Below are 144,179 nucleotides of genomic sequence, written 5' to 3' on the forward strand. Positions count from 1 at the left end.
CACTCAAAGCCTGATAACACGAAAACAGCACCAAAATCAAACAAAGGGAGTCCAAACAGACTATAGATCCCATCAATCCTTGCTCACTTTACACATAGGTGTGAGATTCTGAAGGATCAAACTCTCAACTGCTATTGGATGAAAGGCACAACAGAACGTGTCCCTCAACCATGATGTCATCGAGAGTATAAAACTCCGGAGATTCCTCCTAAGTTTGCTTCCAGCGACAGTATTCGCTGCATCTAGTTGCAGCCCTGCTGCTCCCAGGTGTAGCCTTGCTGCCCAAGGAAGTAATGTACGTACCTGAACTTTGGCCATACAATCTCGCTGGATGAGCCAAGTTTATCCGTGTTCCACCAAGCATGCTAATGGATCCGAAGGAGACCACTGAGCAATCCGCATCTCACCCTTTTGGCTGCAGAAGTGAAGAAAAAAGATTTCTCTTCCTTCTTCAACTGAGTCGACTTCGCTGATATCTCTGCCAACCCACCGAGAATCAGACGCATTACTGCCCACCGACAGAGCGAGTAAACGTCCTCCTGTCATCACCTGAGCTTCGAGGAACCATGTCGGAGTCAAATGATGGACGAACACACATTCTACCTGCGTCCTCACGCGATTCAATTAAGAGATTTACGTCTGGGCAGAGATAGATGATTATAGTGTGTTTTTCTTGTGTATCAAGGTTATTGCTTGTACATTTTACGGACCGCCGAGTCTGCTCATTGCTGCTAATAATACTCAAGGTATTACTGTAACTCACTGTTACCACGAATGAGATTTGTGTGTTTGTGCATTTCCGCCATCATGGGTGAGACCGGCACACTGAGTCTATCCATTAAAGAACCAACGAACCCGGTGGATGGATTACAAGCCATTCACCACGTCTCTGGGTGATAAAACTAACGGTTGTCGTCCCTCGCATGATCGCTAAACTGGCTTCGGTGCCGTTATCCTGTTCTCTCTCTCTCTCGTACTAACAGCACACACATGACCCCTCACAAACATACCCACACACATTTGGCGAACAGATAACTTGGTGATAGAGCCCAGCTTTGTCCCTAAGTTATCGTACCACATTCTCTGGACGGAAATCTCACGTGACACATTCTCCACAAGAGCCACGTCCACCATTTTGTGCATTCCTTCTCTCCTTGCACACACACACACACACACACACACACAAACACATCCATTCACACACATCTTTTCCCTCCTCTCATGTATTAAAGGCTTATTTGTTACCATATCTAATCATGTTACTATTTAGTTTGTAGTTGGAGGTCGGAGGTTCATCGACTGCATTGTATTGATTATTAACTGATATTACTGCATCAATAAACTTAGTTATACTTTAAAGAGAAGTGTTTTGGTATTATTCTGCATGCACCTGTGCCAAGGGCTGGTAGGGGATGTCAGTGCTCGAATTCAAGCCTTCATTGTTTTCCTTTTGAATGTCGATGTTCTCTGGACATCGACTTTCCTAAGAGAACAATCTTATATTCAGACTGTTATACTGTTTGGTTATTAGTCCCTGATTCCAGGGTGGTGCCCCAGCAATATTAATCCTTATTAATATTCTATTGATTTTGATAACTGATAGTTATCTTTGATGATTGTTGATTTGATGGACTAATAAGCTAATGTTGATTCTAATCAATGTTCTATTGATTTAATAATTAAAAATTATCTCTCATAATTGTTGATTTGAAGAATTAATAAGCTAATGTTGATTCTAATCAATGTTCTATTGATTTTAATAATTAATAGTTATCTTTGATAATTATTAATTATTGCTAATAACCAAACCCGCTCCTGAACGAAGCCCAACACTGTGCATCTGGTAGAGCAGGACTCAGCACATGTCCTCCTATCCTTCCTCTCGCTTCTCCCACGTTCACTCTGGTTATGAACTCTTCTCTAAAGCCCACTTTAAAATGGTATCAAAGCTCTGACTGCAACATTCAGATGATTAACTGGCAAAAGACATGAAAGCTTTAGAATACCAATGCTGATACCAACGTAGTTTCAGCCCTTTTTAGCTAAATGTGCAAATATTTCATTCATAAAATAGTCTTTGGCTTCAAAACCTCAAAGACATAGAGATTCTGCTTTGAATTGGAATGAAGAGGTTTTTCTGCTCTTAACTACTATAAGTGGGTGAATCTCACAAAAAATGAAATAATATTTTGCATGAAGAAAATGAAGGCTATTTTTATAGAACTATTACATGTTTTGTGTTTTGTTACATTATTTTCATGACAGTTAAGCATATTTTACCCTATAATTTTCAGTACAGTAATGCCATTATTCTCAGTGGTGTGATTCTCTTTATTGCAATACAGTATTTTCTTCTGTATTAATAGCATTCATAAATATTTGCTTAGACCCTCAAATAATAATAATTCAATATACAAAACTGGTCAAAAGGTTTGAAACACTCATTCTTTATTATATTTTTTTTTTCTTTCACATTTTAGAATAATAGTAAAGTCATCAAAACTATGGAATAACATAAATGGAACTATGGGAATTATGTTGTGACTAAACAAAATCCAAAATAAATCAAAACTGTGTTATATTTTGTCATGTTTATTCTGTTGGTTCATGTTTTTCATGTCTTTTATTTTGTAAAATCTAGTTCCTGTTTCATGTTATGTGGTCCCCTGGTCATGTGATTTCATGTTTCCCTCCATGTTCATGTGTCTTGTTTTCATTGGTTTATTGTCTTGTTATCTTGTTTAGAGTTCTTAGTGGTCATTGGTTATCTTTGTCATGTGTTCTCCCATATCCTCGTATTTAACCCTCATGTTTGCTATTGTCCATTGTCAGGTATTGTGTATATGTAACGTTGTAGGATAGGTCATGGCATGTCAAGTCAAGTTTATGTCAAGTTTATGTCAAGTCAAGTTCATGTTTATGTTTTATTCACGTTTGTAGTTAGGGTTTATTGGATCTCACTTTTGTTAATAAAATTGCACTTGGGTTCTTCACTCCATCGTCTTTGTCATTGCCAGCGGCATCGTTACATATGTTAGCATCTTCAAAGTAGTCACCCTATGCCTAAAATTTGCAGGCATGTACTCTTGACATTTTCTCAACCATCTTCTTGAGGTATCACCCTGGGATGCTTTTTAAATAGTATTGAAGGAGTTCACACCTATGTTGGGCACTTATTGGCTGCTTTTCTTTATTATTTGGTCCAAGTCATCAATTTCAAAAACTTTTTTTTATTTATTAAATTTTAGTTTTATAATGAAATAAATTAATATGGTGGCACAATTATATTTTTGTCTACAAAATTAATTTCAAACATTGAAATTATGCGCCTTCAGATCAAAATATTTTTAAGATCATGAGAAACATTTCAGTCAAGTGTTTCAAAAGTTTTGACAGTAGTGTATATTAAATATTTATATTTAAATAATTATAAATCCAATATGTATATTTAAAAATAAGAATACAGAAAATAATAAAGTATTAATAAAGACAATACATAAAAGTGGTTTTAGCATGCAATGCATTGTTTATTTGCATATTATTGAACATAAGCCCATCACTGGCCTACAGTTCACAGCAATCCATTTTGCAAGTGAATTTGTTAGTCAGTCATAGATAAGGACTTGTCTAAGGACAACACCAATGTACAAAGGGTTGCCAATTCTCACGCATTTGGCATGAGACTACACGTATTCAGGCTCTGTCTACCCAAGTAAATCTCACGCCAAATAACAAGAAAACATAATTCAATATAAACTAAATAAAACATAACAACAAATCTTCAATTTGGATTTTTTCATCAGTACTTGAATTTTCGGCCACCGAAGCAAATTTACCACCGCAATGCACATCAGCGTGCCTAAGCGTGCCCCACAGACAGGATAACCAGAGCTCTGGTGTAGCGCAGAGTGTGCGACTCAACACGCATTTGATATCTTGGCACGCCGACACCTAAAACTAATGCACTTAATATGAATTCTACTGAGATTCATCTCATTTAAATCACTGGGGAAGAAATAAAACCTCTCAAACTGCTAGATAGTCCCGACATTATATACAGCACTGATAAGGTAAAGAGGCGATAACACCATTCATCAACATCAATTATAAGGCTTTTTAAAATATATATCATCACCCTTACTAAAATGTATCGTGCTTATTGTGTATTAACACAGTGACAGAAAAGTTATAGTTTCATATTAAATCTATTAGGAGGAATCTGTTTAACTTCATTTTTATATTATTTTATAGGGATGTCCCTATACCGATACTGGTATCGGAATTGGGTCCGATACCACACATGCAATGTCATAGTGAGATTATTAAACAGCAAAAACTGTGATTTAATGTGATAAATATATAGTTTGTATGTGCAGTGCTTCAAATGTGAGTGCTTGTGAATGTGTGGAGCCGGTGTTGTGTTGCCATAAAGACACAAAGTGCTCATACCTTTTAGAGCTCATTGGCTCATACATGAAAAACACCATCATGAGCATCACGTTCTGTTTGTAGCAGATGACAGCAGGCAGAGTGCTAATTCAGTTTGTAGTGCGAGTCATATACCTACTAATGTTTATTTAATTAAAGGTACACTCAGTAATTTTTCCCCCCATTAAAAGGTTTTACTCCTAAAGAAATGAATTGTTATTTTGAAACATATGTATAAAATAATGAACACTCACATGAGATGAGGACTCTAGTCATATCAGTGACCTTCTAAAAGCTGTTTTATTCTACGTGGGGCAGGGGCACCCTCATGGGGGCTGCCATTTTAGAATTACATGACCAGCTGATTACTACTCACTTAATCTCAGTAACCGTCTTGTTATTGGACACTTTCACTCTTGGATTAAATTAATCATAGCTGATTCTGAATAGTGAATTTCTACAATGGCATCCATAACTCAAAACTATTGATTTTAAATGATGCTTCATCCACACCACTAGGTGTCACTGTAAGTCCAAGATGACATGAGTAAAAAGTTACTGAGTGCACCTTTAAATAGCAGCCTTTTGCCATTTAATAATCACTTTGATTCACATAGTGACCGGCTTTTCCGGAATGGGAAGCTACCATCGTATGTGAGAGCTCCTTGGTCATAACAACACAGAAACACTTCAAAATAAAAGCTCCGCCAAAATAAAACCTCAATTTAATGGCAAAAAGGTACTGCAGAAATAGATCACTACTTTATAGGTATGCAATATTCACTGTAATACTACTACTTCTAATAATAATAATAATAAATCAATTGTAATTGTATTATATTCAAGCAATATTTAACATCTGTGCTATTATGCAGCACTTTATTTGACAAAAATAACTCCAATGCTGTATTAAGGATTGTGCTATGAGGTTCTGTATAAAATCACTTCATTTGATAAAAATAATAAAAAATCATGTTGAAAATGAATTGTTATACTTTAATTTGATTAACGTTTTAATTTCTTTATTTATTTAAACACCATTTTGATGATAAATTTGAAATAAACCATTGATATGGAGTAACAAAAAATAAAACAAAAAAACAGGGATCGGATTCGGTATCGGCGAGTACCAAAGAAAATATCGGTACTCGTTAAAAGAATTATGGTATCGGAACATCCCTATTATTTTATTTTAAGTACTTTATGTAGTGTTTAGGCTATTTGTTTTTTCCATAACAAATACTAGTTTTTTATTTTATGTTTTTGAAAGACTAGCTACATTGACCTTACTAAAATAATGATGAGGAGACATCCATTGTGGTTATGGCCCTATTATTAGGCTACCAGTGACAATTAAACAGTGGAAGAACTATGACAGGCTAAACATTCATAAGGGAAAGTACAAATTGTAGAATGAAGGGGATTAAAATCTGGATCTCCATGAATTTTGGACAAATAAAAGACAACGTTTTCCTCCTGTTCTAGCAAACTGGCCCTGTTTACCTCCAGATATTTAGAAAGGACACAAACATTTTTACTGGAAGCACAGTCCAAGATCAGTAAAGTGGCTCACTCATACTGTAGGTATACCGTCAGAATATTATAACTAAAAATGTAAGGTCTTTTTTAAAATTAAGTTAATTTAGTTTGATTTCCCATTGCATTTTGAAATAAAACAATTGTAAATTTCAAAAAGTTTCAGATTTCCAATGTAAACATGAAATGTAGTTTAGTAATTCATTTAATTAGTAATTAATTACAATTATGTAACCAACCAACTTTGAGCTTGTGGGTGAGCTTGGTACCTCAGCCACCACTGAAGAACATTTTTGTACCCAAGAAAACACCCATAGTGTAAGGGTGTTTTGAAACTGTGAATGGTAGGTAAATTGACATGAGCCAAAAAAGAAAAAAAAAGAAAAAAGGTATTATTATTTGCTTTGTAGGGTTGTATTAGGTCTGGTTTTTGTGTTAGAAATTAAAGATAGAAAGCCTACTAGTATCAAGTATGTGCACTGCATGTCCAGAGACACATTAGCCACTTCTCCACTATCGGGCCAGTGTGAGCCAGGGCTATCAATTGGCCAGCTGGGGCAAATAGCTTCAGACCTCAAGCCGCAAGACCAAAATCGAACTGTGTTCCCACCATCGGGCAAATAACTCCAATGTCACACATCCCGCCCATTTCACAAGCAAGAGGGAAGCTCAAGATGAGGTATTATATCTAGTTATCTAAAATATCGAGTTTATATCTAATGTAAAAAGCAAGATAAGTTAGCGTTGACAACTCACCGACTGTAACCACCATGGTGTTCCGAGCGGTCTCTCCACTAACAGCGGGACATTGTCCCAGCACACTGTCTATGAAAGTTCACCGAACCATGGAAAGTAATTTCTTTGGGCACCTCTTTGTTCATTGGGCATTTTAACAGATTTGTACTGTGCCTGCATTTTCTTATAAATGTTTTTCCCGAACCTGTACCATTGTGCGCTTGATACACAAACTGGGAAGTTCGTCGAAACTCCGCCTTTGACATTGATTCCACATGAATCTCCGGTTGGCCTTGTTTGGCCCAAGAGTAATGGGAGGGTCAAAGGCATAAAGACACCTCCGCTTAAATCTCCGCCCTCTTAAGGCACCTCTGTTTAAATAGGTGCCTTTACATTTGTGAAGGGCACCTTAAGATTTGTGAACGAAAGGGGCAGAGGCTTGCACCCCTGTAACCCCGTTCTGTGCACACCAGTGCTGAGGAGGCATGACGAAGTCCCGGAAGTGACAGTGGGAACACAACTGGCTCTTTCACACACTACCCGATAGTGGAAACACGGCTATTAAGGTGCCACAGGCACGGGGCCCCCTGGGCTTGAACGATGATTTGCCTGTTCATTAATGTGGCCCAGGCTGTAGCATCAAAGTGTCAGTCCAGCCTGGTATCCAAAGTTGGCAACCCTGTGTACACCTGCATCAGATGGACACTTTTGGAGTGTCTCGGTTGCGTTGCTTCATGAACATACAGTTTTTAGGTCGCTATGTCAAGTTAAATGAAGTTTGAAACTTAGAAAAACATGTCTTGAGATCCCTGCCTTCGGATTTGCGCTCCATCAAGCTGTGTTTGAATGCAAGAACGTGTTCTCATCTTGTGTTGTCTACCCTCGGTATGTGTGGTTTCCTCTCTGTCTCTATGTTATAAACGGAGGTCGGAGCCAGCTCCGAATGGGTGGGATTTAGCTGTAAGTGGGCTGTACAAACATCCAGCCTCGGTTGTGACGGGGATTTCCGCCTACTTGCAGCATAAACTTCTCCCACTTGGAGGTGAGTCCCTCCCACTTGGAGGTCTCCGGTCTGCAGCTATACATACTTGGAGTGTTACCTATACAGCAAGTTTTGCTTACTGCTCCCTGGAGAAAACAGGTGGTGCTCCATTCTTGAATTGCTTATATGGAAGGAATATTCCTTATTATGGTCCGGGGACATGATTAATTGCATTTTATTTATTTATTTATTTATTTATTATTAACGACAACCCTACTGTAAATACAATTATTTTTCATTTATATTAGCATAAATTAAAGGCAGTACATAACACTGCCATAATATGTAATCATTTATATATAAACTCAGCAAAAAAAGAAACGTCCTCTCATTTTCAACTGCTTTTATTTTCAGCAAACTTAACATGTGTAAATATTTGTATGAACATAAAAAGATTCAACAACTAAGACATAAACTGAACAAGTTTCACAGACATGTGACTAACAGAAATGGAATAATGTGTCCCTGAATAAAGGTCAAAATCAAAAGTAACAGTCAGTATCTGGTGTGGCCACCATGCTGCATTAAGTACTGCAGTGCATCTCCTCCTCATGGACTGCACCATATTTGCCAGTTCTTGCTGTGAGATGTTACCCCACTCTTCCACCAAGGCACTTGCAAGTTCCCGGACATTTCGGGGGGAATGGCCCTAGCCCTCACCCTCCGATCCAACAGGTCCTAGACGTGCTCAATGGGATTGAGATCCGGGCTCGTCGCTGGCCATGGCAGAACACTGACATTCCTGTCTTGCAGGAAATCATGCACAGAACGAGCAGTATGGCTGGAGGCATTGTCATGCTGGAGGGTCATGTCAGGATGAGCCTGCAGGAAGGGTACCACATGAGGAAGAATGATGTCTTCCCTGTAACGCACAGCGTTGAGATTGCCTGCAATGACAACAAGCTCAGTCCAGTGATGCTGTGACACACCGCCCCAGACCATGATGGACTCTCCACCTCCAAATCGATCCCGCTGCAGAGTACAGGCCTCAGTGTAACGCTCACTCCTTCGACAATAAATGCGGGTCCGACCATCACCCCTGGTGAGACAAAACCACGACTCGTCAGTGAAGAGCACTTTTTGCCTGTCCTGTCTGGTCCAGCGAAGGTGGGTTTGTGCCCATAGGTGACGTTGTTGCCGGTGATATCTGGTAAGGACCTGCCTTACAACAGGCCTACAAGCCCTCAGTCCAGCCTCTCTCAGCCTATTGCGGACGGTCTGAGCACTGATGGAGGCATTGTGCATTCCTGGTGTAACTCGGGCAGTTGTTGTTGTCATCCTGTACCTGTCCACAGGTGCATGTTCATTAATTGTTAATGGTTCATTGAACAAGCATGGAAAACATTGTTTAAGCCCTTTACAATAAAGATCTGTGAAGTTATTTGGATTTTTCCAAAATTATCTTTAAAATCAAGTGTCCTTAAAAAGGTTTATATATATATATATATATATATATATATATATATATATATATATATATATATATATATTTTTTTTTTTTTTTGCCCATGTTCCAGGATGGGAGATTATTGCATTACATTAATGAGAATTGGGGGAAATGTGTGAAAATTGTCACAATGCCAAAAAGCTTAGTAGTTTTTCCTTACATTTCTTCTTCTTTTTTATCGTTTAATATTTTTTAAGGTTCATCCAGGTAGGTACAAGTAACAAATAATTGATGATGGACCATTGAATGCGCGTCGTGACCGTTGCACCTTGGGTATGCATTATTTTTCAATAATTCAATGGGTCAAAGTCAATTATTCCACTTATACCATAGTTACCACACCTTAATACATCGTTCAGGGTTTTATCTCAAGACATTTTCTGGTTTTCGTCCCTAAAACGCTCATGTGAGTGGAACTACTTTCTTCTGCCATGGATTCAGTGTCTTGCTCTGATACAGCTCAAGCCTTCATTGCTAGTTCGAAAATGTCACTTCAGAACTAGCAATGGAGGATTGCGAGGCTCGCGCTGCTATGTTGGGGCACTTACTGACTGAAGTAACAAGTTAGTGCATGTGTGTGATAGAGAGAGTTTGTGTGTGAGTTTTTGAGAGATCGCCTGTGGGATTACCTTTATTTGTTGCAGCTCTCGTCAGAAGTAACATCGCTTCAAAATCGCCAAGATGTAAGTTTAAGCACTTTTCAGCAGCAGTGAGTGTAACCATAATGTAAACCGTAACAACTGTTTTTAACCCTACTGAGATGCCGGTGACTGATATGATGGTTCTGTTTCTCGCTCAAAGTAAGTGTGTGTGTAATGCGTATATGTGTGTCCACGTGAGTGTGAGAGCTTAAGACGGGGAAGGGTAGCGCAGTGCTTTCCATTATAGCTATGTAAGGCTGATTAGGGCGAAATACATTGAAACATAAAAAGTTTCATATATTAAAAGTTATTTCGGATAATAGAAACTGTTGTATTGATCAAGTCGAGGGGATGTGGCTCTATTTGTTGGTCGTGAAACGAGTCTCAAAGTGTGTGTGTGTGTGTGAAATTTTTGACGTGGGGACAATCAGTCAGTCCCCATGAGGAAAACAGCTTATAAATCATCCTATATTAAAATTTTAAAACGCAGAAAGTTTTCTGTGAGGGTTAGGTTTAGGAATAGGGTTAGAGATAGGGGATAGAATATAAAGTTTGTACAGTATAAAAACCATTATGTCTACAGAGAAAAACCCAATGTGTGTGTGTGTGTGTGTGTGTGTGTGTGTGTGTGGGCAGGTTTAAGTGGTTTACGAGGACTTTTTTTAGGTTACAAACTGGTAATTACAAGGGTATTATGCTATAAATGTGGTTTATGAGGACATTTCTAGTGTCCTCATAATTCAAATCACTTAAAAAACATACTAAATGATGTTTTATTGAAAATGTAAAAATGCAGAAAGTTTTTTGTGAGGGTTAGGTTTAGGGGTAGGGTTAGGGTTAGAGGACAGAATCTATAGTTCGTACAGTATAAAAATAATTATGTCTATGGAGAGTCCTCATAAGGATAGCCGCACCAACATGTGTGTGTGTGTGTGTGTGTGTGTGTGTGTGTGTGTGTGAGACGAGAGCGAAAGAGAGAGAGAGCAAGAAAGAGAGGGAGCCCAAGGACGCTTTTAAATTGAAATTGAAATACATTTAGGATATTATAGACATTGTTTGTCATTTTGATCTGATGTACTTAACCAATGTCTTCATTTTAATTAGTTATTTTGTTGTGGTAGCTTGTACAGCTCTTTGAAATAGCTGAAATAATTTGGTAAAGTGATATAGAACCGTTATGTGGTCAAGACCTGGAACTACTTCATAGCCGTGCGTTTACTGGAAAATAATTGCACACCTTAGAACATCTGTGAACCAATCAGAATCAAGCATTTAACAGACCCATGGTATAATACAGATTAAACAGTAGATTCTTAGAGGAAAGAGGATTTAACTGACATCATCTGAAAGATCTCTTTACTTCAGAGAACTACTTCTGTTTATTTTCTGAATTGATTCATACAACATCTGTGGCAAATTTGCTGTACTAGTCGATTCATAGCTTGTCAGATCTTATGGATCACACATGTTCTGTTGCTCTTCAAAAAACTGAAACATGCAGCTCTCACATGTCTGCTTGATGTTAGAATTGATCTTTGAATAGCTGGTTTATTCTAGCTATGAATATTGCCACTAACAAATGGAAAAATATATCATTTATTAAAGTCATGAAACAGATATTTTTTTTTTGTATCTGTGTACCATTTCTTAGCTTGTTTAAAAATATGAAGTCTTTATAAAGCTCTTTAGACTGCCTTGTAATGATGTCACAAATGGGCAGCCTTATGGGATTCCATAAAATAATTTCATTGAATTTATGGTTCCTGCTAATAAGCCCTAGATAAATGCACATCATACACACAACAGCAAAACACATCATGGTGCAATCAGGATTATGTAGAATTCCAAGTAAGGCTTTTAAATATCTGAAAGCTTTAATGTACTGCGAATACAAATAGTTTTCAGTTTGTCTATTTACCCATACATTTGAATTCTGAGGAGCACCATGTAATTGTAAGAACATGAGAATCAGATGTAGAAGAAATCTATTTCAAAATATCTGTCAATGGCAGTGATGCACTGGCATATAATGCTGCACACATGACACACTTGATTCATTAATTGAGCTGTGCATGACCCCTTGTGGAAGGCAATGGAAACCCATACTTTCACATTCATACACATGACAGCTCAAAACAATGCCAATGAAAATAACATTATAATATTGACTATTATTATTTATTTGTAGCAAAAAACATATCAGGTCCAATTCATCTCGATTGAGACTTTGTTAAACTTTGTTAAATATATATTTTGTATTTATAAATAGAATAAATATTGCCATCTGCTGTTGATTAATTACTAGAATAAATGACAGATGAATAGATGATAGATGTTTGCACTAGTCCATCCATTCATCCATCTTCTATTGCCACTTGTCCTATGCAGGGTTGCTGGTAGTGCTGGAGCCTATCCCAGCTGTCCTGGGCTGAAGGCATTGAAACACCCTGGACAGGTGGCCAGTCCATCGCAGGGCAAACACACACAGACATACACATTCACACTCTCACCTACAGGCAATTTAGGGTCTCCAAGTAACTTAACCTGCATCTCTTTTTGGACTGTGGGGGAAACCCACACGAACACGGGGAGAACATGCAAACTCCACACAGAAAGGCCCAGTTGAGCCAGAACTCGAACCCAGGACATTCTTGCTGTGAGGCGACAGTGCTAACCACTGAGCTACCATGTTTGCACTAGTGCAAATGTAAATTCTTGATATAAAAAATTTATTTGCGGAAATACCTAAACTGTAAAAAAAAAACCTTTACTTTATTTTTTTTATTTTTTATTTTATTTTTTATTATTATTATTTTGTAATTGCATTTTAACTAGTAGAACTTCACAATGATCTCAATTACAGATATCTGTAATTAATTTCTTACTAGTTAAATTTCCAATTTCACATATTAGTTATACACATTTTACTAGTAAAAAATGTGTGATGATATCTATAATTACTTTGTTACAAGTATAAATATCCATTCCTGATATTAACAATTGAATTACAACTATAGTGAAAATGCTAATTTTTTATATCTGTAAATATATTTCAACATGTTAGATTTGGAATTTCAGATATCAGTAAATTGAAGAGTACTTAAAGATATCTTAATAGGCTTTCTTAGTATTTATAAAAACAATATATATATAGATATCTGAACTTAACATTGCCACTAGTGAAAACCAAAATACCAATACCAAATATTAGCACATTTTCTAGTTGTAATTCAATTGATGATATCAGAAATTGACATTTGCACTTTAACAATGTAATTATTAATATCTAAACTTATATTATTGATATTTTGGTGAAATTGTACTAACAAAAATGTAGTTACAGAATTATTTTTTTACTAGTTGAAATTCCAATTTGATTTTAAGAATGTGTATTTCCGTGAGTAATTACGCCATTTTTTATATCAAGAATTAACGTTTTTACTAGTGTACATTTGAATTAGTTTGTAAAGACAAATGTTGGCTTGACAAAGCCTGGTCTGAAAGTTGAAAACAGTTGTAAATGTTTTAAGTTTTATGGTTATACAGAGATAGCACTAACCCTTTTCACACACACACAGCATTTTCCAGAAAATTTACTGCATTTTTTCAGGTAAAAGAGATTGCATGTGAACACAACCCTTTTGAAAATACTGGTAAATTTTGCTCTTGCAATTTCCCTTAAATAGAAGTTGTATCATAAATTTCCACATTGATGGTATGTGTGAATGGCACATGTGCCAGTAAACCCAACAATTCTCCTGTAAATTAACTGGTTGCATGTGTGAAAGGGGCTATTAAGACAAACAGCCAGCTAGCTAATAGATGTACAGACTGTCACAGACAGACAGACAGACAGATAGATAGATAGACAGACAGATAGATAGATATTCAGATAAATAGACAGACAGAGATAGATAGATAGACAGACAGACAGACCGATCGACCGATCGATCGATCGATCGATAGATAGACAGACAGATAGATAGATAGATATTCAGATAGATAGACAGACAGACAGATAAATATTCAGACAGACAGACAGACAGACAGATAGATAGATAGATAGATAGATAGATAGATAGATAGATAGATAGATAGATAGATAGACAGACAGACAGACAGATAGATAGATAGATAGATATTCAGATAGATAGACAGAGAGACAGACAGATAGATAAATATTCAGACAGACAGACAGATAGATAGATAGATAGATAGATAGATAGATAGATAGATATTCAGATAGATAGACAGACAGACAGACAGATAGATAAATATTCAGACAGACAGACAGACAGACAGACAGATAGATAGATAGATAGATAGATAGATATTCAGATAGACAGACAGACAGACAGATAGATAGACAGACAGAGACAGATAGATAAATATTCAGACAGATAGATAGATAGATAGACAGACAGACAGACAGACCGATCGATCGACAGACAGACAGACAGACAGACAGACAGACAGACAGACAGACAGACAGACAGATAGATAGATAGATAGATAGATAGACAGACAGACAGACAGACAGACAGACAGATAGATAAATATTCAGACAGACAGACAGACAGACAGACAGATAGATAGATAGATAGATAGACAGACAGAGACAGATAGATAAATATTCAGACAGACAGACAGATAGATAGACAGACAGACAGACAGACAGACAGACAGACCGATAGATAGATAGATAGATAGATAGATAGATAGATAGATAGATAGATAGATAGATAGACAGACAGACAGACAGACAGACAGATAGATAGACAGATAGATAGATAGATAGATAGATAGATAGACAGACAGATATTCAGATAGACAGACAGACGGACAGACAGATAGATAGATAGATAGATAGATAGATAGATAGACAGATAGATAGACAGACAGACAGACAGACAGACAGATAGATAGATAGATAGATAGACAGACAGATATTCAGATAGACGGACGGACGGACGGACGGACGGATAGATAGATAGATAGATAGATAGATAGACAGACAGACAGACAGACAGATATTCAGATAGATAGATAGACAGACAGACAGATAGATAGATATTCAGATAGATAGTCAGACAGACAGACAGATAGATAAATATTCAGACAGACAGACAGACAGACAGACAGAGAGAGAGATAGATAGATAGACAGACAGACAGATAGATAAATATTCAGACAGACAGACAGAGAGAGAGATGATAGATAGATATTCAGATAGACAGACAGACAGACAGACAGAGACAGATAGATAAATATTCAGACAGACAGATAGATAGATAGATAGACAGACAGATAGATAGATAGATAGATAGATAGATAGACAGACAGACAGACAGATAGATAGATAGATAGATAGACAGACAGACAGACAGACAGATAGATAGATAGATAGATAGATAGATAGATAGATAGATAGATAGATAGATAGACAGACAGACAGACAGACAGATAGATAAATATTCAGACAGACAGACAGACAGAGAGGGAGATGATAGATAGATATTCAGATAGACAGACAGACAGACAGAGACAGATAGATAAATATTCAGACAGACAGATAGATAGATAGATAGATAGACAGACAGATATTCAGATAGACGGACGGACGGACGGACGGACGGATAGATAGATAGATAGATAGATAGATAGACAGACAGACAGACAGACAGATATTCAGATAGATAGATAGACAGACAGACAGATAGATAGATATTCAGATTGATAGTCAGACAGACAGACAGATAGATAAATATTCAGACAGACAGACAGACAGACAGAGAGATAGATAGATAGATAGATAGATAGATAGATAGATAGATAGATAGACAGACAGACAGACAGATAGATAGATAGATAGATAGATAGATAGACAGACAGATAGATAGATAGATAGATAGATAGATAGATAGATAGATAGATAGATAGATATTCAGATAGACAGACAGACAGACAGACAGACAGACAGACAGATAGATAGATAGATAGATAGACAGACAGATATTCAGATAGACAGACAGACAGATAGATAGATAGATAGATAGACAGACAGACAGTTGGAGTTTGAATAAACAAGTATTCCATTGGCCTGTTTGAACATTCCATCAATGCAATTCTATTTTATTTTTCTGAGATTTGATCATTCGCTGTTTGAAAACTGTTCTTTCAATCAGTAAAAAACAAACAAATTTTATATATATATATATATATATATACAGTTGTGGCCAAAAATATTGGCACCCTGGGTAAATATGAGCAAAGAAGGCTGTGAAAATAAATCTGCATTGTTTGTCCTTTTGATCTTTCATTCAAAAAATTCACAAAAATCTAACATTTAATTGAAGTAAAACAATTGAAAGAGGGGAAATATCTTATTATTAAATAAATATTTTTCTCCAAAACACGTTGGCCACAATTATTGTCACCCCTAGAAATTAAAAGTAAAATATATCTGAAGTATATTCCCATTCATATATAAAAAAAATTTAGTGCACCTGGGTGACTAGGAACATGAAATTGTTCAGCCATGACTTCCTGTTTCACAGGGGTATAAATATGAGGTAACACACAGGCCAAATTCCCGTAATCATCAATTACAGTGTTAGACTAAAGAAGTTCTGATGTGCGGCAAAAGGTTGTTGAGCTTCACAAAATGGGAAGTGGCTATAAGAAAATAGCCAAAGCATTGAAAATGCCCATTTCCACCATCAGGGCAATAATTAACAAGTTCCAATCAACTGGAGATCTTAAGAATTGGCCTAGAAAAGGACGTGTGTCTATATTGTCTCCACGCACAGTGAGGAGGATGTTCAAGTGGCCAAAGAATCTCCAAGTATCACAGCTGGAGAATTGCAGAAATTAGTTGGGTCTTGGGGTCAGAAAGTCTCATAAAAAATATCAGACATCACCACAAGTTGTTTGGGAGGGTTTCAAGAAAAAAAGCCTCTGCTCTCATCCAACAACAAACTCAAGAATCTTCAGTTTGCCAGACACTACTGGAACTTCAAATGCAACCGGGTTCTATGGTCAGATCAAACAAAAAAAAAGAGCTTTTTGGCAGCAAACACCAGAGATGGGTTTGGCGTACACAGAGATGAAGTAGTACTCAATGCTCACACTTAAATATGTTGTTGGATCTTTTACATTGTGGGGCTGTTTTTCTGCCAGAGGTCCTGGACATCTTGTTCGGATACATGGCATCACGGACTCTATCAAATACCAACAGATAAAAAATCTAAACCTGACTGCCTCTGCCAGAAAGCTTTCAGCAGGACAATGATCCAAAACAAACATCAAAATCAACACAAAACTGGTTCACTGTCCACAAAATCAAGGTTCTGCCATGATCATCCCAGTCCTCTGACCTGAACCCCATAGAAAACCTGTGGGGTGAACTGAAGAGGAGAGTCCACCAACATGGACCTCTGAATTTGAAGGATCTATAGAGATTCTGTATGGATGAATGGTCTCAGATCCCGTGCCATGTGTTCTCAAACCTCAATAGGCATTATAAGAGGAGACTCAGAGCTGTTATCTTGGCAAAGGGAGGTTGCAAAAAGTATTGAATAAAAGGGTGCCAATAATTATGGCCAATGCGTTTTGGAGAAAAATATTTATTTAATAATAAGTTATTTACCCTGTTTCAATTGTTTTAGAAATTAGCAGTGCGATACTTAGGATATTGTTGGCTTATGTATGAAGAATTGATTCCATGTCGCTTGGGATAAAATCGTCTGCATTTATGACTAAATGTACATGTAAATGCACCCTATGTAAACCAGTTTCTGCTGAATCAATCTGTCATTTTATTATAGTAAGTAATGAACAGCAGATGGCGCGATGTATTTTCTTTCTGCGTGAGTCCAGCTGTCAGAGCGGACTGTGTGTGCCCTATCTCCCGCCCCTGACGCAGACAGACACGTTCACGCACTCAGAAGTTTGAAAATAAAGCTCCCCTCAGCTCAACTCCACCTGCCCATTGTTGAGGAACACCGCAGTCACTCTCTAACACAAATGTATAACGCAGCTCCAGTAGACGCCCGTCTTACTATGAGGACGTGTGGGAGGCGATAAAGCGTGTTGTCCTGTGCGAGTTATTTTGGACGATTGATCGGAGACTTTTGACGGATCAAATCAATCGGTATTTGAGGCGCGCGCTCGTCGCGAGAAGGCTGAAGAATGTCGCGCGACCCCGAGGAGGTGAATAAACTGACTGAGAGCACTTACAAGGTGAGAGAAGGACACTCATCTCACGATTAAAGTCATGACCTGGTTAAGCGTAAAAAGTCCCAAATGTACACCGACAACATGTTGACAGTTTTCTGGTTTAAACCCTGTCATATTCACTGGACAGGAAACTTTCTTTTGAGATTAAACTATTTACAGAATCATTTGAGGTTTAATTCGGTGAACATTGCGCTACTTTTCTTCAGGTTATTCACATTTAAGGGGTTGGATACACGTGGTATAGGTTTATTTACATATCCAAACGAGTTTCAACTTAAAATCCCAGATTAAACAATTAGATTTAGAGAGAACTAGATTATTGATATAGTTCTTTTGCCTCATCATAAACATTTGTTTTGTTACAGCTCAACCCCAGTGTAAACAATATGCTTTAATTTTTTTATGTAAACCTACCCATAGACTAAATATTAGCACAAGCAGATTTAAAGGAATATTCTGGGTTTAATAAAAGTTAAGCTCAATTGACAGCATTTGTGGAATAATATCGATTACCACAAAAAAATAATTTTGACTCGTTCCTACTTTTCTTAAAAAAAAGAAAGAAAAAAAGAATAAAGTCTGGGTTACAGTGAGACACTTACAAAGGAAGTGAATGGGGCCAATCTGTAACATTAAAACACTCACTGTTTCAAAAGTATAGCCACAAGACGTAAACAATATGTGTGTAAAAATGATTTTAGTGTGATAAAATTGCATCCAATTTTACTATAAATTATTATTATGTTCGTTACTACGACAACGTAACGCTGTAAACCCTTAAATGACCGTAAAAATGATGATTTAAACAACTTTACAGCTCAAATAATACTCAATTTTTAACAAAATAATTAATGTAAGTGCTTTTATAAAATTATAAGCTTCACATTTCTGCCTTTAAACCCTCCAAAAATTGGCCCCATTCACTTCCATTGTAAGTTTCTCACTGAAACTTCAATTTTTGCTTTTTTTTTTTTTTAAGTTAAGGAGGGATGAGTTGAAATAATTTTTAGTGGTAATCAGTATTATGCCACAAATGCTGTCGATTGAGCTTCATTTATATTAAACCTGGAATATTTCCTTAGTTTGTATATTAAATATTAACATGTTGACTAGAAGTCATGCGGGTGTATATCACGAAAAAATGTCAACATGTCATTGCATTTGAAGCCTACTTTTAGTGGAAATTCCAAGACCATTAAGATTTTACATTATTATTACAGTTAGCCTAAGCATATCTCCCCTCCCCTCATTCTCATTACTGTAATGCATCCAGATTAGTGCTGTCATTTGATTAAAATATATAATCGAGATTAATTGCATTATATTTTTAAAAGTGCTTAAACTTGAGTCTATTTATATAGGGGCGCAACTACCCATTTTCGAGGATGTATTTGATACCTACATTGACGATTTATATATTTTTAAACAGGCTAAGTCTTTGCCATAGAGCTGTCCCACGGAGTGTTTTCTTTGGGAGATGTATCAGAGAGGACTACTCCCACACCCTATCTGTCCATAAATGCATCATTGTAATAAAGGTTCATTCCAGTATACTGTAATATCAGCCGTGCCTCCTGTTTTACAGTCACAGACGGTTCGATATGTGTCAGGGAGTGGGCTGACTTCATGAATTGAGGATTAGTAAGCATTAAGTAAGCACATGTACTGTATGTGGACTCTTGAAGTTCAGTAAATATAACCAAGCCCAAGTGTTCTTTAGTGACTCATTCAAATCTCTGCCTCCTTTCTTCCTTCAAAGTTCAAAGTGCAGAGAAAAGAAACTGGAAACTAGTGGAGTGTAGGCAACTTTTAAAACACATACAGCTTTTGCACAGGAACTGGGATCTGTAAAGGATATTGTTCTAAAAATAATCGGTTCCTAGAGTTTTTTACTCCAAACTCCCTTCTTCCAAACTCATTCAGATGATGTCACCAGACAATTGGGAATACTAACAAGGTGATATCTGCATGTGAATGTGAACTCCAGATTTTGTCACTCCACACACTTTTGTTCTTGACATCGAAGAAACTGGCAACCTCAACTCATGTAGAACCTGTGTTCAAGAGATTGACATCTGTCGTGTGATCGAGAATAGGGCTGGATATCCATGCAGATTTCCCGATTTGATTTAGATTCACAAGCTCTCAATTCGATTCCGATTTAGATTTGATATCGATTCATATGTGTGTATGCCAGTTATGTAAGCAAAAGGGGGACATAATATGAAATAAATTGATCTCATCTGTGCTATGCCTAATAACAATTAAATGTTTCCTTTTTTGTTGTTTTTGATTAACAACTGACTGTAAAGAACAGAAAGAGTATTAAAAGAGACTAGGGCTGCACCTAACGATTATTTTTTTATCGATTAATCTAACGATTATTTTTCCGATTAGTCAATTAATCATAACGACTAATTTGCAGATTTATTCGAAAGATTTTATATAATTATTGCTTGATTAATATAACAATTAATTAACCCAAAATAAATATAAAAACTTGTCTCATTAATATTTCAATATTTTATCAAATCATCTTCTCTTAAACACAAACAAATGTACAAGAAACAAAGTGTGCACTGCAGGGCATTATTCTGTAACAAAAATAGCCCTGTCTTAACTTCCATTTTACAGTCCAAAATAAAAGTAAGATCTTGTTCAGTTCAAGTAAAAGGAAAGTGCAATCTACATTTAGCGATCCAACAACAAAATAAATGAAACAAATGTAAAATTCAAGTCACTTTCAGGAGGAAAGTGGATTTTGGTTTTCCAAAGAGAGGACACCTTTTTTTTTCCGGTGGGGGTGGGGGGAGTAATAGGGTTCAAAACAGTGTTACTATGAATGCAAACTTTAATACAGTGAAAAAGACACTCTATTAGCATAATATAAATATATATAAATAAATAAACATTTCCAACATTCTTTTGAATGTCCATGTACTAAAATAAAATATTTGATGCCATGAGTGTACCTTCATTTACTATTACTATAATTTTGAATGGCCATGGAAAATGAAGCAATGTGATAATTTTACCTGGTTGCAAAAAGTAGTCTGTTAATTTATCTGATGAACTTTCACCTTTTGCTGACCCTTTATGCTTCACAGAGCTAATGTGTGCTTCTAAATCACTTGCAACTTTATTAGCAACTGACACATAAGTGCCAGCTTTACATGTCATACATTCTGCTTCCCACGGATCTCGACCTGGATGAAAGCATGGGAATTTTGCGCAAATCTTCTGTAAATTTGCACTTTCGTTTGGGCATTGTTTCCACTCAGCTGGCATTTGCTGCCTACTGTCAAGCAACTGTTTGATGCCAAACACAACAGCGCTTCGCACGTTCGCGGAGATATTGACAGGCAGGGATTTGGCCAATAGTTGCTGCAAGCCTCTTATAATTGACCAATTGGTGTGCAAGAAGGCGGGACTTACAAAGAGGGGTTAAAGCAATGCAAATGAAGTATTAGACCAGATGCACATCATAATGCAACTAAAGCCGAATCCCGGACATTTTCGCAAATTTAGAAATCCCAGCCGGATGCTTTTTTTAAGGTCTGAAAAAAAGGACATGTCCGGGAAAAAGAGGACATATGGTCACCCAACGTTAGCAGCGGTACAGAAATTACTTTTAGCATGGGGGCGATGAGGAAACATTTAGAAAATCAATTTTGAGTGACTACTACTAACAGAAACACGTGTTGTAATACTAATATGTCATGCTTGGGTGGAGACAAAAGTAAACAGGACTTACGGTGCTGCTGTCTTGAGAAAGCGCTCCGGGATGCTTTCGCTTCAAGTGTTCGTTCATGGCGGTTGTACTGCTGTGATAAGCCATTTCCAATTTGCATAGCTTACACAGCACCACATTGTTGGGTCTCTAGCTAAAATACTCCCATGTTTTAGATGACCGTGGGCGAGTTTTTTTAGCTGCAGCTCGTTCTTCGGGGGAATCCATGCTTAAACCGGGCGCTGCCATTTTAATTACTCCATTGCGACGCGCCAATGCATGTTATGCAGATCGACGTATTTCTGTAATCGATTACTTCGATGAATCATCCCAGCCCTAAAAGAGACATTATTCAGTGACAAATCGGTTGTGGGGATCTCGTCTTTGGACACATATGGAACAACTTTTACTCTCAACATGCAGTGAAAGGATCTCACTGCTGAATACTCCACCTACATGTACTACACAATTCATTCACCGTGAGTGAAATCTAAACACTTACCAGCTAGTTGCCAAATATTAAAATTTTTAGTCACACAGCATGAACTTTGGTTGCAAATGCAAGTGATTTCCTCTCATTGTAGTGGAAGGTTACGCATAGAGAAAACGATTGATCTTGAGATTTAAGAATCGATATCAAGATCAAATAAAGATCGCAATGCATCGGAAAATCTATATTTTTACCCACCCCTAATGGAGAGTCCAGTGGATTGAATGGATCTCTCTCCATCTCTTTCTTCTTAAAGTTCTCTGTCATGCCCAAACAGGATGTGCATCTATAGTTATAAATGATTGGCTCTTTAGGTTTGAGTTTCCTGTGGTGTTAGTAGGGAATTTAATGAGAACTGACTCATATGGAAAGACCTGCTGCTCATCAAATGAAATGACCCAGATTATTAGTATAAAAGGAGTATAATTGTGGCTGGGTAAAAAAGACCATTGTTCTGATGCATTGTTATCTTCATTTGAATGATATTGATTCTTAAATCCAAAGATTGATACATGCAGCAACCCTCTATGATGCGAGAAAGTCGCATATGCGACCAAATCTCTGTGATTTGCCACTGACTGGTATATGTTAAACTTTCAGATCACCAGAGATTGAGTTATGTAGTGGCGAAGAAGTTCAGCATCGAGATCCTTTCTCGAGAGTTAAAATTTGGTTTGACTCGTTCCGTGTAATGTGTCCAAAGACGAGATCCACACAATCAATTTGTCATTTAATAATGTATTTTTTAAGACCCTTTCTGTTCTTTACAGTCAGTTGTTTATCAAAACCAACAAAAAAATAAACATTTAATTCTAATCATGATTAGCACCGATGCGGTAAAGAAGCCATTCAAGTCTACTCTCATTAATATGCGCTTAACCAAAACTCCCACCATTCTAAAACAGATGGCACCATTTTAGCACGTTCTACAAATCAATGTAAACACTGGAAAATGGTAAAAATGATGCATGTAAACTATAAACCTGTAATAAAATACATATACTGTATATGCCGTATAATATATGCAATTTCAAGACATCATATTTATTGATGGAATACATGCACATGTATATTTTTAAAAGCTAAAACTATTTATAAAAAACATTGTAAAATTAATATTTTCATAATGTACCTAGTAAGAAGGTCCCCTGTATAGATAACAGCATTAGCTGAGAGAGAATTTATTTTATAAAAAAGCGAAATGGACATTGTAACCGAGATGTACCAGTATGAATCAGAATCTCATCAAATGGTGAGTAAAATGGGAAATGGGAAATCTGTATCAATACCCAGCCTTAAAGGTGCTATATGTAATATTTTGACTGTACTAAATCATAAAATGACCATTATATGTCATTAGAGAATTAGGAAACATGCTAAGTTGAAATACTGGCTGGTACTGAAATACCAATAACAATGCTACAGCCAGTATATTCTACTTTGAAGTTTCCATTCCAGGCCGGAAATTCTGTTTATGCTTTGGCCTGTGTGATCCCGCCCACTGCCCACTCACCAGTAGTATTTCAACACTGCCGGGTTGCCAGATTTGAACAAGTTTGCAGGCAAACAACACTGTGTGCTGCAGCCATGGAAGCCAGCAAACAAACTGCATCAGAGATAACAGATTCCACCTGATCTAAAAAGCCTCACCATCCATCTGAAAACCACCATGACCAGAGGCGTATTAAAACAAGGATAAATATTGGAGATGTCTTTTGAAGATGGAGACAGCTTAAAGCCCAGAAATCCTTTATAACGGATGCTGAGTTGGCTGATTTGCGAGTCAACATTCTGGCAACCCACATGAGCTTTGAGTCTTGGGCGGGGCAGACAACTCTCCAATATTTTGAATTTGGACTGCAGTACCTATTTCAAACGCTTGTTGTCAATCTTACATATAGCACCTTTAAGTATAATACTGATAAAGTATGTTATGAGCACTTATAATGTTTAGAACATCTTAACAAATATGATTATTTTGGGAAAATGGAATGCAATATGCTTAGTTTAAAAAAAATTTAACTCACATCTGGAGGTTTGCACAGGCATTGCTGGTAAGCCTGAACCTGGCCCGCAAACAAGAACATGTAACCTTTATTTGCCATATCCATTAATGTATTCACTTTTTTATGACAAAAACTTGTTTTTCGATTTAGACAGAATCAGAAATCATTATTAATCTTTCACAGACTCAAAAAAAGCATGTTAACTGAAATGAAACATTTGAACAATCACAAACATACACACTCTCGAAATGTAGAAATAAATAAAAAAAAATCTATGTTGAAACTGATCAAATCAATTGCATCTACTTTGAAGTTGAAAGCATCATATTTTTTAACCCCTACAAACATGAACCATGGCAACCATAGTTGTGCCAAAAATAACAGTGACTACAATTATTGATTATAATATATATATATAAACAAACAAAAAAAGTGGCAACTCATTAGTTAGAAAAAGATAGAAAGATTCTGAATGCTTTTTACACAGGTGTTATCATATGAATTTCAAGTTTTGTAGTAGGCCTAGTTAAATAATTGCAGTAACTATGGTATTTTGGCAGAAACTATGGTAAAAGGTTCATACATTTGTGAGCAGAGGTGGGTAGTAATGCGCTACATTTACTCCATTACATTTACTTGAGTAACTTTTGTGAAAAAAATTACTTTTAAGATTTTGGTGGGTACTTTTTACTTGTACTCAAGTGAAATTCTAATGAAAAAATGTACTCTTACTTCATTCCAGTGGGGGACGTTACTGTCGTTACATTACTGGTTTTAATTAAATAAGTATAAATAAATGCATAATTTATTGAGAGATTTTTTTTAATAGGACTTTTACGACACTTGAACTTTACAGCGGCGCTTTATCACTGCAGCAACAGCAGTAAGCACTAAAAAAAAACACTTTATTTCACACAGTGAAAATGAAGAGTTACGTTTATGCATTGCCTTAATTCAACACCAAAACAAGCGGGAATTTCATCATACAGAATTCAGGATTCGCAACACCATGCGGATGAATCCATTGTAGACATTGATTATAATGGGAGCAATTTGTTTTTGTCGCATCGTGCTGCGCCGGTTGCGTCTGATGTAGACAGAATATTATTTTTGCTCTGCTGATCACGTTTGATAATGCAGCACGAGCATACAGCCATATGCGTTATAGATCACGTGTGATGAGTTTTTCTTAAGGACAACAGAGAACAAGCTCTGAATTAAAATAATCCTAAACACGCTTCTAAACAAAGAGATAATGTGCAACTTCACTTTTTATTGCACAAATCTAATGATCTAAATTCTTCTGTCAGTGTATGTACTGTAAGCCACAGAATATACTGAACTAAGAATCCATGCAGGACTTCAAAAAGTGGTGAAATAACGACATAAGACGTTAATAATGCATGATCTTGCTTTGATTCATAACTAAGAATGTACAGTATTGTGCATAATAATATAATTGAGCCAGTGAGACATTGTTTTTTTTTTTTCTATTATAATTTCTAGCATCGATCCCAAACTTTTCTTCTAATTTGCAAACCCGACCTGTCAAGCATAGTTCACACATAAATGAATATTCTGACTCACTCTTATTGTTCCAAACCTTTGTGTCTTCGTCTTATCTCTAACCAAAACAAAGTGTTAGGCAGAATGTTAGGGACTGACATCCTCAGTCACCATTCACTTTCAAAAATGACAAACAAATGGAAGTGAATGGTGAGGCTAAAATTCTGTCTAAAATCTCCTTAATTGTGTTCATTGTGCCCAAGTCATACTGGTTTAGAACATGAGGGTTAATAAATGATATCATAATTTTCATTTTTAAACTATCACTGTAACAGTGGGTATAAAGGATGACATAGGCACATGATTCATGCACGCAAGGTGTTAAAATAAATAATTTAAATCTTTGCAATGTAATTTGCAATGTAACTATTTACTCGCTACTTGAGTAATCTTTTAATTTGATACTTTCTTACTCTTACTCAAGTAATTATTAACATTAGTACTTTTACTTCTACTTGAGTAATTCATTTTTAAAAGACTTTTACTTGAGTAAAATTTTTGGCTACTCTACTCACCTCTGTTTGTGAGTAATGGTTTTAACAGAACAGATAAGATCAATAAATTAGTGTCACCATTAGCTGACCATTATTTGTCATACTGATGTCTTTCTATTTATTTAGGATTGAACTATTAAAAATTAAATGCATGATGACACAACAGTACACAGTGATTGTTTGTAAGCGACTTGCTTATCCCTCTTTGATAATCAGAATACTCGTGTATTTCTGCTTATCATTTAATAAATTCTTTACTATTTTCCTGACTTACAGTGGCAAGAAAAAGTATGTGAACCCTTTGGAATTAGCTGGTTTTCTGCATTAATTGGTTATCAAATGTGATCTCATCTTCATCAAAGTCACAAGTATAGACAAACACAATGTGCTTAAGCTAACAACTCACAAAAAATTATAATCTTTCATGTCTTTATTGAACACATACCATAATTAAGTAACTGCTTCAGCTCAGCCATATTATTAGGATGTCTGTTGTGAAGCTCTCTTGAGGTCATTCCACGGCATCTTTATTTGGATAAGGTCTGGGCTCTGACTGGGCCACTCCAAAAGGTGGATTTTTTTTTTTTTAAGCCATCCTGTAGTGGATTTACTTTGATGTTTAGGGTCATTGTCCTGCTGTATCACCCAACTTCTACTGAGCTTCAGCTGGCGTACAGCCACTCTGACATTATCTTGTTGGTTATCTTGGGAATTCATCTTGTAGAATAAACTTGGGAATTCATTTTTCCCTCGATGATGGCAAGTGGCCCAGGCCCCGAAGCAGTAAAGCAGCCCCAAATCATGATGCTTCCTCCACCGTACTTCACCGTTGGGATGAGGTTTTCATGTTGGTATGCGGTGCCCTTTTTACACCATTTGTAGTGCTGTGTGTTCTTCCCAAATAATTCAACCTTAGTTTCATCAGTCCACAAAACATTTTCCCAGTAGCGTTTTGGAGTGTCAAGGTGGTCTTTGGCAAACTTCAGGCATGCAGCAATGTTTTTGTTGGAAAGCAGTGGCTTCCTTTGTGGTGTCCTGCCATGGACAGCATGCCTGTTTAATGTTTTCTTTATAGTAGACTCATGAACAGAGAAGTTAACCAGTTCCAATGATTCCTTCAAGTCTTTAGCTGTCACTCTAGGGTTCTTTTTTACCTCAATGAGCATTCTGTGGTGTGCCCTTTGAGTCATCTTGGCTGGATGGCCACTTCTAGAGAGAGTAGCCACAGTACAAAATCGTCTCCATTTATAGACAATTTACTTAGAATAATTGTGCTTTTTAATAGCAGCCTTTTGCAGTTTAATAATCACATTGGGTCACATAGCGACCTGCTTTTCCATAGGTAAGAAGCTGCTGTCAAAAACACACAGAAATGGAAAGGGCTTCACTTAAAAATAAAAGCTTCCACCAAAATAAAAGCTCTATTTAAATGGAAAAAAGTATGACAGAAAGATATTACTTCTGTATATTTATGTAATATTCACTTTAATGTAATATTCACTGTAATACTACTACTACCGCTACTACTACTACTAATAATAATAATAAATCAGTAATAATTATCTTTTATCATCGCATAAAAATAAAACAATATTATGTTGAATTTTAAATGTTCTATTTTCATTTGATTACAGTTTTAATGAATACATTTTTTTAGACCCCATTTTGATGTTAACATTTAAATAAAACGTTGAAAATGGAATTCAGATGAAAAAAAATCTGTGAGTATCAAAAAGGAAGTGTCAGTACTTGTACTCGTTATCCACAAAATGCTATCGGGACATCCCAAATGTTAAGATATGAATTACCCAAAGTTATCCATGAAAAACTGGCCTGAACCTAGCCAGAAACCAGACTGTTTTGTCAGGTCCCATTGGACTCTCATCACCCACAGAATTAAAGTAACACTAAAAATGTTGCAATTCCACTAGGCAGAAGCACTTTTACATCTTGAAATCAGGAAAGGAACTTTTGATGTAACCCTGTACAGTACATTAAATCAGCAATACTTTAAACATGGGACTAGATAGATTATTTGTGATGGACAGAATTGCTCAGTCCACACTAAAACACTCTTTTGATTGCAGCTGATTACATAAGAATTGCTCATGCTAATGTATTAACCATTTCCTTCTAAAACCTCTCTTCTTAGAATGTTATGGAACAGTTCAACCCAGGGCTACGTAACCTCATAAACCTGGGAAAGAGCTACGAGAAAGCCGTTTCAGGTGAGCCTTACATTTCTATGTCCTGACCACAGGAGCCTTTAGAATAATGCACATTTACATGCCATTGGCAGAAAGGCAATGCCGTAGTGTTGTGTGGCTCTGATGTGGCATTTCATTTGCAGTGAATAAAAGCTGCAGAGCTGCCTGAATGAAAGTTGCATCTGGTACTTTTTATTTGATTTATATTGGCATGTCAGAGTAGACCTATTTTAGTCCTGCTTTTTTGCAGCATCTTTACACAGAATTTGGCATATAGCTGCCTTAACTTACCATAGATATGCAACCCTATGCTGTTGCTGAAAAAATTAAGGCCACATCAACACTTTTGCACTTTCTTTTGAAAACACATTGATTTTGCTACATTTATGCTTCTCATACACACTAGAATGGCATTTTTCTGTGTTTCAATAACTCTCTATAACCGCATACTTTGGAAAGTGAACGTGACGTTAGGAAACTGAAAACAGAGTTTTCAAACTAAAGCGTATTAGTGTGGATGTGGCCTAAGATTCTTCAAGAATAGTTTTGAAATCAGGTTTGACCACCTCAATCAAAGTTAAATCGAATCCTGAGGTGGAAATAAATGAATAATATTTACTTAAAAACTAGTGGACAAATAATTATGCATTGACATGGCCTAAGAATCTGTTTATTGGCCAAGTATGCATGGTTATTGGATGGTAAATCAACTAATAATTGGCATTATGAGATTATCATTATCTTGGCTAATTAACAGAGGTGTTAAAGAGCACCTATTGTGGTTTTTAAATGTGTCTAATTTTGTTTTAAAGGTCTCATACAATAGATTTACATGCATCCAAGGTCAAAAAACACTTTAATTTGCTCATAATGTAAATTACAGCATTACCTTTTTTTCCCCAGTGTTTTAAAAAAACGACTCGTTCAATGATCCGTTCTAAAGGATTCATTCTAAACTCATCCTTTCAGAGAGCCTACTCTACTCTGATTGGTCAGATGTCCCAGTCTGTTGTGATTGGTCTACCGCTTAGTGTAGTGTTTGAGGGCGGGTCAAAGCTGTTCGCGAGCAGCCAATGAAGACCAGAGTTGGGTTTTTTTGTTACCAAATTACATAGGTTAGTACAGGAAGTAAGTCTAGAATTACTGACGACTCGTTTCAGGTGTTCAGAATTGGTTCTTTCTTTGGGAGTCAATAACTCCATTTGTCGTGCACTTTGATTTTTGAAACTTTGCAGACTTTTTTACATTCACAAACAGCTATATAACACACTACATGAAAGCTAATATTTGAAAAACCATAATAGGTGCTCTTCAAGTATGTCAGTCTTTCACTAATATTTATTGTACTACATGTTATAAATGTAGAACGTGTTTACCAGGGTTTCCACGGTCTTGGGAAAACCTGGAAATATCAGGGAATTGTTCAATTGTTATTTCCAAGTCTTAAAGTCATGAAAATTTCAATAGTCAGTATACATTTCTATAGTTATGCTCAGTTCAAACATATTTCATCGTCTACACAATGCTTTTGCAATTTTAGGGCCCTATGATTTCTGTGACCAAGAACTGGAAAAGTTGTGGGAAAGTCATGGAAATTTATTTGACAAAAGGGTCGAGAACCCTGGTTTACCCAGTTTCTTGTCAAAGCGATGGACTATTATTACAAGATGACTGGTCAGCGGTCACAATCACAAACTATCACACCTCAGTAGAAACGTTTCCTTATCCCTGTCTTGCAGCCATGGCCCTGGCTGGGAAGCAGTACTTTGATGCTGTATCTAAGATCGGAGAGAACGCAGCCGTATCTCCCGTGTCCAGAGAACTGGGTGAGTCAAAGCTAATGTACCCATTGTTCTTTTATTAAGAAATGCATGAACACTTCCATTTACTCTTCCCAGGTCTGGAGATATTAAAATATGATGTAATGCTTTATGCTCTTCTGGTTACACCTGCAAAAAAACATCTAATAGATGAGTAACTAAATGTTATTCTCGACAAACACTGCAGCTTGCTCCTAATTAAACTGAATATTGAGAAACAAATTGACATTTTATCTTTCATTATCACAGTTTCCTCATGTTAAAGATAAAGTGTGTTATAATCGCTGATGAGATGATAATGTACAGGAATGTGTAATAAAAACACAGTATAAAGAATGCTATGTTGCCGAGTCACGTCTTAGTTTCATTTTGCTATTCGGCATGTTTGTTTACATTGAGTTGTATCTGCCAGACCATAATAATTGTGAATTTATTATTTCTCTTTTGATCATGTTGTTAGAGCGAGTCCATTATTGAATCATCTTGGTCACATTTAAGAAATCAGTATGCATGTCCTCATGTTGTTAGCTTGGGCTAAAGAAATACCATCTCAGAAATAACACTTATTTTGAATTTTAAAATTTTGTGTTAAAATGCTTTAAGTCTTGGATGTCCCATCGAATAATGGATCAAGAAAGAAATGTAAAAAAAATTCACAACTGATATTACTTGAAATTCACTCATTTTGTGAGCTCCGTTGTATCCTGTACATTGTGTTCAATACTTTGCACAACTAACATACTGCAGTAATAGTGGTAGTATGCTGTTCTGAACATATCCTTTGTGTGAGCATCTGGGGTCTCCCATGGCTTTCTGAAACCTTTAAGACACTTTAATATTCTTTCGCATAACGGGAGACAAAAGGACAGATAACAAGCTGTTTCGATCTGTGCCTCTTCACTATCTCAAACTACAGTGACTTATGGCAGGTGATTTATTTTTAAATATTTAGCCTCTGCTTTACCCAGGTCAGACTGCCACTGGCTGACATCCTGTCACTGCCATAACCTCCATGGTGATGACTTTGAGGGAGACAGTATTTGCATGTGTTTCCTGTGTATACATATAGGCATAATGTTAAAACGGCCATCGGTTAGTCAATATAGTAGTTTTCCATCAAATTCATCCCAAATCATTATCAAAGGACAAAGATTATTTATTCTAGTCATTACTGGATGATCTATTGTGAACATGTATCTTTTATATAGCCTACACAATGTATTTTCAGTTACAAGTATATTGTTTTGTGGTTTGACAGCTTGATTGAAAGACCTATTCAAGGCTACATACAGAGAAATTGCATAATAAACGTTGCCATTCCTAATCGTTAATTTTGTGTTTCCTACACTAACCTGGAAAAACAACGTCACTTGGTTCATTCTTGAAGTAACCTTTGTAACTTTGGACTGGCTTCTTCAGCTCATCGTGTGTCACTCTTTAAGAGAGCAGGGCAGGACCTAAACGCGAGGCAATGTCAAAAAGGGCTTTATTTACAATAACAAAAGGTACAAACCAAAACACCTGTGAGGGGGGAAAAACTGAAACAGAATGATGAACTTGAAAACTCAAAAAACCAACAAACCAAAAACCGACCAAAGCCTTAATGACATCTCAGGATCACACCGACTGGAGACACACAAACATCTAACAGCAAGCAAGAACAACAAATGATTCAACAAAGAACTAAACATGATGGGAGCTTAAGAAGGGAAAGGGTTGATAGGGAGCAGGTACCGCCGATGATAGTTAAATGGAGAACGAGCTGTTGTCTGGCTAACGGAGCTGGCGTTCTCCACGTGGCACCTGCAAGACACAAGAGGGAGTGGGAGACAAAACCAACACAAGAAAACAGTCGCATGAGACAGACAGACAGTCAGGAGAGGCACAGTCAGGCCAGACTGTAACAGTGTGTGTGTGATACATGTTATATCCCCCTCTTGTGGTCTCCCAACGCTATTACGCCAGACTGTTATACAAAGGCCAACTGAGTGAATTGGAAAGAACGCAAATTAGGCTTCTAATTTAAATATACGGATAATATAATGTGCCGATCAATAATCAATATTTTATGACATCCATAGATCTGTGTATTATGACACCATGGCGATACACAATATATATCTCAGTATTTTCTATGAAGTGGGCTAAATGTTCAGTTGTAAGTCAAAGCCACATGTGAGATGGTAAATGAAGCTTGCAACGCACTTTGTTTCAGGGCAGAAGACTTTTTGGGCTACGAACACTTCGCAACCTTGGCTGTTGAAAATGGTGGAAGAGATTTGAAGTGCTTCCACTTTTGGGTGCAACCTACAGATGACATGCAGGGGCTCGACATTAAGCATTGTGATGTGCTTGTCCTTTGGACAAGTAAATTGGTCATTCAGAGTAAAAAAGTTTCTTGTCCAGAGAAAAAAAGGACATGTATTGGTTACATGCTCAAGTAACAGAGTTTCTGTTGTATGTTTTCTAAAATTACAACATGGCCAACCTAATAGTATTAAACCAATGCAATCAACTAGATTCTCTGGGGCAGAAATGTAAACTGCACTGGGTAGGGGAGGTTATTTTATGTTACATGTACGCACGGTAGTCATATAAAGGAAAGCATTCCATCTCCATCATTTACAGCAAGGGTGCTCACACTTCTATGGAATAAGATATACTTTTCCATTATGTTACTGCAGCAAGATCTACCATACACAATATGTACATTTATCACAATACCAAAATTTCAGTAGTCTTAGTGAAATGTGATGATTTTTGATACCAGCTTCAATACCACAACAAATAATAGCCTAACTCTAATTTGGTAATTATAAAAGAATTAAGTTCTCAAGTTATTATTCAAGAGTAATAAACAGTCAGTAATAAAATAACAAAAGAAAAGCAATTAATATAATTTTTTTTTTTTTTTTTTTTTTTTACTATTGAAAAAAAAATACAAATTAAGAAAACAGTGCTTTTTAAATGATTTTTAAAAAATGTATGGTATCAAGTATTCAATTAAACATTCAGAATGAATTTGACATAAAACTACTACTGGTCTACCCTGTGTGAGTAATACTTTTATAGTAGAGTTATACTAGTAAAGTTATCCAGCTGTTTGATTCATTTTACATTTACATTTTTACATTTTATGCATTTGGCAGACGCTTTTATCCAAAGCGATTTACAGTGCCCTGATTACAGGGACAATCCCCCTGGAGCAACCTGGCGTTAAGTGCCTTGCTCAAGGACACAATGGTGGTGGCTGTGGGGATTGAACCAACAACCTTCCGCTTACCATTTCAGTGCTTTTAGTCCACTACACCACCACCACTCAGTATTTTAAGGATACACTAGACAGCGGCAGGTCTATTAGGTTACATTTAAACTTACTTAAACTTGAACTTAAACTACATTGGTTGGACGATATATTGTCCCAGAAATAATTGCGATAAACGATATTATTGTCATTTTAAGACCATTTTATGCCACTGATATAATGATAATATCATAATAATGAAAGTACACCCTTTCAAAGAGCAGTGAACTTTTAATTCTTAAGAATATTCAGACATTGGAATCGGAATGTCAACAAAAACAGGAAGTCCCCTCTTCATCTCCAACTGATTTTTTTGTTCCCAGCTCAGAAAACTGGATGGAATGGTTATGTTTTAGATGAGCTTTTAGATTATAGGGGTCGACATAAAGTGTTGTGATGTGCTTGTCCTTCGGACAAGTAAATTGGTCATTTACTTGTCCGAGTAAATAGTGACTTGTCCAGAAAGAATTTTTTTTTTTTTTTTTTTGCTGTTGTGTTTTCTAAAATTTGCAGTAAAAATGGCTGTTTAATGTTAACAAAATGCATAAAAATTCTAACGAATCCTGAGAAAGTACTCTGCGTGTTTAATACTGTATGTGGGTCGTTGACAAATAGCATAACTGTTAACTTTTATCAAGATTGAAGATTTATCAACATATGAAAATTAATCAACAACCCCACACCTTTACACTTAACATGTTCTCTCTAGAAACATGTCTTACATCCCTGAAAAAAAACATAGAGACATTTGGCATGTCCCAGCAGGATATCAAATGTCAGATGGAACAACCCACCAAAAAAATCATAATATTCATGACATAAAAATTAATAGTATTAGCTAAAAAATACTTCTTTTTTTTTTTTCAACAAATATTTTTTTTGATTCTACATTTTACTTGATTGTACGACCTGACATTTTAGTTATTAAATAAAATTGGATGTGCTCAAAATGTTTGGTATGTTCAAAACCACATGAAACAAACATAAATATAGTATAGTATTACAGTTCTAAGATTTATTTTATTTTTTAGATTATGTAGATTTTCCATTTTCATTATGGAGAACCTTATTTTTGACTGACCCATGTATTTTAAAGACAGATAATATATTTTCATTTTATGTATATTGTTAATATTATAGTTTAACAATTTTGTTTATATTACCATTTTATTTTTATGTTTGTATATTATTACATATTAAAATTGACTGATTTACTTACCTATACAGAGAATAACTGTATAGGTCAGAAAGAGATATAACAGGTGTTTAAACATTTCCCTGCATCCTGCAGCAGATAGCATTACACAAAGCATTTTTGCTATTTCTGCAGTTCTTGTCAAAGGTGTTGTATTATGACTTATGATGGAGGCTGCAAACTTGGATTGCTCTGACGTTACACGCTTGCAACGTTGACAGCTTTGTTGTTTATAAATAGGTGTGATAGTTTTATCGCATCGCTCTCTTTACACAGGCGCAGTATAATGACATGTCGAAAAATGTGTCCACTTTGTGCACTCACACCAAATTCAGCAGGCGCTGCTGCACGAGAAATGGAGAAGGATGCGCAAAAGTGGATTTCCTGTATTCGCGCAGATTCTGGAATTAATACAAAGGTATTGACTCAGAATCCCGCGCAGAATTTCAGACACTGTCGATTATTTTCAAGAGCAGGATATGTTTTTTTTTGTTTTGTTTTTACATTTACATTTATGCATTTGGCAGACGCTTTTATCCAAAGTGACTTACAGTGTACTTATTACAGGGACAATCCCCCTGGAGCAACCAGGAGTTAAGTGCCTTGCTTAAGGACACAATGGTGATAGCTGTGGGGATTGAACCAGCAACCTGATCAATCTGATTACCAGTTATGAGCTTTTGCCCACCACCACCACCACCACCACTCCTTATTTTTAAATAAGTGATACAGGCATACGCTAAATCACAAGTAAACCTGGTATTTTTTTTTATCATTATTAAGGTTTCAATTAGGCAACTTGTCCGGTCGGGCAAGTAAAATTCACTTTGACTTGCCCTTGCAAAACTCCACTCGTCCTGGACAAGCGTTAATGTCGAGCCCTGAGTTGTATTGCCACTTTTCATTGTCACTGTTTTTAAACAAATTCAACATACTGGCTCGTTCACGTTAATGGGTTCTCTCTCATTCGGCTTAAAGCCAAAATGTTCCCACACCGGAGCTCTGGAATGCGGCTTTGAAACCAAGTCCATTTGGACTAATTCTTCCAAACTTTCTGGCTTGAATTATGCAGTCATTGGGAAAAACACCTATTAAAACACCTTTTAGCCTTGAGTAACAGGTAATCTTAAACCTGTCGCTGTCCGCTTCAACTGACGAGAGAACTTGTGAGTGAGTGGGGCCGGGTTTGCATGCAGACGCAGAGGGAGAGTGGGGGCGGGGTTGCGCGGAGAGTGTGAGAGAGGAGAGATGCAAACATGGCACGGCTTTACGGAACAAATGGGTTATGTAACGCAACATCAAACTATATCAATATAAACGGTATTGTCTCATCTTATGTCTCGTTTGAAAATATATCAATATACCTTAAGTCGATATACCGCCCAGCCCTAATACAGAGTGGCACAAAATCGGTAATGCACATCCTGAATGCAGAATGACGTGCTTCAGTGTAATTGGAGTGCTACGGGGCGATCCAGAAACTGCAAGATAATTATGCATGTACACGTCTAGTCACGACTTCAAGCAGTTTTACTGCAACTTTTTTATTTAAGCAGTGTCAGACAGAATCAGCAAAAGACTTTAATTTCTCTATAGCACCACAAAAATACATGAATTTTACTCACAGCTGAGGTATTCTTGCCTGACAGTGATCGCCTTGAAATGTATTGTTGATGCGGCGCTTTGCTGTGACAACAGCGCATAAAAAGACTAAATCTAAAGCATTAAAGAGGTGAAACCTCTTGCAGAGGGTATTACTGTGCTGACAGTTATTCAGAGAATTTACGTCGATTAGGGATGCACCGATATTAAAAAACAAATTTTGTTTGTTTGCCGATACCAATTTTAACGAAAAACTATAGGGCGATACCTTTATCCAGGGTTCGTACAGAGTCTTGAAAGTTTGGAATATGCTTTTTTGTGTACTTTTTCTGTGTAAAACCTGATGGGTTAGATTTTCTGTGATTTAGTTAAATTACTGTTGCCTTCCTTATCTGAGGCTACTTGGTTTATTTTACTCTCCTAATGCAGTTTTTTCCACTGACATTGTTCCTTCATTAGGGTGTGTATGAACACTGAACGGCATTCATACTTCAGGTTGATGGATTGTCCTTTCTTCATATCTGGGTCTTTAGTGTGGCTGATCTTTCCTTGACCTTTTCCTCTGAGGGCCGTAACATTTGGACATCACCTTAGAGACTGTTAACACAATGCTCTCCCTATACGAAGGTGATAAGAGCAGAAACTTGCCTCTGTTTGGGCAGATAACGTCCAAACACAGCCCTCGCGTTACACGTCACTGGCCGTTCCTCAACGAGTGGAACCTCTTGAGTTCTGAGTGCTCTGTTTAGCTGAAACCAGAGTTGACTTCAGGCAAATGAGCTGACATCGGATAGTCTTGAGAGTCACGGACATATTGACACACCTGAAACCCCCGCTTTCCTGTGGGGTCAGGTGTCAGAGCTACAGAGATGCTTTCTTTACCTTACCCACCAAAGAAAACACTTTAACCACACAGGTGCATCTCTAGCGTTCCCCTGTAGCCCACACAGGTATGATGTCACAATCTCCAAGAATGATGACTGCATCGTCACACTTTGTTGGAGGAACCTTGTTTTGTTGTGGCATTTGACCGAGTAGGATTCCAGCGTGCCTCGTTGACAGCAGAGCATCATGTTACACGTGTAGAGTTCACTGGAATGTCATTCAGATACCTTTGTTTATTCCCATAGAGGTGTACTGGTATAGTGGAAATGCTGAGTAATGCATGAATGCACAAGTAAAATTAATTCTTGTCTTAACGGAACTGGGCATACCAGTGGATAAACCAAGAGCCCTCATTTGACAAAAGTCTTCATGAGATAAGAGTAGGTTAAGTGGGTATTTATGTTCAAGTGTGATTGTGCTTTTCCATTGGCATGGTTACAGAATAACAATATAAAAGGTGGGGAAAGGTGGACTCTGCACTCTTTAGAAATTGCTCAAGTTTGTCATGAAGTAAATTAAGCTCCCCTTGGTAATACAATTGACATTTGGTTACTTAAATCGAACAAGCAATACAATAAGCAGGTGAAATATTTGTCTTCCTGTGTCTACTGATAAGAGCTCATCAGTATTTAATAAGTCCTTGTTATTTATTGTTTGGGTGGACATGAGCAGTCAACAAACATGGGTTTAAAAAGGTTGAAGCCAGTGCCGATGGCTTAAAGAGGAGAATGGCCGATGTAATGCATATATACGCTCACTGAGCACTTTATTAGGAACACAGTGGTCCTAATAAAGTGCCCGACGTTCTGCTGTTGTAGCCCATTCACCTCAAGGTTCGACATGTTGTGCATTCTGGGATGCTATTCTGCTCACTACAATTTTACAGAGGGGTTATCTGTATCAACAGGAGAGACTCCGTATGGTACATGTGACCAGCTTGAGTTTTTCATGTGTTTCCCCCTCTGCTTTAAACTTTTCACAAAATCCAAGCATGTTTGCCAGAACCAGATTGCACCTGCTGTTTATTTAGCGAGTCTGAGTGTGAGAGACTGCGAGAAGGAAATTTGTATGCTTTCTGTGGTGTCTAATTTTCCCCTGGCTGCTTCTGTCCACAGAAACTGCCTGGAGCAATGTGATGTCACCAGGTGCTTTTATTATCTGTCTTTCCCTATACCACTTCATGTTATGATCACACTTTCAACCATTTAGACCCATTAAAGTGAACAAACGCATACATACAACACTTATTCGTGTTAATTTGCTGATATCAGTGGATTTAATGCACCCTTAATGAGTCTGCACTGTTTTTCCTGTGCTATTTAATTGTAACATCAAAACACTTTTAACAATATACAGTATTTGTTTAATTTCAAATACAGCATAACTTGTAATTAAACATTTTGAATGACTATTAATGCCATTAAAAATACAACAGAATGGTGAAGTACCTGTATGACATGGCTTTCTCTAGGGGTTTTTGTGTTTTTTTTTTTTTTCATGTAACACGGGAGTTAAACACAACATCACTTTGTTAGGAGTGCTTAAGTTTAGCCTCACCTGTTGCCAAAGGTTGCATTGTTCTACGTGAAGAGCACATAAACAAAGCAGGGGTAAACCACAGTCAGGAAAGATGCAAATCAGCTGTTGTGTTTCTCGAGTCGATCTTCTGGTTATCATCATGGTGTAGCAGGGCTCTTGGCATGATACAAGCATCTCAAAGCCAGCTTCTGGCAATTGGCTTTTTTCAGATTAACATTTTTCTTGGTTGCTCCTCAAGTATGACACATAACAAAGCAAAACATTAATGTACACAGTCATCCATTATCCCCCTTAAACCCCATTATTTCCCTTCCCCCCTCCCCGACCCCCAACAAACATCCCTGTGGCCAAAGCCCGAGTACACACGCAGATAAAAAAATAAAAATAAAATATATACAGTGTTTTTCCTGGCTCAAAATGAGACAAACACTTACAAGCAACATATTTTAGGTGTTCTAATAATTAGATGATTGAAGAAGATGAAAATTATCAACTTATAGCATATTTAATTAAAAAAGCTAACCTGTTCAACATTAAATTAATTAAATACAACATAACAGCTAATGTGTTCATTTTTAGTTAACAAACAGCAAACTTGATTAACCTCTTAAACCGATAATAAGATCATCTCTGATCTCAGGTATGTGGGTGGGTATGGTGGGAAGGGACGATGTGTAGAGACCAATTGGCCACTGTTTTACAGCTTGGATTGGACTGAACTGATCGCTTAGATTGACAGGTCTTTATTTATCATGCACACAACTGAAACAGTGCTGGATCTTGTTACTTATTCTATGTAATTATGTTTTTATGACTCCAGTTTTCACTCACAAAATTAACTTTTGTGAGACACTTTTGTGTCAGGCCGTATCGTATCACACTCTTCTTCTGAGGTAAATTCACAGCGTGTCTTCCAAAAATGATAATGAGCTCAAACGGGAAAGACTGTACCTCTCTTTGGTTTCATACGGATTACACAATCAGAGAATATTTGTTTTCGATTTAAATTGGTTCATTTAAAAGTAGACAATTCAAGCTTTCTATAGACATATTTCTCATGTCTGCGAGGCAAGTATACGCTAAGTTTCAGTTTGTTTTCGTGACGCGCCCCAGACAGAAGTTCATGGAGACCGAGACGGCAGAAAGCGCATCCTGTATGATTTCTTTATTTGACAAAACCACAACATTTTGCTGTTATTGTGAGTGTACACCAGAGCATGTGAGCGGAGCGGTGTGACAATCCGCTCCATGGGTGTGCGCTCTGCTCAGCCGCTCACGGCCCAAGCGGACGCTCCGCTCAAGTACCGCTTACGCTGACCGGTAAAAAAGCGTTCCCTCAATTCCCTCTCCAACATTACATTTCTCTGTAGTATACTTGGTTCCAAGCACACACATGGGGTAGCTACAGTGGCCCAAGCAACTGCACCTTTGCCCACATGGGCTGAGGTGCCCCTCTGGGTGAAATATAGACTATAGGCCGACGTTTATTAAATTATCAAATGATTAGTAATGTACACATCTAAAATTATGTGCTTGTATTGTTGTCAAGGCTGGATTGGTAATCTGGCATACCGGGCATTTTCCCGGTATGCCCCCACGCACTTTGGGGCCGATCAGGGGCGGACTGGCCATCGGAAGAACCGGGCTGGCCGTGAAACTGGCCGAATGGGCCGCGAAAAGCTGAAATGAGCTGCCGCGTTATGCAGAACGGCCACAAAACGGCATCGCGATATGCCGAAGGGGGCAATGATATGCATAAAAGGACTTCTGCTGGCTCTATGGAGATTTTTTTATAGTGTTTTAATTTCACAGCACCACTTGGGGTCTCTGTCTGTGCACGTAACTGCCTGCCTGAGTTTCGTCGACAGTCGGAGGCGGCACGAAATGTGACGGAGGTGGCCGCCTCATAATTCTCTATGCAGGAAAACCCCTGATATATATATATATATATATGTGTGTGTGTGTGTGTATATATATATATATATATATATATATATATATATATATTACACATACAGTTGTGCTCAAAAGTTTGCATACCCTGGCAGAAATTGTGAAATTTTAGTATCGATTTTTTATTATCGTCTTTTATTTAAGGATAGTGATCATATGAAGGCATTTATCATCACATAGTTGTTTGGCTCCTTTTTAAATCATAATGATAACAGAAATCACCCAAATGGCCCTGATCAAAAGTTTACATACCCTTGAATGTTTGGCCTTGTTACAGACACACAAGGTGACACATACAGGTTTAAATGGCAATTAAAGTTTAATTTCCCATACCTGTGGCTTTTTAAATTGCAATTAGTGTCTGTGTATAAATAGTCAATGAGTTTGTTAGCTCTCACGTGGATGCAATGAGCAGGCTAGATACTGAGCCATGGGGAGCAGAAAATAACTGTCAAAAGACCTGCGTAACAAGGTAATGGAACTTTATAAAGATGAAAAAGGATATAAAAAGATATCCAAAGCCTTGAAAATGCCAGTCAGTACTGTTCAATCACTTATTAAGAAGTGGAAAATGCAGGGATCTCTTGATACCAAGCCAAGGTCAGGTAGACCAAGAAAGATTTCAGCCACAACTGCCAGAAGAATTGTTCAGGATACAAAGAAAAACCCACAGGTAACCTCAGGAGAAATACAGGCTGCTCTGGAAAAAGACGGTGTGGTTGTTTCAAGCAGCACAATACTTGTTGACCCCTCTCCAAACATAGCGCTTATGGTTGTGACCATAAAGCTCTATTTTGGTCTCGTCACTCCAAATTACAATGTGCCAGAAGCTGTGAGGCATGTCAAGGTGTTGTCAGGCATATTATAACCGGGCGTTTTTGTGGCATTGGCGCAGTATAGGCTTCTTTCTGGCAACTCGACCATGCAGCTCATTTTTGTTCAAGTATCGTCGTATTGTCTCCTTGAAACAACCACACCGTCTTTTTCCAGAGCAGCCTGTATTTCTCCTGAGGTTACCTGTGGGTTTTTCTTTGTATCCCGTACAATTCTTCTGGCAGTTGTGGCTGAAATCTTTCTTGGTCTGCCTGATTTAAAAAGGAGCCAAACAACTATGTGATAATAAATGGCTTCATATGATCACTATGCTTAAAAAAAAAGTTTTTTTTGCATGATCAGTCATATTTTTAAAATCGATGCCAAAATTTCACAGTTTTTGCCAGGGTATGCAAACTTTTGAGCACAACTGTATATAAAAATAAAATCATAATAATAATAAACACACACATATAAAACTATAAGTCCCTCTCCACTGCCTCTCCCCGAGAACCCTCCAAAAAGGCCAGATAGCTGCCCCACCTTTTATCAAACAACTCCCAGTTGCCTAGCCTTCTATACGCCACCTCCTCAAATGCCGCCACCCTGCCCATCTCTGTGCACCACTCCTAAAATGAGGGCACTCCAGCCAACTTCCATCCCCTATGGATGACCTGTCTGCCAATCATAACACTGGCTAAGACCCAATTTTTTATGTACATATCCCCTATATTAATGACTGCCCCATCACCTAAAATACAGAGTCTGGGGCAAAATGAAATTTGAATGCCCAATATGTCACATATAAAACTCTGAACCCTCAACCAAATTTCTTGGATCTTAACACACCACCAAAAAACATGGGTTGTGTCCCCATCTTCTGATTGGCATCACCAGCAGGTGGGTGTGTCTTTAAGATCAAGCCTATACAAACTAGAGGTCCAATAGAATCGATGTAAAATCTTAAATTACATAAGGTGCACCCTTGCATCTCTAGATGTAGACTTGATGTTTTTTAGAATCCTAGCCCACACTCCCTCCTCCAGTACCAAGTTTAAATCTTTCTCCCATAATCTCTTGAGAGAAGTTGAAGCTCCGTCCCCCAGACATTGAATTAACAGGGAGTAATACACTGATGCCTCATGACCTTTTCCAAAAGCGGGGGGGTACACCGCTGTAAAAACCTAAAGAATTGAGACCTGGGAATCCCAAAATGTTGAACCATATTTTCAAAAGATCTCAACACTCCACTCTCATATAGGTCACTGAGCGTATTAACCTCCCTCACAATCCACTCTGACCAACAGAAAGGGGACTTATTAATACATAACTTTGGGTTCAGCCATATGCTCGAAGCAACATGTAAATAAATGTCTGAATTAAACACTTTTGTCCATAACGCGTGCAAATGCAAGATAACAGGTGTAACATAACTTCTCCAGTTAGTTTGATAGAAAGGCTTTGCAATGGCAAAATCGGGGCAAGAACTTCCTGTTCAATACAAAACCAGGGAGGGGCTCTCTCAGGTGGAAGTGACCAATGAGCCAAATGTCTGAGACCGAATGCATAATAATAAAACAAAATCTTGTGTAGGCCTAGCCCACCTTTGTCAATCGGCCTATGCAGCTTATTGAAATGTAATCCGGGACATTTACCATTCCAAATGAAGGACTTCGCTATGCTATCAAATTGCTTGAAATAAGAGAGGGGGACATCTGTAGGGAGAGATTGTAGCAGGTAGTTGAATTTTGGAATGCAATTAATTTTAATAACATTAACCTTCCCAATCATAGATAAATGTAATGAAGCCCACCTGCCCACATCACTCAAAAACCTTTTTATTAAAGGGTCAAAATTAACTCTAACTAAATCACACAAATTTGCTGGGAATAAAGTACCCAAATACTTAATGCCCTGTTTGGGCCACTGGAAGGTGCCCGGCTGAAAAGCCGTTACTGGGCAGTACGCTGTCAGAGCCAAAGCTTCGGATTTAGCCCAATTGACTTTGTATCCTGAGAACTTAGAAAAGGAATTAATAATTCTGTGAAGGCAAGTATGGAATCAAAATCTCGTCAAAAGTATTGCGGTCACGGATCCAAAAATAATTAGCGTGAATCAAAATAATAAGTGTGAATCAAAAAATAATAAGCACAGATAAAAAAAATAATAAGCACAAAAATAAATAATTAGTGCAGATCAAAAAATAACAAGCATGAATCAAAAATATATAAACATTTAAAATATGCTGCAAAAAAATCAACAGAAAAATTAAAGGAAAGTCATCAGAATTGCAAATAAAATCATGTTTCCCTTGGTTATTATATTTTATTACTGTTTTTTGTGCTCTGACAATTTTGCTCATATTTTCATTTTTTTTTGTACGATTACGCTGTATTTTTCTTTGCTTTTGTTTCCATGATCTGCGTTTGGTTTTCCAAAACTTGTGAGGAGAGTTTCATGTAAATCAGGGGGTGTTTTGCATCCCTGTTGGTCCACTAGTTCTTGATCGACAGCTCCTCCTCTAGCCAATCATTCGAAGAGGGGGAGGTTTCATCACTCCAATGCAACTCCGACGGCTGCTACTCAATATTATATTATTTGTTGATAGATACGCTGCTTGTGTCTGTTTTGAGTATTTTCTTCCAGCTCTAGGAAAAAATGTGTTGTCCGAGTAGGCCATTATCATAGTCCGTTAACACAAGTATCGAGTCAGCTGAATTTAGTTTGCAGAGTTTTAGTTTAGGCATTATTTAAGACTACCTTGTTTGTAGGTTATTGGCTGCATATCTAAAAAAAAATAAAAAAAATAAGGCTGAGTTGGTGTGGATGTGTGATGCATGTTATTACTAGCTGTACCAATGTAGTCACGAGTTCAGAACCCAACTTGATGTCTATAAAGTATAAAGGGTGTCTATAAAGTGACTTAATCAATCCAATAAAAGTATTCCCGAACCCGTACATTTCTTACAAATCTTAAAAAGAGAATCCCATTCTACCATATCAAACACCTTTTCGGCATCAAGTAAGATGGCAGTGACCAGTGTCTGATCATTCGCCACTGACCACATGATATTGATGAAACGCCTAATGTTATCAGAAGAACTACTGCCCCGAATAAACCTCACCTGATCTATATGTATAAGAGATGCCATAACTTTACTTAATCAGTTAGCCAAAATTTTTTACAATATTTTAACGTCTAGCTGGATCAGGGAAATTGGACAGTAACTCTTATACTCACTTGGATCTTTGTCCTTTTTAAGAATCAGACTGATCCGTGCTTGTGTCATGGTTGGCAGAAGCTTTCCATTCTTTAATGATTCCGTATAATCTTCTAGCAATCTTCTAGGGGATCTACGTCATGCTGGGGGCTCCCCAGCCTGAGAGAACGGGGGAGGAATGTGGCAGGGCGGAGGGTGGGGCCGGGTCGTGATTCCGCACACCCGGCCCCTAATTAGGCTGATGAAGCCCGAGAGGGATAAAGCCAACCGGAGACGGCAGAGCGACAGAGAGAGAGTTACGGACAGCTGTCCGATACCTGTGTGTTTGTGTCTTTTTGTTTATTATTAAAATATTATTTATATTGTTAAGCCAGTTCTCTCCGCCTCCTTCCATCAATCCCTTTACACACCCTTAGTACCCGTGTGCCATTTACCTGGGGAAGTGATGGGACCTGGATGCACTGTGGGAAGACAACAAGGAGGGAGTGTGATGCTTTGGGCAATGTTCTGCTGGGAACTCCTAGGTCTGACCATTCATGTGGACTTCAATTTGACACGTGTCACCTACCTAAACAGGTACGCCCCTTCATGGCAGTGGTATTCCCTGATGGCAGTGGCCTCTTTCAACAGGATAATGCGCCCTGCCACACTGCACACATTGTTCGGGAATGGTTTTAGAAACATGATTAAGAGTTCAAGATGTTGCCCTGGCCTCCAGATTCCTCAGATCTCAATCCGATTGGGCATCTGTTGGATGTGCTGAACCAACAAGTCTTATCCATTGAGGCTCAATCTCACAACTTTAAGGACTTGATGGATCTGCTGCTAATGGCGTGGTGCCAGATGCCACAGGACCTTCAGCGTCTTGTAGAGTCCATGCCTTGGTAGGTTGGCACTGTTTTGGCAGCACACAGAGTTCAAGGCGTTGCCCTGGCCTCCAAATTCCACAGATCTCAATCCGATTGGGCATCTGTTGGATGTGCTGGACCAACAAGTCCGATCCACTGTGGCTCAATCTCACAACTTTCAGGACTTGATGAATCTGCTCCTAATGACGAGGTGCCAGATGCCACTTGTAGAGTCCATGCCTTGGCAGGTCGGCGCTGTTTTGGCAGCACGCAGAGGACCGACAGAATATTAGGAAGGTGATCATGATGTCTTGGCTCATCAGTGTATATTTGGCAATGAACACCCCAAGTGCCAAGTTATTGTTTTGTGTTCATCCGAATAAGCACTGAGTGCCTGCTTAAAAATTTATGGTTTAACTGTGTCGGCCTATCTATCCCAGGTATATGTCTAGTGTAAATGGCTAATCCTATTCGACGTACTAACTGTGTTGTAATTGACTGCAAATATAAAATGTTCCCATATAGAAGACTTAAATGACGCAGTGGACTTCTCTATCTGTGGCTTGTCTTCTCTGCTTACCATTTTTAATTACACATCAACACATATAGAAAGTTGACCCACGTGAGACACAGGCAGAGCGCATTCACATACATACAGAGCAACAGAACCTTACAGGCCTACAATAACTGTGCCTGTCTATTTGACGCTGTGTTTTCTTCATCAAACCATTATGCTCCAGATGCATTGATAGACTTGAGATGAACTGCAGTACAAATGTGTACCAAACGGTTATTTTATTATTTTTTTAATAGAGAACCATTTAGGCCAAAGTGTACTTTGGTTTGCCGGGTGCCGTTATGCCCCGCACACAGTGTGCGGAACACAAATTCTGTCATCAGCACAGTCCGTGTGCAGCACAGTTTTTCTAGACATGCGCCTACCATTGACTGTACTAAAGAGTATCACAAAGCAGTCATAGTGCACGTGTCAAACGCATCCGTATGTGCTTGTCGTGCACGACCATGCAAAAGATGGAACGGCATGTAGAAAAACTAAGTAGAGGTCGACTGATAGTTGATTTTGCAGATAGTGAAAACTAAGGTGTTTAGGTCTAGAAGGTGTTTTATGCAATAGGTTAAAAAAAAATTTAAACTTGTTTAAGGCCATTAAATTGAATAATGCCAAACTGAACCACGTCAACACGCCAAGTTCTTTACTTTCTTTGAGATCTTTTCCTCTTATTTTTTACTTGGTACAGTCTTCAGACAAAATAAATGTTCTTTTTAGACCCATTGTTGAGTTTCTTTAACACATTGTCACCTGGTGCAGTGTCCACACCCCTCTTGCTTGATTTGTGTAACAGTGAAAGCAGTAGTGGCTGCTAGTACACACACACTCCCTCTCTCACTGTTGCCACAAAGGAAGTTTTTTACCAGGATGTCCTGTTAACCTTTAGTCTCTTATGTTGTTTGAACTGTGCAAGGCTGGCCACAGGACAGTAATCAAAACACACACACACCGCATTACCAGCCAGATCAGCCTGAAGTTGTTGATCTATCTGTCTGTCTATCTGTTTATCTGTCTGTTTTTTAGGGCTGTACAATAGTGATTTAAATAAAATCAGAATTATTTTCTCAAAGTTGAGTGCAACATATCCCACTCCCCTTTTCAGCCGCCTTGTTTCCGAAGTATTTTTCCCATTCATTTCTTTCATAGGGATTCCATAAAAGTCTTCATAAAAGAGTTCTAAGCCATGAACCAAACTCTGAGGTGAATCACATTACAAACTTTGATTTGGAGAAAAAAGTTTTTGAAAATCTGACAAAAACCAACTTCTTTCATGAGGAAATGAACTACAATCCCATGAAGCATTGCAAATTAGCACTGGTCGATAGCACAATGTAATCGGATATCGGAAAAATGTCCTGATGCCGATTGCGACACTCATTGACAATTTACAATATCGGGAAATGACAAAGCCATGGAGCTGGGAAGTCACCAAATATATGAGGGGTATAAAATTAGCACCTGTCAAATGCGGGTATTTCGTTTTCTTTAGCCAGCATTAAATTCAATATGCAATACAAACACAAATGCAATAAAAACACAGTGGAAATTATTAGGCAGCATTAATTTGGGCACTCGAGGGAATTTATTAGGCTTACACATAAGAGGAAAACTAGTGTTTTCTTTTCATTTGACTAAGTGAAGTACAAACTGTTGTAGTTGTTTTATGTAAGTAGAAATTATGTGGGTTTGTGTTGAACTTTTTAGAGGTAATGGTTTATTTATATTTAAGTTATTATTATTATTATTATTATTATTATTATCATCATTATGTTTACATTTATAATTGTCTTTAGATCCTAATTTGTATTAATAATTTTCCACCTGTTGTTGTAGAAGGATATTTGTGCGACGGCCGGTGGAGTAAGTTGGAGACGATAAATGTTTAGATTTAGTGAGGTAATTATATACGATTTTTTGACAACTTTATTTTAATAGCTTTTTTGTTTGTGCGATTTGAATTTCTAAATATCTTTGGTTTTAGTTTTTTGTGTTTCAAGAATTGATAAGTAAAAATATTCACCGATGCCTCGGCTGTGGAGGCAGGGGGTTGATAATGTAATCGGATAGTAAAAATATTGTGAATTTTGTTTTTTTTGTTTTTTTGCATATCGCCCAGCTCTATTGCAAATGATGCAATATGAATAAAAACAATTAAAAAATTTTTTTTGTAAAATTGAGGTATTGATTATAAGTATAGAAATAATATATTAAGTATATTGCAAAATATTGACATATACTGTATAAAAAAAATATAAGTAGTTTGACAGTTTAGGGAGACGGACTTGCTGCGCCATTTGCAGTGCGTCATGGGAGTCAACGGTCGCTGCAGAGCTCTTTTACTGTGTTTTGTTTGCCACTATTCTCTGATTGGTTCATCTTTCTTTGCTGGATCATGGGAATTCAGCTATTAAATATAACTTTTAAAAATGAGGCTGAAATAGCGCAGACTTCAACAGAAGCATAGGCTATACCATTAAATAACAAGTGCTCATGGTAGGTCTTTCTTGGTAGGTTCATAATTTGTCATTAATAATCAATTCCCCTATGGAAAAAAAATGTGATTATACCTCAACAGATTTTGTTTGCTTTATTGCACTTTGCAATAAATTAAATACATATTCACAAGGTATCATTGTATTTAAATACTAGTAAATATATATATATATATATATATATATATATATATATATATATATATATATTAAATTAGCCATACTGGAAAGGTCATGTAAAAGTCATTTAAATGTATTTGTCAGAAGGTATGGGAACCCTGTTGGCAGAAGTATTGTTTACGGTGATTATTATTATTGAAAAATGCGATTATTTAAAAAACATGTTTATGCCTTTTTTTGCCTCATACCAAGCTATGGTAAAATCTCTGTAACTCATGACCTCTGCGAGCTTAATTTCTCCTCTTGTGGGATCTACTGTCCAATTACTCAGTGCTTAGTAAGCATCGTTCTTTTTCTTTGAAATCAATCTAGAAACTGTGCAGTTGAAGGTAGTGAGTTTTGATTCATTTCAGGAACACCGGCTATGTCTCTGTTTCATGTTCATTGTAGTTGGAATGTTTGTTGTCTTTGTCTTTGATAGTACAGAAGCGTTGGATGATCTGTGATCTATTGTATCGCAGAGTAACTGTCTACTGTAAAGCTCTGGTCATGTCGCTGTTATGTCTCTGCCATCATTGTCCACCCCACCCTGCCTACAGCTTTTGTTCTTAGCAGTGGAAGTTTCTATGAGTGACTGGTTGGCACCTACAGCAGCCCCTGCATCAACCGTCCCATTACAATTCAACCTAACATTCAGGTGTGATTACAAGAACAGCTGAATTCAAATGTAGGTGTTTCTACCAACATGCCCTTATAAATCAATATTTGACTAAGGAGAGGTTTTGTCATATATATAGGCCTAAACTATCTTTTTTCCTATATGTGGCCTTATTGCAACTTTTTTACGAGGCCTGTGTTGAAACAATCATATATATTTTTTTTTTCTCACAATATAGCATTGAAACTAGATCCTTGTATCAGTATTTTTTATATTTATATATGTGTGCATTCCTATCATATCCTATAGTTTGGTGCTTCTCAGTGTAGTCACAGCTGCTTTTTTGGGACAAAAATCAAGCGAACTGTGCAAGAGACATTGAAACTGATCTCACAGGTTTAGTCTCTCCCTCGCATTTGTTGCAATCCCATTATGACATTGTGATGGATTGTGACTAGAGGTCGATAGTGGATTTTGCGGCTACGGTAACTAAGCGAGTGAGAAAGTCAGTTAACTGATTTATTGGCCGATGTTTTTTAAAATCTGTGTATTGAATTTTTAATGGGAGAAAAAAATCGAAGTGTTTCCTTACTGAGACAGGCAAAGACACAGATGTACCAAGAGTTCAAAATTATTATGATACCAGATGCAGTTTATTGTTTAACCAAAATCCCAACAATAACCAGAAAAAAACAACAATTTGGTGCTTAACGCAGGACTTTTTTTACTATGAACAAGCCTGCAATACACCGGGGGAATCTCATCAGTATAATCATCTACAATTTATTACAAGAGAAACACTACATAAACACTGTCATATAGGCTAATGAATACTGTACAGATGTGGCCTTTAAAAACGCACATTTTTTGTGGGCGCGTCATACAATAGATCTCGTGCATTTTAAGTTATGACCATGTAAGACAGGTATTAGAAAATATTCAATAACGTTTGCGGTAATGAGAAACACTGGACTGCAAAGGTGATTGAAAGTGAGACTGATTTTATTACGAGTGTTTCCAATGTGTGAGCCATACGCATATGCCATATTTAGGTCACGTTCCTTGAAAAGTTGGATGAGATTAGTTAAAAAAATATACAAGTTTCATTATGTAGGGCAAATGTATTATTGTTTTTAAATCATGTTTTATTGCAAATGAATTGCTAATTTCACTGCAAAGAGAATTTTGGGAATTCTTGCCCCTTTTCATAAATAAAAAGGTTTGGTGTAATGTAAAAGTTATTATTAAGAGTTGATTATAAAACACAGATTATTCCCTAGAGGGCCATTGGATTCATAAATTTGAGAACATCTTGGATTTTGATTAGCCTATCATTCAAAATGATGATTAACATAAAGTTTATTCCATCATGAAATATGTTAAGCACACAGTTTTGTAGGCTATTATTTCGATTTTCAAATAATGTTTTCTTGGAATGAAAACTTTTAAAGTAATTTATTTAAAAGCTGGTTGATTTGTTTTTAGGCTCATAAACATAGGCGGAGCATGTGTATGGATGGTTTGTGATCAGCTTCCCCAACTTAAATTCAAACCTTAATAACTAGTGAGAAGTGAAAGGGTGAATTTAGATCAGTGGCTGTGGACAAATTCACGGTAACGGCCGATCGCTGCATCTGTGTGATCATGGACCAGGAGATGTCTTTATTTTTTAAATAATTGTAAAATTGTACAACACATATTAGGGGTGTAACAATTGTTGGACCCGCTCCCTTAACGGACCTGCGATGAGACCATTTTCAAAAGAAACTTATCTCTTGAGGAGCTAGGGGTGGTCGATATGACCAAAATCTTATATCACGATATGAGTAATTTATATCACAGTAAGTGATATATATCACTGTATAGTACTTTTTCTTTTTTTTTGGAAAATCAATAAAAATTGTTAATATATGAAATAACCTTATTGTACTGCTTATTTTTGGGTAAGTCAGTCAGTGAATTAAATACTTCCTCCTATATAATTTTCTCTTTATTTGGAACTTATTATACTTAATAGTCCAAGTAATATAAAAAAATATATATAAAAAACTGTTTTTAAATCATTCTTACCATAATGCTAAATTTCACATTTTTCCACATTTCAGGCTGATATGTTGTTGACCAATATTTGTATTATTGTAAACATTCCTCAAGAAACTCTTTCCAAAGCACTGCAACAAAGAAAATAATGCATACGATTAAAAAAAAAATCCAATGAAAATAAACGCTTCTTGAAAAATATATCCAAAATTATGTAAACACTTCTTGCAAAAAATAAATATTCAATAAATTTAAACAATTAAAAACTTATTATAGAGGAGTGCATCTTTTGCTTTCATAATATTCTTTTGTGTGGTTCATTTGAGGAGGTAAAGCAAATTGCTTGTATTACGTGTGATTATAGCTGTGCGACACTTTGCAGATTACATTTTTCTGCTCTGTGTCAGCTTTTGTGAACCTACACCACAGATGTCACACCTGTTTTAATAACAAGCTTCTCTTCATTTTCTTGACTTGTTTGGTAGATGTCCCGTTCTTTGGAGATGTTTTTCAGGGTTTTAGCTAGGTCAAAAATTATTAAGTAATGAGAGTGATCCCGCTTTGCGCTCTCCTGTAAATATCGGAAAGCCTGCTGAACTCGCCCGCACTTGCGTGCTCCAGAGATAGCACGTGCAACATGCACATAAAACACAGATGAGCTTGTCTTATGAGAAGCATAGTCAGCACTTATGAAGCGAGAAGTATGTCATTGAATTTGCTTGGGTGGCTTCAAAAATTTTATTAATGGCATGAAAACTCTGTCCATGTTTCTTAAATTCTCTCAGTCTCATGAAGCCCTGCCCACTGATAGACAAGCCCAGGCTGTACACATGAATATTTATATCAAGATATACATGATAAGCAAAATCTCTATCGATTGACACTTTATATCGTTGCCATAATATATATCGTTATATCGCACAGCCCACACAGCAGGTTAATTTGTGCCTTATGTCAAGTGGAACCAGACAAAACTAGGTTGATAACTTGATAAAGTTTCATAAGCTTGTAAATTCAACATGCAAATGGCATTATACCACGTCTCTGTGAGCAAGTGATACGATAAAACTATCACTCCTGTTTATAGTCAACAAGGCTACATCACAAGCGCGCAACGTTAGCACGATCTAGTTTTGCCTCGTGACATCGTGTCGTTCCCTCATAATACAGCACCTTTGACAAGAAATAGCAAACATGATTTATGTAAAGCTACCAGAACTACAGCTGCAGGGTGAAGAGAAACACTTAAACACCTGTTACATATCTCATCTAGAGTTCTGCCTGATGTACAGTGCATCCGGAAAGTATTCACAGCACTTAACTTTTTCCACATGTTACAGCCTTATTCCAAAATGGATTAAATTCATTATTTTCCTCAAAATTCTACAAATAATACCCCATAATGACAACGTGAAAGAAGTTTGTTTGAAATCTTTGCAAATTTATTAAAAAATAAAAAACAATGAAGTCCAAGGAATTGTCTGTAAACCTCCGAGACAGGATTGTATCGAGGCACAGTTCTGGGGAAGGGTACGGAAAAATTTCTGCAGCATTGAAGGTCCCAATGAGCACAGTGGCCTCCATCATCCATAAATGGAAGAAGTTTGGAACCACCAGGACTCTTCCTAGAGCTGGCCGCCCAGCCAAACTGAGCGATCGGGAGAGAAGGGCCTTAGTCAGGGAGGTGACCAAGAACCCGATGGTCACTCTGACAGAGCTCCAGCGTTTCTCTGTGGAGAGAGGAGAACCTTCCAGAAGAACAACCATCTCAGCAGCATCAAGCCTGTATGGTAGAGTGGCCAGACGGAAGCCACTCCTCAGTAAAAGGCACATGACAGCCCGCCTGGAGTTTGCCAAAAGGCACCTGAAGGACTCTCAGACCATGAGAAACTAAATTCTCTGGTCTGATGAAACAAAGATTGAACTCTTTGGCCTGAATGGCAGCGTCACGTCTGGAGGAAACCAGGCACCGCTCATCACCTGGCCAATACCATCCCTACAGTGAAGCATGGTGGTGGCAGCATCATGCTGTGGGGATGTTTTTCAGCGGCAGGAACTGGGAGATTAGTCAGGATTGAGGGAAAGATGAATGCAGCAATGTACAGAGACATCCTTGATGAAAACCTGCTCCAGAGCGCTCTGGACCTCAGACTGGGGCGAAGGTTCATCTTCCAACAGGACAACGACCCTAAGCACAAACCCAAGATAACAAAGGAGTGGCTCCGGGACAACTCTGTGAATGTCCTTGAGTGGCCCAGCCAGAGCCCAGACTTGAACCCGATTAAACATCTCTGGAGAGATCTGAAAATGGCTGTGCACCGACGCTCCCCATCCAATCTGATGGAGCTTGAGGTCCTGCAAAGAAGAATGGGAGAAACTGCCCACAAATAGGTGTGCCAAGCTTGTAGCATCATACACAAAAAGACTTGAGGATGTAATTGGTGCCAAAGGTGCTTCAACAAAGTATTGAGCAAAGGATGTGAATACTTATTTACATATGATTTTTTTTTTTTTTTTCCCCATTTTTTTATTTTTAATAAATTTGCAAAGATTTCCAACAAACTTCTTTCACGTTGTCATTATGGGGTATTGTTTGTAGAATTGAGGAAAATAATGAATTTAATCCATTTTGGAATAAGGCTGTAACATAACAAAATGTGGAAAAAGTGAAGCGCTGTGAATACTTTACGGATGCACTATATACAGGTATTTTCTCTGCAGTGTGAATCAGTCAGTTTTAATAAGCATGTAATAATGTACATAATAATAATATTAATGAAATGCATAATATGAAAATATATATTATATATCTTTAATATATATATTATCTGTTTTCAATATACAGTTGTGCTCAAAAGTTTGCATACCCTGGCAGAAATTTTGAAATTTTGGCATTGATTTTGAAAAAATGACTGATCATGCAAAAAAAATGTATTTTATTTAAGGATAGTGATCATATGAAGCCATTTATGAAGCCATTTATTATCACATAGTTGTTTGGCTCCTTTTTAAATTATAATGATGAACAGAAATCACCCAAATGGCCCTGATCAAAAGTTTACATACCCTTGAATGTTTGGCCTTGTTAAAGACACACAAGGTGACACACACTGGTTTAAATAGCAATTAAAGGTTAATTTCCCACACCTGTGGCTTTTTAAATTGCAATTAGTGTCTGTGTATAAATAGTCAATGAGTTTGTTAGCTTTCACATGGATGCACTGAGCAGGCTAGATACTGAGCCATGGGGAGCAGAAAATAACTGTCAAAAGACCTGCGTAACAAGGTAATGGAACTTTATAAAGATGGAAAAGGATATAAAAAAATATCCAAAGCCTTGAAAATGCCAGTCAGTACTGTTCAATCACTTATTAAGAAGTGGAAAATTCGGAGATCTTTTGATACCAAGCCAAGGTCAGGTAGACCAAGAAAGATTTCAGCCACAACTGCCAGAAGAATTGTACGGGATACAAAGAAAAATCATCAGGTAACCTCAGGAGAAATACAGACTGCTCTGGAAAAAGACGGTGTGGTTGTTTCAGGGAGCACAAAACGACAATACCATTGAGTTGCCAGAAAGAAGCCTTTACTGTGCCAATGCCACAAAAAAGCCTGGTTACAATATGCCCGACAACACTTTGACACGCCTCACAGCTTCTGGCACACTGTAATTTGGAGTGACGAGACCAAAATAGAGCTTTATGGTCACAACCATAAGCGCTATGTTTGGAGAGGGGTTAACAAGGCCTATAGTGAAAAGAATACCATCCCCACTGTGAAGCATGGTGGTGGCTCACTGATGTTTTGGGGGGATGTGAGCTCTAAAGGCACGGGGAATCTTGTGAAAATTGATGGCAAGATGAATGCAGCATGTTATCAGAAAATACTGGCAGACAATTTGCATTCTTCTGCATGAAAACTGCGCATGGAACGCTCTTGGACTTTCCAGCATAACAATGACCCTAAGCACAAGGCCAAGTTGACCCTCCAGTGGTTACAGCAGAAAAAGGTGAAGGTTCTGGAGTGGCCATCACAGTCTCCTGACCTTAATATCATCTAACCACTCTGGGGAGATCTCAAACATGTGGTTCATGCAAGACGACCAAAGACTTTGCATGACCTGGAGGCATTTGCTAAGACGAATGGGCAGCTATACCACCTGCAAGAATTTGGGGCCTCATAGACAACTATTACAAAAGACAGCACGCTGTAATTGATGCTAAAGGGGGCAATACACAGTATTAAGAACTAAGGGTATACAGACTTTTGAACGGGTCATTTCATTTTTTTCTTTGTTGCCATGTTTTGTTTTATGATTGTGCCATTCTGTTATAACCTACAATTGAATATGAATCCCATAAGAAATAAAAGAAACGTGTTTTCTTTAAAAATGGTACATATATTACCAATTCTCCAAGGGTATGCAAACTTTTGAGCACAACTGTACATCATAACTGTGCAGCAAGGTTCTCTCTCAGGATTTCATCTGCAAACATTTTCAATGTAAATTGTCAACACTAAATGGCCATTTTTAATGTAACTGGTGAGAACTGACTTGAACTCTTAAATGGATAGTTCACCCAAAAATTTAATTCTGTCATCATTACTCGTCTTCATGATGTTGCAAACTTGTTTGACTTTCTTTCTTCTGTGGAACTCAAAAGGAGGTGTTAGGGAGAGTTTCAGTCACCATTCACATTCACTGAATGGAAAAAATATGCAGTGACAGTGAATATTGAATATTCTACCTTAAATCTCCTTTTGTGTTCATTGGAAGAGAGAAATTAATATGAGCTTGAGGGTGAGTATTTCATTTAGCTAACAGAAATTTCATTTTTGGGTGAACTGCCCTTTTGTATTTGATATCAGCCAAGAACAACAACATAAAAGTCAGCACATGATTGCATCAGGTCTTGCTGGGAAACACGTGACTGAAGGACAAAATGTAGGCTAAACACTTCAAAACAGTTTCATATGAATAAAACGAGTTAAGAATTGAGAAAAGTAGCCCCCCGTGAGATTTAGGTGAGATTGTTGTAACATTTCAGATATTGTAGTACCACAAATTTTGCCCACCTGGACCAACTGCAGCGGCATAATTATTCTAGCTGGAAGGCCGGCCAACAGAGCGTTGCAGTAGTCCAAACTTAAAATGACCAGAGACAAAGACCAGGTGCGGCGCAGCATATTCAGACAGGAAAGGTCTGATTTTCCTGATTTTGTAAAGTGCGAACCTGCAAGACCGGGCAGTTGATGAGATATGGGCAGTAAGGTTAAGCTGGTCATCAACCACCACTCCCAGGTTCTGGGCTGTCCTGGTTGGCTTTAGTGTGGTTGAACCAAGATGAATAGTGAGGTTGTGGTCAACAGATGGGTTGACTGGGATCACGAGGATTTCTGTCTTGGCAAGGTTGACCTTAAGGTGGTGTTCCTTCATCCAGGCTGAGATATCCTAGAGGCAGGCAGAGATACGAGCTGAGATTGTGGGGTTGCCATGCTGGAACGACAGATAGAGTGGCGTATCGTCTGCATAGCAGTGGTAGGAAAAGCCATGTGCCTTAATGATCAGTCAGTGTAATGTAGTGTAGATCAAGAAGAGGAGGGGTCCAAGCACTGATTCCTGGGGAACACCAGTAGTTTTCTGGAGTGACTTGGACACCTGTCCTCTCCAGGAGACCTTGAAGGACCTGCCTGTGAGATATGACTCAAACCATCAATTCAGACAGGCCAAAAAGGATGAGGAAAGATGATTTGTAGTTAGCTCTCACCAGTCGCAGGGTTTCAGACAAGAGACAAGAGGACAGTCTCTGTTGAGTATCCTTGTTTGAAGTCAGACTGACCGTCGAGTAGGTTGTTATGTGTCTCTGACAGCCAGGGGCTAGAGGATGTGGCACATGCTGGCCTGGAGGTAAGAGGACAGACACATAACAGAAGTTAATGTTGAGCAAAGAGCATTTGTGGATTTATTTACATCAAGTGAAGAGAAGTGGTTAGTGAAGGGAAGGGATGCAGAAACCATAGAAGAGAAGTGAATGGGAGAGAGTCGGAGGTTATGGCGGAAGGAGCCGTGCAGACATTAAAGACAGTTTTGGCTGGCTCAGTTATCCTATAGTTTTAATTTTTACTTGATGAATGGGACAATGCAAACAGAGAAACAAGATCACAGAAGGAAGTAAGTGAGAGATATTTACAGGTGTCCACTGCATGTACTTCCTGAACACTGGCCCAGTAAACATCCAGAGACACAGCTCTGGATAGGATGGTTTACCCTTTACTTTGCCTAATCTTTTTTTTTTATGGCATTGCCGCAGGCACACATAAACAAACTCACATGCCTCGACTGAAGCCGTTGATAAGACATCTGGGCTGAATCAGGGTCAGAGAGCAGATAAAGTTAAAAATGGGTCAGCTGAGGCAGAGGAGGGAATCCACACCTGCTGATGTCAGGTGGCCTTGTGACTTGTGACTTGGGACCGATGCAGGCTTTATGTTCTGGATATCTTGTAGAAAGTGCAAGGTCCCCCTCTGCCCCTTCTCTTATTCACATGCCCTCACCTTGACTTTGACTTTCATAACACAGTCTATTAAGCACCACATGTTCCTACGTTGTTTAAGACAAGACACCATACCTTTAAATGGGGACTTATGTTACTTACATTAGAATATCAAAAGTCTTGGCAGGGAAAAGAGAAAGTATTACACCTAGGACTTAATGTTCCTAACACTTTTGAGAAATTCTATTGCAGACTCCCAAATGTAGTGTTATTCAAATATTTTTTTAGAATGATGTTGGCACTATAACAAGGAAGTGGTAACAGCTAGATGTAGTGTTGACTGATATGGATTTTTGTAATGGCTGATGCCTATACCAATATCTAGAGAGCAGGGTGGCTAGTATAATGCCATTATACAGTGGGTTCAATCCCATTTACAGTCCCAGTTAAATCTGGTATAAAACAAACATTGGCAAAATGAAGAAGAAATATTTAAGATTCTGCTCTATTTCTTTGTCACTAGTCAAATGAAAGCAATTTTGTGACTTTGAACATGTTAACTGGGACAAATAAGGTTGTCCGAGATTGTTAAAAATAAGAAAGCTATTAAAAATCTAGTTCAAAACACATGTATCACGTTCGTAGAAATGTAATATTTGTTTCAATGTTGGTTTCATACATTTTTATATGTATAGCATTTTCTACAAAAAATTAAAAAAGAATAATTGAATGACTTAAAAAAAAGTGGTGTAACAATCAAGTAGACTAAAGGATATTAAAATATTTTCATTGCACCTTGAATACACGTTAATGTACACTAATATGTCATAAACATTCATTTAAAAAAAAAAATCAAGGTCAAAACATATATTTTTTTATAAGTATCATGATTGTTAGGGACACAAATATCAAGAAGTTTTCTTAGAGTTACTCCGTTTGACCCGAACAAAATGTGCCTTTTCAAAAAAATTTCAAAATATTATTTTTTTTTTTTTTAAACCTCAAATGCAGCCACGATGATTAAAGACCCCATTTCCACCTGTTATTTAGATGTGTTTAGGGTGATCCGATCAAATGTGGACAGCATTAAATACAGGTCTAAATGGGGTCCAATATATTTTGTGATCGGATCACAAAAACCTCATATGAATGTGATCAAAAACTTCATGTGACCATATAGCATTTGAGGTGTAAATGCTAATCCGTTCTGTATGCGTCCCGGCAGCAATGAAGCAGCATTCCTCACCTGTATGTCAATCGCTGCGCCAAAACGAGATTAAACTTTGCCGGTTAAGAGCGGCTTTAAAAGGAAATAACCATCCGATTAGAAAATTTAAAAAGTGGATACATACACAATCACGGGAGCTTCACAGATCTTCTTCAATGTGTCTGATATTAACACAGATTTGATGCACGAACACCTGACGCTCTAATACAGGTAATCTACTAAAATAATGGATATTTCTGCTTGACATGTTGCGTTTGTGCTTAGATTAAATTAAACCAAGATGAATGGTGAGGTTGTGGTCAATAGACAAGTTGGCTGGGATCACAAGGTGTTCTGTTTTGGCAAGGTTGACCTGGAGATGGCGTTCCTTTATCCAAGCCGAGATATCCTAGAGGCAGGCAGAGATTCGAGCAGAGACAGTGGGGTCGTCAGGCTAGAATGACAGGTAAAGCTCTGCATTATCTGCGTAACAGTGGTAGGAAAATCTATGTGCCTTAATGATCAGTCTGAGTGATGTAGTGTAGATCAAGAAGAGGAGGGGTCCAATCACTGATCCCTGGGGAACACCAGTGGTTAACTGGAGTGACTTGGACACCTTGAAGGATCTCCCTGTGAGGTATGTCTCAAACCATCCATTCCTGTGGTGCCCAGGTCGGAGAGGCTGTACGGGGGAACTGGTGGTACACTGTCGAAAGCAGCAGACAGGTTAAGAATGATGAGGACAGATGATTTGGTGTTAGCTCTCGCTAGTCAATGGGTTTCAGCTAATGAAAACTGGGCAGTCTTCATTAAGTGTCCTTTTTTGAAGCCAGACTGATGTCTGTCGAGTAGGTTGTTCTCTGTCTCCAACAGCCAGGGGCTAGAGAGTGTGGCCTAAAATAACGGATATTTCTGCTTGACATGTTGCTTAGATTAAATTTCAACCGCATCTGGGAAAACAGCGTGCAGTTTTTTCGCGCTTTCTTTGTCTTTTCTGACTTCGTTTCGCTTTAATATTATGCATTAACACACTGGCCTAGTGTTTGATGTATGTCGTCATGAATCATAGACCCTCCCCTCCAAATCTGAACACAAGTGGTCACAGGAGACGCATATAAGTGACCAGGTGTAAACAGCGATGTGTCTCACCTGACCACATGTGATCGGATCACCCGAGACGCATCTTAATACCAGGTGGAAGCAGGGTCTAATGGGATCTTCTCTGGGGTCACATGACAACAAAATGGCAACTTGCATGTTGGTTACATCACTTGACTTTGATTTGGTGGACAAAGGTTTTCAAATATGAATAGTATTTTAAAGCAAAATTGTTTCACTGCATATTTTTTAAGACATAATAATAAAAGTTTATTCCAAACTACTTTTTTCAATCATTTTAGCTCTTAATGAGACTTTAATTAAATTACTATATTTATTTATGTATTTCTGTTTTTGGAAAGTTACACCACTTCAGCCCCAGAAAAATATTTAAAATGACTAAAAAACTGAAAACATGTTCATAATAGTAGAGGTGTTTTCAAGTAATTATTTTATTTGAATTGGATTTATAATGGATTTTTTGTATTCTCTGTTCACGAACTCTGTTATTTTGTTTTATTTTCACTCTCCGGTGATAGTTACATGTTGTGGGAGAGTGACCGAGAAGTCACCGACAGATGATAGAAGAGAGAGAAATCATTATTGTTTTATGGAAAACGCTCTTATTTTCTCCTTTCATATCTGCACACACCAATCCCTTGGGCAGGGATAAAATCTTTCTGCAGATGTCAGAGTGAATTAGCTCTCGTTAGAGCTGTGCAGGAACTCTGTGTCTGTCCTGCCATCTCTGTCTAACCATCAAATCCATTTCTTAAGGATGTTTGAGAATCAGCTCTCGAATAAGTGTTGACTAAGTGTGTGGTGGGTGGATTCTTTATATAAAGTGCTCTGATGTATGCTTTAGCTTTCGCATTTTAATCCTCATTTGATTGCAACGAGTAGGAGCTGAGGATCCATGCTGGCAGAGCATGTTTTAATTACAATAGCCGCTCCAAGGCATGACTGTTCTTGGAAAACAAAGCCGTGGGGCTTTATTAGTCAGGGGAATTATGTGGATTATTATAATAAAAACAATGGATGTGTTAATGCCCTTTGTATTGGTGTGAGAGGCTAAAAAAATTGTTCTCTCTCCTTAGGGGTTGTTCTTATGGAGATCTCAGACGTCCAACGGAAAGTCAATCTGGAACTGGAGGAGAATGTGAGTTTGTCTGTTGTGTGCGTGCGTGCGTGCGTGCTTGTGTGTTAACTTTCTGTAAACATACCCTAAGGCTGACTGCACACTCGCTCACACACACCCAAACAAATGATCACCATCTGCAATTTAACCCCATTATCGTATATCAAACATATCATTGTCCATAAACTTTATGGATGCAGCTCTATTTCCTGTTTATTTTCATGCAGTTATATTTAAATACACAGTACGAGTAGAGGAATAAGCTGGACACACCTGCTGTTTGTTAGATTGTAGTTTTTGTGAGAGCAGGTTTGAACATGCTCGCTCATACACCTGAGCCCAGCGGCAGATGATGACATGGTTGTTCCTGCTAATGCAACGGTCACATGCTCGATCATCTGCCAGAAACAGACTATGTAACAGAAGTTAGTCCATTTTTGAAGAGTTTTTTTTTCTTTATATGAACTCTGCAGAAAACTCTTTGTAACACTCTTCATTCATTAAGATCTACACATCCCCCACCCCTTTTATGTTTATCAAATATTTTGGCTACTTTTACTATACTTTTAGTTCTCTCAGCTCAGTTTAACATATTTTTCATGTTTATATCTGTTCTGCAGAATTCCACAGATTTTCCACCCAAAACGATGCACAAAAGTTAGAAGGTCCCCTGTATAATTAACAGCATTAGCTGGGAGATCATTTCTTTCATATGTAAGCAAAAGGGATAAAATAACTTAAACATACCCATAAGAATCGATATCAAATCAAATCATCGAAATTGCATCGAATCGAATCTGGGAATCTGTAGCAATACCCATCCCTAGAGACCATTATGTAAAAAAACAGACTTCTTAGCAGCTCTTCAGCATGTAACCGATCTAAATGCTGCACTTTCCTCTGCGTATCGCCTGATGTCACTAGCCGCTTTTCCACTATCGGGTCAGTGCGAGCCAGGGCTATCATCTGGCCAGCCGGGTCCAGTAGCCTTGGACCTCGAGCCACAAGACCAAAATCGATCTGCGTTCCCACCATCGGGCCAATAGTTCCGCAGCGTTGCCCTAAAACCCGCCCTTAATACACTTCCCTGGTGCCAACGTCACACACCCCTCCCATTTCACAAGTAAGAGGGAAGCTCAAGCTGAGGTATCATGTTATCTAGAATATTGAGTTTATATCTGTGATAAAGTTGAGTTCGTGGGCAATGGAGGAGTCAGGAGACAACGAAACAGATTCAAGGTCAGAGTTTATTTTTCTCAGGTTCACACTCTTTAGATACTGAACTCTGCCGACTTTCAGGCACATTGCACACTCTTTAGCTATCATACTCTATCGCTCTCTCTCCCACTCTGACGTTCTGGCGTGCCTTTTCAGGCCTCCCCCCGCATCACTATAATGAGAGAGATGTGTTAGAGTAATTACAACCCAGGTGACGAGCCTTACCACTTTCCCTCTCCCGCAGACAGACGCATGACCACTTTTATTTAAGGATAGTGATCATATGAAGCCATTTATTATCACATAGTTGTTTGGTTTGATGGCATAATGATAACAGAAATCACCCAAATGGCCCTGATCAAAAGTTTACATACTCTTGACTGTTTGGCCTTGTTACAGACACACAAGGTGACACGCACAGGTTTAAATGGCAATTAAAGGTTAATTTCCCACACCTGTGGCTTTTTAAATTGCAATTAGTGTCTGTGTATAAATAGTCAATGAGTTTGTTAGCTCTCACATGGATGCAATGAGCAGGCTAGATACTGAACCATGGGGAGCAGAAATGAACTGACAAAAGACCTGCGTTACAAGGTAATGGAACTTTATAAAGATGGAAAAGGGTATAAAAAGATATCCAAAGTCTTGAAAATGCCAGTCAGTACTGTTCAATCACTTATTAAGAAGTGGAAAATTCGGGAATCACTTGATACCAAGCCAAGGTCAGGTAGACCAAGAAAGATTTCAGTCACAACAGCCAGAAGAATTGTTCGGCATACAAAGAAAAACCCACAGGTAACCTCAGGAGAAATACAGGCTGCTCTGGAAAAAGACGGTGTGGTTGTTTCAAGGAGCACAATATGACGATACTTGAACAAAAATTTGCTGCATGGTCGAGTTGCCAGAAAGAAGCCTATACTGCGCCAATGCCACAAAAAAGCCCGGTTACAATATGCCCGACAATACCTTGACACGCCTCACAGCTTCTGGCACACTGTAATTTGGAGTGGTTAGACCAAAATAGAGCTTTATGGTCACAAACATAAGCGCAATGTTTGGAGAGGGCTCAACAAGGCCTATAGTGAAAAGAATACCAACCCCACTGTGAAGCATGGTGGTGGCTCACTGATGTTTTGGGGGTGTGTGAGATCTAAAGGCACGGGGAATCTTGTGAAAATTGATGGCAAGATGAATGCAGCATGTTATCAGAAAATACTGGCAGACAATTTGCATTCTTCTGCACGAAAGCTGCGCATGGGACGCTCTTGGACTTTCCAGCATGACAATGACACTAAGCACAAGGCCAAGTTGACCCTCCAGTGGTTACAGCAGAAAAAGGTGAAGGTTTTGGAGTGGCCATTACAGTCTCCTGACCTTAACATCATCGAGCCACTCTGGGGAGATCTCAAACGTGTGGTTCATGCAAGACGACCAAAGACTTTGCATGACCTGGAGGCCTTTTGCCAAGACAAATGGGCAACTCATTTCAAAAATATGTTTCCTTCCATTATTTTGTGGCATATGGTCTTTTTATCTCCCTAACACTTAATTCAGACTGCAAACGGACATTCACAGCTTGGAAAAAAATGTTTTCTTTTGCCATGGTGCTGTAGATGGGGGAGCACCACTGCTGGAAAACGGTGCATGGAACTGCCGTTATACATGTAGCCAAAAAGTAAGTACAGATTATTTTTCGCGATGTTTTCGAACTTGTGCTTGAGTGGAATATGATCTGTCTGCAGCACTGGTGCAGGCGCACTTTGGTCAGAGTGGAAGATATGCGATTAAAGCATTTACATGCCAGTATGAAGTGATTAAAATAGGAGTACTCCACATATCTTACTGCGATTTATAATTACTCTTGATTATTAGCATAATCGCAATATACTGTTTACGAGCTACAGTTTAATCGCAGTATTGCCTTAATTGCATTATAATCGCATTTTAAGGGTGCATGTAAATGTGGCCATTGACCCCGCCTCAATCCCCAGTTGGCCTTGTTTGGCCCAAGGGTAATGGGAGGGTCAAAGGCTATTGGCCGTTGGCCCCGAGAAAGCCCGAAGGAGGCACGATGAAGCCCCAGAAGTGACAGTGGGAATGCAACTGGCCCTGGCACGCACCGATAGTGGAAACACAACAACTGACATAGTTACAAAATATTTTAGAATACAAAATATAGGATATTAAAATGAATAAATGTTGAATGTTTTCCAGTCCTTTGTAAATATTTATTTATTGCCAATTATTAATGTACCTGATATATATTTAATATATTTAATTTTATGAGTTGTTTTTAAATTGAAATGTAATTTATTTCCGCTGACAGTTACTTGAGACAAAAGGTTTGAACATCAGCTGTGACTAGATAAAACTCACAACTTTTCAGCACTTCTGTTTACAAATGTGAAGGCTGTTTATTGTATCAATAAAGATAAATGTCATATGATGCAATTACACACTGCTTTACAGAGAGCTTATGACCTGCTAGCTAAGTCTTGGTTTAAGGACAGGTGGTACAACCAAATTAAGCACTGATTTATTTACAAACTAACTAGTAGTTACTAAGCCCTTAGTTTGAATTTTACACCCAAACTTAAATGAGACAGACACAGCTGGTGCAACCCTACCCTGAATTGCTGTGATGCACTGTCTGCAGACATTCATGCCAAACTCTTGCGAAATAAGCGCAGAGTGCTCCGGTTTCACTTTAATTTAATGATCATGTAATGGCAAATGTTCTTGGTCATTGGGGTTCATACACGCAGTGTTAATGACATGCAGTGACTCATTTCTGTGGAGATGATAGAATGAACAAAAACAGAATCTTAAAGGTCTTCCTTCTTGAGAAATATACTCGAGAGTTTATAAAATAACATGTAAAAGTGAAGAATTTATGAGAGAAATATTTTACTGTTGTATAATATATTATATTATTATATTATAATAGTTATTCAGTTTGTCTGGGTTTGAAAAACAACATTTTAAATGCAAAATGTATCAAGACTAAATTTGTCCAAAAAGAGAGACATTTTTTAGTATTTAGAAATATTTTGATATTTAAAATATAATTTTTCATGTCATTCATAAGTTTTTAAGCCTTTAAAGGAAATCATACATCCCTACTTTATGATATGATTCCAAGTTAAATATGAGTAAATTACCTTAAGAGGTGTGACAATTTGTATGACAACTAATTGTCATAATCATAATTGTTTGTTTGACAATTAATCGTCAGCCAAATTTAATAATCGTGACAGCCCTTGCTGACAGTGTGGGATCTTACTGATTATCTTAAGAAAGAAAGAAAGAAAGAAAGAAAAAAGAAAATGGATAAAAACTGATTATTGGAATAGAAATGAAGAAGAGGGGTGGGTGGGCGCACTTATTACTGTGATGAGGTAGGTTGATGTAAGTGTTCTCGCCCTCGTTCATTAGGTCGATGGGTATAGTTAGTGTATGTGGGTATCCCGGCATCTGTCTCTGACTCATCTCCTTTTTTAAGCACGTTGGCTTACACAACAACAACAGACAGCCTGCCGACTCTCTTAATTTCATTTTCTTTCCTGCATATGTGTTTTATCAATGTAGGCCACCAACCACAACGACTCCCCATATTTATCATTCATTATTTGTTATCGTTACATAAATTACATTTTGTGCTCTCTCTGTCCCTACAGTTTAAACGTTTCCATCGGGAGGTTATTGTGGAGTTAGAGAGGAAAACAGAAATGGACGTGAAATACATGACGGTGAGTGACAATATGTGTGAGTCTATCAGTGTTGGGGAAGCCACGTTGAAGCTACAACTTACTCATAATTACGCTGGTTACTGGGAAAAACTACACTATTTTGTCTGCTGTCACGCCACTGAAAACTATAATTACGTCCATAGCGTTTTTACTTTGTTACTTTCTCCCCAATGCTGTTGTCTATGTGTGATTCTATGGAGATGCTGCATCTTTGCCTTTTGGGAATGTGCTTCTAAACTGCATTTTCTTGGGGAATGAAAATCATACAGGCTCATGTCACACTCTTTCTTTTCTGTCTGCACCAGCACAGTGGTCAATCAAACTCATCTCTACATCCCTACACAGTGCATGTGTAGACACATCTCTGTGTCCCGGAGAGACACTGATCAAATACTGTCTGTCCACAGGCCACGTTTAAGAGATACCAGACCGAACATAAGATGAAGCAGGACTCGTTGGAGAAATCGCAGTTAGACCTGAAGAAATTCAGGAGGAAGAGTCAAGGAAAGAATGCTTCTAAGTATGAGAGTAAAGAGAACGAGGTGTGTGTTTTTACATTCAACCATACTGCCCTATATACACACACATACATTTGTTTTCATTTTCTCAAATCCACTGATAAGCATAGCAGTTTAGTTTATATTTTTTATTTTATAGTACAGTTTAGATTGTGTAATTAATAGTTAAACAGTTAAAGTATAATTTTTCTATATTATATTTCACAAAAAGGTTGTTAGACAGCGACAAGAAAAAAGTATGTGAACCCTTTGGAATTACCTGCATTTATGTATAAATTTGTCTTAAAATCTGGTTTGATCTTCATCAAGTTACGATAATGAACAAATACAATCTGTTTTAACCAATAACACAAATTATTTTATTCTTGTACATATTGAATACATCATTCAAACATTCACAGTGTAGGTTGGAAAAAGTATGTGAACCCCCAGGCTGATGACATCAACAAAAGCTAATTAGAGTCAGGAGTTGGCAAACCTGGCCTCCAGTTAATTAAACGAGATTGGAGGTGTGGGTTAGAGCTACTTTGATTAAAAAAAGCACTCAAACATTTTGAGTTTGCTATTCACAAGAAGCATCTGCTGATGTGGACCATGCCTTGCAAAAAAGAGATCTCAGAAGACCTGTGATCAAGAATTGTTGCTTTGCATAAAGCTGGAAAGGGTTAAAATGTTATCTCAAACTTAGAGATTCATCTGTCCACAGTTAGACAAACTGTCTATAAATGGAGATGATTTAGTACTGTGGCTACTCTCCCTAGAAGTGGCCATCCAGCCAAGCTTACTCAAAGGGCACACCGCAGAATGCTCAGTGAGGTAAAAAAAAAAAAAGAACACTAGAGTGACAGCTAAAGTCTGGAAGGAATCATTGGAACTGGTTAACATCTCTGTTCATTAGTCTACTATACAGAAAAAACTAAACAAGCATGGTGTCTATGGCAGGACACCACGAATTCTATTTAATCATTCAACGTTAGAGACTGTGGATATTTGCAATGTATTAATTATCCTGTTCACTGACTGAAAGTTTGTACTACGAGTGTGATGAAACGTCATTTTGTGGGCATATGAGGAGTTGCGTTTGTCAGCGGTCTAGAGTTTGTTAGAACAATAATCTTATGATGACAGAATACTTAAACTGGTTGCAGAAAGTGCTTTGTAAAGGCAAAATATTCTTAATTGGCAACTTCAAAATGCTTCTACCGTCATGATGACTGATGTTTTCATCTGTTTTGGTGCACGTGCGTTTCACCGGCTGACATCAGTTACGTATAAATAAGTCGCTTCATACTATATGTCGCAGGACCTTTCAGATGATGAAAAAGAAAACGTGACTTATTTTCTGGAAAATACAGTATGTGTGTATATGGGCTATTTTACAACGGCGTCAAACGTGGCTTGTCTAATCAGATTTTACCATAACTATCTGGTTTATAAATATACTTTCAATATAGAAGCATCTTGCAAATCCTCATCACAATAGACAAATGTCTGTCACTTAACATAATGAAAAGGATTGTTTCCCCATGCAACATGTTCAAAAGTAGGAGGAATTATTGCTTATCTTGTCATCGAATGAGGGTGAAACCTCACATGCCCACAGACATACACCTCACAAATGTACACGCATACCCTCACACACACATAAACAACCATCTCCATAAAATCTAAAATGGCAACATGGTGGAGGATCCAGCCCCTACATGCATAAAATCCACAACCAAATCTGAAATCTGACCCCAATCTTATGGTCTGAAAACAACAAGCTCATTTACACATTGAAAACATCTCATCAAACAAACCCTGATTACAAGACTTCCTGCATACAGACTGTTCATGAGGGTTACCTACAGAGATTAATTACTGTTCTCTGCACGTCTGCACCTTGATGGCTAATGTCTCACCTCACCATGGAAGTTACTGAAGGATTATTCCCTCTCTAACCTGCCATTGATAGATGGATGTGTGAGTCTCGGCTTCGTCTCTAACAAGGAACATACTTCCTCTCTTTGTTCCAGACAGCACATCATTGGCAGCTTGAAATTTCACCGTTCCCGTGCTTCTAGTTATCTGTCTCCATTCATCTCAACAAGCTTTTGCTATTATTTTCCATTAAATAAACATTAGAAAAGGTCGAACGGCAGGCTTGCAAGTGAGGAGGTGACATTTAGATATCATAGTAGTTTCGCTGGTTAATTTTGCCTGGGTGTGTTCAATATGAGCACAACTGTATGTGCTCAAACAGTTCTATAAACAAGATAAAGCATATTTTCTTATTTGAGTCGTACGCACTCTGCAAGACATCCAGATCAGACATTTCTGATACTAGATTCTCTCAAGCAGTGCTCCACACCTCGTATCTTTCTCTGCTGTTTTAAATAGTTTTTCAGTGTAAACATGCACTAGACGAACTTCTTTGACTGTTGCGTCACATCTCGCTGTTTTTTCAGCATCTCGCACAGGAGCACCATGTTTTTTTAGATGCCGTGCTAAGGTAAAAAGAATGTCTCTAAAGACACCCATGTTCTGTTTTGTTCATTGCAACAAGCTTTGTAAAAAAGATGGCGGACAAGGCAAGAGAAATGTTGATTTTAAATAAACATATATTTCATTAAATACTGAAAAATGTAGATGGAAAATATTCCATATAAATAAAATACTATTTTCCCAATTTTGTGTTTCTTTAACTTCGGGCATTTTGATGTCCTAGGGGTTGCTTTTTATAATAGATTTCAAAATTTTTCTTTTTGCTATATGAAGGTCTCATTAAAACTGATTTGGAAACCAGTCCTTCTAATTTATTTTTGGTGCTTTTTAAATGCTTTTTATATAAAGATATTATTGTTTTAGCTTTTTCCTAGACCCAGACTTTCAATATTAAACTATGAAGATCTAGAATAGAAAATGACACTGAAGTTTCAGTGTCATTTCCTCCACACCAAACTATTTTACCCCTAATAAAGTTTTTTCAAAATTTTGTGTACTTGTTTACCAAGTCAACAAAAGTGTCAGTGAAGAGCATGCTTGAGATGAAATACGAGACAAGTGGTGTTTGAAAAAAGAAAATTCAAGGTAAATATCAATTATGAGCAGATTTTTATTGGGACTCATTTCTAATCAAGCTGTAATTTTGCCAAATTAAGCAAAAAGTATGAACAAATTACATAATTGTGTGTATTTTGAATACATCAAATTCTTATTTAATTAGCATTAGCATGACGAAGGAATCTGACATTTTATTTCAAAAATGTTACAATGTCCATTTTCCATCACTGTCCTTTCCAGCACAGAATTCTATTAAACACAATACAGAATTTGAGTTATGCTGGAAATGAAACTCTGTGATGGGAATTTTCATGACTTTCATAAAAAATGACAAAAATGCCATGAATTTCCTGTGATGCATATACATATCGTCTGATAAAAGGAAAAACTCTTTTTGTCATAAACAATCTTACAAAATAATTCGAAAATAACTTCTATAATTACACATCTGTTAGTGAACTGTTCAATATTTAATTGGACTTACATGGATTTTTGTTAGTGATCGTGGACATACACAGTTTTCTTATCATGGGTTCCAATGGCACATGTTCAGTTACAGACTCGAGTCTAACTGTTTGTGTTCCCAGATCTCAGTTGGTAGGTTATCGATAGATAGAGAATTAATTTATTTATATATAATCTTAGCTTTCACTTACTATTTTAGATCAAAATCAGTTTTATTACTAGGGTTTCTAGTCTGGTTGTTGAGTGGGCAGTCTGATTTCGAGATGCATTTTCCAGGTCCAACACATAATTTGCTGTCAGAATTAGCGTTCACTCATAGTTTTCACGAAGATGGAAATCTTGCAACCTTATAAGGCTGGTATAGTCTAATTTTTAAAGCCACCTGAGATTGTGCGTGCATGAATGGCTTTGGTTGTCTGTGTTTTAGAGCACCATGTCATTAGCTTAGCAACATGCTAACAAAACTCAATTGGAATTATTTGGGAGTCAGGGTTAGTGAAGTCATGTGATACCCATTTTGCTACCCACGTAGAGCATGCCAAATCAGTCACTAATGAGGTTTCCTAAACATTAAGATGCTGCCTTAGAAGGCAAGCTATCTGTGTAGAAAGTAGACAGCAAAGCAGCTCACTAGAGTTTGGAACAGAGCTATGGTGTCCGTCTGTCTTTTTGAGGTGAGAATAGTATTTTTCATTTCTTTACCCCCAGCGTGTGGCCTGTCCTCTTTCTTTTACCTTTCTCCATGGGGAAGAATGAAGGTGCCCATAGCAACAGACTTTGCAGCGTGTCTGTGATGATAAACAGCACACGCGGCCCCTTTTACGCCGCTGTCTATCTCCCGTGGTTCCATCACAACTCTCTGGGACATGTTTTCCTGGACAGATCCGCTGGTGCATTGAACTCTGTGTGTTTATCTGTAATGGTATAAAAAAATGCAACAGTTATCACTGCTGACCAGACTTTGTGAGTGTGCGCCAGACTACTGTACGTACATATAACCCTGGCTTATGTTTCCTCAATGCGTGTTTTGTTTTGTTTTTAACCTGATCACTTCAACCACAACATTTGCAACTAGTCAAAATCAACTAGTTGGTGGGTTGTCTAAAGGAAGTTCTGTATATGTAGGCTTCTGTATATTTTTTTATATGATTAAAAAAATTGATTGATTCAACCATTAAATATTGATAGCAGAACACACATATACAGAATCAATATATAACCCCCACTATCTTTGCACATAAAACTCTGAATCCTCATCCAAAATTCTTGCATCTTAACACATCCCCAAAAGACATGGCTTGTGTCTCCATCTTCTGATTGACATTGCCAGCAGGTGGGTGTGTCTTTAAAACCAAGCCTATGCAATCTAGAGGGGGTCCAATAGACTCTATGTAAAATCTTAAATTGCATGAGGCGAACCCTTGCGTCTCTGGATGCAGATTTGACATCTTTTAGAATCCCAGCCCACTCTCCCTCCTCCAATACCAAATTTAGATCTTTCTCCCATAATCTCTTAAGAGAAGTTGAAGTTCCGTCTCCCAGACTCTGAATTAGTAGGGAGTAATACACCGATGCCTCATGACCTTTTCCAAAAGCAGTAATCACCACTCCCAGAGGATCTGCCGCTTTAGGAGGGTGTAAACCACTCCCAAAAACAGTACAGAGCAGGTGGTGCAGCTGTAAATACTTATAGAACTGAGATCTAGGAATCCCAAAAAGTTTAACCAAATTTTGAAAGGATCTCAACACTCCATTCTCATATTGGTCACCGAGTGTAGTAACCCCCCTCCCATTCCACTCTGACCAGCAAAAAGGGGACTTGTTGATGCATAGTTTGGACATTTAAAACATTTCAGAATTGAGCAGTCTGGACACCTTTGTGCATACCGAGTTCAAGTGCGAGATAATGGGATGTAACTTAGCTTCTCCGATTAATTTGATAGAGAGGCTCTGCAGTGGCGAAATAGGGGCAAGAACTTCCTGTTCTATACAGAACCAGGGAGGCGCTCTCTCAGGTGGAAGCGACCAATGAGCCAAATGTCTGAGACCGAATACATAATAATAAAATAAAATCTTGGGTAGGCCTAGCCCACCTTTTTCAATCGGCCTATGTAACTTATTGAAATGTAATTTGGGACACTTACCGTTCCAAATGAAGGACTTCACTATGCTATCAAATTGCTTGAAATAAGAGAGGGGGACATCTACAGGGAGAGACTGCAGTAAGTAATTGAATTTTGGAATACAATTCATTTTAATAACATTATCCTTTCCAATCATAGATAAATGTAATGAAGCCCACCTGCCCATATCACTCAAACCATTTATTAAGGGGTCAAAGTTAACTGTAACTAAATCACACAAATTTGCTGGAAATAAAATTCCCAAATACTTAATGCCCTGTTTGGGCCACTGGAAAGCCATTTCTGGGCAGTATGCTGTCAGTGCCAAAGCTTCGGATTTAGACCAATTGACTCTATATCCTGAAAACTTAGAAAAGGAATTAATAATTCTGTGGAGGCAAGGCATAGATCTACTGGGGTCAGAGACAAATAATAAAATATAATCTGCGTAAAGCAAGAGTTTATGCGCTATACCTCCCGCCACCACCCCTGGAAAATCATCCTCCTTTCTTAATCGCGGCTGCTAATGGTTCCAGGCAAGACAGAACAATAATGAGGAAAGAGGGCAACCCTGCCTGGTGCCCCTATCCAGAGTAAAATAATCTGAAATTAGTCCATTTGTTTGTACCGCCGCTACTGAGTGTCTATAAAGTAACTTAATCCATCCAATAAATGTACTCCCGAACCCGTATATTTCCAAAACCTTAAAAAGATAATCCCATTCTACCATATCAAATGCCTTTTCGGCATCAAGTGAGATGGCAGCGACCGGAGATTGTTCATTCGCTACTGACCACATGATACTGATGAGACGCCTAATGTTATCAGAAGAGCTATGGCCCCGATAAACCCCACCTGATCTATATGTATAAGAGATGTCATAATTTAATGGATTAGCCAGAATTTTTGACAAAATTTTTACATCTAACTGGATCAGGGAATTTGGACGGTAACTTTTACACTCGCTTGGATCTTTGTCCTTTTTAAGAATCAGACTGATCTGGGCTTGTGTCATGGTTGGTGGAAGCTTTCCATTCTTTAATGATTCAGTATAAACTTCTAGCAAAAGTGGAGCCAGTTCTGTAGCATAAGATTTGAAAAACTCAGCAGCAAAGCCATCAGGCCCCGGAGCCTTGCCTGTAGGTAAGGCCTTGATAACCTCGCCAAGCTCCTCCAAGGATCTCAGAATCAAGAGAATTTTTTTGCTCAGTCGTCAGGTTAGGGAGATCTAATGGTTCCACAAAGTTTCTAATATCTTCATCAGTAGACGAAGACGTGGAACTATAGAGATCAAAGTAGAATTCTGTAAAAGCATTATTAATATCAATGGCTGAGGTAAATATTTCACCACCAGCAGATTTCACTGAGGGAATGGTAGAAAAAGACTCTCTCTGCTTTATATATCTAGCCAAAAGTTTTCCTGCTTTGTCCCTCGACTCAAAGTATGACTGTCTTGCCTTGAATAACCAAAACTCCACCTTCCGTGACAAAATAGTATTATATCTGTATTTCAATCGAGTCAATTCTCTGAGGCCATCAGATGACAAACGGCGCTTCAGCTCTGCTTCGGCACTTTTAATATTTCCTTCCAACTCCACGAGTTCTCGTGTCTCTAACAGATGGGTTCAAAAGTCTCCAAATATCCGTAAGACCAAGATCTTTACACATCCTGTGAAGCGTCAGTGTTGCTCTAGGGGGTTTACACACTTTTGCTTCACTGTGATCAAGGACTGAATCCATCAAAAGATTAAAGTCTCCTCCCAATATTATATCATGAGGGGTGCCAGCGACTTGCAACATCCCTTCAATATCTATAAAAAAGCCCTGATCATCAGCATTAGGTGCATAAATATTAGCCAAAATCAACCTTTCTCCCTGAATTTCAGTTAAAACAATAATGACTCTTCCTATTTTATCTTTAATCTGTTTGAGAAATTTGAATTGTAGATGTTTATTTACCAATATAATGACTCCCTTGCTCTTACTTGAGCCAGCACTAAAGAAAACATGTCCACCCCATATCTTCCCAAATTTTTCAGCTTCCTGCGGGGAGAAATGTGTTTCTTGAAGAAACACTATATCATATTTCTTACATTTAATAAAAGAAATAACCTTCCTTCTTTTTATGGGGTGCCCCAACCCATTCACATTCCATGTGGATAGAGATAGTATACTCATATTAACAACTGACATATTGATATAATAAAAAAAATAAACTGTGTGTCAAAAACAAAATTATACAGACCACATTCCCCATTAGTGAAACAATCAAACCCCGAACTTCCCCCCGAACAAAACAAACACAAAAAAGAAAAATGTGCGCATTAACCCCGCGCACGACAGCACCAACCGGCGACAATCCATCTAAACTCAAAAGGTCCATGAACGCCCTCAAGCCCCCACGACTTTGCCATCGGTTTGCTCAATTTTACCTCACAAATTTGTGAGGCAAAATTACATAACAGAAAATACTTTGTAAAATAAACCCAGCCAATAGGAAGAATGAACACAAAGAACATGTAGATTCATTTACAGAACTGTCTCAAGGGTGTGATCTTCCACAAAACAAATTCCAGCTGATATAAAACCGTTCGGATTCCTCGGACAGACAGACGAATTTTCAGTGAGCTGGCTGTTATGAGTTAAAAGGATGATGTAATCATTCCAGTGTCCCATAAAAAAACTCAGCAAAACAAACTACAGCCAGCAGGAGGAATAAGCACGAAGAACGAACAGATTAATCCACAGCTGTTCCAAAGGAGTGTTATTCAATAGAACAAGCTCCAGCCGCTAGGCGGAGCCAACACAAAAAGAAACAAAACCAGCATCCCGGTTCCCCGGATGGTCGAGTCAATTCACTCGGAGGCTGCATAAAAGTATATACTATGGCTTACATAATCCGTCAAATTTATAAAAGACATCCTTTGTGTGAGCATGTAGATATTTTGCGGTCATCCGTAATGTCCACTCTCAAACTGGCCAGGAACTTCGATGCAAAAGTAATCTTTCGTCAATGCAAAAGTTTCTTTAAGGAAAAGTGTTATTCACAAAACAAATTCCAGCCGCTCGGCGGAGCCAACGCAAAAAACCCAAAATGTTGCCCAGCTTCCTCAAGAATAAGTACAGCGAGTCGACCCACTCACATGAGAAACATTTAAATGGTTTACTCAGCCATTGATTCTATAAAAGACATTGCCTGATTGGGACATGTAAATACTTTGCGACCGACCTTCGTTTCTATTCTCAGTTTGGCCGGAAACATCAGAGCAAACGAGATCTTTCGCCGATGTAAGAGTTTCTTACATTCCTTGAACCGATCGCGTTTCTCTCTTGTCTAACTCGCAAAGACCGGTAACAAGAAAATATTATGGTTCTTCCAAGAAAGCTTCCCTTTGCTCCTCACCTGGCGCAACACAAGATCTGTATCGGATGATCTCAGAAATCTGGCCAGAATCGGTCGGGGCCTTTCTCCCTCAGCAAATCTGTGATCTGGGACTCTGTTAGCTCTCTCGATTTCCAGCTTGTGGTCTGTTATGTCAAGCAGACTCGGGAAAAACTCGTCTAGTAATTTCACCATATCTCTGCCCTCCTCATGCTCAGGAATTCCAACAATTCGAACAATTCCAACAATTATTCCTGCGGCTTCTATTCTCAAGATCTTCAAGCTTTTCAAGGAGATGTTCCAAATCAACTTTGGTCGCGGTTAATTCCCTCTCCGAAGATTCCAGAAGATCGATTCGTCTCTCAATATCAGTCACTTTTGTAACTAGTTCAGAGAATTTTATTTCCATCGCCGTAATCGATCGACGCATTACAGCGAGATCCTCCAAGTCAGCAAGAACCTTCGTCAACATCACCAACATGTTGGACAACTGACACTGGATTCCTTCTCCCGCCGCACCATCCAAATCGAGTCCCCGGTCTGTAGGCCTGTCGGGGCTTTCATCCTGAACACGTAAGCATCTTTTAATGTCTCCAGAGCCCGAGGATTTTGACTTCTTTGACATGTGCATCAAAGAGCAAATATATAACTGGGTGTATTAAAATTCACCAGATTATAACATGAGAATAATAAAAAATTTTGCAAAGTGCGCAGAGCTCATCGCTCACACATCTGCCCCTTGCATGGCATCATGTGACCTTTCAGGCTTCTGTATATTAAGAGTAATGTCCCTTAGGGTGCTTTCACACTGGCAGTTTAGTTCAAAACAGAGCACAGTTCGCATGAAAAATTGGTAATGTGAAAGCTGTCATGCAGACAGGGGAGCGCACCACGGTACCGAACCCGAGACTACCTATAGGAGGTGGTCTGAGTTCGATTGCAATGGAACTGTAGCGCGATTCGCGTGAATGTGAAAGCAACTTGGATTCGGATGCGCACTTGTACAGGAAGTAAAGTAACCTGCGCATGCGTTTTAGCCGATGAAGACATCATTAGTTTCGACAACACACGAGGATTCACACATTCCTGAAAGTCCCAAAAAAGTAATGACACCACAATGACATACAAGTGCAATCAACACTATAAATACAGTCTGTCTGTCTATCCATCTCCTTACACCTTATAAATACTATATATAAATACTATTATAGGTTATAAATATAGGGTATAATAGGAGACGACAGTGGCGATAACTTCACCTTGGACACAAGCGTAAGCGTGCAGTGTAAACAAAGATGCAAATGAATTCCTTGTAATCAGCTGTCTCCTCAAAATACGCCGTTTGCGAGCAGCAGCATCTGATGATTTACACCATGAACCGCACATATACGCAGTTGTCGTTCACTCTGCTGTGCATAATGGCACCAAAATAACAAAAAAACAAAAAGTATGATGAGTCTCGTTGTGTTCACCATGCGTGTTTGTGATGACGTAAGATGAAAGCAAATGGACCGGGGTTCGATAGAATCAAGTGAGTGTGAAACCATACCAACGCTGTGGCACCGGGAACAATCGCACTCGGAATCGGACCGCAGCAAACGTGCCCAGTGTGAAAGCACCCTTATACCCCAATCGGACACAGTTCTAAACAGGCGTTCATTTATGAGGCATTCTTGCATTTTAAATTAACTGGATAGAGCGCAAACGAATAGAACAGAATGCAGGAGTCTCAAGACATGTTTTTTTTTTTTTCTTTAAGTGTTTTAAAAAGGAGCATGAACACAGTGAGCAATGACCAAAGAAGTCTGTCCAGGGTTTGCTTTGACCGGAAATTTTTCATTGGAAGAAGAATGGAAACATTGACAGATAATTCCAAATGCTTTCCGTCATGTTGACTGATAAAAAAGAAACAAGAATACCATTTGAACCTTGTGCATCATTTTTTATTTGACTCTCTCTCTCACACACCTCTGTTCGATTTCGAGGGGAGTGTCTCTGATTTCATGACTGCATACAACAATTATTACAGTATGGCTCACCGTTTCTGACAGTTATACTTGCATGTAATCTTAGCACAAACATGACATTTAGAGCAGAATTCTCTGTTATTTCAGTGGAGTACGTGTTTTTAACTGAGCTGATGTGTTTGTTTCACATCTGTGTAACTTTAAGTTGAAATAAGGCACACCAAAGTTCCAAGCAGTCTTGTGCATGAGTGTTTGCGCTTTTTCAAAATTTCTTGTTTAAAAAAAAAAAAGAGTTTAAAAAATCTTGTTTCAGCACAACGGTTTATTAACAGGTAGAACTTTCACCCTTGAACTCCTTGGTTTCAACAGACTCGCACTTGAATCAAAAATCTATTATATATCCACTGTCATGTACTGTATATGCCATTTTAATTGAGGCTGCGCCCCTAAATGTAGCCATTTCTGAAATGAAAACAAGAAAGAAGGATAAAAATAGACCAATATGGAAATTCCACAACTCAGTCCGTCAGAGTGACTCTGCGTCTGTCTGCATTTGTACAGACCAACAATTAAATACTAGCACAAACTAAGAACATTAGTTCTTAGGGATTTAGGAACCCTCTGACAGGGTTTTACCATGCTGATAGTTTAAAGGTGCTGTAAGCCAGTGGTTCTCAAATGTATTAGGTCACGCCTCCCTTTGAAACAACAAAAACTTTGAAAACTATGAAAACTGAATGAAAAGATTCTGAAAAAGGATCTGAATGAATGAACATTTGTCGCAATGCCAACATTGTTTTGTTATTTTATGTGTACTTTCTGTATTACATAAATACATAAAACATTTAGTTATGCCTATACACTTTCAAATCATACAAAAACAGAAGGAAAAATAAATAAATAAAATTATACTGCTGCAGGAGCAACCCCTGGGCATGAACACATTGCAAGCCGAATCCTCCATCTGCATTTAAATAGCAGAACTTTTTTCTCTCAATGGAGACATTTACACTGCATAGTTATTTAAAAAAAAAAAAATTATAGCAAGGATTCATACCTGTGAATGTTAATCTGCCTCAGTTGTATCTATAAAAGCATAAACTCCAGTAAACTTCCAGGAAGAATAAACAACTGAGATTGGCCCATCCTGGCCAGCGCTGAGAAAAGTACCACGTGTCAGCGACAAGACTGAGGGATGAGAGGATGGTGATTTGGCTGTCCAAGTTCCAAAAGCACCATACAAGTCGTGCTTAACTCTTGTGCCTTATATATCAATTCTTCTGAAGCCATTCGATAGTGTTGTGTGAGGGACCGACCGTAATATTAGTGTTAATTCATCGTTTCCCCCGTTTGAAACTGGCACGCATGGGACGTCTTTGTTTACATAAGCGCAGCTGAGAGCACACCTGACACTGCTACATGCTTTGTGCAGTTCACGCTGTGGTGCCTGCCGAAAGTTTAAACAAGGCAGGAGAGGGGGCCTGGGAACTCAGTGGTAAAGACGCTGGCTACCACCCCTGGAGTTCGCTAGTTCAAATCCCAGGGCATGCTGAGTGACTCCAGCCAGGTCTCCTAAGCAACCAAATAGGCCCGGTTGCTAGGGAGTGGAGAGTCACATGAGGTAACCTCCTCGTGATCGCTAAAATGTGGTTCATTCTCGGTGGGGCGCGTGGTGAGTTGAGCGTGGATGGCGTGAAGCCTCCACATGCTCTATGTCTACGTGGCAACGCACTCAACGAACCACGTGATAAGATGCGCGGGTTGATGGTCTTAGACGCGGAGGCAGCTGGGATTCGTCCTCCGCCACCCGGACTGAGGTGAATCACTACGCGACCAAGTGGACTTAAAAGCACATTGGGAATTGACTATACTTTGTGATCAGTTGAATGCCGCTTTGGTGAATTAAAGTACCAATTTCCTTCCGAAACAGCAAAATCTGTACATTATTCCAAACTTTTTGTCGCCAGTGTATATTACTTTAAATCATCATCGAGTGGTTAAAACAGCTTCTTTTACTGATCTCGTGTGATTTCTACTCATAGAATGAGGCATATAGTCATTGATTTTTTTTTCCATTATTTTATTTTAACAAACCAAATTAAGTATACTTATGACACACAATCAAATTAAATCAAATCCCATTTAACCCCACCCCCTCCCATATCCCTCTACCTCAGTTGAGTATGCAGTACATATATACTTAAGTAGAAAAATAATGACCATAATAGTAAATAAAATACATATACAAATTACATACACATATACATACTGTACATATACACATACAAACATATATCTATATATATATATATATATATATATATATATATATATATATATATATATATATATATATACACACACACACACACACACACACACACACACACACACACACATACACATATACATACAGTTGTGGCCAAAAATATTGGCACCCTTGGTAAATATGAGCAAAGAAGGCTGTGAAAAATATGTCTTTATTGTTTCTCTTTGATCTTTCATTCAAAATATTCACAAACATGTAACCTTTAACTGAAGCAAGCTAATTGAAATGGGGAAATTTCATAATTAAATATTTATTCCAGAACGTGTTTGCCACAATTATTGGCACTTCTAGAAAATCTAATGAGTAAATATATTTCTGAAGTATATTCCCATTAATATTTTACATTTTTAGTACACCTGGGTGACTAGGAACATGAAATTGTTCAGCCATGACTTCCTGTTTCACAGGGGTATAAATATGAGGTAACACACAAGCCAAATTCCATCACAATGGTAAGACCAAAGAATAAAGTTATGATGTGTGGCAAAAGGTTGTTGAGCTTCACAAAATGGGAAGTGGCTAGAAGAAAATGCCCATTTCCACCATCAGGGCAGTAATTAAGAAGTTCCAATCAACTGGAGATGTTAAGAATCAGCCTGTAAGAGGACATGTCTATATTGTCTTCACACATGATGAGAAGGATGGTTCGAGTGGCCAAAAATTCTCCATGGATCACAGCTGGAGAATTGCGGAATTTAGTTGGCTCTTGGGGTCAGAAACTCTCAAAAACTACAATAAGACGTTACCTACATCACAACCAGTTGTTTTGGAGGGTTTATAAGAAAAAAGCCTCTACTCTTCAGACACCACTGGAACTTCAAATGGGACCAGGTCCTGTGGTCAGATAAAACAAAAATAGAGCTTTTTGGCAGCAAACACCAGAGATGGATTTGGCACACTGAGATCATATGGAAAAGTACCCCATGCCCACGATTAAATATGGGGGTGGATCTTTAACGTTGTGGGGTTGTTTTTATTCCAGAGGTCCTGGACATCTTGTTTGGATACATGCCATCATGGACTCTATCAAATACCAACAGATAAAAAATCTAAACCTGACTGCCTCTGCTAGAAAGCTTAAAATGGGCCGTGGTTGGATCTTCTAGCAGGACAATGATCCAAAGCACACATCAAAATCAATACAGAAATGGTTCACTGACCACAGAATCAAGGTTCTGCCATGGCCATCCCAGTCCCCTGACCAGAACCCCATAGAAAACCTGTGGGGTGAACTGAAGAGGAGAGTCCACCAGCGTGGACCTCGGAATTGGAAGGATATTCTGTATGGAGGAATGGTCTCAGATCCCTTGCCATGTGTTCTCCAACCTAATTAGGCATTATAGGTGAAGACTCAGAGCTGGCACCTTGGCAAAGGGAGGTTGCACAAAGTATTGTATAAAAGGGTGCCAATAATTGTGTCACACATATGTTTGACAAAAAATATATTTTTTAATAAAACTTGTGTTTGCAATTGTTTGATATCCATTAGAGGATAGACTTTTGTGAATAATTTGAATGAAAGGATAAACAATAAAGACATGTTTTTCACAGCCTTCTTTGCTCATAGGATTTACCAAGGGTACCAATACTTTTGGCCACACCTGTACATATACATACATTTATACACTTACACACATATACAGTATATATTGATATCTTTATATACTGTATAAACAAATAAATACACAAACATATTTGCTTAGAAATATACTTCCTGACATAAACTGTATTACGTCTATATGGATTAAATTCCTTCAATTTTGGAGCAACTCCTTGATTTTACTGCACTCTTTTCCCACAGTTCTATTGTCAAAGCCTTAACTTTATTAATTCTGGCAGCTGAAGGCTCCATCATATCATCATCCCAAAAGTACGAATTGATAAAACATTTTAATGTCACATTAGTTGATGTTTTGCATGTAGTCTTGGACGTCCTCATATTTAAATGCTCAACTAAACGCCTCCCCCAGCGGTGGGGCTGTGTGTCTGAATGTTCGCAAACAGTATACCGTTGCTCAACTCTAATGAACTTGTTTTTTGGCTCTGAGCAAAGAATGAAGAAGAACTTCACCCTGAGTATGCCGGACCTTTAACCCCAGCATGCTAAAACCTTCTCACTAATCAACTAGTTCTTTGTTTTTTGGATGTCTAGTCAACCATCATGACCCATTCCTACATCTGCTAGTGGCTGGTTTGAGTTAATTTAAGGATCATGTAGGCCTGTTTAAATGGAGATGATTCAGACAGACTGAAATATGTTGGCACACTGAGGAGGAAGTGGATTTAAGTCAGCCACAAAAGCCTCAGGCCTTTCCCTCCCACTGGTGAAGAGGGGTTGCCCCTGGACTAGGTGTCAGCCAGGCCCTTCCTGCCACACCAGCCTTTATTCTTTTTTTCTGCCATTTATATTCAGTACATGTGCTTGAAAACAGTAGAATAACAGGCTGGACCTTCCTCTTCATTAACAATTGATCTAGAGGTTTTAATGGATGGAGGAAATCTAGTGCCAGGTGTAGTGTGTAGATTACAGTCCCCAGCTGTGAGTGGGGATTATGATGTTTCCTGTTTTGTGTAGAACAGGTGATCACCTTTGACCTCGAGTCATTTGACGAAATCATAAAGGGGAGGTGCTACAGACATTTTGGTTTGATTGAACTTTCTACTGTTTTGCAATATCCAAAATAACAGTCAATGGAATTTATGAACATTTCATCTGTTTATATATTCATGTATATATCATTACAGAAATATATCAGGGGTCAGCAATCTTTTTGACATGGAGTGCCATTTTTATATTTTCCTTGTTATCAGCTGTGCCAATGCCCTCGCTCCTGCATGCCAATGTACATCTTGATTTAATCCTTACTCGTGATCAAACAGTGTGTATTCATGAGCTAAATGGAAGGCTAAACGCTATTAAAGTGTGCAAGACTGCAGTATAGTCAACAGACGAGTGCAGTGCGTACAAGTAATCTGCACATCATGAGCTGGCAGCACAGATCAGTTCAGACAGCGATTTCACTTCTGGTAAATCGCACGAGTAAAAACCGATTTTAATTTCTGCATCGAACCTACGGAGTAAGCTACAAGTAGCCATAGCCTGATGTGCACCTCTCCAAAAATTGTACAATGTAACCAGAGACCATCCCCCAGGATGGCAAAATAGATATCTGTGGTAGTGCTGCATTTTCTCCAATTAACTTTCGGTGAATCGTGTGAGTAAACGCACACAAAATCCTAAAACTTTATTTCCAGGTTTAATTTTTATTTTGAACCCCACGATGTGTGTTTATATTTACTCTTTTAATAATTTAATGCAGTTTTGAGAGTCACTGTCATTGTGATTTAAGTAGGGGGTATGCTGGATTAAAAATCTCAAAGTTTGAAAGCGGTGTCTTCTTACTTACATCACGTGTCGTTCTGAAAGCTAAAAGTAAAAAAAAATGCACAAAAATGTAGTCTGTCATCCACTCATCCATGCAGCGTGGCCGAAACAAAGCAGACACATTTAAGGCCGATTTACTGTATACTTCTGCATTGTACCTACGCGGTAGTTTACATTTATAGTTCTGTGCTGGTGTGTGTCTGTGTCGTTCTGTGAGTAGACATCCAGTGCTAGTATATAGAGTAAATAAAATTATTTCTGAAATAATCATTTTTTTTTTTTAATTACCAAAAGCAATGCAATTTGTGGATTCAAAAGTATTTCTTAAATTACTGTAGTACTGTCATCAAAGTATGAACATGTTAAGATATAGATACATATTATTTTATATTATAACATGTTGAGGAAATAAATCATACTGTGTGCTTGGTCTTGAATCGCTTGAATAATGATAAATAAATAAATATTTTGGCATACCACATACACTGCCTGGCCAAAAAAAAAAGAAATCGCCATTTGGATTTAAATAAGCAGATACTTAAGAGCCTATGATTGGATCATTATTGCAGTGATTAATATGTTTCAGCTGGCAACAATCCTTTTAACCCTAACTGATGCAGTGTGTAGCTTCTCATTTCTTAAACAACCATGTTGGAAGACATATCTCATGGTCGTGGAAAAGATGTTAGTGTGTTTCAGAAGGGGCAAATTATTGGCCTGCATCAAGCAAAGAAAACAACTAAGGAGATTGCTGAAATCACTGGAATTGGGTTAAGAACTGTCCAGCGCATTATTAAAACCTGGAAGGATAGTGGTGAATCGTCAGCTTCACGGAAGAAATGTGGTCGAAAAAAATCTTGAATGATCGTGATCAGAGATCACTAAAACACACTTGGTGAAGTCACATCGTAAAAAATCGACAGTAGAACTCACGGCTATGTTTAATTGTGAAAGTAAGAGCATTTCCACACACACAATGCGACAAGAACTTACAGGATTGGGACTAGACAGATGATCTGGGGGTTGCTTCAACTGGTCAGGTCTAGGCTCAGCAACGTTATGTGGCTGAGTCAGCTGAGTACCTGAATGTACTGAATGACCAGGTTATCCCATCAATGACCACCACAGAGTCCTGACCTTAACCCCATTGAAAGTCTTTGGGATGTTCTGGAGAAAATTTTACGGAGTGATTTGACTCTCCTGTCATCAATACAAGATTTCGGCCAAAAATGAATGCAACTCTGGACGAAAATAAATGTTGTGACATTGCAAAATTTTTCAAAACAATGCCATGACGAATACGTGCCGTAATTAAAGCTAAATGCGGTCCAATGAAATATTAGAGTATGCAACTTTTTGTTTTTGGCCAGGCAGTGTATATACTGAGTAAAAGCCCAGAGAAGAAAAAAAGCATAGAGTTTGTAAACAGTTTGTAAACAGATCTTTTTGTTTCATTTTCACTTGTAACTTCATGAAACATAAACAGAATATAAAAACTTCAGATGTTCCTGATTAAAACAATGGTCCCGAGTCCAACTACAATGTGATATGATACATAGATCTTAAAATAATCTTGGAGAAAATGCAACGCTACCTCAAATATCTTTTTTGTCATCCTGGGGGACGGTCAATGGTTACAAAGTGGACCAATCACAGCTTTTGACATCTGTGTCAACATTTTTGGAGAGGTGCACGTCAAGCTAGGGCTACTTGTAGCTAACGGTGTAGATCCGACGCAGATATATAAATCTGCGTTTACTCACTTGATTCACCAAAAGTGAATTGATTGACCTGAAATGATCTGCGCTGCCGGCTCGTGATTCGTGAATGGCTTGCACGTGCTGCACTCCTTTTTTGACAATACTGCAGTCTCGTCACACTTTAATAGTATTTAGCCTTCCATTCAGCTCATGAAAACACTCTGCATGATCATGAGGAAGAATTACACCAAGATGTAGATTGGCAGGCAGGTGCTAGGGACTTCATATAAATAAAATAGCCTAATTCTCTCTCGCTGTTGCTTGCATGCCAGTGATTACCCCTCCACGTGCGTGCCATAGGTTGTCGATCCCTGGATTACATCATACATAAATCATTTTTTCCTATCCTCTTGCAGTCTCAGAAATTAACTTGTACATTTAAGAGCCAATATTTGCCCCCTGGATATGATTTTAAGGTGCATTTTTTTACCTTAATGAGGGCATATTATTTTCTAACCATTTAAAAAAAAGAAATATTAAATCATCATTAACTCACATGTTATGCCAAAGTAAGTATAAGTAGGACTATAATAGAATATTAAGAACTATATCAGATGTTAAAAATTAAAAACAGAAGAATTCATTTCAAGGGCAGTTTTTGCCCCCACATTTTGGTGTTCAGGGCATTTTTGTTGGCATTTTTGCTCCGAGTCCCTTGCTAAAGCTATTTTCTAATGGATATTTTGGCCAATTACTAAATTAAATATGTTATGATTCATAATAGAGGTAGGTAGAGCATCTAGTTTTTAGATATTGCTTCTTTAATGATAATTGTTCGAGGCTTTTGAAAATATTTTTTCCTTGGCATTTTATGTCGCGTTTTATCTTAAATGCAAAAAACATGTTCATTTACATTTACAATTTTTTTTAAAAATGATTGTATTAACTTTGTAATGTAAACAACCATTTGACAAATGGCCTATTGCCAAGTAGTTGTTGATCACAGAGTTGTTAAATAATATGCAAATGTATGCATGTTTAATAAGATGGTGCTTAATTTACATAATTGAAACATTTAAATGGCTAGTCACAATACAAATGAATTAAGTGTATTTTAATGTAGCATAGTTTTATTTTGATTAAAGGTAGGGCAATTTTTTTTGCCTCTTCACTTATAGTTCCTTGTTGTGTAATTTTGACCTTTGTCCCAGATTTTTTGACACTGCTGGGAGAAGTTTTACGCAAGATATCCAAACATGATTTCCAAAAAGCCTAGTAGCAACATGAAATAGATTAAGTCACACTTCTATATCCTGTCTCACCAGTCTATGGGTGGGAGGGGTTGAGAGAGAGACAGGGACAAAGTAAGCTCGGTGAAAGCAAAACCACCGTGACTAATGACACTGAACCAGCAAATCTCCTTTTTTTCCATGACAACCAGTGAGGAGGGGCAGGAGGGAGAGATGTGGCTTGTTTCTTTGGCTTTCATTCTTCAATATGATCTCGATAAAACCCATTGTGTGACGAATGCTCTCTTACATCACCTGCATTATGCTCGTATGAGGGTGTGTCTGTGTGAATACACCTGTATGGAAGACTTTCTACAGCCACATATTTGGCATGTGCAGCGTAATGTACCCGCTAGAACTTTCCAAACTTGTATCTTACCATAACTTAGTTTTAAAGGGTTAGTTCACCCAAAAAAGACAATTCTGTCATAATTTACTCACCCTCATATTGTTGCAAATCTTTATGATTTTCTTTCTTCTTAGGAACACAAAAAGAGATGTTTTAAAGAATCTCCGAGCAGCTGTTTTCCCTACAATGAAAGTGGATAGTGATTAGTGCAAATTTTCTTCACATTTACACACATTTGAACCTGGTGTGTCAGAATTATTAATATACACATTTATCGCATGTCCGTGCCTTATCATAATTTGAACACTCGTAAAGTAAGATTTTCATCGAAAAGTGACACAAAGCTATCATATGACTTCAGAAGACTTGGAATATAGCACACAAGTCAGATAGGCTACTTTTATGGTGTTTATAGTCATTTTTCACAGCCCCAGTCCCCAATCACTTTCATTGTGACACTTGTCAATATGGCTGGGTTTAAGGTCTGCATTGCCCCTCTAGCCTTGAGCCCCCCACTGATGCAAAAATGATCAGCCTTTTTTCTTTTTACTTTCTGCAGTGTCTAGAAACACTCACTACTCGTCAGATGGAAATGCAGAAGTTCATCGCTGATGGCTGCCATGAAGCTCTGTTGGAGGAGAAGAGGAGATTCTGCTTCCTGGTGGACAAGCATTGCATCTTCTCCTACCAGATTTCTGCTTTCCATGAGAAGGTTCATTCTGAAACTTTTATTTGAACTAAAACAACTTGTTGAGCGAGCAGAGGTTTAAAAGTGAAGGATTGTACACAGAAGACACATCTATGCCTGTAAAGTTTTCTGGAGCTACTTTATAGATGTTTAACTTAAAGCTGTTAGGGGACATGGGGCTAGTTGTCACACGTTTTACTCCAGTAAATATTTCTGTATTTTTGAAAGTCAATTTCTTTATAGCCACATATAACCTTTAGGTCTTGACCACAAAACATTTATTAAACATTTTCAGTGTTATTGTTTAGGAAAAAAGATTGGCCTTTTTGACAACTTACCCCAGTTTTTTCAGCATTTCTGACTTTCATAAAAATACCTTTGTACTAAGAACACATTTAAGTCTTTCGGTAAAAATCTGCTTTCATAACATAGTTGACCCTCACCTTAATAAAGGAATGTTCATTACAGGTTAAGCTCAGTCGATAGTATTTGTGGCATAATGTTAATTACCATAAAAAATTATTTCAACTCATTCCTCCTCCTAAAAAAAAAAGCAAAAATCAAAGTTACATTGAGGCACTTACAATGGAAGTGAATGGGGCCAGTTTTTGGAGGGTTTAAAGGCAGAAATGTGAAGCTTATAATTTTATAAAAGCACATTAATTCTTCTGTTAAAACTCATGTATTAATTGAGCTGTAAAGTCATTTAAATCGTAAGTTTTACAGTCATTTTATGGTTTGTTGACATTACAAATGCTGTTGATTGAACTTAATTGTCTTGAACCCGGAATATTCCTTTAATGTATGTCTGTGTGGTTTGGTTATGCTCGCCTGTTTACCCAAGAGCTGTAACAAAAATAAGATGACCCTCAAATATTATTTTAATTTAAGAAGGTTTTGAACAAGGTGTTTGATACCAGCATAGAAAACTTACATTTGCGCAATTGTAATTACTGACTCCAAATCGTATCGTCACTGCAAAGTATTTTTGATGTACTTTACTTTTATAAAACTTTTACAAATAAAAATGTATTTGTTGTTAATTTGTAAAGAAACCTTAATGTGTAATTAAACATATTTTTTGCTTCTGACACTATTAAAAAATGTGTTGCGAAAAATAGCACAAAAAAAATTTGGCAAGGCAAGTAAAAATCTGAACTACTGGCTTGGGCCAGCAGAAAATATCCTTACTGTTGAGTCCCAGGCTGTGAGGGATGGAAGTAAGATCCGTTCAATATGTTGTACTGTTTTACGGTCCTAGAGCACATCTAATTTTCACAAAACTTTAATTTTCCAGAGTCTTTTTGTCCACCGAAAAGAAAAGAAAGACACATTTTCAATATTTCATCGACTCAACAGCACAATATATTGAACAGACTGTTGCCTTTCCCTCACTCCCTTATTTTACATCGTCTACAGCTTATTAAATATATAAATGAAGTATATCGCAGATGCTCCTGTGCTATCTCAGTGATTGGACTGTTACATCCAATTCTGTGGTCTCATTCTTGGCTTCTTGAAGGCTCGAGAGCTGTTGACGGAGAACCTGACCATTTGGCAGGACAAATGCACTGATGCTACCAACGTCCCGGAGAGCGTGATGTCCATGATAGAAGGTCTGCGCACGCCAGTGTCCATTACTCCACAGGCGTCTCCAGCCCCCCAGCACCAGAGCAGGGTGAGGACAACCACCTCCTGCACCACAACACACATTTACATTAGCTGATGCTCGTACTGTAGGATAAACATGGAGGCCCAAGCATGTTCTAACTTGCATTTTGCTGTACTTTTACAGACCAACTCGGAAGCAATGATTCCACCTCCAGAACCTCCCCTGACGAGTCCACTGGCCAACATGTTCAATCAAAACCATTCCAGGCAGGAAAAGGAGTCAGGTGATTGTTTTTACTTTCAAATGTATCCTGTTAAACAGATTTATCCTATTCGTACTATTCGACATCTTTATCCTACCAGTCTCACCTTGGAATATTAAGTTATAACTTGGCATAATTTAAAGGTAACTTGAAACAAGAATTGACCTTATTAACTTTCTGAATACACGTTTCTGGTCTTATTGGGCACGATTCATCGTTGCACATTATTTAAAAGAAATAAAAGTGTTTCGTCTTTGTTATCGCACATCAAAATGTATTGACTTGTTCTGCCTCTGAAATGACATTCCTTTTCAGGCTGACATCACCTAGGCTGTACAGTCCATTGGATAATTTTTACTAGTATTAGTATTAGTTCATAATGTACTACCTATAGTTAACCTCCTGAGACCCGAGTGTGACTTCTGTGTGCATTTTCCATTTCCCTTTTTGATTTGTAACTAGAAATGCCTAATAAACAAAAATATGGTTATTCATATTTTTGAGATGATTCAGACAATACAGCTGATTTTCTGTAAAGCTGCTTTGGAAAAATGTGAATTGGGAAAAATACAAGTAAAAAACTATACAAATAAAAATTATTTGACTTGATTTGACTTATGCTATAATGTTTGGTTTTTTTCTACTTTGGCAACAAAATCTCAATGTTCTCTCTTTGCACTGTCAAACAAACAAGTGATAGTCAGTGCTGAAGCATTTTACCTATCAAAAATGAGCATAATTAATTCTGATCCAAGTAATGTCCTGCATCATCCAATCACTGCCAACCATGTTAAAATAAAATTATACATTATAAATTCTGAATTTATGTACTGATAACCATTGTCCCATGTCTGCCAAACATGTTGAATGGTCCAAACATCATCTGCAGCCTGAAACTGAACTTTTGATAGGAAATTTGGATTGAATGCACTTGGCATTTTAGAAAATCTAAAGGATGCTCCCTTGCTCCCTATTTAGTGAATGACTTAACCTCCAGTATGCTGTCTGTCTGCACTGGTCTCAGAACAGTTCGAAATGCACCTTATTTTCATCCTAACTAATGTAGTATGTGTAGAAATAAACATTTATCAAGATTAATAAATGCTGTAAAAGTATTGTTCATGGTTAGTTTGTTAACTATTGCGTTAACTGATGTTCGAATACAACCTTGTTATAAAGTGTTATCATTGGGATGCGACAAGATGATCTTGAGGGTAAACATGACCTTCAGCCTCCACACAAAAAGCTTCCTCAAAATGGGTGCCAGCTCCATTCTGGTATGGACCTTTTCACAATCCAATCAATTCTTGATCCCGAAGTCCCGCCCTACAATTCGTTCTCATAAATTATCCTATTTTTATTTGGAAATGCGTCAAATCGCAAAAATAAAATGGGTTGCAAATGCAATTTCATATCGACTTTATGATTAGCAGTGAATTTTGAAGTTTTTGTGTACTGTTCAAATGTACAATTGAAATAGCAATTCAAGTTGGAATGGAATAGTGTTATATGCCAAATTTTCCATTTCTATACTCAGTTGTATCATCACAAACAAGCTATGAGGAGATTTGGAGGCTGTTTAAGAAAGTATGTCTTTCTTGTCCACTCCAGACTACACCAATGAGGACAGTGGATTGTCCAGATCTGTGTCTATGGCCGCTGGCCTCAATCTCACAGACAAAAGACCCAAAGTACGCACCATTTTCCCCCACAAGTCTGGAAACAACAGCACACTGCTGAGCTTCGAAGAGGGAGACATCATCATACTGCTGATTCCTGATGAGAGGGATGGCTGGCTGTACGGAGAACTGCAGAAAACCAGACAGTGAGTAAAACTGTACTTACTGGATCATTTGGCTTATTTTAAAAGGGCCATTTAGGGTGTCTTGCACCAAAGTGATATTGAAATTGTTCACTCATGGCCACTCTCTGAAAAATTTAGCATGTTAATGTATGTATGACATATTGATAGGATTTGGTCTAGGCGGACCAAACTAGATCTGCTACACTGCTGCTACTGTAGAGCAAGTACAGAGACTTGTTACTGCTAGAACATACACAGACATACTGAGTTAAGCATGTGGACATGCTACTGCACAATTAGCAAAACACAAGACATGCTGCATAATGCATATATGACATTCTGCTGCACAATTAGACATAAATACGATCCACCATGTAGCAGATCTAGACATGTGGAGGGTTTCAGGGAAAACTCTGAAATGGTAGGCAAAGAGAAAGTTGATTGGCTACCAGATTACACGTCAAAGGACCTATCTGCTTACACTAAGTGAGCCGATTGGCTTGACATATCACATGTGAGTGAGCTGATTGGCTAACAGAAAACAAGCTTGCACCATTCAGAGTTTCATGCCTAAACTTAGTCATTTCTACATGACCATCTCAACCCTCTCTTAAACTGGCTGTTTTTGCTAATGTACTTACTACTAAGACTTCAATATTCAAATGACCTCTGTTATGATTGGGTAACCTCCGCATATTGGAATAGTTCACAGTCATTCGTCAGGGCAGGTCAAGTTGGTAAACACTAAACAGACGATGACATGCAAATGTGGGCGGGCATAGGTTAAGGTTATGAAGGTTAAGCTGGTGCTTAGTTTCAGTAAATGGTCAGGGTGGACTGGGGAGGAGCTTTTAATTGTGAACATTAGAGGTTCCCAGCTGGTAGGTTGCAACCCAAAAATGAGTCACAGGTCTGTTCTGATTCTGTCCTGAAGATAGCAGGGAAAGTTAATGCTAAATCTATATAATAAAATGCAACTAACCACAGTTAGGACAGCAAAAAAACAGGCTTATCAACCTTGTAAAAGGGAGGAGAAAACACAGCATATACTGTATTTTGTTGTTTAAGTCAATGACACTGCATCCAATCAAATGGTATGTTGCAGCAAATTCATCTATCTCTTGGTGGAAGCCAGTCACATTAGGCAAATACAAGCATGGACAGGTCGTGTGACATGCCCTCATCCTCGAAAATCATGTACAAAACTATGCAAGATATGACCAACATTAATATGCTGGCTTACTTGCAACAAGGATTAACAAATAAAAAGTTTGTGCCAACCCCAGTGTGTTTGGAGCGGTGGATTATTGGCTACCGGAAATTTAGCAGTTGCAAAACCATTTGCAAAACAGTCAGTTTTCCTTTTCAGCTTATGTCATGTTGTTAATTTTACATATTGTTGGGCCTATGCATTTTATGGTAATACGTTTCTATCTTTGATTTGGAAAATTTGTTTACATATGTATGATAAACAACATTGGGTTTATGCATAAACCTGGGTCCTGATGCATAACCAGTAGGGAACCACTGCATAAGAGTATGTCTGCATAGAACACCAAACTATTTTATTTCAAAAACAATGAAAAGAGCACACACACAAAAAAAAAAAAAACAAAAACTGAAATTAAAGGTTTTTGACTGGCTTGTTTAACAGTTGTAATTTTTAATTCAATAACAGAAGCTGGAATGGACTCATTTTTAAAAACAACATGCAGGTAAAGTTTTTTTCTATTCTAATCAGCCAGGCAGACAACTCAAATGTACAGAAGTGGCTCAGAAGCTGGAGAGCCCTTATGTGTACACAGCTGCTGGTGCCATTCTCCAAACCAGCTGTGAAAAAGAGTGCTCAGTTCATTGAGGTGTCAATCAAATCGGTGTGAAGCCCTGTTAGAGAGAACAGACGGGGCTGGCAGCTTATCTGAGATGCAGAACCCATCTCCCAGTGGGCCTGGGGACTTTCAGCAGGTGGAGGAGACACAATCAGAATAACACAGTAATGGCAGAGAAAATGATCTGAACATGCCAACATTCCTGCCAAAAACTGATTTTGTTGTTTTGAAAGAATTCTACCAGATGGCAAAGGCAGGCAGGGTGTGTTCTATGAATGCATTCAGAGCCATCAATTTCTTTGCCACAAGAGTGAAGTGAGAAGATGAAGTTAATTGGAATGGACTGCTGATAGATTACATGGTGCTTAAAATATACAGAAGCCCAAGCTTAGAAAATCTCAAAGTGCGTAGGCATATACACTCACTGAGGACTTTATTAGGAACACCTGTACACCTACTTATTCATACGATTATCTAATCAGCCAATCGGGAAGCAGTGCAATACATAAAATCATGCAGATATGGGTCTGGAGCTTCATTTAATGTTCACATCAACCATCAGAATGGGGAAAAAATCTGATCTCAGTGATTTTGACCGTAGCATGATTGTTGGTGCCAGATGGGCTGGTTTGAGTATTTCTGAAACTGCTGATCTCCTGGGATTTTTACGCACAACAGTCTCTAGAATTTACTCCCAATGGTGCCAAAACACATCCAGTGAGCGGCAGTTCTGCAGATTGAAACATCTTGTTGATGAGAGAGGTCAAAGGAGAATGGCCAGACTGGTTGGAACTGACAGAAAGGCTACAGTAACTTAGATAACCCCTCTGTACAGTTGTAGTGAGCAGAATAGCATCTCGGAATCCACAACACACCGAACCTTGAGACGGATGGGCTACAAAAGTAGAAGACTATGTCGGGCAATTTATTAGGACCATAGTGTTCCTAATAAAGTTCTAAGTGAGTGTACATGTAGCTGAAGGAAGTACTTATAAAGACTTGGTGTAGCTAATTAAGTTATTTGTGTTTTAAAGGGTTAGTTGGCTTGAAAAGAAAAATGCTGGCATCATTTACTAGGGATGGGGGGTGCATCTTTGGCTGCTGCATTGCATCTCGTTGTTGTTCCAGAGTCTCGTCTATTTATAGGCTTTTATAACATTGTCTGTTACAAAAAGTGGCATAATCAAAATATATTGCATCATATTTTGTCATTATGTGAAGACTCACTGACCAACTCAATGAAAGAATGCTCAGAAAGCACTCTCTGCTCTTTTCCTTAAGTTACCGTAACTATCTTAATAATCGTGCACCACTGTTTTCAACGTGGCTGGCTGAATAATAATCAAAACAAGCAAGTACAACCCCCCCCCCCCCAATATTTATACCATGATCAATGGAAACATGTAGATGCTTCACGCTGCAAAGCCCCCCCTCCCCCCCAAACATCTACGCCCTTGACTATACATCTTTATTCTAAGTGGCCCAATTATTAGTTTATATACTGCCGGTGTTCTGCTATAAAACAACATCAAACCCATCTGAAGGAAAAGATGCACGAAGTCAGACCTGTCACCTAGCAACCCATTAATATGTGCCAAATTACACGCAAGCACCATTTGCTTAGTTCAGACTGAGTGCTTCTATTTAAAGTAAACTTAAGACTGATCGACTGTTATTATTAATAATACTTCTGCAAGGTCATTTAAAAGTCCTCTCATGTCCTTGAATGGCAAGCCGGAAATTGGGCTTAAAATCACAGGTGAAACTTTCCAACCTGTGTCTACATATCCTTGTCACAGTATCACGGCTCTGTCCTTTGATTGAAAGAAAATAGTTAAGCACACCCAAGCACAGATGAACAAATATTAACATTTCCTTTTAATGTACTGGAACGAAAAGGCTTCAGTTGAGTTATTTAATTTTGTTTTTTTTTGTCAAAAAATTTCCAAGAGTGTACAATACTGGTTCTTTGCAGCACCTTACATATCAAGAACCATTTTTTCTTGAATAAGCTACACAGGCTATTGCAGGTTCTCCATATCAGTGTATTAGTTTGAGGTTCTTTAAAGCACCAGTGCATAGATGGTGACAAACATTTAAATTCTATGAAAATCTGCTCAGATCTGTGACCACAGATTAAAGGAATAGTTCACCCAAAAATGAAAATTCTCTCATTATTCCCTGATGCCATCCCAGATGTGACTGTCTTTCTTCAGCAGAACACAAATTAAGAATTTTAGAAGAAGATAGAGCTCTTTCAGGTCCTTATAATGCAAGTACATGGGTGCCAGCACTTTGACAGTCCAAATGTCACATTTAGGCAGCATAAAAGTAATCCATGCAACTCTAGACGATCAGTGAATATCTTCTGAAGCGAATCGATACGTTTATGTAAGAAACAAGTCGATAATTAAAACGTTTTTAACTTTAAATCGGCGCTTCCATCCAGGGCTCATGCACTTTGATATGGCCGAACTCTCGCGTGACGTTCGCTCTTCTGTTGTAAGTGCCACTTCCGAATTCTCTTGTGAACTCGCCGAAGCGCTTACGTCATGCGACAGCTATGTGATGCGTCAACTGCTGGCAGGAAGTGCTTTTTAAAAGTTAATAACGTTTTTATTATACATTTATTTTTTACGCAAACATATCGATTTGCTTCAGAAGACATTATTTGAACGACTGGAGTCACATGGATTACTTACATGCTGAATATAACTTTTGGACCATCAAAGTGCTGGCACCAGTGTACTACCATTATAAGGACCTGACAGAGCTCTGTCTTCTTCTCAAAATCTTCATTTGTGTTCTGCTGAAGAAAGACAGTCATACACATCTGGGATTGCATCAGGGAATAATGAGAGAATTTTCATTTTTGGGTGAACTATTCCTTTAAGTGTGGGCCTGCTTTCTGATTCAATTATGTCATTCACAATTCTTCCTGGGATGGATTTGTTCATTCATTACAAATTGTTAAGGAATAGCTTACTCAAATAACTAAAGTTCTGACATAATTTACAAACCATTATGCTGTTATTTTAGTGGAACACAAATTGAGAATGTTTTTTCCATACTATGACAGTTTGTAGTGACCACAGAGTGTCAAGCTCCTTAATATTAAAGAAAAAAGCACCATAGTAATAGTCCATATGACCCAAAGTATTCTGAAGCCAAATAATAGCTTTGTGCGAGGAACAGGCTAATTTAAGTCATTCACTCTCAGATGATTCATACAACTCAGTTTGCAGCTCTCGGATCAAATACAGCATCTATAGGACAAGTTGGATGTCAATAACATCACATGTCATTGGTTCTCTCGTGTCTCATAACCAAACATGATGTCAAACCTGTGCCATAGACCCATATTTGATTTGAGAGCTGCATATGGAGTTGAATGATTTGACTTGAGAGTAAATTAAGACTTGGTTTTCTGACCTTTGTGGGGCTTTACAGATTGATCACTAAGTACTGCCATTGTGTGGAAAATAAGGAGTTGGAAATTTTATTCAAAATTTCTCCTTTTGATGTACATGGAGAAAAATAACAGAATATGTGTTTGAAAAGACATGAGGGTGAGTAAATAAGGACAGGAGTTTTCATTTTTGGGTGAACTATTCTTAAAATACCCAGTCTTGTACCTTTTAACGTTTTGGTATCAAATCAAATTATGTAATGTTGTGATTCATCTCGGACTCTTGACATTGTTTCTCATAGGAACCTTTATTCTTAAAAGTGCACATGCAGTGTTAACATAGTCCATTCTCAGCTGGTACACTTGAACAAAGAGAAGTGCTGCCATTAAATGAGTCTAAATGAAACTCGAAAACAATTCTAGTAACTGAATTTCCCATGATTATTCACATTCCCTTGGATCACATCAGGTCACACCAAGACAAATACAGTCATTGTGTTTTAAGTAATGACAATCTGTCCTGTTTGGATTTGATATAATGTCAACAGTCATCGCACAACGATCCAAGTACCCCACAATTTCAGCCTCAGCTCAGCAAACATTCAGCAGACATTTCTCCAAAGCTTGTGTCCTGATAAAAGCATATTTTCCCTGTGTAACTGACTTAAACGTGTTGTCTCTGTGTATTTTCACAGGCGGGGCTGGTTTCCATCATCTTACTGTCGTGCATACACAGAGCCAGCGGTAAATAACAGGTAATCAGACACCATGCACACACACATACACACACTAACACAGCTCTTTGTTGTCCTGATTAGCTCTGATACTGATCGCTGCACCTCTGAAGAGGAGGAGGCGCAAGCTTCACAACAGTCAAGCCTTATTTTAGAACTATTACAACCTTTATCTTCTAATTGTCAAATACTGCATACCCCCAAATTAGATTTTTATTTTTTTCTGTGTAACACTGCTTATAAATAAGTGTCATCTATTTGATTAAAAGATTGATTAATGTGTTTTAACTAGAAGCCGACTGATATGGGATTTTTAATGGCTAATAACTACACTGATGTCTAATAAGCAGAGTGGCTGATTTAATGCCTATAATATATATATATATATATATATATATATATATATATACACACACACACTGTCGGTCAAAAGTTTTGAAACACTCATTCTTTATTATAATTATTATAATGTTTTTTTTTTTTTTTTTCACATTTTAGAATAATAGTAAAGTCATCAAAACTGTGGAATAACATAAATGGAACTATGGGAATTATGTTGTGACTAAACAAAATCCAAAATAAATCAAAACTGTGTTATATTTTAGCATCTTCAAAGTAGTCACCCTTTGCCTAGAATTTGCAGACATGTACTCTTGACATTTTCTCAACCAACTTCTTGAGGTATCACCCTGGGATGCTTTTTAAACAGTATTGAAGGAGTTCCCATCTATGTTGGGCACTTATTGGCTGCTTTTCTTTATTATTTGGTCCAAGTCATCAATTTCAAAAACCTTTTTTTTTTTTTTTAATAAAATTTTAGTTTTATAATGAAATAAATTAATATGGTGGCACAATTATATTTTTGTCTACAAAACTAATTTCAAACATTTAAGCATGCGCCTTCAGATCAAAAGATTTTTAAGATCATGAGAAACATTTCAGTCAAGTGTTTCAAAACTTTTGACTGGTAGAGTGTATATACAGGTGCATCTCAATAAATTAGAATGTCGTGGAAAAGTTCATTTATTTCAGTAATTCAACTCAAATTGTGAAACTCGTGTATTAAATAAATTCAATGCATACAGACTGAAGTAGTTTAAGTCTTTGGTTCTTTTAATTGTGATGATTTTGGCTCACATTTAACAAAAACCCACCAATTCACTCTCAAAAAATTAGAATATGGTGACATGCCAATCAGCTAATCAACTCAAAACACCTGCAAAGGTTTCCTGAGCCTTCAAAATGGTCTCTCAGTTTGGTTCACTAGGCTACACAATCATGGGGAAGACTGCTGATCTGACAGTTGTCCAGAAGACAATCATTGACACCCTTCACAAGGAGGGTAAGCCACAAACATTCATTGCCAAAGAAGCTGGCTGTTCACAGAGTGCTGTATCCAAGCATGTTAACAGAAAGTTGAGTGGAAGAAAAAGATGCACAACCAACCGAGAGAACTGCGGCCTTATGGTTGTCTAGCAAAATCGATTCAAGAATTTGGGTGAACTTCACAAGGAATGGACTGAGGCTGGGGTCAAGGCATCAAGAGCCACCACACACAGACATGTCAAGGAATTTGGCTACAGTTGTCGTATTCCTCTTGTTAAGCCACTCCTGAACCACAGACAACGTCAGAGGCATCTTACCTGGGCTAAGGAGAAGAAGAACTGGACTGTTGCCCAGTGTTCCAAAGTCCTCTTTTCAGATGAGTGCAAGTTTTGTATTTCATTTGGAAACCAAGGTCCTAGAGTCTGGAGGAAGGGTGGAGAAGCTCATAGCCCAAGTTGCTTGAAGTCCAGTGTTAAGTTTACACAGTCTGTGATGATTTGGGGTGCAGTGTCATCTGCTGGTGTTGGTCCATTGTGTGTTTTGAAAACCAAAGTCACTGCATCCGTTTACCAAGAAATTTTGGAGCACTTCATGCTTCCTTCTGCTGTCCAGCTTTTTAAAGATGCTGATTTCATTTTCCAGCAGGATTTGGCACCTGCCCACACTGCCAAAAGCACCAAAAGTTGGTTAAATGACCATGGTGTTGGTGTGCTTGACTGGCCAGCAAACTCACCAGACCTGAACCCCATAGAGAATCTATGGGGTATTGTCAAGAGGAAAATGAGAAACAAGAGACCAAAAAATGCAGATGAGCTGAAGGCCACTGTCAAAGAAACCTGGGCTTCCATACCACCTCAGCAGTGCCACAAACTGATCACCTCCATGCCACGCCGAATTGAGGCAGTAATTAAAGCAAAAGGAGCCCCTACCAAGTACTGAGTACATATACAGTAAATGAACATACTTTCCAGAAGGCCAACAATTCACTAAAAATGTTTTTTTTTATTGGTCTTATGATGTATTCTGATTTTTTGAGATAGTGAATTGGTGGGTTTTTGTTAAATGTGAGCCAAAATCATCACAATTAAAAGAACCAAAGACTTAAACTACTTCAGTCTGTGTGCATTGAATGTATTTAATACACGAGTTTCACAATTTGAGTTGAATTACTGAAATAAATGAACTTTTCCACGACATTCTAATTTATTGAGATGCACCTGTATATATATATATATATATATATAATATATATATATACACACACACACACACTGGCTGCCAAAAGTTTGGAATAATGTACAGATTTTGCTGTTTTGGAAGGAAAATGGTACTTCACCAAAGTGACATTCAACTGATCATATTGTATAGTCAGGACATTACTGATGTAAAAAACAGCATCATCACTATTTCAAAAATGTCATTTTTCATCAAATCTAGACAGGCCCCATTTCCAGCAGCCATCACTCCAACACCTTATCCTTGAGTAATCATGCTAATTTGCTAATTTGATGACCTCTGTTGACCTCTCTTATCAACAAGGCCTTTCCATCCGCAAAACTGACGCTCACTGGATGTTTTTTGTTTTTGGCACCATTCTGAGTAAACTCTTGAGACTGTTGTGTGTGAAAATCCCAGTAGATCGCATGTAAGTAGGTGTACAGGTGTACCTAATAATGTGATCGGTGAGTGTATACAGTGTGTATAAATATATATATTGCAACTTCAGCACAGTTCAGATAAGAGTGCTTGAGAGCTTTTATCTGACTTGCAGCTGCATGGAAAAGGTGACTGTTTAAACTGACTTTGGCTCACAACACTGACATGCTGCGAGTGAAACACTGGAAGTAGGACTTACCTAGACTGACCGATCCATGTTGTTCAAGACTACTAATCTCACATGCTGTACTCTTCATGCTGTGTGCGATGTCATTTGTCAGAACGAAACAAACCTCCCCCTTCGTCATAAATAAACAGAACTTCAGTGGTGAAAATATAGTATGATACTGTATACTTAGTTTAGTTTTTGTGGATACTATGTTGACTATAATATTTTATCATTCTGTTTTGATTCCTGAAATAATAATGAAAAAATAATTAATAACCTTGGATAATTCAACGGATATATATGCAGTTTCAAGAGATGTATGGATGGAATACATGGTATTTGTAAATTAAAAACAATAAATAATAAAATGTAACAAAATTATGAAAAACTAATGATTTTTTGGGGGGGAATTGTTATGTATAATTAACAGCATTAGCTGAGAGAACATTTCTTTCATATGTAAGCAAAATGGACATTACAACTGAAATACTGTATATCCAAATGAATTGGAATCGAATCAAAACGAGACCTTGTGAATCGGAATCAAACTGGGAAATCTGGATCAATACCCAGCCCTAAAAACAAATGTAGACTCTTTGTGTCTTTAAATTCAACTTGTGTACTGTCTCTTCATGTCGCACTTGGTAAAAACAAACATGAAATATTATGTAAATATGTTAGGTATAAAACATGCCACCCAGAATCACGTGATCATACACAGCAAAATGACTTCCTTGAAGTGACTATTGCATGCACCCTTCGTTTATGGCCTATGGAAGGGCCATTCGTAAAAGGATTATGTTGCTAATTTTCATTTCTAAAGACACTTTAAGTAGCACCCCCTTCACGCAGTGCCCTTCGAGGCCACAAAAATGCTGTTTGGAATTTGCCTTAAATTTTAGGATTTCTAATTAGCCACCAAATAGAATAATCAAGAAAATTTGATTTCAGCAGTTTGAATTGTATACGGTAGTTCTGAGGATTTCGCTTGACACCGGCCACAATGCAGAACTTTGGACTATTCCTTAACCCGTGATTGTAAATTGTTATAAAACATTTTAAAATACTACTTCTGCTCAATGGATGGATTCAGTTTTTGCAGTATGAGGGTAATGTGACATGATTGTTTGTTGTAGTATCGCTGGAAACCCTCCGATGCGCAGTAAGAGTGTGGCCAACCTCATGCAGCAAGACAAAGAGGACAACATGATGGTTCTGCCTCCAGCTGACTACAGCGACTCCCCCATCAGGAGAAACTCCACCAAGAGCCTGTCACACACGTACACCTCCTCCTCATATGAAAACTCGGTCTGTATCTTAATCTTCCTTTCCTTCACCCACAATTAAACAACCCAATTTGAATCCTGTTTTTATTGTATCGTTCATGTTGGGTTCATAGATTCTGTTCAGATTATGGGTGGTCTTTATCTTTTTTCCTTCGATAAATCAGATTATCTTGACAGCTCTATGGCTTAAAACTGTCAAATGTCTGAATATACCTGCCAGATGTTCTTTTTTATCAGTGTGCAGACATAGTGAAGGACAAAATACATAGATCTCAGCCTAAAATACAGTCTCCACAACATGACCAGTTCATATTTGGGGTTGTATAGACTAGTAGACTATAACTAATGTAGTCAACACTGTCAGCCTTAAATCGACAAGTCACTTTCCACATGATCTAAAATATGTGTCTGTAGGATATACAACAGGTGGTGATTTTCCAAAACGTAATATGGCAAGGGAACATTCATTTATATTAATGAGAAAAGCTCTACCTGATTTGTTAGGTTTTAGTTTAGGAGTTGGGTTATAGCTTCTCTGACCAATCAGGTAGCACTTTCCTGATGAATATTACTGAATTGTTCAATCAGTTATCGCTTTACTCATGAATATAAATTACTCTTCCCCTGCCATCCTATCTTTCGTGAACTTGCCAGCAGGTGTGAACACCGATGACTCTGCACTGAAAGAGCAAAGTGGCACAAATGTACTTTGATAAAGATGGCACAGATGCTACAGTAACCTCCAACATATGCAAAGTGGACTTCAAATATAACAGAAATACTAGTGCTAGGTATAATCATTTAAAAAGGCATCCGCTAGCGTTAGTTAGTGATTTTCAACATTATCCACACAACTTTGTGTGTTTGGACATCTGACCAATTTGCTCCTTTAAGAACGCAATTCGGCGACAATTACAAAAACGCTTTTAAGTTAGAGTACGATGACATGAAGGAATGCATCTTCAGCTACAGGTGGTCCAGACTACACTAAAATAGGTTCAGATAGTTATGTTGACTTTAAGCTACATTACAGCTGGACGTATGCCTACCTAATTGTAGCAAAAAAAAAAAAAGTATTTTTCTTTTTTTGATCCCCTTTTCTCCCAGTTTGGAATGCCCACTTCCCACTACTTAGTAGGTCTTCGTGGTGGCGTGGTTACTCACCTCAATCCGGTAGGCAGAGGACAAGTCTCAGTTGCCACCGCTTCTGAGACAGTGCATGACACAGCAGAGACTCACAGCATGTGGAGGCTCATGCCATTCTCCACGATCCACGCACAACTTACCACGCGCCCCATTGAGAGTGAGAACCCCTAATTGCGACCACGAAGAGGTTACCCCATGTGACTCTACCCTCCCTAGCAACCGAGCCAATTTGTTTGCTTAGGAGACCTGGCTGGAGTCACTCAACACGCCCTGGATTCGAACTAGCGACTCCAGGGGTGGTAGTCAGCATCAGTACTCGCTGAACTACTCAGGCCCCCGATTGTAGCACATTTCTAATAAAAAGGTGCTTACAAGGAGATAATTAAATGATTGATGTTTATTCAATCCGATCTGTTCACATACAAAACAACGCTTAGACCGTTGCTCATAATTTTCCTCGCGGGTGTCAAACTACATACACGCTTTTCAGTGGAAACCTATATGACCCCAGGCACAGCCTAGTTGGCTATCTAATGCCTGATGACATGTAGTTATGTTGCTGTTTTTTTTTTTTTTTTATTACATATAATTAGCTAAATTCCATTACACTGTAGTGAACGTTGATATTTTGATTGTATTATGTGACGAGGAGGAGGCCGGGGCCGGGCCATGACTACGCACGCCCGGCCCCCAGTTGGGCTAATCAGCCGAGGAGAAGGATAAGTGCAGCGGGATGCGGCAGTTCGAGAGAGAGAGAGCCTCACGCAGCTGCCGTGTATGAGTTTATGTTTTGTGTCTTTTTGTTTAAGTTCAAATTAAAATATTATTTGGACTGTTCAGCCGGTTCCCGCCTCCTCCTTTCCCATTTTAACCTTGTTACATATGCTTTAATATTCAATGGGTAGGGGAGTGGAATTTTGTCATGACTAGTTGAAATTGATTCAACTAATGGGCTCGACTAGTCGACTATTAAAAATCAGTAGTCGTGCAACCTATAGTTCATATCAAAGTGAATGGGTGGTTAATATCAAAGCATCAGTCGGACAACTAAACGCTCAAGGAAATACCAACCCTTTCCATATATAAAAATCTAGTTATTCTAGTACCGAAAATAGAAAAATCTAGATAAACTTCAAAATGCTAAAGGTGTATAGAAAAGGTAGTGTTAGGTTAGGCTGTAGTCATTACATTTAGCATTAAGAGCAGAAAGAAGTCCATGCAAAGTTGAACTTCCAAGTTGCATGTGTGAGTGTGTGTGTGTCTAGTGCCGTACCTTGACGTATACAGTTACAGTCCATGTGTCTTGAGTGGATCAGGGGATCAGGATCACTTTAAAGAGGATTGCCGGTGGAGCAATGCTAAATCCAAACTGCTCCGACAGACAAGTGTCACCCTAACAGTGAACAAAGAAAAGCCAACCTTTCAAACCCACCTTAATCTTCCATCACCTTTCACTGTTTATTTTAGCTTGGTGGCTAGAAAGTATGCACTGTGTTCTGGCTTATAAGACTTAGTCATTTGACTAAGTCATTGTTGGTCAAATGTTAATGTAGCTTGCTGATTACATAATAGATTGTATGGTGTTTCTAACATCATAAAATTAAACAGCTCAAGCTGTCAATATATTCAGAAACATCCAAACCTTCCTCCTCTAGTGCATCAAGTCTTTTATTTACATGCATGCAAAAACATGAGCCAACCCAGTGGGCAGTGACAAATGCCTATCAATGCATGTAAATGACGGGATTTTGTTTATTCCCCAGAATTTCACCAACAGCGATTTCAGACACAGAGCAGCGCGTTATGTAAAGCCTCTCGTCAGGCAACGCAATACCAGAACTACGTGATGTCACAGTCCGCATCTATTGTATTATACCCATGTTAATTTTAGTGGTTGGGCTAGTCTGATGGGATACATGATCTCATTCCAAGCTCTCCCTTTAAGTTAATGAACTCTAATGCTGCTAAAAGAAAACTAAAGAAAACCTGGCTATCTAGTGTAAGCACAAAGCAGATGGGCTGTGTGGAGAGAGCCCTGATTTGTGATATTTGTGGGTTATCAGGTTTGAATGGCCAGTCTGTGAAAGAGGATACTCCTCTCCAGTCTGGGCACGGTGAAATATTCATTGCTCACCAAATCCTCTGGCGAGCCCCCGTCTCCCGTCACACACACATCCGGGCCACGGCTCAAGCTTTCCGATGGAATTCCACACGGACTTCAACCTGAAACCCGCTCTTGGCTACAGACTGATCGTACTGGGGTCAGTTCAGAAAATGTGCGCAATCATTTATCCTGTCTGGTGTCATGTAAGATTCTAATCCCCCTCAGCATCCTAAAAAAAATCTCAAAGTGATTGTGTTGGCTACAAGAAATTTATTGGGTACTATATGCGGTGCCAGATCAAAATCCTACCGAATCACTTAGAAGAACAAACACGAAAAAACAGGAGGACGTGGAACGCATCTATTGTGAGCTTTGAGGTGTGCTGCGATTTTCCTGTTGCGCTATTGCCAATTCCAGCACATTTGTAGCCAGTGAGATACCTACTGGCATTATCACACACCAGTATTGCAGGACTGGTGACACATTAAAAGACTTAAGTCTGTTAACACTCGTTTCCTCGTTGTGTTTATTACTTTATTAAAATGATGCTCAACAAAACAATAAATGTTTACAGAGTATGACAACTCTTCACGAGCCATCAGATTTTTGCGAGTTTACAGCGGGAAACTCTTGAGGGAAAACACAACAATAAATGTCCTTCGTCTGCCACCGTAGTGCTGCTATCACTTTTGTGACTTCAAATGGTTTCTTGCCCACAAATCACCATCCGATGCATCCTGGACATTCAGTCTGATCGAGAACACATCTGGGTATTTTTAGGCATTTTCGGTACTTGCATTTTTGAGTATTCGAATTAAGCTTTGGCAGTGGATGATAGCGTTGAACGAGTCCACAAGAACGTAAGAACACAAGAACGCACATTGAGAAACACCTTATATATTATGATATTCCCATACTTAAAAACAAATCTGGAAACAATAATTTTTTTATTATTTTCCAGTCCTGGAAAAGTCATGGAAATAATAAAAGTCATAGAAATATCCATAATGAAAACAACTGGCTAAATATTCCTCTTTTGTAGAGTAAAATTAGCTCGCAAGCCATACTGATGTCTGATTTGTCAGTGAATCATTCTTTTACAATTAATTATTTGAAATGGTTCACAAATTGGTGAATAAAAAAATTATTCATTAGCAGATCGGTCTGAATCAAAATTATTTTACAAAATATTTTTCAATCACAAAAGTCATGGAAATTAATTGGCCAAAAAGGGTGATAATTAATGTTTTTTTATTATTATTATTAATATTATTGTTATTTAATTTTTGTTAATGGGATTTATAAATTTTACGTCACATATAAACAGGAAAAAATAACATTTCTTGTTTCTATTTCTCAGTTAGCTCACAAGCTAACTGTTAGACTACTAGCATAGTATGCCACTAGCTACGTACTATACTGCTAGTTGATTATCCTGCCAACTTATCTTACTGCTAAATGATTAGCCTGTTAGCATAGCATATACCCTATGCAAGTTACTACAATATCATTATTTTTTGTTGTTGTTGTATTTATTATTTGTTGTTACCACTATTGTAATTAACATTTTACAGTTAGCTTGCAAGCTAATGGTTATCCTGCTAGCATAGCTTACTGCTAACCGATTAGCCTGCTAGCCTAGCATACACCCTATGCAAGGTACTACACTATCATTTTTTTATTTTATATTTATTACACTACTATACATTTCTCATTTCTTTTTCTCAGCTTGCAAGCTAACGGTTAGCCTGCTAACCTAGCAAATACCCTTCGCAAGTTACTACACTATCGTTATTTTTTTTGTAATATTTATTATTTGTTGCTACCACTACTACAAAAGGATAACCAGAAAGGCTATTTTGGTTATCTAGAACAAGATATCGCAATAAATCTTAAAGCACTTCAAGCAGCTACCTCTTGGTCCAAGGGGGATAGGATTCTGCAGAGGGGATATAAAATATTGCATGACATTGGCACTAGTGACACTAGGTTACCTCAAGATATCATATCCTTGATATGTGAACACAATAGAAGTTTTCAAGTCAAATATGTAGATGTCAAACCCTTTTGTTCGGCACCTGTCCTCCCCAATGAGGGTTGTCTCATCACTGTGGCGTACAAGGAACTCGTGCCATGCAATTACTCAAGCAATGCTTGGTTCTCTGCAATGAAAAGCCCTGGAAGGCCACGTGGTAAACACGGACACTTTTCATAAAATTCTGTGTATTAGAAGCCATCAAGCAGGATGGGTGATTGTCTTGTTCAGGAGAAGCAAAGGTGTATTTTTCTGCAAACATAGTTTTATCATTGCAGGTCAGGGGTGGGGGAGGATAATTCTTGAATGCCCGCAATTGAATGCATTGTGTGAAAAATGCTCCCCACCTGGTATTCTGTTTGCACAAAAGAGAAAAAGGAAACAGCAGAAAAGGAAAGCAAAAAGACAGTTTTGAATCTGAAAAGAATGCAAATTGTGATCACATAATCATGAAAGAGGGAGGAAATGTAGTGGTGATACTGTGTTCATCCAGTTCGGGAATTATTCAAAAAGGAGAAACATAATATAATGGATTATTATGCAACTTCTGGAAACATGTGACCTGTTCTGCGATTTTGAGTTTTATGCACTAAGGTAAAATGGAAAGTCTTAGTCAACTTATTTATTATAATATCAACAGTAATTATATAAAAAGCAGAGACTTTCCTTTTTACTTCAGTGCATAAAACTCTAAATGTTTTCAGGGTCAGATTGACTCAAAATGATAGAGCAGATGACATTTACCCTGATTGCATTGTTGTACATTTTCAGTTACATTATAGGTAAAATTGTAAATTAGGTTAGGGAACCTCACTTTCCATCAACACAAAATGTCAACATCTAACCAGATAGTTGAGACAATTATGGCAGTGTTGATGTCACAGACAAGCTATTTCTGTTGTGTGGAGTAAATATGCACAGCTGAACAACAGTAATGGACTGATATGATGCCAGATGCCCACTAAATGAATTAAGAGGCATCCCTGTCCAGTGTATACTGTTTGCCAAAGTATACAGCTTCCCTCTACTGGAGAGACAGGGTTAGTGCTGATTTCCTACACTCATTGGTGGTGTTTGCTACAGTGAGCATCAGTATTACTATTGCTCATTCCTAAGGTTAGGTACTGTAAGTTTGAGCCTAAGAATTAAACATTGTGCATAACTCATCCCACACTGCTTGTGTCACAGACATGAATGATACCTCAAATTGTGCTGCTTGTTGAAAAACCCTTAGTGACAATATCCTTACAGTTATAACTTAGGGTTTTCTTAACTTACGGTGTCTTTTGCAGCTGGGCCCAGAATATCGTAATGACTTAGGGGTGAGCTCTTTTGACTTGGGCCACTAACATCTTAGGGTGCTTTCACACTTGATTTGATTGCATGGTCCGAACACGAGTTCATTTCCTCCCCCCACCATCGCTGGTCTCTGTTCAAATTAGGGATTTTTTTCAACTTGTATCTGGACTTTAAAGGATTCAGATCTCTTTTTTTGTTCAATTTAGTTGTAAGATATCAGCTCAATTTTCATTCACAGTTATTTTTTGGAACCCATTCATTTTAAATATTATTATCATTTGTAAACAAATGATAATAATAATAATAATAATAATAATATATTATAATAGTAATATATAGTAATATATCTCAGTCGTGCACCTTTTGTCACGGATCCACCAGTCTCTCTCTCTCTTTCTTCCTCACTGCCGTCATAGCGCTCACTCTCCCCTGAGATTACACGCACCTGATGACACGGACCTGCATATCATCAGTGGCTAATCAAGGACTGCATATATACCCCACTTTCACACACACTCTTTGACTGTTCTCATCGATAGTATCTCTGAGACTCCAGACCTTTCTACTATGTCAAACATACCTGTGTCTTCATTATTGCCTGCACGTATCATAAGACTGTTGTGAGTTATCTGTTCATCGTGTCTATACCCTGTCTGGATATTACTCACCTGCTGTTTGCCACTCTGCTCAACTGGATTTACTCACAGTGTTTACATCACTGTTTCAATCATCTGTTCAGTAAACCCTGCCACTGAGTTCATATCTCTGCCTCCGTGAGTCTCTCCATTACACCTTTAACTTTTTAAACCCTTACGCTTTTATTTTGACATTTTGACCTCTCAAGGAAGTCCTGTATGTGTCTGTTTTTAGGTAAGTTCACAGTAGTTTAATTCACTTCTTATTCAAATTCTGGTCAAATGCACATCCGGTGCCATTATAAATGCATATAAGTGAACCGAACTATTGAGTATCTACATCTGAGATGTTGTTCGTGAGTAGCGCTCAAATATTGCGGACCGCGTGAAGGCTAAAAATAGCTGCGCGTGCGTTTTATATATTTACTTATAAAACACAGCCTTTTGTGATTCACAGAGCTATCGCACGTCTTCAAGTGGCTTTGAATAAAATGCATGAGTCATATGGACTGCTTTAATGGTGTTTTATGTAATTTTTTATGTAATTTTTTGAGCTTGACAGTAACGAACATGACTAACACACAGTATCGGATTTGGATCGGGCTCGTCGGACCGATACCCGATCCATTAAAAAACATCAGTATCGGAGCCAATACCGATCCAGTTATCGGATCGGTGCATCCCTAGTTCAAATCATATTATTTGCATCCAGACTGCTGTCCGATTACTTCATCAACGTGAGTACAAGCAGCAGCTGTTTACTGTAACTAGGTAACAACTCGAGAAGACATCAGCTTCACTGTTATTGAAGTATTCATCCTTTTGGATTTACCACCAATACTTTATATGCACGGAATGACACTTATGTTTGTCTGCCAAAGATGCATTGATTGAACAATGATGTGATGAATGTTAGCGTTTGTCTGTCGTGAGCCTGCGGATGTGATGCAAGAGATGTGAAGAATGTGAGCTGTTCTCTGAAGGGGAATTATTTGGAGAAAAGCCGGTATGAGAAATGCATTATACCACAATATTTGCAATCGCGAGTCTGCAAAGACACTAATTATTCGTCATCACAAGCAGTTCACTTTCACGATTTGGTACGATTGCGTTCATATCAGCAACAGCAGCCAACCGTTTTTACATGAATTGTACGCCAAACCACCTTTTCAAGCTGACCCGGGTGCGCATCAACAGAGTTAGTAAAACAGAGTTCACATCCTCCAATTGAACCGAACTTTGAAGTAATACGAAACCAGATGCGCACCAAAAGTGCTAGTGTGAAAGCACCCTAATTGATCCTCAAGGAAAATAATTAAGTAAAAAATCGTCTAAATAGCACAGTGTGGTAATGGTTTGCTTGTAAATTCTGCATACAAAGCTCACACATTTTAAACTGACTAGCCGTTCCAGCAGTACTAGATTCCAAACCTTCAGTGAGGTGACACACTTCAGTCTGCTCTACTGTCTCACCATCCAACCTGTGTGACTGCTATAGGAAAGTTTGACCTTCTACACTGTTTTGAGCAATTTTTGTTGTTTATTTCTTAGTGATTAAGGGGTTGGTTATCATACATATCTTAGAAGCTTCTGTGTCAATTCATTAAAGTTAAGTTTCACAAGTTCTTGTGTCTTATAAAAAATCTCTCTTCAGTCTGTAAGTTGTCTTTTTACTGCTGTCAGCAGAATACTACTCTGACTATTTCTGTAGTATGCAAGTTTTCTGTATGCATGGAATACTCAGATGACCTTCTATGTATGCTAAAATTTGCAGTATACAAACAGAGCACACTGCACAGAATATTGTATATCACAATGCAACGCGCTTAACTTTTCCCAAATGAAATGAATGAACCAGAGGAATTACAGCCACACTATTAAAATCTCATTCTTGGCTCATTATTTGACTCATTACGACAACTTATACACAAAAAATAACCATATATATACATATATATATATATATATATATATATATATATATATATATATATATATATATATATATATATATATATAGTGCAGTAAGCAATTCACTACTATACTGATTTAATTACTCAGCCACAGAACTGAAAAAGTTCCTGTGGTACCTGGCAGTCTGCTTTGAACCTCATTATCTGAGAATGTGCTGCTGTCACTGAGTTGACATTTGTTGTCTTCTCTGTAGATTTGTGACTTGTCCTTTTCTGTTTGTTTCCTGTAGGTGCCTCAGTCAAACGGATTGCCAAAGCACCCTCTCTTTGGGTGAGTATTGCTTAATGGATCATGTATGCTGTCTGTCTTTTCAAATGAAGACATTTGGAATGTTGTCAACTAGTGAATATATGACCAGTCAATACTATGAACTATATGAATATATGCACAACTAAAGGAACGGTCACACTAGATGGAGATTGTTTTGCACTTAAGTTCAAGTTTGGTGAACTCTAAAGGGGCGGTCACACAAGTCTTTGAGCACGAAAAAACAATTTGGACAACGCAACAGACCAGAATAAGATGTTACTTGGAACGGCTTCTGGTGTAGTAAATAATACATCACAAATAAATAATATATTTAAAATGTAAAAATATCGTATACACACTTTCCTGCAGCAATGAAACACACAGCTTTGAAATATGTCTTTTTTTGTATTGAGCAAAGAGGTCAGCGTGTAACGTTTCAATCTTCTATTGGCCATATGGATTCGCAGGTCAGAGTTTGCCAAACTGAAACTCTTGTACGCAGCGTAGTACGAAATTTCTTTGCATGAGCTTGCGTTTCTGGTCTCCTGCATTCTGATGCATTTGAATGGGAGTGAATGGAGCACAAAGTTTAGTGTGACTGACCCATTAATCCTTATAATTTGCATAGCGAAAAGACGCATGACCATTAGAGGATCTAAACCTCACAGATTTGACTGTTGGCTGAAAATCAAACGTGAAGGACAGTTTCAGTTTCGCATTAATACAAGTTTAAAGGAATGCAAACATCAATAAAAAAGAGAAGCTAGCTGCATAATCCACGTAATCGCATTGTCATGGGAAACTGGAGGAAAGGCTTATTTTAACATTTTGGATAGAGGTCGACCGATATTGGATTACGCTAATACCGATAACAAAGGTGGTGGGGAAAAAACTATAATCGATTTATCGGCCGAGAGTTTTTAAAATTGATTTATTAAATGTTTTCTCTCTAAGAAAATAGTCTTAGTCTTCCTTATTGTAATGGTTACAAAGGCTACAAGAGTCCAAATTAAACAAAATCACAGATGCAGTTTACAGTGCAACTAAACTTTTACTGTAGTTAAATGTTTTGTTTAGTTTTTTTAGCTAAATTTGTACTTATGAGTAACAAATAATGTAATTGGTAGAGCTGGGAAATTCAACGTGTTAATTTCTGTGATTAATAGTTGACTATTTAACAAGTAAAAAAATGTATGCGATTAATGCAGTATCCGTTTATTTTTTTGTTTGTTTGTTTTTCACTCCTGACACATCAGTAATGTTTTTCCCCTCATCCTGTGGCTAAAATTGGTATTACGGGTGTGAATCTTTGGGTTGAAAGCGAATCGATTCGATTCACAGGTTTTCGATTAGATTAAAAAAAAACAATTTTTGCAAATTGATTCGATTCGATTTGCAATGAAATTCGATTCAATTAACGATTCAATTCAATAGTATTTTTTATATCCTTCCCCTAATGTGTCTTAAGCAAGAAAAAGAAAGGCAAACTACTTGAGACTGTTTATTCCATCAAAAGTAACTTGAAAGAAAACACATTAAATACATGTACTATACATACAGGCTACTTGGAATGCAATAATAGTACAAGAGTACAATGTGCCAATAAAATATTTCATAGCTGACCATAGATAGAAAAGTATTCCATAGGTCTTCGATTTAAAAAAAAAAAAATTATAATTTGCATTACTTTTCCAGTCCTTGAAATCACAATTTAAAAATTCCCTGATATTTCCAGGTTTTCCCTGACCATGGAGACCCTGAATCAGTAAACTAATCCAAATATTACAACATTAAAGTAACACTGGTAACACTTTATCTTAGTGTTTTTGTTACATATATTAACTAATATATTATTGAATAACAGTCAATTATGCATAATTACCAGCAACTAACCCTAAACCAAACCCTTACCCTAAACCCATAGTAAGTACATGTTGTTAATTAATATTACTCAGTACTTACGTGTGTAATTACATTGTAACAAGGACACTGTAAAATAAAGTGTAACTGTAACATCATCTGACTACATTAAGTTTCAAAGAAAAGAGAAAAGGAAACAAATAGATGACTTCAATTTAAATGTTTACTGCACACCAAGTCCCCTACTTAACAATGAGACCAGTAAAATGGCACTATTTTATCTTATAGAAAATAATGGCCTAATAAGTTTCCTCACAATAAATCAGTTTATTTCAGTATTGACCAGTGTTGGTTAAGTTACTCTAAAAATGTCCACTGATTTTATGGCATGTAAACAAAGATTTATACCTGTAAAAATGTGTTTAAATTACTCTATCCCCAAACAAATAATGACTAACCAATTTCTTGCCAGTTCTCTGAGACAAAGTATAAAGTAAACTGATTATATTTTAATGTTTGTTTTAATTTATCATGTACCATGATTAATCACGATAAATCATAGAAAACTGTGTGATTAATTAGTAAAAAAAAAAAAAAATACATTTAATCAATTCACAGCCCTAGTAATTAGAGATGCAATTAATGACAGAATTACTGTTCCTTTAAAGCATATTTTAAAGCATATTAGCAGTTAAAGCCAGAATAACACTGTATTTTGTGTCTCTAGGGGAGGGAATCCATTTGCTACAGTGAAACTTCGTCCCACAGTCACCAATGACCGATCAGCCCCCATCATTTGATCAACACCACAACCGGCCTTCATGCACTCACAGTGCAGACTACAGTGAACTTGAATGCTTTAAACACATGCACTTCCACAGGGCTCGCTTGATTTGGACAGAGACCCTCATCTGAGTATGCTGTGTTTCACAATAACACATGTATGCACACCGGCACCACATACTGTTCACCACTTTATTGTCAATCCCATTTAAACCTCTGTCTCACTATATAGAGTATATTATGAATGTGTGTTTATATAGAGAGATAGAGTGGGACTCAATGTATAGCAATTTGGTCGTAAAGATCACTAAGGTAGGTAGTCATATGTTTGGCTTCCATTTATTGGGAGTATCATTCTGTAAAAAAAGAGAAGGTGGATGTGATGTTAACTTTTTTTTTTTTTTTTTTTTTTTTAATCATTGTTAAGAAGTTTTTATTCTCGAGTTGGTCAAAGAACATTTGACATGTACAAAACTAGATGGGACTATGCGCTAGCAGAAGAGTCCTTATGATAGTGAACTGTAATACTGATATGAGTTATGAAAAATGATAGTTTATGGTGAGTGCTGTCTGAACATTGACAACAGCACTCTTCCTTAAAATGTTTGTTCTGCATTATCACTGTAACTGGAATGAGCTGAAACTTATGAAGACATTTAAAGGAATATTCAGGGTTCAAAACAAGTTAAGTTCAATCGACAGTATTTGTGGCATAATGTTAATTACCACAGCAAATATTGTCCCTCATTTATTTTAAAAACAAGCAAAAATCATTATTACAGTAAGGCAGTTACAATGGAAGTGAATGGGGCCAGTCCATAAATGCTAAAATCCACACTGTTTCAGTAGAATAGCACAAGATGTAAATATTTTCATTTTAACATGTATAAAGTTTATGTCTTGTGGCTATACTTGTGATGTAATGGTCATTTGAATATTTATGGACTGGCCCATTCACTTTAAGTGCCTCACTGGAACTGCATTTTTTGCTTCTTTTTTTAAAATAAACAACGGACAAGTAAAATATATTTTTGTGGTAATCTATGGAAATAGAACAATTACTAAAATATTTTAATTTTGTTCATTTGAATTCTAGACGTGACATTTATCAAATTGGAAGATTTTTGTGCCGTATTTTATAAATTTGTATTTCTAAAAAGCAGATTTTTGGTTTTGAATTTTTTTTCCAAGGGTGGCATTAGCTGTAAATATTCAGAGTATAAAATTACAGGTCAAAATTTTCAGATTAAGAAGAAATTCAGAACTTTATATACAAAGATCTTTCAAGTTCAGTTCTCAGAAATTCTAGACGAAAGGTCAAGCTTCTGTGTGCAACAGGGAAAATTAGTTCGACTATTCTGATAACCTCTATTTTTTCTGAGGAACACTGAAGCTTGACCTTTTGTCTAATATCTTTATAATTTCTGAGTTCTAAAATTCTTTTGACTCTGAAAATTTGAACCTGTCATTTTTTTTTTTATTTGAATATTTACAGCTAATTCCACCTCTAAAAAAAAAATGTAAAACAAAAAAATCTGCTGTTTAAAAATTCAAACTTACAGAATACGCCACAGAAATATTCAGCCTTGTTAAATGTCACGTCAAGAATTCAAATGAACAAAATTCAAATGTAGTCATTATTCAAGCTCCATAGTAATCAACATTATGTCAGAAATGCTGTCGATTGAGCTTAACGTTTTTTTGAGGCGTCATGATCCAAATGATCTTTATAGATAGGAAACAAGACAGAAAAGCACAGACATGTTTATGTAACAATGTTTACCAGAGTTAGCTGGCCAACTCGGTCAGCTGGCCCTGAGGAATAGAATCAAGCTCCAATTCCACAATCGACAGAGTTTCGACCCTACGACAATATGTGTAGGTAATGCCATAAACTACAAAAGCACTCTTAGCTAAATGAGTCTTTTAATAGTAATCTCATTCTTTTAGAAATAGAGAACTTTGCTTTTATCAGTCTCAACACTAAATAATGATCCAATGTTGGTCAGTGGATAGTGTTTTATTTAACGCTTGGGGGATTCATTTGCCTTTGATTGTAGCTGTGCACATTTCTGTTGCTGTTGGCCTGAGATTTTTAGACCATTGCTGTATAAAAATAAAAAATATTTTATTTCTGAATGCATTACTGTTAAAAATTACCTACTGAAAGTTACTGTATAACAGGACTATGCAACCTCAAAGGAAAGAATGAGTAATTTATATTAAGAGTAGTGGTCAACCGATATGGGTTTTTTAATGGCCGGTGCCGATATCGAGAGAGTAGGGTGGCCGATACAATACCGATATATCACACAATTTAATAAAGTAAGTAACATAAACATAAAATTGCTACAAAAATACTCTTATTTAGCACTATATTTACTCAATTTCACAAAGAACTTTGTAAAAAAGAATTTAAAAAATAATATTGTATTTTAAATGGTAGATAGCAGCTTCTTCTGATTTCTGTCATAAAATTTTAGTAATTTATTTGCACATGAAGAAATTGTTAATATATTTTGAAGAAGGAAATAACAGTACACACAGTTGTCCAGCAATCATGGATGGCATGTCCATGTTAGTAAGCATTTTCTCAAACAAATACCGAATCAAACCAATTGCACATACACAGTGCATTGTGAATAACACATTTACTTATAGCGCACATGAAGCGCTTTTACTTTGAAGTTGCACCACCACTTCTTTTAAAATGAATGGGAGAAATTAGAATGCCCAACTGCAGCCAACGGTCAACAGATGTAGATAGGAAGTCCCACCTTACAGATAAAAGAGCCAATCACCTTTTAGATACAGACATCGCCTGTCAATCAACTCAAGAACCCACATGCACATTAGCTATAAAAGCTGGGAAAATTGTGTATTTTAGTGTAATCTGAGGTAAAGAAGCACAATTTATGATACCAGTGTTGTCAGATTTTACAGCTGATTTGAAATATGTTTTTTGATCGTAATCTTGACCAACCGTTTTTGAGATTTCAGTCTTTCTGCATTCAAGTAGATAGGAGCTGAACTTTCATGACTGGAAATAGCCTCCCGAGAGCATTTCAAACATGTCCAACAGTGGCTAAAAAGACTTTGGTTGCACTCACACGCTCATGCGGATCCAGCGCAAGCCTCAATCTCCTGACAGTTTAAACGGCCTGGTTTGCCTGCTTGGATTGTCACAGACTGACCATCATGATTTGTGAATCAGAGGAACTTTTGATCCTGAAGTTTTGATTCTGGCTGATAGAATACGCGCTTCAGAGGAAGATATTAGATGAGCGCATATTTGCAAACAGTATATAATAAAAGTTTTATTGATATTTGCCTTTTATCATTAGAAAAGAAAGTTAAAACTTACAGGGAACTGTTGAGGAGAGACTTTTAGAATACATGCTTTAGAGGTCAATAAATGAGCACTCCACAGGATGCTGGATTTGCTCAAGTTTTGTTAGGTTTCTTTATTACATCTGTTAAAACAAGATATGTGCATATTAGCAGACTTTTTGTCATTAGACAAGACAGTTAAAAGTTACAGGGAACTGTTGAGGAGAGAGAGGGAGAATGAAACAGGTGAGCACTTTAACATTATGAGCTCAAATGCGTCTGCGATATGCGGACCGCTTAAATGACACTATGTTGCACATGGGTCTATTATTGTAGTAACACGATGGCACATAACAACAAAACTAACTGACTGGTCGTTTACATGTCTCGGTCGCTTCACATGCTAGCAGGCAATTCTTGCACCCTCAAGAAACAAATCGGCCAAAGGGGAAAATTTATCGGCCGATGCCAGACATTATAAGGTATATAAATTCAGAATATCGGCCGATTTATCAGCTTCGGCGATATATCGGTTGACCACTAATTAAAAGACATTTTAAAGAAGAATGAACAGATCAACAGTACCTGAACACTGAACACCAGCCTACTTAACACTCAGAAATCCAACCATTTATAGATTGTGCATATATATATATATATATATATATATATATATATATATATATATATATATATATATATATATATATATATATATATATATATATATATTGATACACACACACACACACACACACACACACACACACACACACACACACACACACTGGCAGCCAAAAGTTTAGAATAATGTACAGATTTTGCTCTTATGGAAAGAAATTGGTAGTTTTATTCACCAAAGTGCCATTCAACTGATCACAGTGTACAGTCAGGACATTAATAACATGAAAAAGTACTATTTACAATTTGAAAAAAATGTTCAGAACTTCTTAAACTACTTCAAAGAGTTCTTATCAAACAATCCTCCATGTGCAGCAATGACAGCTTTGCAGATTCTTGGCATTCTAGCTGTCAGTTTGTCCAGATTTGTTTTTGTTTTTCTGTTTCAAAAGTGGCTTTTTCTTTGCAATTCTTCCCATAAGGCCTGCACCCCTGAGTCTTCTCTTTACTGTTGTACATGAAACTGGTGTTGAGCAGGTAGAATTCAATGAAGCTGTCAGCTGAGGACATGTAAGACATCTATTTCTCAAACTAGAGTCTCTGATGTATTTATCCTCTTGTTTAGTTGTACATCTGGCCTTCCACATCTCTTTCTGTCCTTGTTAGAGCCAGTTGTCCTTTGTCTTTGAAGACTGTAGTGTACACCTTTGTATGAAATCTTCAGTTTTTTTGGCAATTTCAAGCATTGTATAGCCTTCATTCCTCAAAACAATGATTGACTGATGAGTTTCTAGAGAAAGCTGTTTCTTTTTTGCCATTTTTGACCTAATATTGACCTTAAGACATGCCATTCTATTGCATACTGTGGCAACTCAAACACAAAGACAATGTTAATCTTCATTTAACAAACCAAATAGATTTCAACTGTGTTTGATATAATGGCAAGTGATTTTCTAGTACCATATCAGCAATTTAGCATGATTACTCAAGGATAAGTTGTTGGAGTGATGGCTGCTGGAAATGGGGTCTGTCTAGAGTAGATCAAAAATGACTTTTTTCAGAGGTCATGTGACGCCATGCAAGAAGCAGACATGTGAGCGACGAGCTCTGCGCACTTTGCAAAATTTTTAATTATTTTCATGTTATAATCTGGTGAAATTTGATACACCCAGTTACACATTTACTCTTTGAGGCAAAACATGGCAAAGAAGTCAAAATCCTCGGCCTCTGGAGACATTAAAAGACACTTACGTGTTTAGGATAAAAGCTCCGACAAGCTTACAGACCGGGGACTCGATTTGGATGGCGCGGCAGGAGAGGTGATCCAGCGTCAGTTGTCCAATATGTCGGTGATGCTGACGAAGGTTCTTGCTGACTTGGAGGATCTCGCTGTAAAACATCGATCGATTACGGCGATGGAAATAAAATTCTCTGAGTTAGTTACAAGAGTGACTGATGTTGAGAGACGAATCGATTGTCTGGAGTCTTTGGAGAGGGAATTAACCGCTAATCCGCCCGCGACCAAAGTTGATTTGGAACATCTCCTTGAAAAGCTTGAAGATCTTGAGAATAGAAGCCGCAGCGATAACGTTTGAATTGTTGGAATTCCTGAGCATGAGGAGGGCAGATATATGGTGAAATTCCTAGACGAGCTTTTCCTGAGTCTGCTTGACATAACAGGCCATAAACTGGAAATTGAGCAAGCTAACAGAGTCCCAGATCACAGATTTGCTGAGGGAGAAAGGCCCCAATCAATCCTGGCCAAATTTCTGAGATCATCCGATAAAGATTTTGTGTTGCGCCAGGCGAGGAGCAAAGGGAAGCTTTCTTGGAAGAGCCATAATATTTTCTTTTCCCAGACTTTGTGAGTTCGATGAGAGAAATGCAATCGGTTCAAGTAAGAAACTCTTACAGCAGCAAAAGATCACTTTTGCTCTGATGTTTCCGGCCAAACTGAGAATAGAAACGAAGGACGGTCGCAAAGTATTTACATGTCCCAATCAGGCAATGTCTTTTATTGAATCAATGGGTGAGTAAACCATTGGGTGTTTCTCATGTGAGTGGGTCGACTCACTGTACTTACTCTGGCTTTTGAGGAAGCTGGGCGTCATTTTGATTTCTTTTTTCTTTTTGTGTTGGCTCCGCCGAGCGGCTGGAATTTGTTTTGTGAATAACACTTTTCCTTAAAGAAACTTTTGCATTGACGAAAGATTACTTTTGCATTGAAGTTCCTGGCCAGTTTGAGAGTGGACACTACGGATGACCGCAAAATATCTACATACTCACACAAAGGATGTCTTTTATAAAGTTGACGGATTGTGTAAGTCATGGTATATATTTTTATGCGGCCTCCGAGTGAATTGACTCGACCATCCGGGGAACCGGGATGCTGTTTTTGTTTCTTTTTGTATTGGTTCCGCCTAGCTGCTGGAGCTTGTTCTATTGAATAACACTCCTTTGGAACAGCTGTGGATTAATCTGTTCGTTTTTCATGCTTATTCCTCCTGCTGGCTGGAGTTTGTTTTGTTGAGTATTTTTACGGGACATTTGAATGATTACGTCATCCACTGAACTCATAACAGCCAGCTCACTGAAAATTCGTCTGTCTGTCCGAGGAATCTGAACGGTTTTATATCAGCTGGAATTTGTTTTGTGGAAGATCACACCTTTGAGACAGATCTGTGAATGAATCTACATGTTCTTTGTGTTCATTCTTCCTATTGGCTGGGGTTTATTTTACAAAGTATTTTACAAATTTGTGAGGCAAAATTGAGCAGTCCGATGGCAAAGTTGTCGTGGGGGCTCGTGGGCGTTCATGGACCTTTTGAGTTTAGAGGGGTTGGTGCTTTCGTGCGTGGGGTTAATGCGCACGTTTTTCTTTTTTCTGTTTGTTTTGTTCGGGGGGAAGTTTGGGGTTGGATTGTTTCACTAATAGGGAATGTGGTCTGTATAATTTTGTTTTTGACACACAATTTATTTTTTCTACTATATCAAAATGTCAAATGTTAATATGAGTGGATTGTCTCTCTCCACATGGAATGTAAATGGGTTGGGGCACCCCATAAAAAGAAGGAAGGTTATTACTTTTCTTAAACATAAGAAATATGATATAGTGTTTCTTCAAGAAACGCATCTCTCCCCGCAGGAAGCTGAAAAATTTGGGAAGATATGGGGTGGACATGTTTTCTTTAGTGCTGGCTCAAGTAAGAGCAAGGGAGTCATTACATTGATTAATAAACATCTACAATTCAAATGTCTCAAACAGACTAAAGATAAATTAGGGAGAGTCATTGTTGTTTTAGCTGAAATTCAAGGGCAAAGTTTGATTTTGGCTAATATTTACGTACCTAACGCTGATGATCAGGGCTTTTTTATAGCTCTAGAAGGGATGCTGCAAATCGCTGGCACCCCTCATGATATAATATTGGGAGGAGACTTGAATCTATTGATCATAGTGAAGCAAAAGTGTGTAAACCCCCTAGAGCAACAATGACGCTTCACAGGATGTGTAAAAATCTTGGTCTTACAGATATTTGGAGACTTTTGAACCCATCTGGTAGGGACTATACATTTTTTTTCATCAGTCCATAAGATTTATTCTAGAATAGATTTTTTTTTTATATCCAAATCCCTCATTTCATCTGTTGTTGGCTGCTCAATTGGAAACATCTTAGTCTCAGATCACGCCCTGGTGAGTTTAGAGGTGTTGCCATATACAGAGAAAAATAAATCATATAGTTGGCACCTTAATGTGTCCCTTTTGCAAAATCCTGATTTCCAACAAATGTTAAAGACTGAAATCAATGTTTATATGGAGACCAACTGGTCCTCAGTATCCTCTGTGGGCGTGGCTTGGGAGGCACTTAAGGCGGTTCTTAGGGGTCGGATCATACAGTATGCCTCATTCACCAAAAAATCCAAAGCACAAGAACTTGTGGAGCTGGATAGGGGCACCCGGTAGGGTTGCCCTCTTTCCCCATTACTGTTCTGTCTTGCCCTGGAACCATTAGCAGCCGCGATAAGAAAGGAGGATGATTTTCCAGGGGTGATTGCGTGAGGTGTGGCGCATAAGCTTCTGCTTTACGCAGATTATATTTTATTATTCGTCTCCAACCCCACTAGATCTATGCCTTGCCTCCGCAGAATTATTAATTCCTTTTCCAAGTTCTCAGGATATAAAGTCAATTGGTCTAAATCCGAAGCTTTGGCTTTGACAGCGTACTGTCCAGTAACGGCCTTCCAGCCGGGTGCCTTCCAGTGGCCCAGACAGGGAATTAAGTATTTGGGAATTTTATTCCCAGCAAATTTGTCTGATTTAGTCAGTTAATTTTGACCCTTTAATAAAAAGGTTTTTCGAATTATGTGGACATGTTGGCTTCATAACATTTATCAATGATTGGGAAGGTTAATGTTATTAAAATGAATTGTATTCCAAAATTCAACTACCTGCTACAGTCTCTCCCTGTAGATGTCCCCCTCTCTTATTTCAAGCAATTTGATAGCATAGCGAAGTCCTTCATTTGGAATGGTAAGCGTCCCAGGTTAAATCTCAATAAGTTACATAGGCCAGTTGACAAAGGTGGTCTAGGCTTACCCAAGATTTTGTTTTATTATTATGCATTCGGTCTCAGACATTTGGCTCATTGGTCACTTCCACCTGAGAGAGCCCCTCCCTGGTTTTGTATTGAAAAGGAAGTTCTTGCCCCATCTCGCCACTGCAAAGCCTTTCAATTAAACTAGCCGGAGAGGTTAAGTCGCACCCCATTATTTTGCATTTGCACTCGATATGAACAAAGTGTCCAGAGTGTTTAATTCTGATATTTATTTAAACGTAGCCTCGAGCATATGGCTGAACCCTAAACTATGTATTAATAAGTCCCCTTTCTGTTGGTCAGATTGGATTGTGAGGGGGGTTAATACACTTGGTGACCTATATGAGTGTGGAGTATTGAGACCTTTTGAAAATTTGGTTCAACATTTTGGCATTCCCAGATCTGTTTTATAAGTATTTACAGCTGCGCCACCTACTCTGCACTGTTTTTGGGAGTGGCACGCACACCCCCAAGTCAAGTCTACATCTAGAGATGCAAGGGTTTGCCTTATGCAATTTAAGATTTTACATTGATTTTATTGGACCCCCTCCAGATTGTATAGGCTTGGTCTTAAAGACACACCCACCTGCTGGCAATGTCAATCAGAGGTTGGAGACATAACTCATGTCTTTTGGGGGTGTGTTGAGATCCAGGAGTTCTGGTTGAAAATGCAGAGTTTTATATGTGATGTATTGGGCACTCGGCTTTCACTTTGCCCCAGACTCTGTATTTTGAGCGATGGGGTGGTCATCGACGTTGAGAATCGGCACATAAAGAGTTGGGTCCTAACGAGTGTCATGATCACCAGACAGGTTATTTTAAGGGGTTGGAGGTCGGTTGGAGCGCCCTCATTTCATGAGTGGTGCTCGGAGATGGGGAGGGTGGCGGCCTTTGAGGAAGGGATGTATAGAAGGCTGGGAAATCTGGGGTAATGGGGCAGATATTGGCCTTTTTGGAAGGCTTTCAGGAGGGGTAGTGGAGAGGGCTCTCTAGTTTTAAATATGTGTATGCAATTTGATTCTTTTTTTGAAAATATGCTTTTTATTTATTTATTTTTTTTTTGTGCGTGTTTTGTGTTTTTTTGTTGTTGTTGTTTCCAAAGTATTTATGACCACTGGGGTGAGTTTGTGTCAGGTGGGGTTGTTCGGGGTGAAGGGTTTAATTGTACATAATTTGATTCTGCATTTTCTGTGATGTTTTTTATTTTTTTTATTTTGTTGAATGGAATCAATAAAAATTGTTAATATTTAAAAAAAAATGACTTTTTTCAAATAGTAATGGTGCTGTTTTTTGCATCAGTAATGTCCTGACTATACTTTGTAATCAGTTGAATGCCACTTTGGTGAAACCAATTAACTTCCTAAACAGCAAAATCGATACATTTTTCCAAACTTTTGGCCGCCAGAGTGTGTGTGGTGTGTGTGTATATATATATATTCTCCTTGAAAGTGTTTTAAGACACTGGTTAAAGAATTGCATTACTCCAAAACTAATAAAATAAAACAACCACAAATTAAAGTTTTAGTTTTATGTACAGTACTGTGCAAAGGTCTTAGGCACATTCCTTTTGCAAATAGAATAGAACAGAAGAACAGGGAGCCCTGCAACATATGTCATGGTCCCCACAAAGCTCCCCACTGTACATCATGTCAATCTGAGATTACATAAAGAGACAGAAGCAATAGCCTAAACAGTTAGAGGAGCAGTGGCAAATTCTCCAAGAAGCTTTGAACAGCCTGTCTGCCAATAAACAAGAAAAAATGTGTCCAGGTGTATCTAGGAGAATTGGTGGTGTTTTGGAGGCAAAAGTGTTCACACCAAATACAGATTTTTTTTTTGTTTACTGGTCTTCATATGATGTTAATTTATAAATGAAAACTATTCATGACATTATTTTTGAAGAAATCCTCACTAGGCAAAATTTGCCTAAAATTTTTTCACAGTACTGTACATACATGAAAAACAAGAAACTGCCACTAGACAACCCTGGGGGCCACAAAGGGGTGCTAGGGGGTCCGTGGAAAATATAAGAGAAATTACAATTCACAATGCATTTTAGGACTGTCACAGTGTACATTGATATAAAACACAATTTTTAAACAAATCTGATATTATTACTGTTTCATGCTGCTTTCTAAAAATGAAATTATTAGATTATTTTATTGCATTAAAAGACCTAGTTTTTAAGAGTATGAAATACAAACCAAATTTGTATATAGTTTTGTGAAAAAAAAAAAAAAAATTCCAATCATTCCTTGCAACGCACATATGTTCAAGAATTTACTTTTGGCATTTTTTATAATATTTCTCACACAATATAAATGGGGCTTTATAAAAGAAAATATATAGTTGCCTTTAAATTTTATGGTGAAAATTGTCCCTTGCAAGGAGATTGTCATATTTGGGGGTCCTTGACATCAAAAAAGCTTGAAAACTCCAGCACTAGACAGCCATAAAATTATATAAGTTGACATTAACTTTCACAGCCCTAAAATGCTAAAAAATAAAAATGAAATCTGAAAAACTTAATACTGAAACTAAACTGAAACTAGTTTCAGTATGTTCATCTCTGAACATGTTAATATTAAATTTAAAAAATCTCTTGGAATAGTTTTTCTACGGTCAGCGTGTATACATGCACAAGCTTAACACCGATTATGCTTAATAAGTCGACAACGCATGTAGCCATGTAAATGCCCTAAACTGTTCTCTTTCATCAGTGTAAGGTCATACAGTAAATGGCTTAAACAAATCACCCCAATTGTACATTGCACGTAAACACCTTTACCAGCATTCTTACCAGCTTGTGCAAGTGTTGTGTGCATGACTGTTCACGTTTTGATGTCAAAAGCAGAGAACAATCCAATGATTTCAAATCTCATGTAAACACGGTTTTCTTGCGGTGTCAGAGTTTTTGAATAGCCTGGTTTTCGGTAGTTATCAGCGCATTGGTGTACATGTAAACACACTCAATTTTAAACGTTGACCAATAAGGCTCACTGTGCAACATTTTGGTGATTCTGTGTGCTTTTCTGAAGTCAGAGATAGAGATGGTTGATATGATCAATACAGACACAACAAGAAACACTTGTAGAATTTATTTACAATCTCTTTAAAAAAAAGAAAAAGTTAGAACCCATCATGATAGCGTGCATAGTGTTGTATAGCACACCAAAAACATGTACATAATAAAATAAATGTGGCAATGACACTATGACCCTAACCTACATTATGAATTGGATCACACTGGACAAGCCCGAGACTGATTGTCAAAGAGTAACTCTACAGTACCTGTCCTTAGGTGACATTTTCTAGGCACCAACTTCCCTTGATTATTGCAGGTTTTATTTTAACTCAGAGATAGCCAAGGACCTTGAGTGAAACAACTGCACATTTACACACTCAAAGACAATTTCAAAAGAGCCCAGCAGATAAAACAATGATTATCAGTGCAGTACAAGAAAAACATGGCCCCCAAAATATCAGACGTCATTTAAAGAAAATGTCTAACAGATTCAGAAATGCAAGATATACAAATACCTCAGTGTGTATTGAAATAACACGCACACAAAAAGACAAATGCGGTACAAGTGTTTGGATCTCGAAGACGTGATTGACAGAGGGCTAGAAAGTATGTTGTAATCTATATATATAAAAAAAAAACAAAAAAACAAAAAAAAAACAGGGTGGATAAATGGTCATGTGAATTTCTATCCCAATACAATTAAAATCTCCATTTAGACGATATTAAACACAAAACCAATAAAACATTGTGATGCAATTCAAAATCAAGTTAGGAAATTGTCTGCGTTTCTTTTATACAATACATACAATGTTACTTGAGTGAGTCGGTGCATGTCTGCCTGTGAATTACCCCTTAGTGAGTCCAGGCTCATTCCGTTTATGGTAAAGGCACTAGTGATTAGATGACTGGAGGACTTTAAGATTGTACATAACAAGAGGGGAGGGGGAATCAGTGCTTGCAAGGCATGTAAAAACTAAAGAAACATCTTCCTGAAGAAAACAGAGTTTGTGGCTGCTTACTATTGTGATTACAATGCTGATGCTTAAAACAGAGCTAAAAATTCAGTGATGGGTTTCGGTCCCTCTAGCCGAATGTGGCTCCACAGTTTGGACACCTCCTCTGACGCAGTGCCAGGCAGAAGAGAATTCCCAGAGGAAAGAAGAATATGGCACACATGATTCCCAGACAGGTGAAATCATCCTCCAGCACGCCAACCCTGCAGAGAGCACAACACATCAGCCAAAACCCTTACAGCCGTCATTTATCAATGACTATGGACTACCACTGTGTGCGTTTTCATCTAGAACAAGGTTTTCCGAAACCGAGGTGATGATGGGGGTATGTGAACAAAACTCAGAGATTTCCCATTCATTCAGAGCCCTGTTTTTCTATCGTTGCTTGATTATTTTGTCAGTAAATGAGCTGCACCTTGCTGAGCTGGCCGTGTGGCATTGATGTGCAGTTTGTGTCACCATACCAGCAGCTATTCTTGTGCACCGACAGCTCTTATAAAAGTGCCGGTACTGTCGAAAAGATGAGAAGGGAACTCACTGAGACTTTAATCAGTATGTATATGATCAATTTTGTGCAAATAACATTGAGTTGTTTTACAAAGCTAATTGTGTTAAATATACTTATTTTTAATCTACCTTGTGTTAATGTTGTTTATGTGTACTGTAAATAGTCTGGAAACCACTCATCTAGAAGATGTTTTTAGATCATTTGTACATCTGCAGTTCACGGATGTTTTTGTGAAGTTTGATTTAGTTTGATTAATAATTAGTGCACTTCTGCACTATTTTATACCACTTTGTAGTGTAAGTAGTTCCAATAGTTTTTTCACGCTAGTGTGCTATGAGTACCCGGATGATGCACTCCTTTAATCAAAAAAAAAAAAAAAAAGTGTGGAATGTTGGACACTTCATTAGTCATGCTTGCTAAACTGGCCTGATCTGGTGCATGAGCCAAAGTCCTGTCATGAGCTCATGAGAAATGACGGTGTGAATCTTATGATGTGACCTGACTCGCTTTCTCACTCTCTCTCACATGCACAAACAGGAAGTGATTCTTCAATAAAAATGTCAACAGTGCTGAGCTGGTCAGAGTCCAACTTAAGGCCATGAATATGAACAACCGATTATGACGCAGTCCAATTAGTTAGAAATGCACAAGCTCTTCTTGTATGCTTTTTAAGGATTATTCAACCCAAAAAGGAAAATTCTAGGACTGGGATTTTCCGATGCATCATACTCTTCATTTCAACAATCTTGATATTGATTCTTAAATCCCATGATCGATATTTTACTATATGCGCAACTCTCTACAACGCAAGTAAATCACTCACATATGAGACTAAATTTTGCGCTATGAAACTTAAAATGTCTGTGATTAGCCACTGGCTGGTAAATGTTCAGATTTCACTCACTAGTGATTGAGAAGTATATTGGCGAAGGAGTTCAGCATCCTTTCACATCGTTTCGTTTGACTCGTTCAGTGTAACGTGTCCAAAGACAAGATCCACGCAAACCATTTGTCATTGAATAATGTCTCTTTTAATATCATTTCTGTTCTTTCCAGTCAGTTATTGATCAAAATCAACAAAAAAATACATATTTAATTATAATACCGAATACAGAGGAGGTAAAGAAGCCATTCAAGTCCTCTTTTTTGCTCATTTACAGATACTCTTTACCAGCTGCAGGTTTTCTTAAAGAGACAGTAACGATTTTTAGCTTGTGTTCCGTGAATCATATAAATTATGCATTAAACAAAGATGTACAAAAAATATTATATATGCAATATAATACCAAATCAATAATGAATACATGGATTTGTACATAAAGCTAAAATGTGACAAATTTAGAAAAACTAAATATAAATAGTCAAATTAATATTTTCATATTGTACCTAGTTAGAAGGTCCCCTGTATAATTAACAGCATTAGCTGGGAGAGAATTTGTATCTTTTTGAGAATTTATGAGAATTTAGGACATAACTGAAATAAGCCCAAATGAATCAATATTGAATTGAAATCGGAAATTAATCGAAAGCTTGTGAATTGGAATCGAATCAAATTGGGAAATCGGTATCAACACCCAGCCCTAGAAAATTGTCATCATTTATTCCCCCTTATGTCTTTTGAAACACACATGACTTTGTATAGCAGAATGTCCAAGCCGCTCTTTTCCATACTATGAAAGTGAATGGTGACCACGGTTGTCAAGCAAGATTTTCAGCAGATGACTTAATTTTCAGTCTGTTCCTCATACAAAATAATCAAATGACATCAGACGACTTTATATGGACTACTTTTATAGTGCTTTTTTTTTTTTTTTTTTTTGGAGATCCCCATCCATCAGCCAAAACATTCTGCTTTAGTTCTACTTTGACATTTCACACAAGGTCCGAAATTAATTTTTAAGCCTGCCAGTTAAGGCGGCTGGTAGATGAAAAAATGTACCAGCCAGTAAGCCTGATCCATTTTACAAGTGGATTTGACAGGCATGAAAGACAAATAAACAATAGTCATGTCAATTTTTGTTTGTAATAGCGTTTTCACAACTCGTTTCAAAGCAGCTTTACAGAAAATCATGCTATAACAGAAAATGAAGCTGAAACGTCTGTAATATCTAATTGTGTGGTTTAATTGAACAACGTGATAGTAGATAATGTCTTAATAAATGATTTGTCTTAAGGCCCCCAGTTAGCAAGCTAAAGGCGACTGTGGCAAGGAACATAATACTCCATAAGTTGTTTGTTAATGGAGAAAAATAAAATTGGAGAAAACCAGGATCAGCTGGGGAAGCCAGTTCTCTCTGGCTATACAATAGTGTATGCATTATTAAAAGTGAACTGCTTTTTTTAAATAATTGTGTTATTTATGAAATATTTAGTTGCCTGAAAGTCCATATAGAATTCTTTTTCAGATTATTTACTTATAACAACAAAACCCAATGTGTGTTTTAAACTACGTTGTCATGAAAAATCTGATTCTACATTAGGGCTGAAACGATTAGTCAATGTTATCGACAATGTCGACAATAAAAAAAATTATCGACAAAAATTTTCATTGTCGAATAGTCGTTTGATCTCATTTACCATAACATGAGATCACATTCAACTATAATGATGACATGTGAGAGCAGCACTGCAGTTCGCTCCTGACTGAGGAGAGGAACAATTACACAGCTCACAGTCTAAACTTTCCAAACAGCTTCAGGTGATGCAGATCACAAAGTATGAGGGAATTATAATGCAAAAATACAAAATAAGTAAATACAGAAGCACACTTGTTGTGGAGTAAGTGGAGATGGAGCTGCTGCTCCGCTTAAGCAAAACTTGCATGTCGAGCATCTTTAAAGGAAACACCGTGGCGTTACATCTTTAATGCAGTTATATTTAATGCGTTATAGCTTTAATAAAGTTCAAATAATACAAAAGCAGATCATGTAAATAACTACAAATTCCGAAACTGGCATTTCTCTGTGCAGTCAGCACCTCTTCTATGAGTTGCTTGAATGTCCCGATCTAAAGGGGAAAGATTCAAACTGCACCTGGCTGATGCACACTCTGTCACGGGGATGCTCACTGTGTCAAATATGTCACTGTGCATTTCTTATAGTGATGAAAATTGGCAATACGCAGCTTTATTAATAAGAGAGTGTTTTTTTTGTGAGAAAGATGGATTGAAGTGAACAAAGGTGAGAGAGGGTAGTCTTCGCCCCATTATACACTGCAACAAAATATGTTTTTGATTTGTTTTTGTTTTCAAATATAAATATCTAAAACTCATTTAAAACAACATACATTTTATTTAGCAGCTATACTGCAGAAGAAACAATTGTTATCTGAGAATATTGAATATAATATTAAAAATCCTTTAAAAAAAGATGCATTCACCTGAGAAGCAGCATATAAGATATTTAGATTTGCTTTTAGAGAAAACATTTTGAATACAAGTATATTTTGTATTTACTGCTCTCGCAGAAGTATAACCAAGTGAAAAAATACACTTGTATACAAAATACACTTATATTTATGATACATTCTCTTAAAGCAAGTCTAAATATCTTATATGTTGCTTCTCAAGTAAATTAATCTTGTTTTAAGGATTTTTAGACAATTTTAAATGGAAAACAAGACAAAAACACTTGATAACAGTAGGAGTTTTTGCAGTGAATTTCTTTACTGAATTAAACTTAAAAAGTATTTTGTTCCCTTTAATTCAGTGAATGTAATGTAGAGGTATTTTTAAAAGATGATTTTGTCCTCTTTATTGTTAGTAAGCACGTTTAATACAACCATTTAAGTCAGCGCACAAGCTGAATAATCGGTTTAGAGCTAATGATTAATCGGTGCAATAATCGCCCAAATAGTCGAATAATCGTTCTAATCGTTAAATTCATCGATTATCAAAATAATCATTAGTCGCTGCCCTGTTCTACATACATTATAATATCACCAATTTATTTTTTATTTTTTTCGCCAAGCCATCACATGATATAATTTTCTCAAAGAAAAGGCAGCTTCTAAACAAAACTATTGCTATTGATGGCATGAAAAGATGGGTCATAAAGAGACTTGTGAAGCTTGCAGAAATTAGTTCACAGTTGTTCTGAGTCAGTCATCTGTTATGTGTTTACAGAAAGAAGACACAAGGCACATAAACATCTGTGGTCACTTCTGAAGAATGTCAGCTACCCACAAACAAGAGTTTATTTATGGATTTCCTCTCATATTGTGCCGTTTAACTGGCAAATTATGCTGTACAGTTATATATATATAAACTTGACCAATAGAAGAACATTTACATATAACTGGGGGTGGGGGGTGGGGGGGTATTAATCATGCACTATCTATCTACAGTTGAAGTCAGAAGTTTACATACACGTAGGTTGAAGTCATTAAAACTCATTTTTTAACCACTCCACAGATTTCATTTTAGCAAACTATAGTTTTGGCAAGTCGTTTAGGACATCTACTTTGCGCATGACACAAGTAAGTGTCCGGTTTTCCAACCAACAATTGTTTACAGACAGATTGTTTCACTTTTAATTGACTATATCAATTCTAGTGGGTCAAAACTTATAAGTTAACTGTGCCTTTAAGCAGCTTGGAAAATTCCAGAAAATGATGTCAAGCCTTTAGACAATTAGCCTCTGATAAGAGGTGTACTGAATTGGAGGTGTACCTGTGGATGTATTTTAAGGCCTACTTCAAACTCAGTGCCTCTTTGCTTGACATCATGGGAAAATCAAAAGAAATCAGCCAAGACCTCAGAAAAAAAAAACTGTGGACCTCCACAAGTCTGGTTCATCCTTGGGACCAATTTCCAAACGCCTGAAGGTACCACATTCATCTGTACAAACAATAGTACGCAAGTATAAACACCATGGGACCACGCAGCCATCATACCGCTCAGGAAGGAGACACATTCTGTCTGCTAGAGATTAACGTATTTTGGTGCAAAAGTGCAGATCAATCCCAGAACAACAGCAAAGGACCTTGTGAAGATGCTGGAGGAAACAGGTAGACAAGTATCTATATCCACAGTAAAAACAAGTTCTATAGAGACATAACCTGAAAGGCTGCTCAGCAAGGAAGAAGCCACTGCTCCAAAACCATCATAAAAAAGCCAGACTATAGCTTGCAAGTGCACATGCAGACAAAGATCTTACTTTCTGGAGAAATGTCCTCTGCTCTGATGAAACAAAAATTGAACTGCTTGGCCATAATGACCATTGTTATGTTTGGAGGAAAAAGGGTGAGGCTTGCAAGCCGAAGAACACCATCCCAACCATGAAGCATGGGGGTGGCAGCATCATGTTGTGGGGTTGCTTTGCTGCAGGAGGGACTGGTGCACTTCACAAAATAGATGGCATCATGAGGAAGGAAAATTATGTGGATATATTGAAGCAACATCTCAAGACATCAATCAGGAAGTTAAAGCTCGGTCGCAAATGTGTCTTCCAAATGGACAATGACCCCAAGCATACCTCCAAAGTTGTGGCAAAATGGCTTAAGGTATGACAACAAATTCAAGGTATTGGAGTGGCCATCACCTCAATCTGACAGAAAATTTGTGGGCAGAACTGAAAATGACTACAATTAGGCCAGGAGGCCTACAAACCTGACTGGTTACACCAGTTCTGTCTGGAGGAATGGGCCAAAATTCCAGCAACTTATTGCGAGAAGCTTGTGGAAGGCTATCCAAAACATTTGACCCAAGTTAAACAATTTAAAGGCAATGATACCAAATACTAACAAAGTGTATGTAAACTTCTGACCCACTGGGAATGTGATGAAAGAAATAAAAGCTGAAAGAAATAATTCTCTCTACTATTATTCTGACATTTCACATTCTTAAAATAAAGTAGTGATCCTAACTGACCTAAGACAGGGAATGTTTTCTACGATTAAATGTCAGGAATTGTGAAAAACTGAGTTTAAAAATATTTGGCTAAGGTGTATGTAAACTTCTGACTTCAACTGTACCTCACATGTTCTTACATTTAAAGGTGAATTCAGTTACTTTTGTCTTTGTGTCATCTTGGACTTACACTGACACCTAGTGGTTTGGATGCAGCATCATTTAAAATCAATACTTTTCAGTTTCAGATGTCATTGTAGAAATTTAGTATTCACAGTCAGGCATGATTACTTTAATCAATGAGTGAAAGTGTCAAATAACAGGACAGATACTGAGATTCATCGAGTAGTATTCAGCTGGTCATGTGATTCTAACATGGCAGCCCCCATGTGCGGACCCTCTCCATGTAGAATAAAACAGCTTTTATAAGATTACTGATATGACTGGAGTCTTCATTTTAATGTGAATGCTTATGATTTTCTACATATATTGCGAAATTACAATTCAAGTCTTTACGTGTTAAACTTTTTTAATGAGCAAAAAATTACTGAATGCACCTTTAACACTGTGAATTCAATGTATGTATCTTTGACTCATTGTACACAATGGGATGTATATTGACTCACCTGCAGGCCGGACATCCTCCCACCACCACAACAGAAGGCTGGACTATGGTGTAGGTGCTGGTGTAGGCTGGCTGGGCGGCTACGGCAGCAGGCTGTCCGGGGACCGATGGATAACCGGAAGTAGCCGCTGGATAGCCTGTAAAACATCATAAAAACCCATTTACATCTACTCTTTTCTAAACGTATCACTTCAGGTGTGGGTGACACACTGTATGATGAGCAGAAGTGTTGTTCAGAGCTGAATATTTAGAAAAGAAAGCGTAGTTGCGGGTATATAAACTATAAAAACATTGAAACAGAGAGACAATCAGTGAAAAGTCAATGACTAGTTAATAACGAACCAACACAAACAAAGTGTGGGTGTTTATACAGTCAAAACAGTCATTTAAGATCTACGGACTTTAAACCTCTAAAATTAAACGGTTTACATAAGAATAACACCATTTCTGTAACATTAAGAATAAGCAAACACTATGAATATTCAAACACTTGACAGCCAGAAGTTCTTATTACTCTCATTAAACACTGATTTGAAATAAATGTCATATTTATCTTGCAATAAATTACTAGAAGGTATCAGATGGTAATACCATAGCACAAATATGGTAGGTATTTCAAAGAATACCATAGTACTGCCTCAGTACCATTTGTTATTGTAGTCTTACTGAAACTTTTAGGCAAGTCCGTGTAACATAACATCGCCTATACTTAATAGGCCCCTGGTGTGAGAGAGTTATTAACAGGTTGAAAACAGTATTTTCGGTTCTCTTGCCTTGATAGGGCGGCGCTGCTGAAGGTTGGAAGCCCGCCGCGGGTGGAGCGGCCGCGGGGATCGAGCCGTAGTCATACGCGCCCGGGACTGCGTTGTACGCTGGAGGTCTGTCCTGGAGGAGAGGTTTACTATCCATACTGTCTGATCCGAGGCGTCCTGTTCACCAAACGGACCTGAAATCCTCTCGAGGTTCTGTGGCGTGGACGATCACTGGAGTTCAAACACAAACCAAAACAAAGTTCTGCTGCGCGCTCTCCATGCGACAACTCCCGCGCTCACAGTGTTAGGTAAATAAACAGTTAGTAACACGTTTATATGTTCTAAAGATGCGCCATCGCAACTTCTACTTGATTCCTCTCGTTTGTAAGAGAGAAATGTGCGTTAGTTGAGAGTGAAACTCCTCATCAAACTCAACAAGACGGTTTTTTCCTGCTCGCGCTCGCTGTCACAAGACTTGAGTCACGTGATTGAGTCTGCGGGGACAGAGGGTGGGGAGACCTCTTAAAGAGACAGGCGATCATTTACGCAGATAAAACAAGTATCTACGGCTGCAGCTTACAGAATGGGGCGGGGCAACATATTGGGGCGTGGCTACACGTGTAGCCCCACCCATAACTTACTCTCATTGGCTCGGTCATCTTTTATTGGTGTACATGATAGGAGATGCGTTTTAAATAAGTGTAGCCTGATCATTTTTATTATAGTGCTGTGGCTCATAAGTGATGTGAAATTGTGTTGTACCTCACGGTTCACTGCAAACAGATGTAGTAGGAGTCTGACTGAGCAGCCTGTTGTTGTGTGAAAGAGGAGGGCAAAATTACTAATCCTACTATGGTGAAGATTCAACTCTAATGCAGTAGTCAGTGTTGAAATAATTAGTTTTTTTAGTGCTATGACTCGTAAGTGACTTTGTTATGGAAGCCGGTTTCTGCCTCATATGAGATACTAAGTCATTATTATGAGATACTAAGTCATTATTATGAGAAATGTTCTCATTAATTTGAGAAACTATCTCATAATAATGGCTTAATATCTCATTATATTGACTTACAAAATCGTATTTTTTATCCTCCATAGGGCGGAATCCGGCTTCCATAGTAAATTAACTGTAAATTACACTCCAATTCTCACAAAAGTTATAAAGATGTAATATAAACGTATTTTCAAATATCCTAATTTTGGGGGGCAGAATGCAAAACCTCATGTCGTTCATTTAATCATTCATTCATAAGGCATGTGCTTGTTTACAACGGACAATTCTCGAAAAAACCGAGATCATGCATGCACTCGGTTTTCACACTGGGAATGTTTGCTGCGGTCTGAATCCGAGCGCGATTGTATCCGTCGACCCCCCCCCCGCAGCTTTGGTCTGGTTTCAAACTCGTGTCTCGTTTGGAAGGATGCGTCCTCCGGAGTTCGCATTTGTCGGCCGCATACGTCATCAAGGCTGTCTCATTTCATAAAAGCGAGTAGGACACTTCGAATGCGACCTTCTTTCACGGGAATTCGGAGGATGCATGAGGTGTATCCTTCGTGGGCACTCACAACCCACAATTCTTTGCTTCTATGGAAATTTCTAAATAAAATGACGCAATTTGCCCATAAATATGATGTTCAAACGCAAGTAATGTTAATTCCCAAGTTGAAGTACCTCAGTAGATGTGTGCAGAGTATATAATATGTATAATTATATTAATATATAATTAAAATAAAGTATTAGACTAAAAGTACACCTGTAAAATCAATTTTCTTTTCTCTTTACATCACTATAAGTCTCCTAAAATGTACCTCATGCATTCCCTTCTAAAAGGACTTTGTTCCCTTCTCACTCAATGCACTCGCGCTTGTTAAAGAGTGGCGCGCTGTCATAGCAACCATGTTACGTTCTGTTTCCGTTTGTCCTACGAAGGCTGTCTCGTTTAAACGAGTCTTATTTAAAGGAGGACACTCGGTATACTGCAGCCTTCAAAGGATGCGTCCTACCTAGCATACAGCCTTCCAAACGAGACACTGATTCTGTCGAACCCCGGTGTTTTTCCGTCATCAACTTGTGTCATCACAAACGTGCACATGATGGAAAGCACAACACGGGTCGCTATATTTGTGTGTTTGTTATTAATTTTGTGTCATTATGCACACCAGAGTGGACGACACTTGCTCCTCTGTGTGTCGCATGCCGTAATTCAGCAGTTGAACATCCAGGAGAAGGCGACTATATCTGATGCATAATTTTTGAGAACCCAGCTGGTTGCACGCTCACTCACTCACATAATTCAAATCAAGTCAAATCAAATCACTTTTATTGTCACACAACCATATACACAAGTGCAATAGTGTGTGAAATACTTGGGTGCAGTTCCGAGCAACATAGTAGTCGTGACAGTGATAAGACATATACCAATTTACAATAAACATCAGATTTACAACACAATTTAAAATCTAATATACACATAATTACACATAACACAATATACAAATAATAACATACAATGTACAGTATACAATACACACAATATAGAATACACATTATACAATAAAAAAGTATATATAGTATACATAAAATGTACAGTAGGTTGTATTGTACTGTATTGACATTCAGGCTGTCAGTTGACAGTAAGTTGTTAAGAGAGAATATAATATAATAATAATATAATTTATGACAGTCCAGTTTGAGATATAAGAGTAAGAGTAATAAAGTGCAGTGCTGATGTATTTTGATCGTGGGAGATCAAGAGTTCAAAAGTCTGATTGCTTGGGGGAAGAAGCTATCATGTAGTCGGCTGGTGCGGGTCCTGATGCTGCGATACCGCCTACCTGATGGTAGCAGTGAGAACAGCCCATGGCCCGGGTGGCTGGAGTCTCTGATGATCCTCCGAGCTTTTTTCACACACCGCCTGGTATATATGTCCTGGAGGGAGGGAAGCTCACCTTCGATGATGTGTCTGGCAGTTCGCACCACCCTTTGCAGTGCTTTGCGGTTGTGGGCTGTGCTATTGCCGTACCAGGCGGAGATGCAGCCAGTCAGGATGCTCTCTACAGTGCAGGTGTAGAACCGTGTGAGGATGTGGCGGTTCATTCCAAACTTCCTCAGCCATCTCAGGAAGAAGAGGCGCTGATGAGCCTTCTTCACAATGGCTTCAGTGTGGATGGACCATGTGAGTTCCTCAGTGATGTGGACACCCAGGAACTTGAAGCTGCTGACTCTCTCCACTGGTGCTCCATTGATGGTGATGGGACTGTGTTCTCTATCTCTTCTCCTGAAGTCCACCACAAGCTCCTTTGTCTTACTGACGTTGAGGGAGAGGTTGTGCTCCTGACACCAGTGTGTCAGAGTGTGCACCTCCTCTCTGTAGGCTGTTTAATCATTGTCAGTGATCAGACCTACCACCGCCGTATCATCAGCAAACTTAATGATGGCATTGGAGCTGTGTGTTGCCACACAGTCATGTGTGTACAGGGAATACAGGAGTGGGCTGAGAACACAGCCCTGCGGGGCTCCAGTGTTGAGGGTCAGTGATGAGGAGATGTTGCTGCCCATTCTAACCACCTGACATCTGCTTGACAGGAAGTCCAGGATCCAGCTGCACAGTGAGCTGTTTAAGCCCAGAGCCCGGAGTTTCTCATCAAGCTTGGAGGGCACTATGGTGTTGAATGCTGAGCTGTAGTCTACAAACAACATTCTCAAATAAGTGTTCTTTTTTTCCAGGTGGGAGAGAGCAGTGTGTATTGTAGATGCAATGGCATCATCAGTGGAGCAGCTGTTGCGGTAAGCAAACTGCAATGGGTCTAGTGATGGAGGCAGCACAGAGTAGATGTAATCTCTGATTAGTCTCTCAAAGCATTTGCTGATGATGGGGGTCAGAGCAACAGGACGCCAGTCATTTAAGCAAGTGATTTTGGATTGCTTTGGAACAGGCACAATGGTGGACGTTTTAAAGCATGTGGGGACTACAGACAAAGAGAGGGAAGGTTGAAAATGTCCGTAAAAACACCAGCCAGTTGGTTCGCGCACGCTCTGATGACACGGCCCGGAATGCCGTCTGGACCCACAGCTTTGCGGATATTCACCCGTCGGAAGGATCGGGTTACATCCGCTACAGAGACGGAGAGTGAACTAACCCATGTAGCTTTGGCCGCGAGAGCTCTCTCCACGAGGGTGGTGTTATTTCCCTCGAAACGAGCATAAAAAGTATTTAGCTCATCCGGGAGAGGCAGCGGTGTTCACGGCGGAGTTTTTATTCCCTTTAAAGTCCGTGATGATATTAATTCCCTGCCACATGCTTCTAGAGTTGGTGATGTTGAACTGTCCTTCAATCTTGTTCCTGTACTGACGTTTTGCTGTTCTGAGGGCATAACTGGCTTGTTTATGCTCCTCTGCGTTCCCGGAATTAAAAGCGGAGGTCCGCGCATCAAGTGCCGCACGAACATCGCTATTAATCCAAGGTTTCTGGTTCAGGTAGATCCGTATTGTTCTGGTCGGAACGACGTCCTCTACGCACTTTCTGATGAAACACGTTACGCTATCAGCGTAAAGCTCGATGTCGTCATCAGAGGCGGACCTGAACATCTCCCAGTCCGCGTGATCAAAACAGTCTTGTAGTGTAGAGTCTGATTGGTCCGACCAGCACTGGATTGTTCTGAGGGTGGGTGCTTCCTGTTTCAGTTTCTGCCTGTAAGCGGGCAGAAGCAGAATGGAAGAGTGGTCCGATTTGCCAAATGGTGGGCGGGGGAGGGATTTGTAGCCGTCCCGGAAGGGAGAGTAGCAATGGTCCAAAACCCGGTCCCCTCATGTGTTAAAACTAATGTGTTGGTGGTATTTTGGTGCAACTGATTTGAAACTGGCTTTATTCAAGTCCCGGTCACAATGAACGTGGCCTCAGGGTGCGTGGTTTCCTGCTTGCTTATGATCCCATACAGTTCCTTGAGTGCCCGGTCTGTGTCGGCTTGTAGCGGGATGTACACAGCAGTGATAATGACCGCTGTGAATTCCCTCGGTAGCCAGAATGGTCGACATAGAAGCATGAGAAATTCCAGATCAGGAGAGCAGAAAGACTTGATAGAATGTACGTTCCTCTGATCACACCAGGATTTGTTGATCATAAAACATACACCACCACCTCTGCTTTTACCTGAGAGGTCTTTCGCTCTGTCTGCTCGGTGAAGGGAGAACCCCGCGGGTTCAATGGCTGAATCTGGAATCTCAGCAGACATCCAAGTTTCCGTAAAGCAGACAATGCAGCAGTCCCTCGTCTCTCGTTGGAAAGAGATCTGCGCTCTCAGCTCGCAGAGCTTGTTGTCCAGAGACTGAACATTTGCCAGTAGAATACTGGGTAGCGGGGGTCGATTTGCACGACGTCTTACTCTGATGAGAACGCCGAGAATATTTAAAAGGCACCAAACCTTTTCTGTGTCCTGCAACATTTCCCTGCCACTCATGATGCACATGTGTGTTTGTTTTTGTGCAACTGATGATGTCATCATGCTTAAATCAATCGTTTTCTGCCATAACAGCTCGTCATCATGAGTGATTATTTTGCATGATTAATAATAGTTTCTTTCACTGACCAAGTTTGCTTTATGCACGCCGTCTGTATCTGCTCGATCTATTGATTAGGCTACTCTGCATTTTAGGAATTTAGTCGTTTTAATTTATGCCATCAACAATAGCAAACAAGAGGCTGATGAACTGATGAAAATTATTATGCCATTCTTGAGATAGTTGCGGTGCTTTCACTCGTAGCTTATTTCATATTGATTCATAATAATTTCATAATAATATCATTTCTTTTAAGGATTGTAAACAATTATCTCTCCTCCTCGTTCCAAAAATGTGTGCTCCGTTATGTCATCGGCCTAAAAATTACTTTCTAATTGACATGCACACAGAAACCAACCCCAGTCAATAAATAGTCCGTTACAGCGGAAAATAAGGAATATTGCATGAGGCATGCAGGCTATAACTGTTAATACTGTACTGTCCTACCGGTGCATGAGCACCAAACACAAAAAAAGAAAAACACATATACATGATTTTCAGTTGGCATTTGTTTAAGAATATTTTTACATCAGTTTCAGCCTTTATAAATCCCGATTTATTCCTCAATTTTAATGTAGGATAAAATCCATGGAATTTAGAATTTAATATCACATACAAGAAATCAAATGGTTTGGCTCAACTATTCAGTATCTCTTAAACCATGATAACACACCAGCAACGACGACCACATCTCCTATCATATATGACAATGAAAGATGATGTAAATGTAGCCCCGCCTCATTCTGCAGGCTGCAGCCAGGTCCTTCTCACCAACAATTCCTATGGCAACTTTAAGACAAAAAGTTTTTTTTATTTTTTTAATGTAATTTTTTTGCCATTTCGTTCTTCCAGTTAAAAAACGAAACTTGAAGCAATGTCATAAAATATGAGGTATATTCGTAAACTCTTGAGTTGTGATTGGAAGTAGAGTACACTAATACATCAATCGATTCTGAGCGTTTCTCCACATTACACATGAAGGAACGCTTCCATCCAATCACTGCACTGTCTCATGCATGAGCTCGCATTACAGCGGAGACTTCAAAACCACACACGGACTTGACAGCGGTTCCTGGTTCAGATATGAGAGCGGACTTTTACACAAAATACCGTGGTGAGATGGGAATCACTCATCAGAATGGACCGCGGTCGATAACCAGACCAGAGCGAGCATGTTTAAGTGCGAGATGTGAAAGACTGTTGCTGAACAAGAGGGGTTTCATGACACTTTAATGTAGTGAAAAATATTTTGCTGTTAACAACAACGCTGTTTTGGAGTGTTGCCACAGAAACAAACTTTCCAAAGATGTGAACAGCTACGAGTAGAATCTGTTTAGTTGCCATCTCGTAATTACAGTTATTCCGACAGTACGTGAATGCAGCATTGTCACTGAAAAAAGCCAAACTTTGTTTAAAGAACCCTAGGCGAATGAAGACTGCATTTATACTACTCTTGGCGTCGTTTTTAGAACATGTTTACTTTGTTGAAGAAAATACAAATATAGAACATCACATCCAAACCACACCCATGATTAGATTTAACCAATCATCAATGCTCTTCCACAAGCGGAGTTCCCCTTTATTCTTAGGGAGAATTTGAGGAAAGTGCACAAACAGGAGAAATAGTACCAAACGAAGGAACATCAGGGTAATTTTTCCTAGATCAAAATGAGGTCAAGTAGCCTACTTATCAGTAACTAGTTTTCCTGCTTTTATAAAGTATGATAGTATGATTTACATACAGCAACTATTTTTGTAAGTACTCACTGGGGTTTACAGGCACTACATTTACATACAAATAATATTACTGTAAGTGTATATTGACCACATAGCACACTGTTTAAAGGAATAGCTCACCCAAAAATGAAAATTCTCTTATTAAAACAGATCGTATCACACAAGGATCAAACTAATGGAGTCCGATGGATTACTTTTATGCTGCTTTTATATGATTTTTGAATATTCAACATTTTGGTCACCATTCACTTGCATTGTATGGACCTACAGAGCTGAGATATTCTTATAAAAATATTTGTATGTGTTCAGCAGCAGAAAGAAAGTCATACACATCTGGGATGGCATATGGGTGAGTAAATGTTGAGAGAAAATTAAGTTTTGGGTGAACTATTCCTATAACCAAGATAACATACATAACTAAAACATACAAAACCCCTGAAAGTAAAAAAAAAAAAAAAAAAAACATAAAAAAAAAAATTGAGGTACCTGATCAGGTGAAAATGCAATCATATGTAAATTCATCTTTTTCATGGCATATGGATTATTATCAGTCTGAAATAACGATGCATTTAAGAAGTATTTTAGGGGGTCAGAAATTGGCTGGTTGGCATCACCTCGTTAGCCCCTGCTGGTAGATGTCATAACTACCATTATGATGGCAAAAAACATCCCCATTTGAAACATCCCCCGTTTCCCCATTGACAGCCATGCAAAAATAACCATGTAATCTGACAAGTAAAGAAAATTGAAAAATAAATCAAGTGTGAAAAAAGAAAGACAGCAGACAATACATTCCATGCTTTTAAAAGACCTCCAAAAAATTTAACACTCTTAAAACATCTACCATAATATAATGAAATATTTGCGATACTTGCAAAAAATAAATATATAAATAAATAAAAAATATTAAGATTCAAAATTTACAACTCCAGTTGAGGGGATACTGGGCAACCCATAGACCCGCCTATTTCCATGGACTCGGCCCTGGTGATAAACAGCACTCATGTCTGAGAAGGATAAATGCCAGCGATATATAGTATCCCCCCATCATAATCTACACCGAACATGATCAAATTATGTGCACCAACATGCAGATCATCACGGCTGTACTGGACAGGTGAAGCCACTTTAGATGAAGAAGAGTACAGAAGCAAGGCTCGAGCCCACGACGAATCCTCCCCAAACTCTCTGTACTCTTATATCCTGTCCTCACGGTCTTTCTCTGTGTGGTCCCTCGGGAGAAGAGGTGAGTGGCTTTGGCTTTCAGAATGAAAGCAAGCTGGGAGTGAAGCATTTCGAGTTTCATGCACTCACAATTAACGCAGTCAATCTCAGCAGGCGCAGTATCAGCATGGGCTCAGCCCAGGTGATAACAGAGCTCGTACTGAGCAGGTGAGGCCATTTGATTTGGAAGAGAAGACGCACACAAGGTTGAGCCGGCAACATCCTCACATGTCCGCGCCATAGCGTCAGCCACTGACACAGCGTCGAATTGACCAATTTGAAAGGAACTGTATTTCATATTATTTTTATTTAAATATATATATTTTTTGTCCCTATGACAATGGGAGTATTTAGCTGTTTTTTAAATGAGATGGGCCAGTCTCCACCTCTCGGGGAAACAGCACCAGCCACAAAACCAAGAGGAACACATCCTTTTGTTCCTCATATTTTCATGATGGCTTAATGCGAGGAATATTCCACATGTCGACACATGGAGTTCTGAATATTTATTTATTTATTTTATTTTATTTTATTTTTTGGCAATAATCTAGGATAATTTATTTAGAGTTAAGCCCAGAAATTAGGTATAAACAGAACAATAACAGGTCATATGAGCCCCTTTGGCTGATTCTACTGTGATATTTTGTTGTTGTTGTTATTAACAGTATTTATTGATTCCATCCACAAGACAAACACAACATAAAATACGGAATCAATTATATACATTAAACCCCTCCCTCCGAACATTCCCCACCCCCCACCCGACACAAACACGCACTACAGTGGACACTTACAATTAGAACATAAAAATGAAAAAAAAAAAAAAAAACATAAAAAATATACTTTCAAAAAACAAGAATACACATACACATCAAACTAAAAATCTCTCTCCACTGCCCCTTCCCGAGAACCCTCCAAAAAAGCCAAGTATCCATCATACTTCTTATCAAACAAATCCCATATTCAGCAAATGCTACCACCCCGCCCATCTCCCCGCACCACTCCCGAAACGCAACTTTTAAGTGTCTATCCCCAAAATTAATGACTGCCCCATCACCTAAGATGCAGAGTCTGGGGCAAAATGAAAACTGAGTGTCCAATACATCACACATAAATCTCTGAACCCTCAACCAAAATTCTTGGATCTTAACACATCCCCAAAAAACATGGGTTGTGATTGGCATCACCAGCAGGTGGGTGTGTCTTTAAGACCAAGCCTATATAATCTAGAGGGGGTCCAATAGAATTGATGCAAAATCTTAAATTGCATCAGACGCACGCTTGAATCTCTAGATGTAGACTTGATGTTTTTTAGAATCCTCGCCCACACTCCCTCTTCCAGTACCAAGTTTAAATCTTTCTCGCATAATCTCTTGAGAGAAGTTGAAGCTCCATCCCCAAGCCTCTGAA

At 38.0% G+C, this 144,179-nt stretch overlaps 2 protein-coding genes across 2 annotated transcripts; one reads left to right on the forward strand and one right to left on the reverse strand.

Annotated features, from left to right (window-relative positions):
• The first annotated feature begins 17,790 nt into the window (after positions 1 to 17,790).
• Positions 17,791 to 116,080, forward strand: LOC127451161 (brain-specific angiogenesis inhibitor 1-associated protein 2-like protein 1). The gene is made up of 14 exons (XM_051715635.1): positions 17,791 to 18,070; positions 28,506 to 28,581; positions 30,300 to 30,386; positions 61,518 to 61,579; positions 66,454 to 66,525; positions 66,933 to 67,067; positions 87,637 to 87,789; positions 89,288 to 89,443; positions 89,561 to 89,660; positions 91,251 to 91,464; positions 97,377 to 97,436; positions 101,703 to 101,874; positions 111,275 to 111,315; positions 113,882 to 116,080. The coding sequence occupies exons 1-14, from the start codon at positions 18,020 to 18,022 to the stop codon at positions 113,952 to 113,954; spliced, it is 1,452 nt and encodes a 483-aa protein (XP_051571595.1). The 5' UTR covers positions 17,791 to 18,019; the 3' UTR covers positions 113,955 to 116,080.
• A 9,483-nt stretch (positions 116,081 to 125,563) lies between these two features.
• LOC127451188 (brain protein I3-like) lies at positions 125,564 to 134,739 on the reverse strand. The gene is made up of 3 exons (XM_051715683.1): positions 134,273 to 134,739; positions 133,501 to 133,636; positions 125,564 to 126,721 (listed from the first exon to the last, which is right to left on the reverse strand). The coding sequence occupies exons 1-3, from the start codon at positions 134,406 to 134,408 to the stop codon at positions 126,589 to 126,591; spliced, it is 405 nt and encodes a 134-aa protein (XP_051571643.1). The 5' UTR covers positions 134,409 to 134,739; the 3' UTR covers positions 125,564 to 126,588.
• Positions 134,740 to 144,179: the final 9,440 nt, after the last annotated feature.

This window comes from Myxocyprinus asiaticus, chromosome 14, assembly GCF_019703515.2.
Source record: "Myxocyprinus asiaticus isolate MX2 ecotype Aquarium Trade chromosome 14, UBuf_Myxa_2, whole genome shotgun sequence".
Taxonomy (NCBI): Eukaryota; Metazoa; Chordata; class Actinopteri; order Cypriniformes; family Catostomidae; genus Myxocyprinus; species Myxocyprinus asiaticus.

Excerpts from the sequence above, each read along its gene's own strand:
- LOC127451161 (XM_051715635.1), top strand. The coding sequence starts at position 18,020 with ATGTCGCGCGACCCCGAGGAGGTGAATAAACTGACTGAGAGCACTTAC. Across the intron at positions 28,582-30,299 it reads CTACGAGAAAGCCGTTTCAG|CCATGGCCCTGGCTGGGAAG; the intron begins GTGAGCCTTACA and ends CCTGTCTTGCAG. Across the intron at positions 30,387-61,517 it reads TCCCGTGTCCAGAGAACTGG|GGGTTGTTCTTATGGAGATC; the intron begins GTGAGTCAAAGC and ends CTCTCTCCTTAG.
- LOC127451188 (XM_051715683.1), bottom strand. The coding sequence starts at position 134,408 with ATGGATAGTAAACCTCTCCTCCAGGACAGACCTCCAGCGTACAACGCA. Across the intron at positions 133,637-134,272 it reads AGCAGCGCCGCCCTATCAAG|GCTATCCAGCGGCTACTTCC; the intron begins GCAAGAGAACCG and ends GATGTTTTACAG. Across the intron at positions 126,722-133,500 it reads GGAGGATGTCCGGCCTGCAG|GGTTGGCGTGCTGGAGGATG; the intron begins GTGAGTCAATAT and ends TGCTCTCTGCAG.